General features: G+C 45.2%; 1 protein-coding gene across 5 annotated transcripts; it reads left to right on the top strand.

The window, feature by feature from the left end:
* The first annotated feature begins 45,923 nt into the window (after positions 1–45,923).
* Positions 45,924–127,377, top strand: KIT (KIT proto-oncogene, receptor tyrosine kinase). Of its 5 annotated transcripts, none has more exons than XM_045815888.2 (21): positions 45,924–46,076; positions 80,855–81,124; positions 83,678–83,959; positions 85,049–85,185; positions 89,594–89,762; positions 93,766–93,955; positions 96,557–96,672; positions 110,237–110,351; positions 112,001–112,194; positions 113,352–113,458; positions 113,553–113,679; positions 113,966–114,070; positions 114,157–114,267; positions 115,482–115,632; positions 117,521–117,612; positions 118,076–118,203; positions 119,276–119,398; positions 123,087–123,198; positions 123,313–123,412; positions 123,778–123,883; positions 125,019–127,377. In XM_045815888.2, exons 1-21 carry the CDS (start codon positions 46,010–46,012, stop codon positions 125,145–125,147), a joined length of 2,931 nt encoding a protein of 976 aa, XP_045671844.1. In that variant the 5' UTR covers positions 45,924–46,009; the 3' UTR covers positions 125,148–127,377. The 5 variants fall into 5 exon arrangements, with proteins under 5 accessions (XP_045671844.1, XP_045671845.1, XP_045671843.1 ...); XM_045815889.2 differs by having other exon boundaries at positions 89,591–89,762; positions 112,001–112,182; XM_045815887.2 differs by having other exon boundaries at positions 89,591–89,762.
* The last annotated feature ends 16,802 nt before the right edge of the window (positions 127,378–144,179 follow it).

Below are 144,179 nucleotides of genomic sequence, written 5' to 3'. Positions count from 1 at the left end.
CTGATTGCAGGAAACCAAGTGGAAAAAATTAACCTTGGGCTGAATCCAGTCCGCTCGCAGCTGCAGCCCAAGTGGCCTTTTTAAAAGCACACATTTGATTGTGCCACTCCCCGGCTTACACCATTTCAAGGACCCAGGATCAAGTTCCAACAGCATCTCAGGGCTTACAAGGCCCTTCAAGACAGGCCTGCCTCTCCGACCTCAGCTGATGTCCCTCCTCCTCCCCACTCTTCTGTTCCCTAAGCTCCAGCTGTACCTAGCTCTTCATGTTTCCTAGCTGCTACGTGGTCGCGAGGCTTTCCTTTATCCATCCTGTTCTCCCTCCTGGGAACACTTTCTTCCAAACCTCCCACCCTACAGGCCTGCCTAGCTAGCTTTCCATCCCCAAACACCTGCTAGCTCAATTTCATGGCTCCCATTGAGCCCAACTCCCTTCACGAAGACCTAAATTAAGACCTAAATTAAGAAAACTGCAACCAGGGGCACCTGGGTGGCTCAGGCGGTTAAGTGTCTGCCTTTGGCTCTGGTCATGATCCCAGCATCCTGGAATCGAGTCCTTCATCGGGCTCCTTGCTCAGCGGGGAGGCTGCTTCTCCCTCAGCCTGCTGCTCCCCCTGCTTGTGCCCCCTCTCTCTCCCATGTTTTCTCTCTCTCTTTGACAAATGAATAAAATCTTAAAAAAAAAAAAAACCTGCAACCAGCCCTACAGTCCTGAGAGACGATTACCTCTGGGTATCTCCCATTTATGTACATCTTACCAGCAGAGGCACTTAGTGCCCTTTGTTCCACAATAGCTTTTCAAGAATGTTCAGCCTAGGAGGATAGAGATAGTGTCTCCCTCCAAAGCAAAGGGCAGTTATGCTCGCCATCCATTATAAAATATTTGCATTCCCTAAGCTCAAGGCTCCTCTCCTCTAAGGTGGCCTACTACACATGCTTGCAGTGACCTGGGCCCGTCCATGTTGCCCCCAAAGGACCTGGAGGCAGGTGGAGCTGACACAGATATGTTGCTCACGCCACTTGCCGTGCGGTGCGAAATGAAGTTCTTTGTCTCTGACTCAGGAGTCTCATGACTTCTGCCAGCATCCAGGAAACCATGACGGGCTGACCTGCTGACTTGCAAGTGGGGTTAAAAACTCAAGTCCTTCTCAGTTCTTGACAGTAATAAACTAACGTTAATTTCCTGATTTAGATGGTTGTACTGTAGTTTAATAGGATCATGTGCTCGTTTGCAGAAAATATACACTAAAGTCTTTAGGAGTGATGTGGCATCATGCGAGCGAGTTACTATTACAAAACGAAACAAAGGTTCTATACTGTACTTGTGACTTTTCTGTATGTTGGAAATTGTTTCCTTTTTTTTTTTAAGATTCCTCAGTGGGTTCAGATGCGATTAGCTTGATCTGCCCAATAAAAAGTTCCGAAGCAACTTCTTTTTTTTAAAAGATATTCATCATTTTTTAAAGCCATTCCAGGTTCACAGCAAAAATTGAGCAGAAGGTATAGATTTTCCATATAGCCTCTACCCCCCTCTCAATATCAACATCCTGCTCTAGAAGGGTGCATTTGTTATAATGGGTTAATATTCACTGACACATCATAATTGCCCAAAGCCCATAGTTTACATTAGGGTTCACTCTTGATGTTATATATTCTATGGGTTTGGACATGTGTAATGTATGATGACATGTATCCACCATTACAGTATCATACAAAATAGTTTCACTGCCCTAAAAATCCTTTGCACTCAGCCTATTCATTCCCCACCCCACTCCACCTCCCAACTCCTGGCAACCACGGATCCTTTTTCTGTCTCCATGGTTTTGCCTTTTGCAGGATGTCATATATTTGGAATCATACAGTAAGTGGACTTCTTAGATTGGCTTCTTTCACTTAGTAATATGCATTTGAGATTTCCTCATGTTTTTCTGTCACTTGATAGCTCATTTCTTTTTAGTGCTAAATAATATCCTGTTATCTGGATGTACCTCGGTTTAATTTTCTATTCACCTACTGAAGGACATCTTGGTTGCTTCCAAGTTTTGGCAATTATGAATAAAGCTGCTATAAACATTCATGTGCAATTTTTTGTGTGGACATGAGTTTTCAACTAAATTGGGTAAATATCAAAAAGCACAATTGCTGGATCATATGGTAAGAATATGTTTAGTTTTGAAAGAAACTGCCACACTGTCTTCCAAAGTGGCCATACCGTTTTGCATTCCCACCAGCAGTGGATGAGAGTTCCTGCTGCTCCACACCCTCGCCAACAGTTGACGTTGTCAGTGTTCTGGATTTTAGTTATCCTGATAGATGTGGATGAAATAGTGGTATCTCATTGTTGCTTTCACTGGCATTTCCCTCATGATGTATAATGTGGGGCATCTTTTCACATGCTTCTTTGCCACCTGTATATAGTCTTTGGTGAAGTGTCTGTTCAGGTTTTTTGCCCACTTTTAAATTGGGTTGCTCTTTCTTATTGCTGAGTTTTGAGAGTTCTTTGTATATTTTGGATAACAATCCTTTATCAGATATGTGTTGTTTTGGGGGGTTTTTTGGTTTTGTTTGTTTGTTTTGCAAATATGTTCTCCCAGTCTGTGGCATATATCCTCATTCTCTTGACCACTAACTTTTTATTTAATAGTTTTGGCGTCCATTGATGATCATTGCCTAGATTCACTATTTCATTAGAGATGCCAGGAATAATGCTTTTCTAAGTCAATTATTCCTTCTGAATTTATTAACTTTAATTCTTCTATAAAAAAGAATATTTCCGGGGTGCCTGGGTGGCTCAGCCATTAAGTGTCTGTCTTTGGCTCAGGTCATGATCCCACAGTCCTGGGATCGAGCCCCACATCGGGCTCCCTGGTCAACAGAAAGCCTGCTTCTCCCTCTCACACTGCCCTTGCTTGTGTTCCCTCTCTCACTGTCTCTCTCCGTCAAATAAATAAATAAAATCTTTAAAAAAAAAAAAAGAATATTTCCCCCTCAACTACTTGGTTTTCCTGAAATAAAGTTTATACAGGAAAAGTGGGGGGGAAATGTTTGGTTCTGTCCCTTTCTTTCCAAAGTACTGATTTGTTGCTTTGGGAGCGTCCAAGGAAATTTATTTTGATTGTTTGCTTCAGACGAGCACATAATTTTTACAATTTAATGTTTTCAATCCATTGCAGTCATTATTCATTTTAATGCTCACATTGCCCATCTCAGACCATTGTAAGCACCTTTACAATTAACCAAATGTCCCTTTGTTCGTCATGATTTTATTATTCTTTGATTGCTTCCTTGCTTCGGGCACAATGAGATATTGCAGGTTCATCCTGGACAATACTTGCCCAGATCTGAAATCAGCCACTTCTCCAAGGAGTTTGATTCCTTTTAGTAGAGAGCTAGTATTTAGAGGCTGAGATCTAAGAGCTGCAGGTGTTTGTTGCTACCATTTTGTCATTAATTCCAGCCTTTTCGGTGGGCAGAGCTAGGACATACGCATGAAATCAGGAGTTCATGCTGGTATTTACAAGGTTTACATAACTTAATTGATTTTTGATTCCTAACAATCTGACTATAATTATGTATTTATCTTATACTACACTGTACTATGCTTATGTTATAGACACACTGTAATGGTTTCAGGATAACAATACTCTAATAAAACACTAAGTCTTAGCAACACTAAGTCTACTGGATGCAGTTAAATATCTCTGTGCGGTTTTTATTTATCCTTAGAATATATCTCACTGGCGATGTACAGTCAGAAGAGTGGCTTTTACAATTACTTGCTAGGGTGTCCAGCGACCTTGCAACCCAGGCTGGGGTTTTTTCCCAGATCCATGCCAAAACCTGGACAGCCCTGGTCACCCCAGGAGGGATGGCCATCCTACTTGAAGGAAGAAATTCTCTAGTCTGTGTGGTTAACTACCAACTTGAGAGTTAAATTCATTGGTTTCAGATTGCTTTCAACTTTTGAGGAATTCCTTTTTAAGCTTATTCTCTTCTGGAAAACACTGACATTGTTCCCAAGCCAAAAGCCATGCACGTGACGAGGCACAGAGAAGCCTAGCTTCCGTCTCTGTCCCCTCCACTCTCTCCCTCTCTCCTTAGAGGTACCATTTTCATTAGTTTTCTTGTTTATTCTACCACTGTTTCTTTTTTGAAAATAAAAGCAATTACATACATGTAGTGATATCTCCCTTTCTTAGACAAAAAATAACATTCTATAAACACTGTTTTTCAAGGTTTCCCAGATTGGCACTTAATCGGGAAACACAAAACCACAGACCTAAACAATCACACCTATTACCCTCAGCATGACCCTAACCCTAAAATTCCAGAACTGGGGGGAAAAATATGACAAGCCAGGGACAGATGGTCTGAAGATGCCAGATTAATTAGGATAGAACGTTCCAAATTTTCTCTCCACACCACATCCCTAGCATTACCTATTCAACCCCGAATAGCTTTTTAAAATTATTGCTGAGCTCAAGCCCAGGACATGCAGAGATTCAGGTAAGGACGAATGTCGGATGGTGAGAGGAACCGCTCTCAGCTCCCAGCTGCTGAGGACAGGAAACGGTGCTGAGGGCAGCAGGAGGGGCCCTCCTGTCTGGTTCGGTGGCACAGGGCTGGTGTGCAAAGGGAAATGCGTGCAGGCTGCTCAACCTTCTGGAGCGACGGGGCACATGGAAGGAGTCGGGAGCATGTGGGAGCTACTTGCTTGGCCGTGTGCCATGACGCACAGGCGCTCTTCGTACAGCGGTGTGTGCTTGGCGGCATCACAGGAGGAAGATTTGGGGGGCTGGGAAAGGAGTCACTTGTGAGATGCAGTGATTTCCTTGAGTGTAAGAAAGGAACAGTCTCCCGTTTTTATCTGTGAGGAGCCAAGCTCACCTCTTGGCATCTTGGTCCCTGTAGCCTGTACACTGAGCACAGGCCATCTGTGGTTTCCAGAGTATTCTAGGCGGGGCTGCCATGATTTGGAGGCCAAATCAGTGGCTATCTACCTGGTGTGATTGACGGACAGCCCCAAGCTCCCCCTGCCCTCTCTCACACTTCCTCTCCCCCCCCCGCTCCCCCCACCAGGCCTGCTACCCTCCCCCCTCCTTCTATCTGGGGCATACACACTCTCCTGGGCTCTTTTTGACAATAAAAGGAAGATATCCTCTCTTAAAGGTCATCCTTTAAATGCATTTTTGCCAGTAGGAGGAGATAGGAAAGCTCTAGCCAAATTCAGGAGAGAATTGAGGTTCGTGTGCGGGGGTAGAAGAACAAAGTGGTTGGAGCAGGGCCCCTGGAGACCGACCCCAAAGCTCCGAATCCTGCTCCACTGTCCTCTCTAGGGACCTTGGCATCTTCCCCCGTCCTTCCATGCCTCAGTTTCTCACCTGCAAAACAAAAAAAAACAAGGGTTCTTCCTAACTCATAAAGTTGTTATGCATCTGTAGTGGGTTGAAATGTGACCCGCAAAAGCCGTGTTCACCCAGAAGCTCAGAATGTAGCCTGATTTGGAATAAGAGTCTTTGCAGATGTAGTGAAGTTAAGGATCTGGAGGTGAGATCATCCTGGATTTAGGGTGGGCCTTAAATACAATGACTATCGTCCTTACAAGAGGAAGGGGAGGGAGATGTGAGAAAGGGAGAACAGCCCATGGAGACGGACTTAAGATCGGAGGGTTGCACCCCCAGGCCAAGGAACGTCAAGAACAGCCAGCAACGGCCTCAAGCGCACAGTCTCCCTCCAGAAGAAAACAACCCTGCTGACACCTTGGCTTTGGTATCCTGGCCTCCAGCTCTGGGAGAAAGTGAATTTCTATTGTTTTAAACCAAGTGGATGGTAATTTGTGACGACAGCCCTAGGAAACTAACACAGAGCCTTAAGAGCAACAAAACCTGTGCTTCCGTGCACATAGTAGCAAGTCAATAAATACTCACAGGGATTCTTGAACTCAGTTAGAGAAGGAGGAAGGGCTGAGAAGAGGGTGTGTCAGCCGGACCACGACGGCGGGCAGAAAGCAAGGACCAGGTAGGAAAGACACACTTGCCCAACTCTTCCGGTTTTCCTAAGATTACCCATTCATCATCTGCTGTCGCTCAGGGATGCAAAGGAGAACACAGTCCGACTCTTGGCTTCAAGAAGCGTCTTACTTAATGCACCAAAAGCACAGAGACAGAAGATCCCACTAGGTGAGGCTGTCAGTGAGGACTCTAGTGTGGACGTGCTGGGTAAGTCCAGGATGATGGGCTCATACGCAGCTGGGTTGGAGCTCCGCATCCCTGCCTTTCCGGCTGATGACGTTGGGTAAATTGCTCAACATCTATGTGTCTCGGTCTCCTCATGTGTAAAATAAGCCGCAGCATATCTGCTTCTTGGGTTCTTAAATGAGAAAACACATGTGAGGCCCCTAGTGGGGTGCTTGGTATGCGGAGATAATAAAACACACAGCTCCTTTGACTCCCCATACCGCATTCTTACGGGAGACCCAAGAGAAGCTTCACGCTTAATGTGCCCCAAAGTGACCTCATTTAAGCCCTTCTCCCTGCCAAACGTGTACTTTTCCTTAATTTCCCCATCCAATTAATGCCGTTACCCCCCGCTCGGCCTTCTGGAAGTCACCTTAGACGCCTCCCTCTCCTTGGCGCTGGTGTCTAGATGAACACAAGATCCTGCCCATTTCAGCCTCCTGAGAGCTCTCAGCTCTACCGCTTTCCGGCCAGCTCTGCTGCCAGGGCCTTCGTTGGGGCAGGCAGCACTCCTCAGGATCCTTCCCGTGGTCTCCCTGCTCTACCCAAACCACCGCGCCTCGGCCCCCGCCCCTAGTCCTTCCTGTACGCCACCACCAAAGCCATATTCTTCCGGTTTGATCTTGTTCTGCTCGTTTCAGTCTTCCAATAGCTCCTGATAACCTAGCCGGAGTAGAGGTGTTCACCAGCCCTCGTGCTGAGAACACAGGAACCCGGGGCTCTTAAAAGCTGGTGTGTTAAATCCCAGACACTCACGTGCTCAGAGAGGTAGGAGATGAGGGACCGAAGGTAAAACAGGGCAGCCAGACTCAGATTCCCTGTCTTCCACCTGCGGGGCTGAGTCTTGAATTCGCAGTAGAAATGGTGCTGGAGGAAAGTTCAAGCAAGATTATCCTCTACTCTCTGAATTGAGGACTGAGAGCCGCAGAGTCAGGCTTCAGTGAAATGAGCAGGGGAGATTTCCAAAGTTAGAAGGCTGCCGTGATCGCCCCAATTTTCCGAAGCCTTGGGTTTCGGGAGGACAAGCATTTATGAGCTGTCAGCTGCAACAGCTATACGTGTAGTGAGAGGTGAGAAAATATTTACTTTCTTGCCATTCTCCTACCTTCCCTGAGGGGGACACTCCAGCCACAATTCGTGAAGCTTTACAAACAGACCACACTGTTTTATGCCTCAGGGCCTTTGCATGTGATATTCCATACTTATTTTTTAAATGTGGGATTGTCTTTCCCCATGAGTGTGTAAGTTCCAATGAGAGCGAACCTTGAATAGTACCTGATGCATGGTAGGTGCTTCATAAGCACGCACTGAAAGAATGCTGCTGTTCCTTATGCTTCTCCCCCTTGTCTGCCTGGGGAACTCTTACTTACTCTTCAAGACTCAGCTTCCATTTTGCCTCTGACAAATTTCCCTGTTCCCGCCTCACCCCCGCCTCTCCTAACTCACTCTGTCTTGTGGACCCTCTGAGTTCCTTCAACATTTCTCTAGGATTGATCCTATCCTGCCGTTTATAACCGTGTCTTCATAAGCCTGTCTCGACTAGGAGACCACGAGTCAGCAACCAAGTCTTGCTGACTGAGGGCCCCAGTACCTAGCACGGGGACAGCCACCGAGCCCTGTTCACAGTGAATGTTTGGGACAAGAGAAAGCGGAGCCCCCAGCTCTGCCTGGAGGGTATGGGGAGGTGGGCTCAGAGAAGGACCCCCGGGGAGAGAGAAGGTGGGCAAGAGAGAGGTCAGAGAGGAGTCTTCCAGGGAAAATAAAAGGACGTTTGAAGAAAGAAAAAGACATTTCAAGGTCTACTGGAGAATCTTCGAGAAAAGTGCTGCTGATCACGGCTGGGCTGGCCAACCTGAGTCCAAGGAAAGGGGCTTGCTGGCATGATAGTACTGCGGAGGCAGCCCTCTGAGCTCTCCACCTGGAGCCGGCAGCTGTCCCCGGCAGGCCCCTCTTCAAAGCCTGGGTCAGGAGGGTGAACCGAGAACATGCAAATTGCTATTCCAGTGGCAGTTTTGCCTGCAAGCAATTTCTGAGACCACACAATAGAAGTTTTCAAATAGATGGTTTCGAGTATCCACAGTGTAATGAGATCAAGACGCCAAGACTGCCAGCATGTAGCACAACGGGAAAAATATCATTTATGGCAGGCTCATGCATCCTATTTGCATAAAACTTATAAACCCGAGAGCACACACTCCCTGTGCAGCGGAAATCAAAAGACCTCTCCCGGTTTTTGTTTTCTCAGGGTGGTGGCGGCCGATCAGGTGAGTGAGGCTGCGGACGACAGGTGCCCTAACGCCGGGAGGCTACTGATGCTGGCTTCCGCAACAGACGAACGCGTTCATTCAGACGTTTCTTCGCTTGCTCCGTTGTGGGAAATAAAGCCTTGCCACGTAAACTGTTTTACAAGCCTTAAACCCCTGCGTCCCCGCTGTCACACACACACACCCCGCCTGCATACCCCCCCCCCCGCACACGACGTCCACACTCCACTATGCACCCGGCGCCTCAGAGTTTGCGCACAGCGACGCGAGCCCGCTGGCGGCTGCTGGTTTTCTAGAGCCCTCCTTCTCCCCGCCCTCTCCTGAAGCTCACAGAGGGGCAAGCCTGGCGTTCGTTCAGAGGGAAAACAGCCGTAACAAGGTCAGGTGGCATTTTTCATAGATAAATAGAGAGTTGAATTATACGAAGTTTGAAGTCCTTTCGGATATTTGAGAGTTCTCAACTTTCCGCCCGCCCCCTCCTTCCGCGCTTCCCCCCCTCGCCACACGGCGTCCAATTGAGCCACACAGGCGTCCCGTTTGTACGTAAGGGCCTTCTTGTGCCTTGGTGGGGGGGTGGGGGGCACCAGGTTTTCTGCTAGAGCCCTTCGAGCCTTGGTTTCCATTGGGGCAGCTGCTCCTGCATTCGTAGAGCCGAATAAATATAAAACCAATGGAGACCCTATTCTGGACACTTCGGCTAATGCCTTTTAGGAGTGTTTCTAGGGGCAACATGTCTTCAAAACCCCTTGGTTGGACAGACTGATAACAGTGAGGCCTAGAGCGACCCAGCAGTTGGTAGGGGCAACGTTTCTGGCCCTCGAAGGCGGTTCGGGCCCCAGAAAACCGCATGGCTCTGGCCGGGGGCTGGGGACCATGCCCGTGGACCCGGCGGTGCAGGAGGCCAGAGGGCCCGCAGAGGGCCGAGGAAGGGGTGTGAAGCTGGCCTTAGGGCAGCAGGCACGTGAGGACCTGAGCAGAGGGTCCTTCTGTGCCCCGGATGCAAATGTCCCTGCCCCCACCCCAGCAGCGTGGTGTAATAATCCCTCGGCTGGGAGGGACCCGAACAGGGGACGTAGATTCAAAGGCCTGTTGGGGGCAGTGGCAGAATTGTGTGAGACCTCGCTCTTTGGTGCTGGGAAGAGGGCAGGGAGAGGAGGGGGCAGCACCGACAGCAGGGACCCACCGACAGCAGGGACCGGGCCGCAGCCCCTTGTTGACCTTGACGCACAGGGACTCAGCCTCGCAGGAGCTGTCATTTTCTGCGAGACGAGTACATTTCAAGGATTAGCAACGGAATCAAATGGAGAGTATGGTACATTCCAAACCAAACAGCTCGCTGGGCCCAATTCTGCCGCCAGCTGGATGTGAGCACAAGGTCAGAGTGATCAAAGACGGTTCACCAGTGGAGGGACATGAGGGCCTCAGAGGATCCGTGAAAGGAAAACTCAAAAAACCTCCACAGGAAGGAGACTCCGAATACTTGGGATAATGGGAAAGCTTGGCTTCTTCAGAAAATGTGTATGGTCAGGGTCCAGGGACACAAGTGGCCCCAGGATATATGTCCCTGTGGTGGAGACTGGAACGCCATGAGCCGCTCAGGAGAAACAAAACAAAACAAAAAATGAAAAACCTCTCTTCTTTAGGAATACATAAAGCTTAAAAGAAATTGCTTCCAGTTTGTACCAGAAGAGGGAAATGAGGTCAGAAGAAGGTGAGAATAAATAAAAATACTAAGCTATACGAAGAGCTAGCCCATCTGTTTCCGGCAGGCAAGAAAGCGAGCAATGCTGTCCGGAGGCTGGAAGCACACACCTGTTTAGCCGCGACCCGCTGACAGACAATTCACGCCCCCAGCTCCCCTCCAAGTGTAGTTAAAACTTGTGTCCTTTAGGGGCGCCTGGGTGGCACAGCGGTTGGGCATCTGCCTTCGGCTCAGGGCGTGATCCCGGCGTTATGGGATCGAGTCCCACATCAGGCTCCTCCGCTGGGAGCCTGCTTCTTCCTCTCCCACTCCCCCTGCTGTGTTCCCTCTCTCGCTGGCTGTCTCTATCTCTGTCGAATAAATAAACAAAATCTTGGGAAAAAAAAAAAATCTTGTGTCCTTTAGACGCCGGCCTGACAATGCGGTCTTGTCACGGATGGGGAAGGGCCATCACCCACGAGGGAAGGTTGGGGAAATCAGTCTGTTTTGAGGGCCTCCTCCATGCGGGGCCCTGTGGGTGCTTCACAGGTGACACTTGCTGTTGTTACGACTCACAGCATCTCGATAAGCTAATGCTGATCATCTCCGTTTTACAAATGAGGAAACTGAGGCACAGAGGGGGAACATGACTTACCCAATGTCAGAGAGTTAATAATAAGCGGAAGAACTGTAATTTAAGCCGATTCAGTATAATAGTAATAGCAGCTAACACTTCCACCCTACTCCCAGGGAGCTTTGTGTGACCTCTGCACTGTGACCTTCCATTATTAACTCCAGTCTGTCTCCAGTCTGTCTTCAGAGGGGTGTAGAGATTAAATGAGATGATTCATGTTAGCACTTAACACCCTAACCTGCCCAATATATGTGATTAATAGTTGTTGTTGGGATGCCTGGGTGGCTCAGTCGGTTAAGCATTTGCCTTTGGCTCAGGTCATGATCCCAGGATCGTGGGATCGAGCCCCGCATCGGGTTCCCTGCTCAGCGGGGAGCCTGCTTCTCCCTCTCCCTCTGCCTGCTGCTGCCTCTGCTTGTGTGCTCTCTCTCTCTCTGTCAAATAAATAAATAAAATCTTTTAAAAAATGGTTGTTAATAGAAGTAACTGGATCTGCATTCAGAAGGTTCTCAGTGACTATAAGGGGACAGACAGGAGGAAGACAGGGACAGATGGCAGCAGCCTGGGAAATGACAGGGAGTGAGTGAGGGGAGGCAGTAGGTGTAGACAACTTTATGGGAAAGTTTGACGTTGAAGTTTGTTTTTAAGATAGCTAACTAATCGTGACTTCTATGGACTGTATGGCAATCCCCCCCCCAATTCAAATGTTGAAACCCTAACCCCCAATGTGTTGGTATTTGGAGGGGGCTTTGGGGAGAGAATCAGGTCATGGGGCTAGAGCCGTCGCGATGGGAGTAGTTTCCTTCTAAAAAGAGGCATGAGAAAGAGCCCTCTCTCTTTTCATCAGCCGAGGACACAGCAAGAGCCCAGCAGTCTACAAGCCAGGAGGAGGGATCTCAGCACACACTGAACGTGCTGGCACCTTGATCTTGGACTTCCCAGCTTCCAGAACCGTGAGAAACAATCGTCTGTTGTTTCAGCCATCCAGTCTGTGCTGTTTTCTTATAACAGTCTGAGCCGGCTAAGACAAGAACCATAAGTGAAAGAGGAGAAGCTGATGGTCCAAAGAGCAAGGGAGAGCTGGTCATTGAGGACCAGCCTCCGGCTCCTGGAGGAAGGCCATCAGGAGCCCAGGTGAGAAGTTCAGCCCTGGAAAGGGGGAGAGATGCTTTCCCCTCTGAAACAGGGGAAAGAAGAGACTGGGTAGAAGATAGCAGCATATTTTCATGTGGAAGGAAGAAAACTGGGGACCTCAAGTTTGACCTCATCCCAGCACAAGTGGAGAAACTGCTGTGGGTGATGGGGAGGGAGAAGAAAAGGGGGCTGGGGAGGGAGGAAATTGGGAAACCTTGGGCACGGCTTCCATGGAGACCTCTGACCAGGACAACCACACACCCCAGAATTCCTGGCACAGCCCCAAGTTCAGGATCCTCTCCCATAATCCCCTTCATAAGCACACTCATGGACATAAATACTGCTCAGACCTTATGCCCAGTTTGGGATTCAGAAATGTAGTCCCACCAACCAGGGCTGAATTAAAAGAGTGTTGAGCAGCCTAAAGCAGAGCTGAGATTAGATTGAGCAAATTCTATCAGTAGACCTGGGTGACTCCCTAGCTCCACAGGACCGTCCAGAGAACCAGAACAAAGGAAAGCTTGGCAACAGGGACACAGTGGAAAACCAAAGGGTTGCAGGATTCTGTGGCAAAAATGGGAAGGCAGGGGTATGGATCCTGTCCTGATCCAAAGCAAAGAAAGCTTGACTCATACCCCATATTCCTCAAAATGTATTTCCTATGGTCAAATAAACTAAGAAGCACTGCACATTATATTCTCCACAGAGGATTTATATTATAAATCAGCATATTAAAGGCTCTGAGAAGTCCTGCAGTAAAGAAATAGCATCCAATAATTTCTTAAAATGCATTTTAATGTAACTGCTCCCTGGGAAAACCCTACAGATGGTTGAAAGGAGTATTTTAATAATCTACTAAGGATCGAGGTGGCATTGAGTCTATAAGGGACTGCTTAAGAAACAACAGATGGTCTCTGAAAGCCCTTTATGAAAAGGGGACCCAGTTAACTATAGGACTTTTGTTTTATGGAAGGCAACACGTAGGTTTGGGGCCAACATTTTCAGGACAATGAAGAAACTGGATGGGAACGAGGGAAGGACAAAGAGGACTTCCATGTGGGCCAAGAAAAAGTGATCTCAGAAAAGAGGTCTATCTCATGAGCATATTCAAGATAGCTTGCTATGGTTAGAAGGATAAACCTTCAATTTCCCTCAAGAAAGCCTCAGCAAAGACTGAAGAGAATAAAATCACAAATTGGCTGCGTGTAATTGAAATGTCTTGTGGAAAATGGTGAAGGGGCTGAATGCCACTAGGCGTGGAGTTGACATAGTATCAGCTTATGAAGATGGGGGAGGAACTATCTGTCCAGCTGGGTTATATCCATTCAGTCGAGTATTCCCAAATTTATTTGTCCAAACCATATTTTCTTTTCTTATAATACCTATTAACATCTCAGAACTAGTATTCCTCAGATCCAAATTTGGGACACCCTGGTCTTACTCATTCCCCTTTCACATAATCTGACTAAAGCAGGGAGCTTGAGAAAGTTCTAAATTTGACTTCTGACAGAAAGAAGCAAGGATGATATTCAAAATACCTAAGAAGTCCGGCATGCTTTCCAGTAAATGAGAGTGAATAACTGTTAACCCAGGGCATTCAAGCTGAATATCTGTCCTACGAAATCCTGCTTGCTTCTCAGACTACATTTAATTCTCGCATTGGAACTGAGACTCATCTCTTAACAGAACTAGAAGGGGCCTTTGATACCTTATTCTTCAATTCCTTCTTGCACAGAAGTGGGAATTCAGGGCTAGTCGGTGACACAGTCAGGGTGAAACCCCAACCCACTAATGGTAGGGGCACACCAGCAGTTGCTCTGTGAAATGCAGGGAATTAATCGCTGCTGGATATCCAAGACAAAAGTCACAAATACTGCCCTCTTCCTTCTTGTCCCTCTTCCCACCTACCCTCTATTTTTGGTCTACAGTTGTGCATAAATACTGCTCTTAGGATGAAGAAAGACCACAGCATTTGGGCCTTGCCTGAGTATGGAAGAAGGAACTCTGTGCACCTGCATTCGTTAGGATATGCTGCTGTCATAAAAAGACCCAGACAGGTTATGGGATAATAACGGAAGTTTATTTCTTTCTCACCTGACAGTCCAGAGTGGTCTAGTCCTGGGAAGTAGAGTGTGGCGCTGGGGACTCTTCAATTATTCAGGAACCTGGACTGATGGCAGTTCGGCCACCTTTAGCAAATACATACCTTCTAAGACTGCTCAGGGGATCTCCATCTCAGGGGGTTGGAGGAGGACACACGGAAACTTATGAACTACACTGGAAAGAGCACGCATCACTTTTCCTACGCTCCCATTGGCTAGAACTCAGTTACATGGTCACTAGAGAGGATGGGAAATGAAGTTCAGCTGTGAAATGAAAGAGAAGAAAGGCATTTTGGTGAACAGAATCTCTGACCCTCATCTTCCCACGAACTTACGAAGCATGGGGATTTATGATATCAGCTTTCCCATCTGTAAGTGTGTGAATAACAGAGAAAGAAGACAACTGGTTTCATTGGTGTCTTTTTGTTTTGTTTTATTTTTCATTTCCTAATGTTTCTGGTTGGCTGGTTTATATTTAGGATCAAAATTGGTAAAAGCTGATAGTAAATGTAGAGTTCTTTTTCAAATTCTTATAGGTTCCAATAGCCCCTCTTCCTTGACTTCCAGTTTATGAATGAAAGGTAAGTGCTGGAAACTAGAAAGCCTACCAGCGTAACAGATAGAAGGCTGGGTTCAGACTCTTCCACATCCTAGCTATGTGACCTCAGGCAGGTTAGTTAACCTCCTGGGGCCCCAGTGTCCCTTAACTGTAAATTAAAAAATGCACACATCAGCTCTATCAAGACATCTGGTCCCAGAAAGTAGAAGTGTCTCCTCCATCATTTCCCATACACATACATACTAGCATCCTTCCTGGAGGATTCGTTTCAGGAACTAATTGGCATTATTCACATAGATTGACCAACGCTCTGTTTCAGGATTGGTTGGGTGGTTTGGGGGGGAAGGGGAGGAAGGCCAACTCAAACACACCATCGAAGTGTGACACTTGAATAGGGCCATTTCAGCGAGTCATCTGTCTATCTTCGGAAGTTTGTAGAAGGACCAATTTTTCTATCAATTTAATACATATATTTTTTCCCATTTCCAAGCCCCTGGTAGTCTATCTGACTTTATACTCCTTTTGAGTTTGAGTCGGTTCTTAATTTAAGGTACAATGTAGGGCATAGATTTGGGGAACAAGATTATGCACAGAAAAATTAACGCAACTGGTGAAATAGCATGAACTAGTGCTATATTCTTATTTCCCAAGATACACCAAAGTTCAGGATAATTGGGGTGTTTTTACACTTGTAGGAGCAGTGATTATTATTATTTTTTTTTTTTTGCACTAAGGTTATAGCGCTGATTTAACAGGAATACAAATAAATACTTTAAATATCATTTTCACATCCTCAGACATCCCAGTGGGTATTGAGAGGGAGGGATATGGTAAGGGTACTATACGACTATAGTCTTTTCCTCCCAGTGGAGTCTAAGAATTGTGCTAATAGTGCAATTGGTCCTGAGTGAGCTGATACCCAAACTGTCTCAGTTTAATAAACGAACAAATCAAAGCCAAAAGACAGATATTCACAGCTTATCAAATATTACGCCTAGGAAAGCCATCACGTAGACCTCAGATTTTCTGACTTTCATGCCGTAGTTTCTGGCTCGTTTACTCATTCACACACTCATTCATTCACTTACTTTTTCGCTCGTCCGGCACATACGATCGACACAGCAGTCCCAGGGGCTGTGAGGGACACCAGAGAAACAGAACGCCATGCTTGGAGTCAAAGAGCATTCTCCAGTTGAAGGGACAGAACCAACACCCCAAAAGCAAAAAGCAAAACCAAGCCCGAAGGACTGGGGCGCCGGGTCAGAGGAATGCTCAAAGAGTTCAGAGGGTGTCCACCTCGGGTGTGAACGGGCCTGTCTCAGGGACATAGTGGGAACTGGTTTGACTAATGAACATTTCTTTTATAAAAGAAGCAGCCAAGAGAAGGGAGAGAAGGTTAGGAGAGAGACAGCAAACCTAGAAGGGTCTGCGGCCTACACACTTGGCTGGCATTCCGAATTCGTGTTAATTGCCTCGGACTAGACATGCGTGGTGCGAAAGCTGACGGCAAGACCAACAGTCCCGCACATTCTCCACCATCGAGAAGGCGGGCTTGCGGTTCCACCAGCGGCATCAGCTTCTGGGCCCGTAACCTGTGCCTTCGCCTAGGTTAGAAGGGCTAACCTCGCTCAGAAGGGCTCCAGGTTTGGTTTCATGCTCCTCTGTCCCCCGTCTTGAGACCCTGAATAACGTCAGCTTTGACTCCGTGTTTTCTGAGTGAAGTCCCGCGGGACGACGCGGCAGGTGCCTGAGCAGACAAGATCCGCGCCGTGCGAGCGTCTGCGGGGCTCCTTGCCGCCCCACTCCCGTGTAGCTTTAGGGGCACCCCGCGAGCGCAGAATCTGGAAGGACTCCAGTGTGTGGGAGCGCAACAAAGCTCAAAATGAGCGCGCAGGGAGTGTGTCATCTCTGCAACGAATCCGTAGTACAGGCCTGAGAGGCCGCACTTCCACTTGACACCGACCTGGCTCAGAACGCAGGAAGGACGTCAAGGCATTTAAGAAAACATGAAACTCCAAGGTGCCTTTATCATATTTTTTCTTATTTGCATATTTTTTACTTCCCTGTAGTTAGCCCACCACTGATGCTGAAGATGAAGACGTGGAAGGAAAGGGAAGGACAGGGCAGCCCGAGGTTCCTTTCCTTTTCTCTTCCGGTCCTTTCTTGCCCAGCAGCAAGCTGAAGGCACAGGATCTTGGTGGGCTACGTGCATACCAAAAAGTGAATTAAAACCAGTTGAATTGGTTGTGTGCGGTGTTTCCATTATTCTGATAAGAACAACATACATATGCATACACAAGCTACAAAATACAAATCGTAGGGTTTCAGTGGTTCTACATGCAAATGAAGTGCTGTTCTATTTGTATTTGAAACTGGCGTTGCACAATGTAAAGATAAATGGTAAAACTCATGCTAATAATTTACATTTTTAATTTTTCCTCTCTGAGGAAGGCATAATAGCAAATAAAAAACACTGTTAAGTTGAAAGAGATGCGGGAAGAAAGGAAAAAGCTTTATATTTTAGTACCACCAACAGCACGTTTTTCCTTCTTTTTGAACAAAGGGCCCTGCATTTTCATTTTGCTCTGGGTCCCACATAGTAGGCAATAGGCCTTCTCCACCAGCTGGAGTGAGATCGGAAAGGCGACAGTGGTGTGGACATCACCTTCCTTCAGGGACTTCACTGCCACTGTTTGAGGCCAGTTGTGGCTCCCAATTTATGCTGCTTTTATCACAAGATGAAAATAATGGGAATCCTAAAGTCGAAATTAGGTGGGGTTCCCTACCTATCTCCAAGGCACTTCAGGGTTTGGGGTTTAATAGTATTTTTAAACGAATTTTAATTCTTCCTGAGGCAATACACTTGTAAAATATAATATTTCAAATAGTATATGATTTTTTTAATATATATAATTTGTGTACCATAATATTCACCTTTTTTTTTTCTTCAGGGAGTGGGGAGGGGCAGAGGGAGAGAGAAAGAGAGAGAGAAAGAGTCTTAAGCAGGATCCATGCCCAGCACGAAGCCCAGGCAGGGCTCGATCTCACAACCCTGAGATCATGACCTGAGCCAAAATCAAGAGTCAGATACTTCACTGACTGAGCCACCCAGGCACCCCAATATTTACCTTTTCAAAGTGTACAATTCAATAGTTTTTAATTTCACAAGGTTGTACAGCCATTAACCATCTGATTCCAGAATATTTTCATCACCCCAAAGAGAAACCCTGTACCTATCGGCAGGCACTCCGCATTTCTTCCCCTCAAGCGCTAATCTTTCTGTCTCTGTGGACTTGCTTATTCTGGATGTCTCATATAAATGGAATCATACAATAAACGGCCTTTTGTGTCTGGCCTCTTGCTCTTAGCATCATGTATCAAGGTGTATATTTGATACAGCAGGATGCGCTTTATTCCTTTTTATGGCTGAATAATATTTCATTATATGGGGATGCCGCATTTTGTTTATCATTCAGTCGACCCTTGAACGACATGGGTTTGAACGGCCCAGATCCACTTATGCACAGATTGATTTCAACAAATACAGTATAGCACTATATGTATGACTTTCTTGATAACTCTTTTCTCTAGCTTGCTTTATTGTAAGAATACAGTCTAGAATACACGTAATATACAAAGTTGCGCTCATCAACTGTTTATGTTATCAGTAAGGCTTCTGGTCAACCGCAGGTTCTAAGTAGTTAAGCTTTGCGGAAGTCAAAACTTGTATGCGGATTTTCCACTGTGCGGGGAGTTGGGGGGTCTAATCCCTGCATTGTTCAAAGGTCAACTGTATAGGGGCGACTGGGTGGCTCAGTCGTTGGACATCTGCCTTGGCTCGGGTCATGATCACGGGGTCCTGGGATAGAGTCCTGTGTCAAGCACCCTGCTCAGCAGGAGGCCTGCTTCTCCCTCTCCTACTCCCCCTGCTTGTGTTCCCTCTCTCATTTTCTCTCTGTCAATTAAATAAATAAAATCTTTAAAAAGAAAAAGTCAACTATATAAAGTTTAAATGAAGAATAATCTCTTGCTCCATTCTTCCCTTCCCCCCCTCGTCTTCACCCCCTCAAAGAAGCCATTTTCTACTCTTTGGTTATTTCTCATGGTATGTTCCTTCCTGTTTCCATATATCACCTTTATACAGCTATTCATTTATAATTTTGAGCTATTTATTATATTCCTACATTGAAGGTGATCATGTGTCACTTCGATAGCTCCAGACATACCTATTCTCCTTCCTCCTTTCTCTTACAACAATTACATGGACAATTTTTGGTGAAATCAATCAGTACTGGGTCAAAAATACCGTCATCACTTTGACTCTTCTGAACCAGGAGAATCAGCTCTGATCTTTCCATACAAGGCCCAGGCCTTGGACCACTTCTTTTCTCTGTTTATACTCACTCCCTAGACCATCCCTACGGCTTTAAAAATGACCCACATGTTTATGACTCCCAAACTTAGCTCGCCAGCCTCATCTTCACTTGAATTCCAGGCTCCTGTCATCCACTGCTGACTTGACATTTCTATGTGGATGTCCTGCAGGCACCATATACTTAACTTGTCCAAAACAGAAGCCCCCTTCCCCTCCTCCGGAGCCACAGCCTTCCCCGTTTCAGGAAATGGCACTTCTGTCCTTCCAGTTGGTTAAGCCCCAAACCTTAGAATTATCCCTTGTCTCCTTTTTTTTTTTTTGCCCTTTCATGCCCTATATCCAATCCACAGAAAATTTGGTCAACCCTACCATCAAAATATATCCCAAATCCAACCACTTCTCACCAGCTCTACTCCTACCATCCCAGGTACAGGATGCCATCACGTCTCACCTACACTATTACAGTAACCTCCTGACTGGCCTTCCTGCTGCCATCTTTCCCCCACACAGGTCACTGTCCAAACAGCAGCTGGAATGGTCCTTTTATCACATTATTTCTCTGCTCAAATGTCTCTTGTGGTTCCATATCTCACTCAGATAAAAGGTACTGTGAGATCTGGCCCTGCTATGTCTTTGACCTCATCTCCTTTCAATCTTTCCCTAGTTACTCTTTCCACCGTCATTGGCTTCCTTACCGTACATGGAACCCTCAGGGCTTTGTACTTGCTGTTTCCTCTCGTGGAATGCTTTGCTCTCATATAGCAGCGTGGCTTACTCCTTTACTTCTCTAATGTCTTTCCTGCTCAAATGCTGCCTTCTTGGAAGGGCTATTCCTGATTAGCCTGTATAAATCAGCACCCGCTCTACCCCTTATCCCTCTATATCCTTTATCTTTCTCTATTTTTTGGACAATATTATTGTCACCTAACACATTATACATTTATGTATTGTCAGCTGTCTCCTCCCTGAAGGCAAGGATTATCTATTGTATGTACTACTCTATCCCTGTTGTGCAGAATGTGCCTGAAATACAGTCAGCACCTGGTAAATACTTGATGTCTGAAAGAATTCATTTAAAATTGTCAATCAACGCATGTATTACATCTACAAGTTGAATTGGAAGCAGAATTTCATATTCTGAATTAAAAATTCTATGGCGCTTCCCCTCAGAACTGCCTCCTGGTTGGCATGACCCTGTTTAGGCCTTGTCCTCTTCCACTGGACCGAAGCACCTCAAGGGACTTCTCAGGGCCTGGCACAGGGGAGACCCTGAATAAAAGGTTTGTGGGACCATCACATCTTAGGGATTTAAAGAACTGATGGGCGTAGCTGCTCACTAAGGTGACACGTTGCTCCTGCCTCAAGCACGTGTAGGAATGAACACAATATGTGAAGACAGAGCATTCTACAACCTCATCCGCCCATTTATTCACCCAAGCATTTGATCTCATGCACTGAGCACCTTCTCTGTGAAAGCTTCTCGTTCCTAAACACTTTCTATTCTTGTCTCTAAATTACCTGCCCTCCCCCACACCGATCTAAAATGTTATTTTTTGTTCTGACCTCAGTGGAGCTGGGGAACAGCTGGGCACCGGCATCTGTCTAATCACCCTTCATCCCTTGGCAACTATTAAGACATGCCAGGATGCTCTTTGCTGATGCCTCTCAGATTTAAAACGGGGACACTGGGTATTCAAAACAGAGGGCCTTGACATTTAGAATACCTGCCCCTCCTTTCTCAGGCTGAAAGAAATGCCTGGAAAGTTGACTTTCAGGGCCCGGCCCAGGCCAGCCATCCTCTGGAGGGCCGGCGTTCTGGTTTGGTGGATAGATTCCATGGACAATGGGCACATTTTCATGGGTCATCACACCCGGAGGACCCCACATTGTAGGGTCGTGTGATAAAAGAGGGGTGGGTGATATTTTATGTCTGGAACTTGAATTCTACTCAGCCAGTAGGGAGCAGTTTAAAACACGTGGGCAAAGAAAGGAGGCCAAGCTGGAAACCTAGGCCCCACATCACACGGGAAGGCTGTGTCGGAAGGGGGGGGTGTCTTCGGAAACTTCTTTACGAAGCCTCTGGGCTCAAAGTCAGTGGGCTTGCGGTACATCCTTCCATACTCCTCGCTGTAGTTGGAATGAAAACGTCGCCTTGGAGTGTTTCCTGAAACTGGGTTGTGATATGTAAATAAACCTGTTTTATGACAAAGTCTCCTGGGGGCCTTTTACTGCCAGGCCTTGTTTTTAGGTCAGAGGTCAAGAAAGAAGGCGATTAGCCATCACTATTGTTTGGCAACAATTCTTCGTTGTTTTTTGTTAGCCTCATTTTCATCTCCAAGTAGAGAGCTTGCGGCAGAAAGGTACGTTTTACTTCAAGAAACAAGAGGCAAAAATTCATTCTTTAAACAAACAAACGAACAAACAAAACACTGAACCTAATGCTTTCATCCCAAGGGGGGAGTCTTGGAAGCTGCCAGCTCTCCTATTGTATTTAAAACGATTTCATTTGCACAAACGGGTATGCACACACACACTCGCTCACATACAATTTGATTTACAACCAGGTTTTTTGCTTTTATTTTTAATTTTTATTTATTTGTTTGTTTGTTTACTTATTTATTTTTGCCACCTGGTTCCTTGCTATTGTGTAGAAGGAAACTCCAGTCACCCATTTGCACATGGGACATTAGTAGGGGAAATGGGCTCATCTGTCCGGAATCGAGAACAGGGATTTCAGGATATAAAGCTGATTTGACCTGATTCCTATCGGGTGCATTTGCCTGTGAAGTGATCCATTCAGCTGTAATGAGGTGTGGCTACCGCCCGGGGCCAGCTTGTTGGGAGCCCGCCCTGAGTCTTCCGCTCTGGCAGGTGGGGGGTGGGGGCGGGGCAGGTTTCTGGTCTGGCTCCTGGGTTAGACCCGGGCTTTTGTTTTCTGCTGGGAGGTTGGCTCCGGCCTCCAGAACCTTGCTCCTGGCTAGTTCTCCTGCCAGGTGACTCTGTCCTTGGGAAGGTGTGGACTGTGAACACAGGGACAGCTCAGTTAGGACACACTGTTGGTAATATTTAAGTGATACTGCATTTCTTCAGATATGCACACAGGCTTTCACCAAAATCATTCTTTCAAACCCTTGACCTCAACCATAGAAGTCACTTCACTCTCCTTGGCTTTCAGGTATTTGCAGAATCCTGAGTTTATTAGCCTCACTTCCCAGCTTTTACCCTGCTCCCCTTCTTACCCCTCAGCCCCAGATCAGAGTGTTCTGCCCACCTGGTGCCCTCAGGTTCCGCTTGAGCCATATTTCCGCTTAGCCAGGGTGTGAGCAGGATTGGGAATCTTGTGGATTGAGTCCCTTAAAGCCCATGTACAGTCAGGCCACCCATTGATGCCCAGCTAAACAAGCCCTGTTTGTTTGTGATGGGGATAAGTTATCAAGGATAGACAGAAAAGGGCATTTCAGGGAGATGACTGCAAATTCCTTTTGTAATTCTACCATCAACTCCTTCTGTGACCTCGCGTTTCTAAGACTTATCACAAATACGGAGAACCTCAGATAACTTCCCAGGGCTATTTTGAGTAACACACATTAACTGGTTAAGTTACAAATGATTACAAATCATTTTGTAAACGCAAAGCTTTATATAGACTAAGTAATTCTTCTGCAGGACTTACCAAATGACTGGACTAAAAACAATGGAGAGAAGTCCCTTTTGTTCTGTAATAATATATAAAATGTATTCTAGATATAATAAGATCTATAATAAATACCTTATCATAGGATAAGAGCTGACAAATATTAAGTCTTTGTGTACCGGGTGCTGAGCTTAGATTGTCTCATTTCATTTCCCCCACATCCCTTGCTGCTCAATAGTTTCATCTCCCCCATTTTAGAGATGAGGACACTGAGGCACAAAGGAGTTAAATAACTTCCCAAGTCTTACAGCAGAAAAAGCCAGAACCAAAGTATGGACCCCGACAATTCATTCTCATGGTTCCTCTTGCCTACTCTGCCATGATGCCCACCTACGTCTGGAAGTTTCTCCAACCACTGCAGGAAAGTTTGGTAATTCTGTTTCATCAAAATCTTCAGTGCGATGGATGAAATAATAATGAATAACGAACACTTGTTGAACAATTACTTTGGACCATTACACATACTCAACCATTTAATTCTCAGTCAACCCTATGAAGCTGGTACTTAACCTTATTCCCAGTTTCTGGACGAAACACGGAGAGGTTAAGACACTTGTCCATTGTCACGCAGTGAGCAAGTGGCAGAGGCTGGCTTTGGACCCTGCACAGTCTGATTCCAGAGTTCATGCTCTTTATCAATGGGTCGCCCAATGAATGACTGAAAGTATAGTGCAGCTTGTAGAATCCTGTTACTGACCCAAGGAGTGGACTTGACCACTAAACCAACTATGTGATCTTGGGCCTCAGTTTCTTGATCTGTAAAATGGATGAAGACCCTGCCAACTCTGTAATTCTTTAAGGTCTTCAAAGTCTGTAGGACTTTAACACGTCTGCACTTCTTGGTAGGAGTCTGGGGTACGATCGTCGCGCGTTTAGGAACAAGTGAATAGCGGACGTTAAGGTTTTAGGAACTGGAAAAGAGACAGGAAGTCTCTACAAGCTTGGGTTTTACTCAGGAGCCCTGGGACACTTAAAGCCCGAGGTGCTGGTGAGCCTCGCAGGAGATAAAAGCACTTGGCAAGAGAGTGGTGTTGCCACTCCAGGGAAAGTGGGAGCTGGTGCGGGTATAGAGGTAGTGCGGAGGGCCCCGGAGGAGTCCTCTGTAGAGGGCGGTGGGAATATGGTTTTTAAAATAGTTATAAATTGGCATTGTGTTTTGTGAATTTGGAGATGATACTGGAAAAGGAAGAGGAGTTACAATTTGATCATTTTTCAACTACAAGTCTGATGGTAAGGGCAGCGTGTAAAGAAAGGGCCCCAGTGCCAGTGCTTGGAATAAAACAGATGTGGGTTTGTGTCCACCTCTGCCACTTTTTAGCAGATCCTGAGTAAGTGCCTTAATTTTCTCCTTGATAAAACAGGGATAATACTAACCTTGAGCGGAGACTCAGTAATTCTCCGTTCCCTTCCAGCAGACCACAATTGCTTCTCTTCCCAGCTTCACCCCAAACCTCAGAAAGTCAATACTCAATTAACTCTTAGCTGTGATGAAAAGCTCTGATCTTAAAGAGGGATGAAGACGTCGTATCTGCCCTGTTTTTCCTTTCAAGTAGCTTTAGGCTTCTCTAAGAGCTGGACCCTGATCGCAGATGAAGGGATGGGGACGCAGTGAAAAGCAGCAAACCATGCACCCCCAGATCAGAGGAGACCGACTAGCTCCCAAGGCTAAATAGAGCAGGGCTCCACTAGAAACATCATGATAGGAGAATCCCCTCCTCAGTCCCGTGTCCTCCCCTCCACCCTGGGTAGAGCCTGGTGTATGACACCTGATGGACCTTGCTGGAGAGAGGGCTAGACATACGATGTCCGCTACTGCACCCTGCACAGTGTGAGGACACGGGTGGCGCTCATTCCCTCCCCCTTCTCAGCACACGATGAGCAGGCATTCATGGGGTAAGGGTCCGGAGAAGGGGTTGGGAGAGGGCTCTGGGACACTTGGCAGCCGTCAGGGGTTGAATTCCTGAGAAAACAGACTTTGAGATCTGTGTGCTGGAAGTGCATTGGGAAGTGATCTTAGGCCCGACAGCTGTGGGGGTATGACGCAGAGAGGGAAACTGACTAGGGAGAAGGTAGGCTGTGACTGAAGATGCGCAAAGACCTCGACCTACCCAGCGGGGAACTCAGGCTTGACTCAAGGTAGGACAAGGGGCCAAGCTTTTTTATCTCTACATCTAGTCATTGTATGTGAGTTGCCCAGGGAGGGGCACCACGTTGGCCAAGGTGACTCTCTCCCACCTGGAGAGGTATCCATAGCAGCCAACCCATCCCGCAGCTGGGAGGGTGGATCCCAGTCCTGCAGCAGGATCCGGGGAGTGTATCCAGAATCCAGCACAGCAGCCAACCCTCTTGTCTTATGCAGTGAAGACCAGAGAGAAGGCAGATGATGAGTCCTCGCAGGGCGTGTGGCTCACAGGCTAAGAGGCTAAGAGCTTGCGCTCCCAAGCAGGTCAGCCTGACTCCCAGTCTCAGTTCTGCTCCTTCCCGTGTGTGATTTGGACCTTTACTCAACCTCTCTGTGTCTTGGCTTCCTCATCTCTCCGCTGAGGAAGATAGTATTGACTCTGAGATTTGTTGCAAGGATGAGAAAGGGGAGTCAATGTAGAATTCTTAGCGCATCGGGTGGGTCCCGTAGATGTTAGATTTTGTGATTAGTACTATTCTCACGATCCCTTTCCAACTTTATCCCTTTGACTCAAACCCAAATGTGTAAGGTGTGTGCTGAAAAGGAGAGGGAAGAATCCTATGAGAATACTTACCACGAGTCAATATACCCACCGGGAAAGCCAGCAGCGGGGCAGGGCCTGGGGCTGGAGGGGGGGGAGGAGGGGCATTAAAGGCAGACACCTGCAGCCTTGCTGCTTAAGGGAGGCGCCGCTGAGCAGCCGGTTGGCTCTGCAGGGCCCTCGTGAGAACTGAGGGAGGTGGTGGGAGGAAAGCCTCAGGACGCTGCCTGACACCGTAGGGGCGTTGTGTGTGCTGTTCTCATCCTTAAGCAACGGCCTGTCCTCAGAGGCAGTACCGATGGAAGAAGCCCTGGGTTCGGACCTTGTGGGTTTCCCATAATGTTTAAAACCCCCGGGAGCAGGCAGACTGAATTCCTGAAGTTGGCTTCAAACTCCGTGTCCTCTGCTGCTAGATGAGCCCCAGGAACAGCCCTGGAGTCTCTGGATGAAGTGTTGTATCGTTTACTGTTGTAACGGATGGTCCGAGAGGCGGGCGGTGTTGTCTTTAGTTTGACGTGGGATTGCCTGGAGAAAAGAGGTTTAGGACAAATAACTCCAGAGATCGGCTAATGGAAGTGGTGTTCTTTGAGAATCCTGGGCCTCCTGCAAGGTAACAGAAGGTACGTAAGGTAGGCTGTGCTCTTTATGCGCTTTGAACCTTTTCTTAATTTTTATTTCACCTGGGAAGTTAACCCTTGAGGAACTTCCAACCCAAACAAATCAGCCATGTTCTCTTGTATTAGGTAGCCCCCAATTTTCTTTCTCCCCAGTTGAAACCCACGCTGGGAAGGGTTGCAGAAAATGGAATGATCAGAATGAAGTGGGGGTGGGGTTGGAGACAGAGAGGGGGTTTCAGAGAACATTCCCCTTGCAGAGGGCGCGGGCCACAGGCTGACAGCATCTGCCGTCCTCCCCACGCTCCTCTCCTTGCCCCTTCCTTGCTTGAGTTGAAAAAACATCAGGTGTTTACTTTTATTTACCTTTTCAAATGGGCTTGATTTCCAAGCCCACCTTGTTGGGAACACTGCCCCCCCTCTCCTGGGCCCACGCTGGCTTCCCTGAGTTCTTACCGCACGGAGTAAGAAAATAAGTCATGGGAATCCCAAGTCACAGTGAGTCAGTTTGATGGACTCATTTAAACTTTCTCCAAGACTAACTCCCCATTTGTTTTATTTGGTTAAGAGTCGCAGTAAAGTTTCGGCAGCAATTATGGTGTCAGATTTTTTTTTTAACAAGTAAGCAATAAAACAAACAAAATATTTTGATAAGCGGGGCAGTCATGCTGTTCGTATCTTTCAGAATCCAAAGAACTCCTAATGACCCAAGTTTTTGGCATTAAGGGAGCTATTTAGACAGGATCATGCCCTTGATTTTTATCTTTGTGGACTTAAAGTCCGTGAATGTCAGTTCACAGAGATGTCATTACGAGGGCAGAATGGACTGTCCATTTCCTGCACTGACTTTTCATATCAGAAAGCATAGTTGATTTTAACCTTGTGTTTTTATTTCCCAGAAAAAAATATAATAGGCAAACAGAGAGAGTCATGGGACTTCAGGGGAAACCCTAAAACAAAATGTATCTCAAATCTGTGTCCTTTCTGTCTCCAAAGCCACTATCTTAGGGTACTCAACCATTATCTCTAAATGAGATGACTACTTACGATGGCCTCCTAATTGATCTCCCTGTGTCAGAGCTTGCCTGACCCCTGTGTGTTTTTTGCACACACAATGGCCATGGTGATTTTCAAAAAGGTATAATTGGAGCATGTCACTCCCCCGACTGAAACTGTATAGTAATTTCCCTCCCACATAGAGCAAACCCCAAACTCTTACTGAAGGTACATGGCTCTGCTTCTCCTTCCAGGCTCAACCCACTGTCCTCTAGCCTTACTAGACTTCAGTTCTGTAAGTGAGCTCTTTCAAGCCTCAGGACCTTTGCACATGCTCTTTCCTCTATTTAAAAATGTTCCTCCTATTCTCTTCTTTCAAATGACTTTCTCTTCCCATTCTTCAGACCTCACCTTAAACACCACTTTCTCAGGCAGAGCTTCTCTGACTATCATCTCTAAACTAGGTTTCTCATTCTGGCCATCAATCTCTATTTTATCATAGCATTTATCATGATTTGTCACTATTTTTACTTATTATTTACTATCTATTTTTTCTGATTTATTTTCTGCTTCTGGCCCGTGAACGTAGACAGCTAAAGTCACATTCTTCGTGGTCACCACTGTACACTTTCTGCCCAGGAGGCACTTGGCCTGAGGTAGGGACCCCACAGATTCTGTTGAATGAAAAAACACTTCATTCCGATAGGGGGCTTTGAACATGGTGGCATTTCCATGAAGTAGTTTGCTTTTAGAGGTTTAATCTGATTAAACTCTAGATGGCATGCAAAAGTTTCTGGTAAAATCACCTAGTTCTAAATTTCACTGGGACTATCTCCGTCCTCTGATTTCTCATGTTTCATTGTCTCGCCCCTTATGAATTCCACGAAGATGAAGTATGCTAGAATGTAAGCTTCATTTTGTCTGTTTTGTTCCTGCTGTATGTCTAACAGAGGTTGGTACCCAGCAGGCATTTCATATGGACTGCGGTTACAGAAGGGCCAACCGGGTTGAAATTTCTAACCTGATTTAGCACTGAGACCATAAATCCGCAGAGCCGTGGTTCTTGGAATAGAGGATTTGCAAACGGGCCAGCGGTGTCTTACAAAAGTGTACTGTTTGACTTGGAGACTATTTTAAATTGTTTTAAATCAGTCGCCTATATTTTAAAATTGGGATGACAAAGAAATATCCCGACATCAACTTTTCTGGAGAAGCCAGAAGACCTAGCCACACAGGCTCCTCTTTGCCGCGTGGCACAATGGGCTGAAGCTGGGTAGGAGCTGCCCCCTTGGAGGCTCTCGTCCTCTCTGTTTGCTTTTCCTAACAGTTTGTGTTGATGCGAGAATCCTGCCCCATTACCACTAACCTGAAAATAATAGTGGGGGCTTGTGAAAGTAGGTAAATATAGAGTTTCATCAGAAAACCCACCAGAAGTGAAGAACCAACTTCAGGAATATTTGTGCAAGACTGCGATGGAGTTAGGCCTGATGAGGCCTTCAGAGATGTGTTCAGAGCTCTGTGAGTGGCACGGTAGGTAGTGGCTGGAGTAGAAATTATTTACCCTTGAGATCGGCTATGTTGTTAAATTCTGGGCATGGAGTAAGAAGCTAAACTGATTTCTTTATCTTAGGACCACGCTAACTGGGCTCATAAAAATGACTCAAGGACACCGCGCCCCCAACGTATAACGAAAGGAGGAAACAAATATAGACATTATTTAACTCTGTTACTGGGCCACAGGTACTGAAAATCAGCAAAGAACTAGTGGCTGGACAAGTCCAAGTGCATATTTTATCAACTGGTGGTGAGTTATCAGCAGCAGAGCCCTGGCCCCGTATCCTCACCGGCGAAATCCGAGCTTTCGTCTGGGCATTTGAAAACACGGTAAGCCCCCATACAATATAAGCAACTGTTTGAACGTGATATAAAGAGGTTCGAGTTACATCTCCTCGGGAAACACTTTGGCCGTGTCGGCAATCAGGGTCGAAACAACACATGATTTATGAGACCTAGAAAGGAGTTATTGGCCTAAGTCAATCTGGGCTGATCTCAAAATGATAATTATGTTTATTACAAGCATTTTCCCTTGGATTTTATTTTTTGCCTCTATCTCCTTATTGTTTTGGCCACTATGGAAAAAAAAATAGGCCCGATGAGGGCAAAAGCATCCAAGTACTGTGCAGTTCGATTTAGTCTAGCGATTAGGTAGATTTTCCAAGTGCTACTAATTGTCCCTTAAAATAAACTGGAATGCTATGAAAATGGATGTTGCAGTCTAAAATTACTCGTCTATTTTGAAATCTAATTCACAGCTTCCACTTACATGTTTACAGATTATAGTTTAAAAAAAAAGAACTATTAAAATTGTAAAATGTTTATAATTTATGAGGAATCTATCATTCATGATTTAATTTCGTAGTTCACCACAGCTGTTCGGGTTCACGTTGGAATAAAAATATCTTGCACCCAGCAGTACTACTGAAAACCCAAAAGTTTTACCACAACAGGATTAGCTTTTCTTTTTCTTTTTTTTCCCTAAAAGTGTGAGACACAAGAATCTAGGAAATTGGAGAAAAGAATGCTAAAACGCAGAAGAAATAAACGTGTAGTCACTCCCTGGATGAGTCACACTGCGCCATGTTTAAGGACCACAGGCTTGGGTTGGGATTCATCTGGAATTCCAGGTCTGGTCCACCTTGATTCCCCACCTAGGGTGGCCAAGCTGAGAATCGTTGATGGAGCTTATTAAAAATACACATGTCCCTAGAGGTACAGACTGCTCCATTCTGGAACCTGGAAATCTACTGTTCTGAAGATTCCTTAGGCCTATCTGACGGTCAACCACATTAGGGAAAGGGCTGGTCTAGTTGCAGAGGATTTGAGAGACAATAGAGGGACCTGACATGAATCTGTCATCCTGTGGTCCTTCAAACCCAAGTGAGTTCTGAACCACGTTTTGAGCCAGGCAAGAACCCTCCAGGCTGATTCAGTCCTTCCATCCCAATTGTCTCAGGTTCAAATGACTGATCAGAGGTGAGTGATCGTAAGGGAACTGGCAATCAGAGGACCGGGGTTCTAGTCATCTTTTTGCTCCCACCCAGCTGTGTGGAATTTCTCTCTCTCCTGCAGCATCACCATCAGTAAGATGAAGGAGGTGGGCTAAAAGGTCCCTAAAAGGAGGGCTGCAATCCAGGGGGCCTCAGGCCACATCGGGCCTGCAGATTGATTGATTTTACTCGGGCCTATGTGATGTTCGAAAATAAATTTCAGTTAGTTTCCCAACAGGGAGATTTCCCTCCAAATCTAGATTTTCAGCTTCTTTTGGAAATTCTGGGCATTAATAGGACCCTCATTCTTACCTAGCAAATGTCACATGGGAAAAGTAGGGTATATTCCTTTTAAAAGGGCCGCAAGCTCTTATATTCTACTAGTAGCCATGCTTTCTACCTGCTCATAGGTGGCTGTTTCTGCTTGGCGCCTGGAGATGGTCCAATGGTGGCTCTTGCTTGCCCAGGGTCATTTCCCTCACTAGCGTCCTTTGATTCTCTAGATTATGTTCTAGGGGTAGATGCTTTAACCAGGCCTGTGCCTGCTCATTCTTCCTTCAGTTTTGAGTCAGGAAAGCAATTTCTTCTTGTCCATTTTCCAGGCATAGGGAGTCTTTAAGAAAGAAGCAAGGGAGTAGGAGCCTGAAGGAATGTGGTGACTGCTTCTCCAGAAAGGATCCAAAGGACTGAAATTTCTATGTTTACAAATTCCTAAGTACAATACACCCAAGTGGGCCTTAATTTAGGCCAAATGTTTGTATCCCTGGTTATGTGCAGTTCCACAAGAGTAAAGACATTGCTAAATTGCCAGGTTTTTGCCAATTATAATGAAAATTGTATGGCACGGAGTCCAAAATCCTTGTATCAATATAATAATTGGTGTATGACTGGAATTACTGAAAGGAAGTGGCTTTTCTGGGAAAACACAAGTAGGAAAAATTCTTTCAAGTTTGGAAGAAGCATCTTCAGCCTCAAGGTGGACAGTTAGGGTTGAGGGGGTCTCAGGAGAGGCCTTCGATCTGATAGAAACCTGCTTAGTAATTCCTCAGATCTCCCAATTATTGGAGGGATTGACCTATTCGGGATATGGTTTTCCCACCACTTCCACCTAAATTCTTTCAAAAGACACCAAATGTAAAGAATGACCAGTGTAGATATTATTCTCAGCTTGCCAAGGTCAATTAGTGCTAAAAGCACACTCCCTATGGTCACTTAATTCAAATCAAATATTTCTTGCCCCCTAATTATGCGCATGATTCTAGATTACAGAAGATGAATCACATTTGACCCCAGAAGCCATTGTATGTTACAGATATCGATGCAAGTGAGAAAATTACTTATTGGCTGTTCTAAAGGGTTCTATTGTTGAGAAATAAGCAACATGCTGTGGGAGAGGGAGGAGGGCATCATTTCGGTTGGGCCTAGAAGGGTTGTCTGAGTTGGGTGGTGAGATGACAAGGAGCATTTAGGTACAAAGGGCCTGCCTATAGGAACACGTTTGAGGAACCCTGAGTGGACTGCTTTGACTGGAGGGGAAGCTTCCTGGGTGATAAGAGAAATAGAAGGAGCGAGGATTGGCCAGAAATAAGGCTGGAAAGCTATAGGACAATCGAGAAGACCGTGCTAAGGCCTTGGAACATTATTTTTGGGTAATGGTGAAAGCCGCTAAGCTTTCTGAGGTAGGCATGGGAGTGATCACATTTTCATTTTAGAAAAACAATTCTCCGTGCAGAGTGCAACATGGGTTGGGGGGATGTAGGGGCGGGAAGAGTCAAAGTTATTTTGAGGGTTCTAAGTTGGGTTCATCTCTATATTCTGCCTTAAATCTAAAAGATAAAATACCCATTAATTTATACTTGGTTCTGTGGTGTGGTTTAACGTTGACTTAATGTTACATTTGGGGAATAGCACTCCTAGCAAATTGCATTATTTCGTTGAAGGAGATACATATTATTTTGTTCCAATATGCTCTTTCATTAAAAAGGAGTATAAGTGAGGGGCGCCTGGGTGGCTCAGTTGGTTACATGTCTGCCTTCGGCTCTGGTCATGATCCTGGGGTCCTGGGATCGAACCCTGCATCAGGTTCCCTGCTCAGCGGGAAGCCTGCTTCTCCCTCTTCCCCTCCTCCCCACTCGTGCTCTCTCTCTCTGTCAAATAAATACATAAAATCTTAGAAAAAAAAAACGTAGTATAAGTGAAAAAATAACTACAGTTATTTAAAGACATTCCCTCCTCTTCACGACTTTTCTAAGCTCTTTGCCTCCTTCCCCCACCTTTCCCCTTCACTGTGTTCTGAGCAGTGATATGGTGTCTCTGGGGCAGTAATGCCAAGTCTGGGCATCTAAGCAGGGATGGCTTCAGGTACAGTTTGGGGGTCTGAAGAACCTCAATATCCCTGTTCTCTGTTGCTACGGAGAGTTGAGAGCATTGTAAGGTGTTTGGGATGGAAACTGTCAAATCAAATGTGGTAATAAGCCAATAAACAAGAATCTGATTATGATCAGAAGTAGGAATGAAAAAGAAGCATAGGGGCGCCTGGGTAGTGCAGTCGTTAAAGCGTCTGCCTTCGGCTCAGGGCGTGATCCCGGCGTTCCGGGATCGAGCCCCACATCCGGCTCCTCCGCTATGAGCCTGCTTCTTCCTCTCTCACTCGCCTGCTCTGTTCCCTCTCTCACTGGCTGTCTCTCTGTCACAGAAATAAATAAAATCTTAAAAAAAAAAAAAAGAAAAAAAGAGAAAAGCATAGCCCACGGAGAAGGGGAAAAACACAACACACATATGAATATTTCTAATGTTTTATATTGGTCCATTATATATAGGACTTGTTTCGGCCTCATGGAAAATGGATGATTTTCAGGGGCATCTACCAGTGACAGGCCTTTGGGGCTTTTGAAGAGAAAAGGGAGCCCTCACATATAAAATACAATTACAACCATGTGAAATATCTTATTGCCGGGTCTGGTGTTATTGCCGTGCGCTGGTAGAGACGCACTTTAATGTTCAATTTCTATAAAATATGGAAAATGACAGCTGATATGGAATATAGGGCTGTTTCATGAATTTCACGTAACTTGGGACACATTCTGCCCACGGATATGTATGGCTGAAGAGAAATTCCGTGGACTGAGGAAAGGCTGGACTTCATATTTCACTCTTTTGCTAATACTTCTACTATTTTAGAGAACTATTTGCAAAATGCTTTCTCAATATTTTTATTAAATAGCATTGTTACTAATTATAACTCTTTTTCTTAATAAAAATAATACAATCTCAGACCGTTTTAGTCGAAAGATGGCAAAGAGCAGCGAGTTCACTCACAGAGTTCACGTTGTGGGCAGAGAGAAGGAGTGGAGCCTCTAAGTTTGTAAAGAGCGTCAGCGGTGGACCCTGGGGCCCCATGGCCGCAGTGCTCCATGAGGCGGTCATACAATCCACAGCTCCTCCAGCATCATCCGCTGCTTTCCCACCAACACACAGTATCGAGGCGAAGTCCGCCAGGGTCAGACAGGCTGGGGCTGAGCCCTTGCTCTGCGGCCCACCAGCTGTGTGGCTGGAAAGAGCGACCTAACCCGCCCGTGCCTCAGTTTCCTTATCTGTACAACAGAGACAAGACTCTCCGAGGGCTGTTTTGAGTGTGGAATGAGATAATTCACCTGCAGCAGTTTATCAACAGTTATTAACCTTGGGCCTCTCGGTATTTTGAGCTGGATAATTCTGTCGAGGGACGGTAGTCCCACACAGAGTAAGGGGTTTAGCAGCAACCCTGACCTCCATCCACCAGATGCCAGGATCACTTCTCTGGGCTCCTCGCTCCCTCAGTTGGGACAATTACTGTCTCCAGGCATCGCCAAATGTCCCCCTTTGGGCCAAACCACTCCGCTCCCCTCGACCAATGATCTCAGTAAATTACTTGACACGTAGCAAGTGCTCAAAAGACATTCTCTATTATTATTATTATTATTGTCATTTTGTATTGCTTTTAAGGACCACCCATGTGGCTTACAACATCTCTTTGTTTCTTTCCTTGGCCTCCATGAGACTGTGCAGAAAAAAATGGTCAAATGCAAGGAGTAGGAAAGGATGGGCCACAAACTATATAATCAGCTCCTGACAGTTTTGTTAAATGTAGTGATTTTCTTTTTTTTCTGCCACTGAGGAGAGAAGGTGACCGAACCCTTGGATCCTCCCTGATATTTTCCAGATTTTACCAGATGCCTGAATAAAGAGAATGTTGTCACTTTCCCAAGGCCTGCTGTATGAGAAAAGGGAAAAAGATAATACGGGTAAGTCACTTGCCTGCTATTACACGGCTTGTGCTCTGCTGCTGTCCCCGAATGTAATTTCCATGTATTTCTTCACCTCTCGCCTTCCAGCATCGCTATTACTTAACCCACTGACCCAGAGAGCTGCTTATTAACATTTAATACATGTTGAAGTGTTAGTGGGCTTCGAACAAAACATGAAGAAGTTTCTGACTTGCTTTTAGCTCTTTGCCCTTGTACCATTACATGAGTAATTCTTTAAAGCTCCCTGCTCTGCCATTGCTATAACCATGGCACGTATTTTCTCGGAGATGAAAATGAACATTTTATGAAAAGAGCGTGTCCCCCTGATGCATGCAAGCTTTCATCCATTGAACAATTTTTTTTTTAAAACATTTTATTTATTTGTTTGAGAGAGTAAGAGCACAAGCAGGTGGGAGGGGCAGAGGGAGAGAGAGAAGCAGACTCTCTGCCCAGCAGGCACAGGGGTTCGATCCCAGGGTCCTAGGATCACGACCTGAGAGGAAGGCAGCCCTTTAACTGACTGAGCCACCCAGGCGCCCCTCTTGAAGGAATGTTGACGAGCCTGGGTTGTGCTGGACACTGTATGCTGGGGAGGCTCAGGCAGATGTGGTGTTTGGGTTCTAGTTGCTGGCCGCGGGGAAGGGAGGGAGGGGCACATGGGAGACACAGGCAGGTAAAGGGGGGGAGGGAGTACAATAGAGAATGAACTAGAAATGCAGAGTCACAGATGTGCCACTAATTAAAGCACGTGGTGGGGCCCCTGACTCCATCTTCAGGGGTTAGAAATGTTGCCTCCACTTCAAAACAAAAGAAAATTATCCCTCAATAAAGTCACACCGATGAGAAAAATCCAAAATCCAGTCAAGGCAGGGACACTGGAAGTTTGTGCCCTCTGACGTGTGTGGCCCTGGTCTATGCAAAAGGCAAAAATATTTGAGAATAGAAATGTTTAATTTGATATAAATATTTATTAGTTCCTAAGTTCACTGCAGAAAATATTTGACGTAGCTAAATTTGGCCAAAGAAAGCCCAACTTATTCTTTCATTTTTAAATTATAAAAGTGGTACATGAACATCCTTGAAGAAAAGTTCCAACAGCACAGAAAAGGGGGAAGGAGCGAACTCCCCCACTGACGCTCGCTGTTTCCCAAATCCGCCCTCCGTGCCGAAGACCGCCCCTCGAGGGCTTGGAGGGTATCCTTGCAGAGGCACGGTTAGGCATGGGGTGCAAATGGCTGGTTTTGTGGGTCAAAAACGGCCACATCTGCAGGACCGTTGTGTGTTTCCACCCAATATTTAACGTGCTTTGAGTCAACCTCCGATATTATTCTGCGACTTCCTCTTTTTCTCTAGCAATACATCCTTACACTCGACGTGGACACAGAGATCGCTTTTCTTCTTTTGGCGCATACCATTTCCAAAAGGGCGATTCAGAAAATAATCTTGAGAAGACAAATTAGGGCTACAGAGAGGCGGAGAGGCTGACGAGCATAGAACTGCTGGAAAAAGGACTCACAACGTGCTACCATTTGACAAATAAACTGGACACCTCAGGTCAGGCTGCCCAGAAAGCCTGGTTCTTTCCAAGGGGCCCCGGGCGACACGCTGAAGAGGCTTCTAGGACGCAAACCCAAGCCCGCCCCCAGCGCCTGCGCCGTGCAACCCCTGCGGCCGGGTGTAATTTACCTCCCGGCCGCCCAGCTTGCAGGGCTCTGGGCCGGGCTCCAGGCTGTCTGGGAGAGAGGCTGGCTGGCTCCAAGACTCAGCGGCCGTAGTCTGCAGCTCAGACGAAGTTTTCGTGTTAACAATAAATGTTAACTTAGTTTCTGATGACTGCCGGAGTCGGAGGATAGTACCTGATCCTTCCAGATTGTTGTTTAGTATAATTTTTCATAATTGCTATTTTTCATCAGAATGCCCTCGGAGGGCAGTTTGAGGGGAAGCAGCATTGGATTTATGGTCAGAAAACTTGCCTTTAAATGTCTGCTCTATTATTTGTTAAAACTGATAGACTTTGACTGAATCACTAGTCCTCAGTGGACCACAATTCATTTTAATGGCTATACAATTAAAATAGAAAAAATATCTTGTCATTTCTTGGGTGCCTGCTCTATGCCGGGCACTGCTTTTTTAGCACTTTACATCTGTTAATTCATGTCATTGTCAGGGCAGCCCTATGAGGTGACCCTATTCTTACCCCGTTTTACAGGTAAGGAAACTGAGGTGCAGAGGTTAAATGACTTGCCCAAGGTCACACAGCTAGGGAGTAAGAGGAATGGAAGCAAGAGGTTCAATGTTCGAAGGTTAAAGAAGCATGAGTGCTTTGAATCTCTGCTTGGCACCAGGGCAAGGATTTGGTGATTTTCCACCCCCCCCCCCCAGACTACTGCCCCCAAATCAGAGAATCATGAAGATTTTGGAGCTGGACAGGATCTCAGAAATTGTCAAGGGCACACCTTTCCTTTCAAAAGAGAAAGACATAGGCCCAGAGCCTTTAAGGGAGTTGGGCAAAGTTCGAGCTGTTGAGCGTGGAGGGGTGGGGGGCATAGATTTCGCCTATTGCCCTCAGTCATTTGCATGGTTTTCCGATTGGGTTAAATATTGTAAGCAATTTTTTTTAAAAAAACTGTCTCTTGTGGAGAAAGTTAGACTTCAACAATAGTATAGGGGAACCCCATGTCCCACCACCCAGCTTCAACAGCCATCACCCACTCGGTCAATCTAGCTTTATCTGTATTCCTGCCCACTCCCCACCCTCCAACCCCCACTGGAGAATTGTGAAGGGAATCTCAGGCATCATACATTTCAGTATAAATCTAAACAATAAGGACTCTCTTTTTAATACCAGCACAATACTATTACCATACCTCAAAAATAACAATACTGCTTCATATCATCAAATAGCTTGGTAGTGTTCAAATTGCCCCCTTTACCACATGCTTTTTTAAATAGTTGGTTTACAGAAAGCAAGTTTTGAACTTTTAACAAATGCAAGACACTGTGGAAGACACAGGGGTGGTTAAAAAAATCCCTACCCTTTGGTTCTCAACAGTCAAGAATGAATCTGAAACCCTACTATTAAAATAGATCAAATGTGCACCGTGGTGCAGGGGGAAGCAGTTGCAGGGTGGAGGCTTGCTCACAGGCTCCCTGGGCCTAAGCCAACCTCCACCACCAACTCCCTAGATGACCTTAAGTAAGGCACAGGGCCTATCAGTGCCCTCCACTCCTTCCCTGTAAGATGGGGCTGATAATGGACAGACCTCAAAGCGTTGTTTGGAGAAGAAAGGCAATGATGCATGTAAACACTTACATCAGCACATGAAACATCATAATTATGTGCTAAACACTAGATATTATAATATCCCTATGTAGTTATGACCCATTAATAAGTCTTAAAGTCACTTTGTAGTAGGTAGTGAAAGGTGGAGAGTTCTGGTTATTATGCCACAAATAATAATATATAATAACTATTGTGGATGATGATGATGATGATGATTTTGGCCAGGATTTATTTTTTTAATGTGCAAGTCAATTAAAATAAATTGACTTTAATTGTCAATTACAAGTGATGTAGGGGTGTTTTTGCACTCATACGCTGTCTCTCTTTGTCTCTGCTCACACCCTTCTCCAAGCTGAGGCCATAAGGAAGGGCTTGATCCCAGAAGCCCCATCTCCAAGGCATTTCTTCCCTAAAGGGCCTGAGGGCTACAAGAGATCTGATTCCTAACTGAAATGGGGTAGCAGCAAAGAGGTTGCTATAATCCCTATGCTCAGGATAGCCATCCATCCTGGATGGCTTAATTTGTGCCTGTTGTCGCCTTTCATTCCCCCAAACCATCCCGTTTTGGATGGTAAGGATATGGTCACCCTGCCTACACCTAAATCAGAACATTAGGCATGTTTTAAAAACCATATGGCTTGGAGTCAACCTTCCCCTATTTGCCTTGTTGCTTACCCCTTCCCCCAGTGCACCTGCCACTCCCCCCCCTGCCCTGTGTATGCCCTGGTCTCCACCATCACCTTACCAACTGGGACCTATGGGGAGGCTACAACCAGAGCTACTTCTGTCTGTCACTAGCAATGGTTTATGCTGCAGTTTTGGGTGATGTAACAAGGGCCCTGCTCCTATTGCTACCCTTTCAATTATTAATCAAGAATGAGGGGTGGGTCCCTAATCTGAGATCATTCAGTTGCAAATTTTAGGAATTGCAAATAGATAATAACATTGTTTCGTCCCTCCCTTACCCATGAAGAGACCTGATTTATATGTACTGTGTGTCAAATACATTTCTTACTGCTCGTATTTACTAAACCAGTTAATAGTTGTAATCTTAAAGCAAGTTTTTCTTACTCCTGCAACGTGACTTCTTTATCAGATCTTCAGGAAAATGTAAAAAGGCAAAAGGTCACGGTGCTTAGTATGAGATTAAGACAGATTTGGATTTTACAAATTTATGATAACAATAATAAGTGGTTTTTTTTTTAGTTTGGATTTCTTGGAGCCAGAACAAATCCTGATAAAATAAAAATCATAGAAAAAGCACCCAGATGCGTAATCTGTCGGTAATTCCATTTTGTAGACAGGCAGAGCCTACTGTGTGCATCCTGTCTTTGTACTGGGCAAGTCCTTCAGTAAGATCCACAGTGGAATTATAGCACAGTTTTCTCCAAGAATGTATTATTTAGTGGAGAGGCCATGACAAGGTTACAAATAATCCTGTTATAAAGCAATGAAAGATATATGACTCAAGGGGTGTCTGAACCATGTGCTGTGGGGGTGTATAGAACCCAAACGTGACTCTGAAGTTTAGAAATACTCCTCATTCTGGGAAGTAGCATGAATTTAGATAAGAAGCCCTATCATGTTGTTTCGTATTTATTTCCGTTTGTAGAGTGGCCCAGGCATATGAAGTTCTCAGCAATGGTTGTTGATAATTCCAATAAAGCAATCTTGTGGTGTCATATTGTAAGTACTATGGATATGTATACATATATCGTCATGTATATTATACACTTAATACACATACATATATATTATACATTTATGCGTATACATACATATACACATATACATATATTATATATATATATAGTACTTAATATCTTATAATATGTAGACAGAGTATATATACTTAATATCTTAGAAAGAGAGAGGGAGTGTCATATATGATTCCAGGGTTTTCAAATCAACTTCCACCTTTCTCCCCTTTTTCACTGGGCTTGTCCCTTCTGTTTTCTCATGTTCATTCCTCCATCTTGGCTTTACATTCTGTTTCCACCTCCCTTTTCTGACCATTCTCCCCCAGCAACTGGATCTTCAAAGTCTCCCCCTTCTGGTGCTTTCACCTCAGCCCACAAACTGCTCACGGCCCTCCAGTCTCCCCTCAATCTCTCACCCCATCCTGTCCTTTCTTATACCATTACCTTTCTTTCTTTCTTTCTTTCTTTCTTTCTTTCTTTCTTTCTTTCTCTCTCTCTCTCTCTCTCTCTCTCTCTTTTTTGAGAAGGAGAGAGAGTGTGAGTGAGCAGAGGGCAGGGCAGAGGGAGAGAGAATCTCAAGCAGACTCCACGCTCTGCTTGGAGCTGGATGTGGGACTCGATCCCACGACCCTGAGATCATGACTTGAGCCGAAATCAAGAGTTGGCTGCTTAACCGACCGAGCCACCCGGGTGCCCCTATACCATTACATTTCTTGAAAACTTATCAAGCAATAAACACTTGGGTCTACCTCTTCACTTCAAATGCATTGCTCTGCACTGCAGCCTGGATTCTGGCTCCACAAACTCGAAGTGCGCGCGCGCGCGTGTGTGTGTGCATGTGTGTGTGTGTGTGTGCGTGTGTGTGTGTGTGTCTGAGTGAGAGTACATGTTTAGTCACCAAAGACCTCTAAGCTAACGAGGAAAGTGAGTTATCATGGTAATTAAGCACAGGGCCTATGGACTCAGCCTGCCACAGGTTCAAATCCTGGTGCAAGTTATTTAACTTCCCTGTGCCTCAGTTTCCCGAACTGTAAAGTGGGAAGACAGAGAGAAACTATCGGCAGAGTTCCCATGAATATTAAATGATTTAGCGTGTGTAAGGAATTTGGAACCGGCTAGGCGTTGTCCGTTCCTATTATGAGTACAAACTGCCCTGGATACTTCTCTGTCCTTATCTTACTCGACTTCCCTAAGAGACAGAATACAACTGAATGCTCCTACTTCCTGGAAAATCTCCTTTTGCCACTGCCTGTTTTTGCTTTTCTGCTCCTAGCTTCCCACGTTCCTTCGTGGAATCCCCTTTTTCTTCTTGTCCCTTCAATGTGGATGGTTCCCTTGGTGTGGCCTCAGCCCTCTGCTTTCTGGGTGCTGTGTGCTGTCTGGGGTGACCTCACCTAGTCCTTGGCGGCAGCCGCCTCCCGACGACCTGGCCCTATCTGAGCTCCAGGCCTGCATCTCGAGCTTTTAAGAAGTCCACGAGCACCTCGAACTCAACACGCTCAATTACAAGCCCTTCACCGGCCACTCCAAACCCACTTCCACGTCTCACCCAAGGGAAGCGTGTTGTCGCTTAGCCCTGAAGCCGGGCCCATCCTAGAGCTCCTCCTTGCCCTCATTTTCCACAGTACTGTTGGGCATCTAGGCCTATTCAAAGTCCCCACCTTCTCTCCTCTCGGCTGCCTCTCACATTCTCACCTGCAGGAACCCGGTTCGGCTCACCATTTCTCCCAGGGGTCACAGCATCAGGCCCCCTGCCATTTTCCTCAGGCCTCAAGATCTGTCCCCTTTCAACTCATCCTCCACTGAGCTTCCCCACGCTTTCGAAAATGCAGATCTTATCACATCTGGCCCCAGCCTCAAGTCCTTTATTAACTCTCTGTAGTTCAGAGGGTGAAGTGCATGTTTCTTGGCACGTCAGGTCTTGTTTATCCCTGTGCCCTCAACTTCCCCTCCCTGCGGGCCCCCTTTCCCTAGCTGTGCTGTGCCGCGCGGACTTAGGGTTCTTGATCCACACCCCACACCCTCGTGCTGTTCCATGCCTCTGGCCCTTCACACCTGTACTTTCTACCACTTAAACATCATCCCCTCTCTGCTGTGTCTTCCTCTCCTCCTGAGCCCCCAGAATCTAAGTGCCACCTCTTTGGGGGAGCCTCACTAGACAGCATGATTTAGGTACTCATCTGTGTTCAAACATCAGTCTGTGCACACCTCCGTTAGATGATGTGAACAGTTTCATCTTTGACCCCCTCAGGTGTCCCTGCTTTCTCTCCAAGTCCCACGAGGGCAGCACCTGGGTCTTACCTAACGTTGCCTTCCTACACCTAGGGTAATGCACCTGGCACATGGAGGCTGTTCAGGAAATACTGGAAAAAAGCTCGAACCAAGAGTGTACATGGTTTTCTTTCACCTTCATAAGCTATGAGGCGGCTAGTATTGGAATAGAGTCTACCAATAAGGATCAAACGTTCATTTCTTCCACTTTATGGACAAAAGACTTTCAGACAGTTACTGAGAAACCAAGGACTATGAAGGAGCAACCTGGAAAAGGAATATACCCTTTGGGTGGTAATCCCACCTCCAGGAATGTCTCCTAAATACTCAGAGGCAGAGAAGCTTTATTCATCAAGATGCTCATCACCGAGTAATTTGTGAGAAGGGAAAAAAAAAAAGAACAACTGGAAAAAATAGAGAAATAATTAAACACCCAGAATTACGGTGCATGATGCAAGTAAACATTATACTGCCATTATACACTGCTTCCAACGAGTTTTTAATCATCCGGGACAATGCTTATATTATACGTAGTAAAAAAAGATGGATAGAAAACTACCAAATATTGTAAAATCTTAAATGACATAAAGGAAAAAAAAATCTTTACAGCAAGCAGAGAAACAGGACTTAACAGAAACATACCAAATGAACTCTTCAGTAATTATATATTTTGGGTGATTTTTGCTTTTTTATAATCTTTGGTATTTCCTGAATTTTCTACAATAGGCACCTTGACTTTTACCGTCAGAAACACAGAATTTTCAAGTGAGAGATTGTGACTGTGTGCCGATAATGAACATCTTCTGTTCTATTTGTGCGGTATCCTTCCTCTCTCCCTCCCTCCCTCCCTCCCTCCCTCCCTCCCTCCCTCCCTCCCTCCCTCCCTCCCTCCCTCCCTTTCTTTCTTCCTTCCTTCCTTCCTTCCTTCCTTCCTTCCTTCCTTCCTTCCTTCCTTCCTTCCTTCCTTCCTCCTTCCTCCTGTGAGAGTGCCTCAGTTTTTCCTTGGGGACACATCCTCCCTCATTCGTACACCTCATGGTGTGGATGAAATGGACCATCAACCCCCAACTGGCTCCAGACCCAGTCAGTCATCATCATATCATCCCCATCTGGCTTCAGTGACTGGTCCCAGGCGGGCGTGTGACTTAAGCCGGGTCAGTACTTTCATAGGAGATGTTCATGGGGGCAGAAAAGCTCTGCTCACGTTGGTGCTGCCAGGCTGTGAGCCCAGAGCTGTCTGAGCGCACATGAGGACAGGGAGATCATACAGGAGCGTGCTGCTGAAGGAGGGACACACACACACACACACACACACACACACCACACCACACCACACCACCTTCAAGTTCTGATGACTTGGAATTCTTGAATCTAGGAAAGTCTTGAACGCTAGCCTCCCTGGACCTTCCAGTTCTAAGAACCATTACATTTTAGGTTTCTTTGTGTTGTGTGTTTGAGTCCATTTGAGCTGGGTTTGTACAAGTGGCAATCAAGAATCCTCACTCATGCAGTTACGAAAACAATAAACTATGTAAAGGATACTTTATAAGAGGCTCCAGGGCTGTCCTAAAAAAAGATTCCAGATTTGGCCCCGCACACCCTACCCGACAATGTAAAACATCCCCATCGTTGTAGTGTTTCTCTGGGACGTATTCTAAAGTATAGTTCACTCCCAAAGCAGGTCACTTAGAGTACTTTCTATATGCCTTCTTTTGCTGGCGTGAGGTGTTATTAAAAATAGCTAGTAACCCTAAAGGCACAGGGGCTGGAGGCTTTTTGCTGGGCCTGGCATTAAACCTTTAATGACTGGATCTGAGGAGCTCTGGGGTATCTCAAGAAAGGGACTGGAGTGAAGGGGCACTTCGGCGTTTAGGGCAGTGACTTTTTTCCAGTCAATACAGAAGGACTGCAATATTCTACCAACCTCTGTGGCCAGCTTGGTGTGTGTTCGTGTTCACACAAACCCTGTTAGCAGATATCAGAGTTTCTTTTTGGGCATCTGCTTACCTTCCCAGACTGTGAATCCAGCCTTAGGCAAGGACTTTGTCTTATTGATTTTTGGAGGTCTTGTGCCTACCAAGGTGCTCAGTAGATATTCGTTGGATGGTAAACATGACTGGCAGTCTAGCATTGTATAATTCCCTATTCTGGTTGTTTTTTTTTTTTTTTTCTGATAGAAGTTTCCTGCCTAGAATTAAATTGCAATATGGTCTCTTTTCACCCGCTCTTCTGAAGACTTGTTATCCTCTCCAATATCAGTTGATTGAAGAAGAAAATTGTAAATTTTCTCTCAGGCATAATGTTGATATTTTAACTCAGTGATTTTTTTTCTTACTACAAAATGGATTTTAGAAATAAATCAAGATCCCAGAAACTTATGATTGCTTTGAGTGGTAGCTTTTATCTCTGTCATCCTAAGAAAAAGATGTGGTCTGATGGCCCAGAGCACAGAGACCTTCGAATTTCAGTTTTCCCATAGCTGTATGACTTGACACATTTGCTAAGACATTGGGGTGGGGGTTCCCAGTCTTGACTATAAAGGATTGTGGCAGGGTCCACCTCTATTAACAATGGTACTCCCAGTACCCAGCTCTCCCTTGTTCAAAGTAGGCATGTACATGCTTGTTGAATGAATACATGAGTTTAGGGAGAAGCAATCATACATACTGATTGACATAGAAATGATAATTTTTAAAAAAGATTATATACTTATTTATTTGAGAGAGAGGGTGAGGGAGCATGAGTGCAGGGAGGGGCAGAGGGAGAGAGGACTGAGAGTGGAGCCCAGTGAGGGGCTTGATCCCAGGACCCTGAGATCATGACCTGACCCGAGGTCAGACACTTAACTGACTGAGCCACCCAGGTGCCCCCAGAAGTGATCATTTTTAAGTGAATAGCTTTACAATCTTTTCTTAAAAAAAACCTAACTTAGGTCCTATCAATATCAAACAGGAGAGATTTCAATATTAAATAAAGTAGGGCAGGGGAGCTGGGTAATTACACATTTTGGATGCTATTTTAGAGAAGAGTCTAGGTGTAACTATATTCTTTCATCACCTTTTCTGATGGGCACCTCCTATTTATTTTACGCTCTGAAGCTCTCCATAAGGTGTTTCCTGGTTTATTAGAACGCAATGGGAAAGGTCATCATACCCAGAGTCAGTCTTAAAATGACTGGCTCTCCCCTCCATTTGCTGTGCGATCTTGGGCCACTTTTAAAACTCAAATAATAAACATTCCGCTCTACCTACCTCACAAAGCTGCCGTTGTGACCACGAAATAATATTAGAGGAAGGAAGAACTATAATATACAATCCTGTACAAATACTGTTGTTACCTTGGATAAAGCAATTCCCAGGCAGTGGAACCTGGTTTAAGAGAATTATTTTACTATTATTTTGCTCCTGGTACAGGCTAGGGCAGTTAAGAGGACCGCCGGCACCCCCACCCCCAGTAACTGTCCTCTGGGACAGAGGCAGAGAAACCAATGGGGAAGGGGGCGCGAGGTAGGGGGTAAGGCTTCCAAAGAGCTTAGCACAACGACTCTGGCGCAAATGGGTTTAAAAACTCGGGCTCCCAGAGCAAACTTCGCAAGGCCCTCTTCCCCACTCCGCCAAGTTGAGTTCTCCAGGAAAGTCTTGGCAGGGGCTTCTTTGGCGGAGGCCACGCCGACCAATAGAAATCAATTGTGTTCTTACGGTTAAAAGCAGGTGGAGAAACTGAGCATAATTACCTATGCCCCGGCTCAGCATTTTACCATGGTGTCAGGTGCCTAGCTTGCCCCCCTCCTCGATTAACAGGAATGGAAAAGAATGTCGGGGCCTAATTCCTAATCCCCCGCGCCCCAATTCCTGTTGGTTCCCGCACCACCTCCGCCCCCCGCGGCGTCTCTTCTCTTCCCTCGGGAGCGTGCTCGAGGGCCGGGCGGCGGACCTTTATTGTCTGGGGAGCACCTGCCAGGTGGCGGGCCGGTGCCCTAATGTGCGCTGGGTGCCGGGCTTCACAAAGCGCGCGGGCAGCACCCCCCTCGTCTGGGAACCGCCTCGGGCCCCCGACCACATCACAAGGGAGGAGGAGAGGTAGAGAGATGAAGGGGCTCCGGGGCCAGGAGCAGGCGGCGAGGGCCCGCACGCCCTCCTCCTCCCCGACGGCTCAGCCCCCGGGGATTAGCACGTCGAAGGAGCAGAGGCCAGACGCCACCGGGAGGGAGCGAGACCCGGGAGCGAGGGAGGGAGGGGAGGCGAGGAGGGGCTCGGAGAAGGGGCGTGGCCGGCGCGCAGGGGGAGGGCACTGGGAGGAGGGGCCGCTGCTCGGCGCTCGCGGCTCTGGGGGCTCGGCTTTGCCGCGCTCTGTGCACTTGGGCGAGAGCAGAACGTGGAACGGAGCTCCGATCCCAGCGCAGCCACCGCGATGAGAGGCGCTCACGGCGCCTGGGATTTTCTCTGCGTCCTGCTCCTCCTGTTCCGCGTCCAGCCAGGTGGGAGAGCGCCCCGGGCACCCGGGCCGCGCCCCCCGCCCCGGTGTAGCTTGTGCCCCCGAGGGCTCGAACCCGTTGGGGGGGGTTCGTCAGCAGGGGTGGCTGACGGCCCTCCAGTGCCCGTGCTTTTCAGGCTCCGGGAAGGTTCGAGGCGTTGCCGGGACTCTCCTGCGCCCTGCCTCGCTCACCTGCGCGAGGAGCCCCTGCCGCTGGTGGCGAGGGCGCTGAGCTGGGGGTCGTGCGGAAAGGAGGGCAGCGAGGGGGCTCAGGAGTGGGTGAGGTGCGGCTGCAGGCTGCGTGCTAGTTCGGGGTTGCTTTTGTGCGGAGGATACGCGGGGGCCGAGGCGGGCGGGTCCGGGGTCCGCACCCAGCGCGTTATCTCCGCCGTGCGAGGCGCGGCCGCTGCTTCCTTTTGTTAAAAGTTGCGCGTGTGTGACCGGCGCACTGGACGAGCAGCCCGCAGGTTCTTAGCCGCGCCGAGGGCAAAGTTGGAGAGCCTTTTCTTTGCTCCGCGGCTGCCGCTTTCCAAACCGCGGGCGCTCTTTGTGGCTCAGATCTGGGGACAGACCCGCTGCCTCCTCTCCTCGCGGCGTCCCCGGGCCCCCTGGATAGGCATTTTGCCCGGGGAGCGCGCGGCGTGAGGCTGTGGGGCCAGACCCGCGAACCTAGAGGTGGCGGCTACGGGGACAACTTGGACAGGGCGTGCGGAAAGCAGCCGCTAGGTTGCAGACTTTTTGCTGTTGTAAATCCCCTGCCAGAGGCTCGCCCCTTTCCGCCGCGGTGCAGTTGCTTTCCTGCCACGCGCCTCCGAGCGGCTGGTGGCTGCGTTTGCCGCCTGCTCCCGGAGGAGGCAGGGACAGTGCGCTGGGACGCTCAGGTCCTCCACCCGGCCGCCTCCCGGGCTCCGCCAGTATGCCCGGACAGGCTGGCGGGGCTCTGCAAGCCGCTGGAATCGCTGTCTGCGACCAGTAATTTCGGGTGCCCGTTTTCTTTGGGAATTTTGAGATTTGCAGCACCCTTTCCCACGTGATAGCTACACTACTTAAGGGCCGCCTGGGGCGGGGGTGGGAGATGGAGTGGAACTTTCTGCAAATCTTACTTGGATCTGAAAGCTGTAATGAAAATCCGGTTCTGTCTGCGCGGGAACTTGGGGCTGAAGGTGGAGGAGGAGGATTTGCAGGCTCCTGGAAGCCCTCGGTCAGATTCCCTGCCCCTTTTTTTCTGGGTGTCGCTAGTGCGCGAGCGAGTGCAGGTCGCCCTGCTAACCCTTGAAACCCTGCTCTCTCCCAGGTCAGTTTTTAAAAACCTTTAAGGCTACCCCGATGATGCAAGGACAGAAAGTGAGTCTGAACTGGAATTTAAGGGCTTAAAAGCGAAGCGTCGCTAGGAACTATCGTGGTGCTCAATTGACCACTGGTCCGTTTTCCATAAAGTCTCAAGGTGCAGCCTCTCCACTCCCAGGCTTGAAAGGCATTGTGAGGGCTTTCCTGTGGAGGAAGGGAGGCGTTGCATCTGGACCGTGGGCGCGCGGGGGGGGGGGGGGTCATTAGTGTGTGCCCGGATTCCGTGGCGGATTTGACCGCTTAAGCTTCAAATGACACGTTTGGTTCTTACGTCTTTGTGCCTTGGTATTTTTAATTTCAGTTACGGTATGTGTACGGACCGAATACGGCACTAGAAAGACAGACCACACAGAATAGCTCCCTTTTTAAACATTAAATGAATTCGTTGCTTCCTTCTTCCTCATAATTATTCCTTCTCCATCCAGTAGATTTTTGGCAGAGGGAATTTTAAGGTCTGACTCCTGGGGGGCAGTATGGTATAGTGACAGAGCCTTGAGCTGCCCTTCTGGTTCTCCTTTTCCAGCATTTATTAGCTGTGTGCCCTTGGCAGGTCGTTTAAATTCTGGAGATCCCAATTTTCTCAAGAGGACGGTGAGGCATCTGCATCATGAAGGATCCTTTGGGTCCCAAATTCTCCTTTTCCAGTGTTCTGAGTGTAGACTACAGTTTTTCTGAATTCTTTTCCTGATTCCTTTTTGTCTCCCTGAAATTCTTCTGCCTCTCCTGGTTACAGGGACCACTCCTGGTATGCTACTGGTCGACCCCTCGCTAATGCAGGGAGGTGTGGTTTATCCTGCTCTCTCCTCCATCCACACAGGTTTGCCTAGTTTCCCTTGGAATTCAATCAAGGAGGTGCCAACCCTTTAGGACCCTCCATCCCCACTGCCCTCGGTATTGACGATTCCTGAGCCCAGCAAGATGAGCCCGCAGGGAATGGTGAATCATACTTTCCCCTTGTTCCTGCAGGTGTGAGGCCAAAGTCATACCCAGCAGCTGGCCCGGGACATTTTGGTTCTTATCCTGTTGAGAATAATATGATGGTCTTGTAAAGGGATCCCAGAAGTCATTTATCCCCATTCTGGTCTTTCCCACTCATCCACACATTTTTTTTCTTACGACTTGATAAATTATGTATGCTGTGTTATTGCAACACATTTTCTGATGTGCCTTAAATTTCACTTCGTGTGTTGTACATAGTTGTTGTTCTTTATTCAAACCTGGGCCGCGCCCATGCTGGGGAAGGGGGGCTTTACGCCGTGTAAAGCCCTGGAGGTCGTACTCTTACCATCCCTTACCATTTTATAGCTGGAGAAACTGGCTGAGAATTAGTCAGTTACAAAATAATCAGTGGTGAAACCCGGCATTAGCCCCACATATATACCCGACTGTATATCCATTCACGTGCCTTAATAGATTCAGTTGTGAGATTCATTTGAAACTATTCAGGAAGCACATGCTACAGGCCAGGGTATTGTCGGACGTTCTGGGAATACAGGATGCTCAAGGTCATTACCTTCCAAATTTTGGTAAAAAAGACCTAGGATTGCCTGTCTTAGGATGTCTTCGTGTTCTCAGTTCTAAGGGAGGTATTCACCGGGGAGGGGAGTCATTAAATGTAGCTTCCCTGGAAGTATGTAGGCAGCTGACCCTGGGCAAGAGGACTGTAGGTGTTCGCTGTCCCATTCCAAAGGCCCTCAGAAATGAAGATGAGCTGTCTCTAAAATAATGGTGGAGGTCAGTTGAGATTTTTTCCATCCCCTTCTCCAAAAAATAAAACTGCTCTTAGCATTATTCTATACTTGTGGCATACTTGTGGAAGAGCAGACTTTGAGGAATGAGTTAATACCACTGGTCATTTACCCCGAATGGGCACAGTGAGGTAGAGAAGGGCAGTTTCCCACTCCTAGCCCAAGACAAATTCTCAGAAGTGTGCCAAGTGTTTAGTGGGGCTTCCCTGGTAGCGCGTTTAGGGACGGATGTGGTGGTGGTGGTGATGGATTTTGCTGCCGTTGTTGACGGCTGCTAGAAGTTGCCCTTAGGATTTGACTCATTTCCTCAAGTCTCCCCCCAGCTGATTAAAGGACACCAGGAAATGAGCCACAGTGTCCAAGCGGAATTCTTGAAGCTGGCCTTGCAGGATGGGAACCCCTCAAAGGCCGTGGTCAAGGCTGCAGAATGGATTTAGTTTAACAGCCGGTGGACAGGCTGGGACCGAGGGAAGTGCTTTATTTTGCCATATTCATGTGTGGTTAACTTTCAAAATAAGGGATTGAAAGACTTGGGAAGGGATCTTAAGTATGCAGCCTTTCATAGGCAGCCTCTGGAACTCAAATGGGTAGCTTCCTGACTGCAAGTCCAGGGTGAGGAGTGCCTACCAGGGAGTGAGCAAAGATACAGGTGTGAAGCTAGGGCAAAGCCGGTGTAAATCTTTGTTGCAAGGAGGGCACTTTGAGGAAGCCTGGCCTAGGATCTCTGATTTGGGGCATTTGGGACCTGAGACAGCTCATCTTTTTTTTTTTTTTTTTTTTAAAGATTTATTTATTTATTTGTGACAGAGAGAGACAGCCAGCGAGAAAGGGAACACAAGCAGGGGGAGTGGGAGAGGAAGAAGCAGGCTCACAGCGGAGGAGCCTGATGTGGGGCTCAATCCCGTAATGCCGGGATCACGCCCTGAGCCGAAGGCAGACTCTTAAGGACTGCGCCACCCAGGCGCCCCTGAGACAGCTCATCTTTTGACTTCAGACTGTAAATAGGTAGAGGTTACTGGCTGACATGTTTGTCATTCCCCCACCCTCCCCCCCGGGATGCTTTTTAGGAAAACACCAAGGCAGTACTTAAAATCTGGAGAATTTATGTCAGGATCTCAATTTCTCTATTCTTTTGAAGAACTGAACTCTGCCCCTCTCGATGGGACCTGTGCTGTTTAGGAGACTCCAGGAGATACCGCTCCAGGGCCAGCCCTTACACATGCAGGCATTTAGCCTTAGGCCCTGGTGAGCGTCCGTGGGACCACACAGGTACCTGGTGCACAGAGCACAGGCCTAAGGAGTGTAGACAGCCTTGTATCAGTCTGCTAGCTTCATGGCTGACACCCTTGGGGCCTGGGAGCAAGTCGCTTACCCTGCTGAAGTTACTTTTTCGTCTTAGTTTCAGCTGTGTGACTTTGGCAGATTCCTTAATCATTCTGTGCCAGTAAATGTGTTTCTACATAGAGAGTTTTTAGAATGGTGCTGCCTGGCACGCTTCTCCTACAAGCTCAATACGTGTCAGTCATAATTATTATCTGTAAAATAGGACTTCTTGTTATTCCTAACATGGCATAGTGCCCACTCTAATATGGTTGTCCTAAAAATCAGAAAGAAACTCTTGTACAGATGCCTGGCACAGGGTCTGGGATGGGACAGGCACCTCATAAGTGAGTGAGCTCTGTATGTAGAATTTGACAGTTTCTCTTCTGTCATCTTTGCAGGCAGGTATCAGTAAGTACTAACATGATGGCTTTTAATGTGAAATCAGCTTTAATTTTTGTTTCGCATTTCATATAGCTTTTGAGTTGGGAAGCACTACTCGAGACTGAACAGATCTTGGACTTTTTTTTTTTTTTTTTTGCCCCCCCAGAAAGAAAAACAACCCAGAAGATTTCTCCAATGAAAACATTCACATCTGCTGATTCTCCCATTCATCTTCTGCCTTAGCCTCCATGCTTACGTTTTGGTTTCGACACAGTTGGTTAGGTATCTCCCAGAACATCCTTCTATGACAGCTAGGTTTTCAACACTTGCAAACTTTAGGCTAATTTGTTATCCAGGGCAGGTGGCATCAGAGTTAAGACCTTGGGCTCTGAAACGGACAGTCTGGGTTTTTATCCAGTTTGGCCCTTTGCCAGCTCTGGGAGAAAATGCTGCTTCTCTGGAGGCTTCGGTTCTTCATGTGTGACCCAGGGGTGGTGGCATGGGCTCCCCAAAAGAGTAAGTGAGATCATCCACATAACGTGCCTAGCATGGTGTCCCTCGTGGGGACAGCATGGGGACTCCATATCAGGCTGATTTTATGTGCCTCTTTCAGCTTTGTCTCTTAGAAAAAAAAATTGGAAATGAATTAAAACCAGATTAGGCAGAGTGGTGTTTGTTTTGTTTTAGTAGTAGGATGAAATGTATACATTTAATGTCTAGTTTTTTAAAAAAAATCCACTCCTAGTGGCAATGTGTAGTTCTCACTGGTTCTTTGTTTCACCTTATTCTTAGCCCGTTTCAGTGGATACAGATTTCTGGATGAGAGTTGAGGAGGGGAAAGTTTTGTAAAAGGGCCATTTTCTCAAGGAAAATAAGTAAGCGTCCAGGAACCCTATTACCTTGTAAAGTGGCATTGAAAGCACCTTAGGAGTGAGGGGCTTTTCTGTGACTGCCTTCCCTAGGAGTGAGGGACCAGGCTGAACTCGGCCATTGCCCCAGGCTAGACACATACATGGTTATCATGTCCTGTTCTCCAGCCCTTGTACAGGACTTTGAACACAGTAAATGCTCAGTAAACATTTCAGAAAGGGCCTTAAGGAAAATCTGTCAATCCCTAGGCCTCGGTGCTTGCGGGGAGGACAGATGTGGGCTAGGGGTGGGGGAGGGGTGGACTAAGAGCACAGCCTCCGATTTAAAGCGAATTTGGTGTCAAAAGAAGCGCAGAGTGCTCAGGCAGGATTTCAAAGGACAGGAGTTTATGTCTTGGTGGGCAGATGATAGAGATCAGAGATCAGTAGAAGTGTCCATGTGGGAGATAATATCTGACATTAATTTCTGTGTGTTAGGGGATAGAGTGTCTGTAGTTGAGGCTTCCGTTGGAAGAAAGCTGTGGGAACAGGGGACAAGACTTAAGATCTTATCTGAGGATTGTTCAGTCTTTCAGGTAGTATGATGGTTGGGGTGGGTCCGGAAATTGGAGGGGAAGAGGCTGGAAAGGTGGGCTCTTGGATTAGCCTCGAGGAACATCCCAGGGAGGGTGTATTTAGTGTTGAGTTTGGTCCGGATTCTGAAAAGAGCTTTGAGGTCAGGGCTAAGGGGGACCTGACCCAGGAGTGGCCCTGTGGGTTGTGCTGACTAAGTCAGGGCTGCTCGCTCCACCATTCTTTGCATCCAGTCCCCAACCTGCTCCGAAAACTTGGACACCCCCTTGCGGTGGGTAACCAAGACTCAGGGAGGTGCGCGGGCGCACGCACGTAACGTGTGTGTGTGTGTGTGTGTGTGTGTGTGTGTGTGTGAGTGTGTGTGTTTACATTTTAGTAAAATACACATAACATTAACTGTCTTAATCATTTTGAGGTGTAAGGTTCCATAGTGTCAGGTACATTCACGTCGTTGTGCAACCCATCTCCAGAACACTTTCCATCTTGCAAAACAAACTCTGCGCCCATTAAACACTCCCTGTCACCCCTCCCCCGGCCCCTGGCAACCATCATTCTGTTTTCTGTATTTATGAATTCGACTACTCTAGGGACCTCATATAGGTGGAATCATTCAGTATTTGTCGTTGTGTCTGGCTTGTTTCACTTAGCATAATGTCTTCAAGGTTCATCCATGTTGTAACATATGTTAGAGTTTCCTTGCTTTTTAAGGAAGGAAATGTATGGATATGTGTACGTGTGTCTGCATATGCACATGTGTTAGTTTGTACCATATTTTGTTATGCCTCCCCCTTTGGCTGTTCTGAATAATGCTGCTGTGAACGTGGGTGTACAAATATCTAAGGGAGAGTTTTTCAGGGGCCTCATTGGGGATGGTCCGTCTCATGGCTGAGCTATGTGTTGATGGGGAGCTGGGTAGAGGGACGGTCATACTCTTTAGGTGGTCTCTGGGTGAAGGGGTGAGGGCCTGGGTGTGAGAGTATGTGCTCTGGATAGAAGGGAAAACATTTAGAAGACATGAGGAAGGTAAAGGTGGCCGACTTCATTCACTTGGCAAATTCACGGGCGTCTTGGATGTGTCAGGCATGGATGAGATTGAGGGGAAGGGGGGAGCAGGCATTCCCGTAGACATGGGTAACTGGGAGGACTGGGGGTACTATGAAATAAATGGAAAATAAAACCAGAGGAGCAGCAGCCCGTTTGAGGGGAGGAATATGATATGGGTCTCTGTTGTACTTATTTATTGACTGTTTACAGGCTGTCTTCATTTGAAACTCAATTTCACAGACACGATGGTAGATACAAATGAGATTCTTGTTAGGGTCAGGTCCACGTGAGGGCAAAACTATACCCCAAAAGTCAACAGAACATGGCTGTGTAATAGTAATGGTAGGATTTGGGGATTTTTAAAGAATTGTGTGTTGTGGATCAGTCACAATGAAAGTAAATTTTCATGAAAACAAATATATAGCAGGAAGCTCATTCTGCATTTCTTCTCCGCGTTAAGCCATTTTTAAAGGGTGTTCATTGGCTTCCTCAGAGAACAGAATGGACATTGTGGGTTTGAGGGAGGAGGACACAGTTGATTAAAGCTTTGGCAAATAGGCCCTTTGAAGGCAACTTAAAGAAATTGGATTTATTAAGCTGGAGAAGATAAGGTGAGGAAGTTTTTGGGAATGACAGTGTTCAAATATTTGTAGTGTGTGAATGAAGAATGGGACAAAATGAGAATAGTTTAAATTGCCCCAGAAGGAAATTGAGATTCTTTTTGGGGGGGGATTCTTTGATTGGAGGCTTGGAAAATACTTTGTTGCATTACGAGGGTTAGTTATAGGGTCTTTGCTGCAAGTATGAGGAAAGCCATGTAATTGTCACTTTGAAATAGTTAGGTCCTGCTTACCTCAGCTGGTTTGATGACCCTTTAAGGGCCCGCCTGAAACCTTTTCTAAATAAAATAACCAGCCGTTTTTCCTTCTTCCCTGCCTGGGCTTTGGGCAGAGTGTTTCTCTAAATTCTGGTTTGACTCTAACACATCCATGAACTCTTCACAATTTTTGACTATATTGAAAATAGCCAATAAAGAACCCACAGCTTAAACTTGGGTTATTGATCTGTTGGGGGTTGGGGGTATCCAACCACAGAATGGATGGTGCAGTGTGATCACGTAAGCCGAGTGCCAAAGGAAGAGAAGCAAAAGGAAGTTTCGAGGTATAGAGACATCGGTCATTGATCATAATTAACCCTAACCAAAGAACGATCGTGCTCTGTGATCCCCCAACTGACTGGTAATTTTGAGAGAAAGCCAGCCATGCTGCATGTGGGCCGAGAGATCTGTAAGGATGAAGGAAGTCCTTCTCCCTTGATTGCTCAGGGATGGATTGTTCGCTCTGTGGTTTACCCACCACCCTGACTTCCCTTCCCATCTGCTCTTTCCCTTTGGTCACTTCATGGTCATGGCTCAATGGCACATACCAGATCAGCCAGCCGTCCGGCGGGGGGAAGGTGGTGGAAATGAAATTGCAGTTCAACAGCTTCTAGTTGACTACGCCACTTCACTTGTCAGGTTGAAATGTGTGATGATGTCTGAGATGTGATCCCTGCCTTTGAGGAGTCTGGGAGCTTCGGGAAGATAAGGGCTGGGGTCAGCGCTAATGTAATAGGATTTGTAATAAGATTTAAATAACAGTCCTGGTCCAGAAGCCAAGATGCATGCATATTCATTACCCTTGGATTAGAAGGACTAGGCATCATTTCTGGAGGAGAGGGGCTGAGTCAGAGGAAGATCTGGGGCCCAAGTTAAATCTTGGTTCAGGAATTGGGTAAGGTGTGAATCTGAAAGGAAAGGGTTTCGGTTAGCCAGAAGACTCCTATTGGAAAGAATCTACTGGAAGATGAGATTGGGTAATTTCTAGGATTTTTTTTTTTTTTAAATTCGTCAGTAATTGCAGTATTTCCTACGATACCATATGTGGGGAGATTTTTGTTAAGTGTAATCTGGTCAAGTAGTTACTTATTCAGAGAAATCAACTTTAAAAAAAATGGAAAAGTACAGACCTTACTTTTGCATGTATTACACATAATGTATGTACAATGGAAATCAAGAGTAGGTCCACGGATATGTACTTGGAGTTGCTTTTAAGTCCAGGACTAATTACCCTCCCTCACCTTCGTACCTCCTCACCGCCAGCCAAGATTACAGTTTCCGTAGGCTCCACATGCGATAGCGGTAATAGATGGGTTTTGGTTCTTATTAGCAGATTTTAAATATTTAGTAAAATGATATTCCAGGCATGTAGCAGTATGCATAAATCCATTCATTAAAAAAAACAAAAAACAAAAAACAAACCCACTCCAAAAAGAAACAGTAACAAGCCCCAAACCTCCCAACCTTGATAATAAGGGTCCTGTATGGTTTAGGACATCTGGAGATCCTGCCCCGGGTTCTCCAGCCCTGCATTAGAGGGGAATTAGAAGGGAATTAGGGGCACTGGGTATTGGCCTCGCAAAAGCAGTGAGCCATGGGTGGGGCGGTGGCTGTTGGTGGAGGAAAAGTCAATCGCGTAAAGAAAGGGTGTGTGGTGGTACTCACCAGGGGAGTGCCTTGTTCCTGACCAAGTGGGAAAAAATAATAGGGAAAATGAAAAGAGGAGAAACCCATACTTACTCCTTTTCTTGTATCTTTAAGTTCCTGAGTGAGGCAAAATATCTAGCTTCTTTTGGATTTACCCCAGGTGACTCAGGTTATTTCAAAGGGTGTTTATAAAATTCTACAAAACAATCCCGGGCTGCCAGTGATTTACATAGAATGACCTCTGTAGGCAGCGGGCTTGCTTAGCGGAGTTAGAACAAAGGAGGTATTCTCACAAAGAACTTTGGAAATTATTTGGTGTGTCTTTTTATTGGAGAGAGGTATTTATAGAAAGGAATCTAATATAGATTTGGCTTCTGGGGAAAACACTGGCGATTTTGTAAGTGTGGTGGGGGGTGGGGGCATTGGCTCTCTCTTACTCTACTTGGCTGGTGCAGGTTTGAGAGAAAACAAGAGCGTGTTTAAAAAAAGGGAGAATTATTCTACTTGGAAAGACTACAGGTACTTTTAAAGTAACTCGGTTTTTTGGTTTGTAAAATGTTTTAAATGCATTTCCATTCTAGTTTTCACAGATTTCTTTTTTAATGGGCGACATTGAGTCCGCGCACCTTGGGAAGACCTTCATTTTAAGAAATGGCCTGGTAAAAACCACACGGGCTGGTCATTAGGCTTTATGTCATTGTTAAATTGAACCCAGATTCTTCATTCAAAATACGTCATTCGAATAGCCGCTTGAAAATGCTTAATTGGGGATGTGGGAATGTTTTCTTCCTACTTATCACAGTAGCGTCAGGATATTTACTGCAGGCAAATAGTAGATACCTTTCTAGCTCAACCAAAATGCACCACTTTCGTAAAAAAAAAAAGAACCCCCCCTTTTGCTTTTTAAAATAAACTAGCATATGTAGAAGGGTTTATGAATTTTTTAGTAGATCTGAATGTGTAGCCTAATTTACATTTCTGCATTTTCAGGGGATATTATTTAAAATGATCACCTTAGCTTCAGGATGACTGCCTGCAGGAGAGAGGGTGGCCGGGGGAGTGGATGCTGGAGGGCTGAGGTGGTCCAGTGCCCGCACGTGAGGACGGTCCGTGGCCGGTGTAGCCGGCCTCTGTCTCCCCACCGGAAATCTGGAGCAGCAGCTCTGGCCATAAAACTGTAGTGCTTAAGTCTCATAGCTTCTCTCTTGGTCCCTCCTAGTATCTTTCAGACTGACCTTACACAGTAGGAATTCACAGATTTGTTCATAAATAATTATTAAATCACTGGGGGAGGGGGCATAGCAGTGAACACACCAAGCAAAAAGTCTCGTCATCTTGGGGCTTCTGTTCCAGTGAATTCTTTCTGTCTCATGAGCCCAGGCTCCCCCAAAGAGCCCAGAAAGAAAAGAAAGCCTAGGGTCTCTCATAGAAAGCAGCTTAATTTAGATTTATTTCGGTTCCACATTATGGTCAATTAAGGAAGGAAGCTGAGAAAGGTAGGGTTTCTCAGAGGGTCAGCGGGGACTAGGTTCATGGGGAGGGAGGGGCCGGAGAAGGCAAACCAGAACAGGGCAAGAAGAGAAACGGGGGAGGGGGGCCAGGGGCCGACTCAGTGGGAGGTTTTGAAGATGTGGGTCCCTTGAGTTCTGTCTGCCACAGGTCCTGCCCTGGGAAGGGCTGAGCCCCTCAGTGCTGTTGCAGCTTTTCACCGCCCCAGTCTCTGTAGTCCAGAGTGGGGAGCCACTTGAGCTGGTGTTCCTGGAAGGACTCACCAAAGGGGGTTGAATCAAGTGTGTGTAACATGGGGGGAGCACAGACAGGTGTCTTCACTTTCCGGATTTCGGGGAGACTTTCCTGTGCCCCAGTGTGTTGTCAGTCTGGAGGCTTGGAATCCTTTTTCTCGGAATGTACCAGAATGCTTTTTCACAGCTGAGAGAGATGCTTCAGGGGTCCAGGCTGAGTGCTCTTCAGGATGTCTCCAAGGACTAGAGGCTCTTTGCTTCCTTTTAAAATTCATCCTTTTCTTGTTAAAATTGGACCATCGTTGGATTTAATAATAACTACACTCCACTGATGGCACTTTGTGTCCCACTGGTCAGCGGCTGACAGGTATTCTGGGCATCATGCCCCACTCTCCCGTTACTGTAGGTGGCCTGGGTGAGGTGACAGCAGCTTGGCTTCAGCTGACTTTCTGCATTTTGGCCTGAGAGTGGTCTTTCGGAGATCTATGAAGTGATAAGCTCTCTGGTTTCAAATCAAGGACTCCCCCAAATGAGAATTGACCCTGTTGAACTCCTGAGGACTGGAAAGTTCTTCTCTGTCAGTTCTTGGGCATGGAGTAGGACTGTTATTGCCTTTGGTATTGTTAGTGTTGATTAGCTGGAAGGAATCCAAGATACCGACTGTCCAGCGATGGACAGTGGTACCCCTTTGAGTTGTGGGCAAGAAGGTATATCCCCAGTGATACAGCTTTGGTGGAAGGACTTCAAGATTCCTCGGGGGCCTGGTAGGAGGTCAGCTAACAATTTCGATGAAACGACCAGCTTGAGCTGCACAAGTGTGGGTACTGAAGTAATTACGGAATCCGTTGCTGTCATACCCTTGCCCCAGGTTTGACAAAAGACTCGTGTTTGTAAGTCAGAGAATTCTTTCTGTCCAGTGAGGTCATCACTGGTTAGTACCGACTGTTTTGGGTGAGAATTTCAGGGCCTAGTTTAAATAGACCCTGTTTAAGTTTGCTATCAGTTAACTAGAGAAAGGTTTAAAAAAAAAAAAAAGTAGGGTACCTAGAACTTTTAGACTATTCCTTGAGTGGTTTGAAAACCTAGTGGTAACCATTTTATTTTAAGATGGAACAGTTGAGGAGCGCCTGGGCGGCTCAGTTGGTTTAGCGCCCGATTCTGGGTTTCTGCTCAGGTCACAGTCTCAGAGCGTTGAGACCGGCCCTGTGTCAGGCTCCATGCTCATCTGGTAATCAGGGAATCTGCTTGAGGTTCTCTCTCCCCCTGCACACCACAGCCCCACCCCCCCACCCCCTGCTCACACACGTACTCTCTCTCTCCAAAATAAATAAATCTTTAAAAAAAAAAAAAAAGATGGAGCAATTGAACCTCACATTAACTTTAAAATAAATAAATTACAGAGGTGCCCGGCTGGCTCAGTTGGTTAAGCGCCCAGCCCTTGATTTGGGCTCAGGTCATGATCTCAGGGTCGTGAGATCGAGCCTTCAGAGCCTGCTTAAGAGTCTCTCTTTCCTCTCCCTAAAACCCCCTCCCATGCACTTGTTTGTTCTCTCTCTCTCTTAAAAAAGAATGAACTATATACATATATGTATACACACATATGTGTGTGTGTATATATATCTAAGTATATAAATCATGGGGACGTTTCAGACGTAGGTAGTAGTGTAATGAACCTTCCTATACCTGTCGTCCAGCTTCCCCAGTTGGATCAGCAACCAGCCTTTCTGCCTCATCTCTGTCCACTTCATCCTCCCATTATTTTGAAGCATATCTCATGCATCGTGGGATTTCATCTATAAATGTTTTCAGCATCTAGCTCTGAAATACAATTCCCTTCCCCTAAACATAATGATAATGCAGATGTCACAGCCTTCCAAGTCAATATAATTCCACAGTGTTGTTGATAATCCAGTGTTCACATTTCCCCTACTGAAATAAAATAAATCTACAAATATATAAATATATATACACACACAAATATGTACACATTTGATAAAATCCAAATGAGATTCCCACATTGCAATTGGTTGATGTGGTCTTTAAGTCATTTCTTATTTATTTATTTATTTTTAAAAGATTTTATTTATTCATTTGAGAGAGAGATTGAGAGACAGAGAGAGTACAAGCAGGGAGAGAGGAGGCATCGGGAGAGGGAGAAGCATACTCCCCACTGAGCTGGGAGCCTGACATGGGGCTCGATCCCAGGACCTGGAGACCATGACCCGAGCCAAAGGCAGACGCCCAACCACCCAAGCCACCCAGGTGCCCCCATTTCTTATTTATGATAGGTCCTATTCTCCCATTTTTGTGGAAGAAACTGAGTACTTGGCCTGTGCAGTTTTCCACAGTCTGAATTCTGCTCAGTCTGCTGATTGCATTCCTGTGGTGGTGGCTCACGTCCTCTCTGGTCCCTGTGTGTCCTGTAAATTGGTGATTTAGAGGTTTGGTCATATTCAGGTTTGATCCCCAATAAAACTACTTAATAATTGGTGTGTTCTTCTGTTATTTCACTTTCTTTTTTTGGTGTACCTTTGGGTACTGGCAAAGATTTGTATTTTTTCACCCTACTGGTTGTTTTATGCTGATACCTTTTTATAATACCCTTGTTTTGCTCTTGGGAGGGTGTGCTGTTTTCTGTTGGTTTCCTCCTGTGAGTGACATTTAAATTAGCTAGAAGCCTGTTCTTTCTTCTCCCCCCTCCCCCCTCCAGCTTGGCATTTGAAGCAATATCCTTTCACCCCAGTGACTATCTGTACAATCAGGGAGCATATGCTACTTTTCAGATACTCTTCCCTCCCCTAATTTTCCTGATAGCTATACTAAAATTGCTTTATCAGAATATATCATAATCATATATTCTGCTGTCTCCTTTGTTACCACTCTTTTTTTCTACTCGTAAATACATATTTGATGCTGGCCACTGGTCCTTCTGTCCTGTCTTTCCTGGCAGGTTGGTTTTCTGCTTGATGCCTCAGGAAGCACTCACGGGATGTATTCCCTGCATTCTGTGTTCGTAAGAGCTCATCTGTCGCCTTTATACTTCAAAGTCAGGTTGGCTGATATAAAATCCTTGGCTCATCTTTTCTTTGTGCAAGTATCTTTAATATTTTACGGTACTGTCTTTTGCCATAAAGTGTTGTCAAAGTCTGCTGACAATCTGATTTTCTTTGCCTCACGTTTAACTTGGTATGTTTGCCTAGCTACCCAAAGGAATGTGTTTTACTTTTATTCTTTGAAGTCCAGTGGTAGTTGACAGTGCTGGCTGCTCTGTGTTGATTTTTCTAGGGACGTGATACGCCACTGAAATATGTAATTACCCAGGAAGGTTTGCTCGTGGCACAGCTTTTACTATGTGCCCTATTCTTTTGCTCCGGCTTCAGGAACTCCCGTTGTGTGTGTGTTAGATCTTCTTTGCCTGTCTTCTATGTGGATCACTTCCTCCCAAATGTTTTTAGCGTCTTCGTAATTTATGTGAATTAAAACATTTTGTTCTTCTCCATCTTCCAGTTCTTTTAAGGCACTGTTCATTTTATTTGCTCTTTGTGCTTTTTTTTTTAAAAATAACCTTTCATTTCTGAAATGATTTTTTTCCTTTTATATCTAATTCTTTCCTTAGTTCTTTACCTTCTTTAACTCAAATCTTCCATTTTCTCTGATCAACTGATATCTGGGTTTAAAAAATTCTGGTTTATGTGGTTCTTCATAGCTTCTTTGATTTAATTTCTTTTAGCTTGTTTTGAAATGCTGGGTTGGAGTTTACATCTGTTTTCTTTCTTTCTGGCATGATTTTATTGTCTATACTGGGAATGTCATTCTGCTCCTTGTTTTTTCTTTAAGTAACTATTTGGAAGTCAGCTGTGGTTCTTCTCTGTTGCTCAACATGAGTTTTCCTGTATTTTTTCGTGGGGCCAGTATAGCTTTTCTAGTTGCACAGTTCTAGAGTACCACTTACATTGTTTGCATGGAGTGGTGTGTGGACTCTACTTTTCAGCAGTCTAAGATCTTTCATTTTTGGTCCCCATACCCGCCTGCCCACCCCAAACTTTCTCCCTGTTTTGCTTTTCTTGGATTCATCCCCAGCAGTTTCCCCTTCCTATGGGGCTTTCTCCTTTCTAGTTCATTCATAAGAATCTGACCTCCCCCAACCTAGAACATTCCAGCACTTAGACATACATGGATCATAATTCCCTCTGCACTTAACAGTGAAATTAGAACCTGCAAAGCCATCGACCAGTTTGCATGGGTATTCTCAGAATGGCTCCCCGAACTTTCCAGAGAGTATCTAATGGAAGTTCTTGAAGCTGTTGATTGTCCTCATCTTCTCATTTATAGGGTTCATGGGAATACCTTATCCGCTGGTTCTGTTGTAGATATTGTTCCTGGGTTTTTGGTGCTGCTCTGTTTGTCTCTTTTTATGGTTGGGGTGGGTGCGGGTGGGGGAGATCAATAATTAGGTTGCTACCACTGTAGCCACCTTCCCAGAATCTACATAGACTTTTTTTTTTTTTTTTTTAGATTTTATTTATTTGAGAGAGCATGAGTGGGGGGTGGAGGGAGAAGCAGACTCTCGGCTGAGCAGGGAGCCCGATGTGGGACTCCATCCTAGGACCCTGGGATCATGCCCTAGCTGAAGGCAGACACCTAACCGACTGAGCCACCCAGGTGCCCCTATGTAGACTTTTTAACATAAGATTTGGTAACCTTTTCGGGACCAAAGCAGCAAAGTCTTAAAACATCACTGGTAGCTGACTTTAAAAATAATGTTCTTCCAAAATAAGTTATTAAAAATGTGTTATAGAGAGAAAAGTTAGTGCTTGCAGCTTTCTGAAAACTGGAACCGAACACTTGATGGTGTACCTAGCATTAACTTCTAAGCTTACTTATGACAAAATGTAATGGTTGAAATCCTCAGGGTACCAGGAAGCTCCTGTCTGACCTGTTGTTTCTGAGGGAAATGTATAAAAAGTGACACCCTTTCGGCTTTGTTTGGTGTACTAGTCCTTGAGTTCCGAAGGAGAGAATGCTATTTTATGGTTTTAAAAGCATTAAACCACATTAATACTTTTAATACCATCTAATAAAGATGTAATCATTACCTAATTAGGTGTATTTTTCACTTTAAGCTTTTTTTCTCCCATAAAAAATTTGCGTATCTTTAATTATAGTCATTTGAAAAAAAAAATGCTTCCAGGGCTTGACATAATATTAATATAGATTTCCAAAAATACTTAATTTCTTTCCTCCAACTTGAATTTCCTTTAGTTGGCCATTGATTTAAATTACCTACTAGAAGTTTCCAGTTATAGAATTGGCCTCTTTAGCCCCCCTGCTTTTAAGGTTAGCCATTATTGTAAAGTCATATAGGAAGGAGTAAAACTTTCTCAATGGACATATTGGAAAACTTTAAAAAAAAATTCTGGAAAACAGAGTAAGATCATTTCAGACATTTCCTCTTATTTGCTATGAAGAGATAAGAAGAAATCATTCTGAAAACAGAGCTGGTCATGAAGAATTCTTTGCAAAAGGGTAGCAGGCTTAATGTGTTGCTGTGAGTGAATGTCACCCAAGAAAGATTAAGGGACAAGTGAGCACTCATTAAGCAAATTGACCAGCAAGCGTTCTGATGAATGTCGCAACAAATTTGAATAAACGAATTTTGTCCATTAGTGTGCTTTTAGCCCAGTGTGATTGTTTTGGTCTAATTATTTTTTATTATTTTTTTTCAAATGTAAAATGACTGCAGAATTAACTATTGCAGCAATTTTCTGATTAGCAATTGAGAAAATTGGTGGATGGTATCCGACTCCTCACCAAGACATGTCTGTGATGTGATAGGGCCGCGTGCAGGAACACAGACCCTCTGGGGAGGAACAGATTCTCACCCACTGCAAATGGGAGCTGGGAGGCCCCACAGGATCAGCATGGGCTGTGTGGGCTTGGGCTCGGGCCCTCAGACGGAGTGCACCAGATTGAGGTCTGATGTGCTGCAGAAGTTGTATTTGCCACCCAGTGTCACTGTTCTGGAGTCCTGTAGCTGTGACTGGTGAATTCTGCAACATTTCCCACTTCTAAAGCTTGGGGATTCGAGAAATCTGTGCCCGAGTGTCTGCCAAAGCTTGTCAGGGGGACCCAGTGCGAGGCCGATTTCTAGGTGTAAAAGCCAGGCAGATTTGCTCACTCAAGAAAATCTGTTTTTTGTAGGTTTGCTTTGACTTCCAAGATACAGATACTGGTACAATTTTTTTTTCCTTTTCTTTTCTCTCTCTCTCTCTTTTTTTGTTTGTTTGTTTATTTGCTGCACTAATGCTGTGGGTTTCCTTTGGTAGCTGATGGTCTTGGGGGGTTGGGGAGTACCTGCTTCTCCATGTGTGGTCCTGGACCGCAGCAGGGGCATCACCTGGGACTTCTCAGAAATGCAGACTCTCCTTCCCCACCCAGACCTGCTGAAATGGGAAGCTCCGAGCAGGGCCCAGCGGTCCGTCTTAACAGCTTTCCAGGTGACTCTGGTACAGGCTGAGGTTTGCGAACCTGTGGTCTTACAGTCCGTGGGGCTTTGTCACAGCGTCAGGGCAGTGATCATTGAAAAGTTAAAGCTCGTGTGGCCTCCCGAATGTCAGACCAGGGTGCAAGTCTCCGTTCTCTTTCTGTTGCACTAAAAAGATAGATATGAATTTCGATTAGTCCAGACAGGAAAACAGACGATCGCAGTGCTGTGGGATGGTGCCTCTGTAGAGGCGGCAGGGGGCCTTCAGAAGAAGGTGCGCATGTGGGGGAGGGGGGACAGGAAGGCCCCTCTAGAGGGGGTATTGCATTGTATTTATTTTATTTTATTTTTTAAAGATTTTATTTATATATGGGAGAGAGAGAGTGTGCGTGAGCAGGGAAGGGCAGAGGGAGAGGGAGAAAGGATCTGAAGCAGACCCCCCACTGAGCAGGAGCCCCATGTGGGCTTGACCCCAGGGCCTTGAAGTCATGACCTGAGCCGAAACCAGGAGTGGGTGGTGTCACCCGCTGAGCCAGCCCGGCGCCCTGAGGTGGTGTTGTGAAAGGACAGATACGATCGTGGCTCTGTCTGATTCAGCCCAGGTAGAGCCCCCTCCAGGCGTCCCGTGTCTCCTGGGCGTCTCTGTTTTGCACACAGCACCTGCCGTCACCTCGGCTGTCCGTGCTTTCGTCACTCCTTACAGGTGTCCTGCTCCTTGGCGCTGTGGCCTCTGCAGGAGCCGTCCCTGTGCCGGCATCCCGGGGCCCACGGTGCTCCCTGTCTAGTGCACGCCAGACCCCAACCAGACCCCAACCGGCATGTTGCCTTTGCGCAGCTTTTCGGCCCCCCAGGGTGGGTCAGGTCAGTTCTCACTGTACAGTGCATTTCATCACCCTCATCACATTGTAATTATACAATTGTATCGGTACTGCTTTATTGCTCATCCGTGGAGCCAAATAGAAATTGCACGAGGGGAATAGTCCTCGCTTATTCCCTTGCTGCCCAAGGGCCCAGCAAGGAGCAAACATTCAGTAAGTATTTTTAGATGAATGAATGAATGGATTGTGGGGGGGACAGTCCCCTTCTTATCCCTGGGTCATCGGGCTGCTTAATGTATGCGGTTGGAGAGAGGTGTCACCTCCTAAGTTTTATTTATAGGATCAGTTGCCGCAGCCCCTTGCCGGGTGGCAGCGAACTCTCGTAACCTGATTCTAATTTGGGGTCTGGCTTTTGGGACACCCAAGAGAAGAAGTTCTTGAGTATTACTTCCCGGGGGGATGGGAACGGTGACAAATCCTCCTATCTTGGAGACATTCATAATACGGGTGCCAGAAGCCAGCACTGGAATGGTAAAGGTGGCATCTGAGACATTTCAGGGAAATGACCCTTGTCCCTCCCTTCTCCCCTCGGAGCCTCGAAGAAGGGCTGCCTGCTTAGCTCACAGAGCTTGATGCTGGGGCACTGTATGTATGCCCACCCACTTCCAAGTCCATTTACGAGAAGAACAGAGATGGCCTCCTTTGCCTTATTTTAGTCGGTTTGTCTTGACCTGGATAAAGCCGGGTTTGTCATTTCTGTTCTAGGAGAAAGCATGGCATTTGCTTCCCTGAGGCAACAGCTTCAAGGTGGGGGCATTTGTCTCAAATAAGACAGTAAGTAAGCGGTGCTGATATTTAATAGGATTACCAATAGCCTGCATGTGTATAATTTATAAAAATACATATATTGAGAAGGAGGGCTCAATTTTTTTTTTTTTTTTTAAGATAGGGTTTTCAAGACCCAGCGGGTAAAGATGCTGACATGCTTTTGGGAATCTTGCTTTTAATAGAACTGATCTGTTGCCTGTTTGTAAAGTTGTTGATTATGGTGTGTAGTTGTAGTTTTGTGTTTTTTTTTATATTTGAGATACAACATACTCTCTCATACCTATTGTAAACTTCTTTTAGATTAAGTGAATATAATACATGCAGTATGTTTTGGAACAAAAGTCATGAACACAATTTCTTACTCCCAAGAGCTGTAATCAGAATAGCTCTAATCTGCTGAGCTGGCCAGCAGTGTGGAGAGTGCACATGGCTATAATTCTATGTTTTGGTGCATGTATCCTTGTCTATCAGATGCCATTTTCCCTCCTAACTGCAATCATGCCACCTTCCCCTTCTCTTCTGCCCGTTCTGGATCCCAGCGTGGCTCTAATGTTTTCTCGGGTACTCCCTTGCCCTCCTCCGTTGCTGTCAAGGCATCATAGCAAGTAGTAGTAATAGGACCATTTACTGCTGCAAGGTGCACGTAGGACTTGGAGAGGAGGTAGGAATCCTGAACTATCTTACCGCCAGTTAGAGCTGTGAAAACTGAGGCTCGGAAAGGTCAAGGAGTTTCCCCCAATGTCTCACATAGCTTGGATTGGAATTCATGCTTGTCTGGCTCCAAAACCATCACCTCTCATCGTCCCATTCCTGTTGCTTCCCTTGCTCCCAGAAGGTCAGAGAAGCACCATCATGGCCAGGCTCTGAGCTGGCTTCTAGACTTTAAAATACTGCTGAATAAAGTTAATAGAAGTTGCAAGATTAGTACAAAGAACTCCAGGATACCCTTCACCTAGACTCTCTAATTGTTAACATTTTGACACAGTTCCTTTGTGTATATCCATATTCTTTTTTTTCTGAACCATTTGAGAGTAAGTTACTAACGTGCCTCCCGGAAGAGCCATCTGAAGGAGACTCTGCCTTGTAATTTACGAGAGCATTGAAGCCACCCAGAATGAATGCCTTCTGCCCTCCACCCCAGCGTGGTTCCCCCCCTTTCCTGTAGCGTGGGACCTCACTCCAAGGAGGGACACCTCTGAGGGTCTTGCTTTCACCCTCAACCTTAATCTGAATTTTTCAGATTCAACGCAGACCCTTAAAACTCATCGGCCTTCTTGGAAGTTGACTCTGTCTAGCACCTAAAATCAGAACCTCTTCTTGGCAAGGTAACACAAAGGCAAATCAAACGGGGCTTTCTGTAGGTTTCTACCTATTCTGTGAAGAGAGGAGAGGGGATTCCTCTCCGCTTGTTATCCCCAGTTGCAGCTAAACTGTTGTCCCCGCTAAGTCAAGTCTGTTTGCAAGACGGTTACCAATGCTGGTAACTTTTTCTGTGGCCACCGCCTCAGAAAAATTCCCTTTTAAAAAAAATTAATACTTTTGTTTTTACTTCCTTTGGTATAAACCAGCCCTGTGGCTATAAAACGACATTTTGAAAGTGGAAACAGAAGGAAAAAATGTTCTGTCTGGTCTGTGTATGGGATGGAGGGGAAGGTGCAATTTCCCTTATCTGACAGGTCCATTAAAAGCAGGATTTAGAATTTATTCACCAGTAAAATTTATTGATTTACCCGTTATGGTGAAAATGAGCTTAAATACCTATTTGAGCCAAGCATAATTCCTAGCGTTTTTTAGAACTGGAAAATCAGGGAAGCCTTTCAAAAACATAGATCACGTTTGGAGACAAGGTGCCTTAGGAAATGAACCCAAATGTCAGGATGAACGGATACAGACGAATATGGGACGTACATACAGTGGAAAATGGCGAAGGGTTAGAAAGGAAGTGTTGACACCTGCTAATACATGGAAGAACCTTGGAGACAGTAAGCTGATTTAAATAAGCAGGACACCAAAGGACAAATATTTTATGGGTCCACTTCAGTGAGGTTTCTAGACCAGTCAGTTCGTAGAGACAGAAAGTAGGAATGGTGGTTGGCAGGGGCTGGGGGCGGGTGGTGGTGGTTTGGGGAGTTTCTGTTCTGTGGGTACAAAGTTTCAATGATAAAGTTCTGGAGGTGGATAGGGGTGTTAGTTGTACAACATTGTAAATATATTTAATGCCACTCAATTGCATAATTAAAAATGGTTAAAATGATAGATTTTATGTTCTATCTATTTTGCCACAACAGAAATAAAAGTACCCCACTGGCATATATTTATGTTTTGTAAATACTGACAAGCCCGCCCCTTACTTATTGGCGTTTTATTTGACGTCATCAGGATTAGATGCTATGGAATGAGAGCTAGAGTTTATGATTGGCATGTAGTATTATTTCTTCACATTTTCATTTGCTGCGAGCACAACCTCCTTTCCCCCCCTGAACCAGGGAGCTGGCATTTTGAGGAATTCTCAGTTCCCGGTGAGTCAGCTTTGGAGCTCCCAGTGTCCACACGGGCCCACGCTGCCCCACGTGCCCAGGACAGTGCTCATGTGAAGGCAGTTTGTGCCCAGTATGTCCTTCTGCGAAATCGTGCAACGGTCAGCTGCAGCGTCGCTGTGTGGAGCGTGCAGCCTGAAGGGTCAGCTTGAGCTGAGACACGCGCACCGGCTCGTCCTTGGTGCTGGGTAGGTCTTGGGCTAAAGCTGGCCTCTCACTAGGATGGTTGACCTGCCCCCATGCTCTTTTTGCCCTGTTCCTTTTCACTTTGTTCCCCCAGTCCTTCTTTAAGTGACGGAAGTTAACATTGCAAGAGGTCAAGAGCTCCCCCACCACCCCCCCAACTTCGCAGGTGGCGAGGGCCGGGTGGTGGTTATTGTATTCAAATCCTTAATGCTTCTTATCTGGTTCTGATTTCAGTAAGTGCTTTCCAGAACTCAGAAACACGGAAATCTGCCTATTTACCATAGGAGCTGTGCTGGGCTATTGGGAAAAACCCCCTGGAAATGAGAAAGTTCCTCTTTTCTGTGGCGGGGATGGATCCTCGTATATTGTGCTTGTCAAATCCAGACCTTATCTGATTCCCCAAAGACCAACTGCATAATGGCGGATCAAGGTTTCCTCTCCCTGTGTGTCTTTGAGATCGAAAGAGGAAGTCCTGCTTCCTCCGGCATTGGCTTGTATTCTTAGGATGAGTGAGTAGGAAGTGTATTAAGTCGTCCTGTGAAAGCTGCTGCTGGCGCGCTATGCGTAGCTAGAAGAAATCGTGCAAAATAATCAGCTGAGACGGGCCCTTCTTTCGGTGTTGACTGATCGGACATCGCCGCATTTTCTGTTCACTTTGTAAGATGGAAGGACCAGGGATCGGAGTCCACGGATAGGCCCTTCTAATTCTGTGTTCACGCAGTAGTTTTATTTTTTTTTATTTTTTTTATTTTTTTAAAGATTTTATTTATTTATTCGACAGAGATAGAGACAGCCAGCGAGAGAGGGAACACAAGCAGGGGGAGTGGGAGAGGAAGAAGCAGGCTCATAGCAGAAGAGCCTGATGTGGGGCTCCATCCCAGATCGCTGGGATCACGCCCTGAGCCGAAGGCAGACGCTTAACAGCTATGCAACCCAGGCGCCCCCACGCAATAGTTTTAAAACAAAGTCTGTGACTCGTTACATTTATATCGGAAGAGAATCACCGCTCCTCATTCTTGCCACAGTTAGCTGAGTCCAGCCACTGCATCGTGACCCTCATGTGGTCTAAGTATTTAATTACAGATCCTAGAATCCTGGAGTTCTTGATGGCCTCTTTATAATTTTTCAGAAGAGGAGACCAAGTCCTAGAGAACCTCAGTGACTTGCCCAAGATTTCAAATCCACAACTTGTGTGTTTTCCCACCATTACATTTTGTCCCCTTCACACCCTTCACTAACTGCTCAAGAGCAAAAGTAGGCTGTTATACATTTTATCTAAAGCATACAAATATTGCCTATCTTAGCAGAAACCAATTAATAATTTTGCTAGCCTCCTCCAACCTGAGAAAAGCTGTGACAGATGTCCTATCTTTAAAAGGCATTTAGTGGAAGTTTGAATCTTCGCTGCCAGGTCCTCTTTAGTGAGTTTCTTAGAAGCAAGCAGAATATTTAACATCTCCTTGATCTTGGGGTGTGCTTTTCAAACAGCAAAAATAGCTGTGGGGGCGGGGGGGTCTTCTCTTGCCACCAGAGGGCATCCTTGTGAATCAGGAAATAGTGGGAGGATGGAATCGGGGGTCCCAACTCTGGTGACACTCCCGGTGGTCCAGTGCTGAGGGATCTGAGTGGGGAAGTGCAGCAGAGGACGGGCTGTGCGTGCTTGAGCCTGGGGTCCCAGTAAGAGCTGGAAAAGCAAGAAATGCAAATACTCCAGGAGAGGGTCAGCAGCACAGGTGACATAGCAGTGCTGGGTTTCTCCAAGCACGCACCTTACTGGTTCTGTGGTTAAGGCAGAAAATAGAGGAGCTGACTCGGCCCCTAAGAGGAAACCACTCTCTGTAGCGGAGGCAGGAAGGGCCCAAACCACAGGTGAATCCACCCAGGCTGCAAAGCCCACAGAAAGGTGAGTGGGTGAGAAGGTAGGATGGGGGTGATGTGATGTGGCCTGACCCTGCCTGCCCAGAGGAGAGCACCCCTGCTTATGGCGGGCCATCCCTTTGTAGCATCGGGGAGCCTGGTGAACCGGTCTTCCTTGGCCATCCATGAGGATTCAGGACCCACATGTCCTACCACTGGCCCCTTTGTGCCACAGATATATTTCTGAAAAGAGGACCCTGGAACATAGTGTTTTCACCTTGGCTTTGGTGCCTTTAAACCCCAAATGGGCTCATGCACCTTGCGGCCGCATGTGTCAACCCCTGAGGTCAGGCATCAGCAGCACAGGACCCTGGGGCAGGTTCCGCTTTTTGGGCTTCCCTTCATCACTCCTCTCTCTGTCCCTGCCTCCCATTCTTCTGTGTTCCCCATTCTCACTCAGAGCCCTCTGGGAGCCGCTGCCTCCCATGCTCTCCAGCTCCAAGAGCCCTCCCTCCCCCTGCTTCCCCTGCCCCCGGCTGGCCCCAGGGTTGCTCTCCCCCAACAGCATGTGCAGTCAAGGCTCCTATTCTCCCATATCCCAGGACTGTAGGACCACTAGGAGGTCCTGGTGTGATGGGTGCAGGGGTGGGGCTGGGGTGTTGGCGATTCCCACATAAGGCCAGGGTTCTAATGAGTGATGCAGGATATGGCCTGGCTCTCTATCCCCCTCATGTCTGTCAGTGACCAGTCCTGTGTGCTGAGGGTTGTGCGGCTGGTTCTCTGTCCACTTCTGCTCCCCTCCCTGCTGCCATGTCCTCGGAGATTCTGGCATTCATCTAGAAGTCCCTCTGCACCACCTTGACCGGAATTTCCTGGTTCTCCTTTACCAGAGGCATTGCCATCTCTACCCTACTCCAGCCACCTTGCACCTGTCATTTCCTTTCTGTGCTCTCTATTTGTACTCCCCATCCCCTCCGTGGATGATTTTATGGACACCACTGGTGACCACCCCCGCCCCTCATCACCTACTGGTGGGTATGTTTGTGTCCCTGACACAACCCCCTGATCCCCAGCCCAAACTTTCAGGATGTCCCAGTGCCACCTACTGGTCCAAATATGCTTCTAAATCTGTTCCTCCTTCTCCATTGTGTTGGCACCCCATGTCCCCATCACCTAAGCCCAAATCAGGTGTCTGTCCTTCTTCCTCTTGCTTCTTCAGTGCCCAGATCCAGCCCACCCCAGGACCCTTACCCTTCAGTACTATCCTTCACTGCTCCCTGAGGGGTCCCCCCAAGCACATATCAGAAGCTCCCCATCAGGGTGGGCTCACCCCCTTACTGTGACAAAGGGGGGCCCTGTAGTGATCCTGCCCCCCCAGAACCTTGCTGCTGTCATGATTCTGAATGATACTGTGCCCTTAACTAGGTCTGTGATATTTGCTCTTGTGGTTCCCCTCACCTCATAGACCTTTCTCCTCCTCTCCCCCTGGGCTTGGACAGGTCACACATATTCTTTAATTTGGGCTTTGAGAATCCTTTCCCGACCCTCTTCTCCCCGCTCCCATTTCCCTGTTTGCTGTGCTGGCTTCATTCTGCGGTAATTCTCTCCTTGTGAGTCTGTTTTCCCTGCTGGGCCCTGACCCCACCCAGGACAAATAGTAGGAGCTCAGTTACCATTTCATCAATGAAGACAGTTTCAGAAGTGCTTGCTTTGTTACTGATCCCTCTCTCTGCCAGTAATGACTAATGCTCCAGCTTTTATTTCCCTGTCCTTTGGTTCCCTTCTGTCAATTAGTTCATCATCATTAGACCGACATTGAAATATACTTAAGGAGCTGCTTTTTTAAACACTGTGGTTCTGTGAAGTCTTCGTTATTTTGTGATTTTAAACAGACTTTCAAAGGCTGATCATTTTACGGTGGTATATTGCTGCAGCTTGAGACCATACACTGGCTCAAATACTGAAACAAATTTTGTATAATTACTACAAATCCTGTGCCTAACGTCGTATCACGCCCTGGCATGCAAAAAGAAAATTTCTTTCATTTTTTTAAGAACTAAGTACAAATTTGCACCATGCCAAGGAAGTGGTTTTTGAGTTCGCAGACATAGGAATATTGCAGGGAAATGCTTAAGACAGTGAGGACATCGTGTCAATTACTTACTGTTTACCTTGGGTCTAACCTGAGTAGATTTTAACAATGACTCGTTCCATGTAGGTGCTTTAATCTCTGTATTACAAGGTTAAAGATCCATCTGAACTCTCTCTTACCCAGAAAATCCTTTGGAAATAGCGGAGTTGTGAATCTGGAATCATGTGATACATTAGGGCTGTTCTCAGACTTGTCCATGGAGGTGCTCTCAAAGGTTGAGGGTAATAAGGATTTGGGTGGTATGTTTGCAAGTATGTGGCTGTAAGGTAGTTTAGTTTCTTTGAAAGCTCATGTTTTTCTTTTTTTTTTTCCCTTTTTTTCTCCTTCCAGCTCATGTTTTTCCACCTGAATTTATTTTACTATTTGATGATACGTAATATAAAAGAGTGTTTAGAAATTATTTGTCACTGACAGAAATCGACCTTCGAGAAGACTGGTTAAAAAGCATCCAAGATCAGAAATGCTGCTCTGTAGGATGATGTCTCAGATTACCTTCCCCTGTCCTGCACCTGCACGGCTAGTAGATGTAGTAATTCCTTCACCACGCGTTTATCGTCCCCTTCTGTATTCCTGGTGCTCTGTGAGGCTTTGAGAATAGAGATAGATACAGACTTTCGTTGGATTTTGAGAGCTAACCCTATTGGGGTGGGGTTGGGGTGGGGTGGTCCTTGTAGGATGAGCTTTTCCTGACTGCCACACACCTTCATACTCTAAGAACTTCACCTTCGCCTTTCCCCTCCTTGAATACACATATAAACCTGGTCGTATGCAGATGGGACAAAGGCTTGCTGGCCAGCCCTCATGGTCCCTCCCTCTGGACCTTTTCATGATGCTTCTGGGCAGAATAGTAGCTGCTCCCTTTGAGACCTGGGGCGTGTTTATCACCCTTCCATATTTTTACTTCATTTGTATTGGCTTTGTCTCTGAGACTTCAGTGGTTCTGGTAGCATGAACCCAGCGCAGTAGAGTGGCGGCCATTCTGGGATCCTCCATCCCATGGTTTCCTTTACTTGGTGTGGGTGATCCAGAGTGGATTTCCGGCACCCCCCCCCCCACCCCCCCCCGGGCCAAGAGCATTTTTTCAGATTTGTTTGGTTTTCACTGAGCTCATACTCCCCTTCCCCCACCCCAGCTTTATTCTATTTCCAGTATCATCTACTTGTTTTTAAAGCCTCATGGGTGTTGTGGGCAATTACTAGGATCCTTCCATCTTGGTTTTTATCCAGTTTATTCCTGTGGGGATATAAAAGTATGTCAGAAACAGTAGGATATACAAATCATTAGGTTTTTTTTTGTAATCATGAATTGTGGTTAAATAGTACGTGAACTGGGGCGCCTGGGTGGCATAGCGGTTAAGCGTCTGCCTTCGGCTCAGGGCGTGATCCCGGCGTTATGGGATCGAGCCCCACATCAGGCTCCTCCGCTGGGAGCCTGCTTCTTCCTCTCCCACTCCCCCTGCTTGTGTTCCCTCTCTCGCTGGCTGTCTCTATCTCTGTCGAATAAATAAATACAATCTTTAAAAAAAAAATAGTATGTGAACTACAGAGTCGCCCGACGACCACGGAGCTTTGAGCTTTGTCTCAGCTGCGGCTCCCGCCGTGCTTCCTCAAACCAGAATAGGCCTCTCCACGTGGCTTTGCCTCCCCGCTGTTATTTTACCTGGTTCCTTATATTCGTGTCCAAAGGAGAAAAGGTTTTGAAATGACTCCCTTACTTTTAACCCCAGCGTAAATCCAGTCTTTGCAGCTTAGACGTTTGCCAAGCGCACGAAGCCCTTAGGGGAGGATCTTTGAGAAAAGACTTGCAGTAATGGTCGACGTGGTCCAGTCACTACCGAGGGGACTGAGGAGCACCCCAAAGCTCGCGCAGGGGGCTCTCACACGCACCGGTCATTGAGAACCCTGCTGTGAGCATGGGTGTGCGAATATTGGAACAAGCCCGGCCCGGACTCTCCATGAGTCTCTGAATGGACAGAGCACAAAGACTACAGGTGTACCTTGAATAGTTTATTTTCACTTAAGAAGGATGGACAGCTGCATTTTTTTTGATGGAGAAGCAGAACCTTGTCTTTGAGTTTTGGCTGACCTTGAGATTGGGATGATTGGCAGGCGCGCTCAGCACACACCACACCCGGGATGGGAGTGAGGTCTGCAGTTCCTAACTGCAGTTTCCTTCAATGACGGGCTTGTGAACCAGCGCAGGGGGTGCACCCCCCCCCCCCCCCGGCGTGTGAGCTCCCCTCCCCCAGTCTTCTCATGTTTCACCCACGGTTAATTGGACACGCGTTTTAGTTGAGCCGCGCTTAGAGTGTTTCTTTGTTATCAGAGAATCAGCAGCTCATTCCCAACACGCATGCACACACACACACACACACACACACTCCTATTTCATCAGTTTTCATAACATGCACTTAATTTGTATATAAAACAGACCACAAGTCTAACTTAGAGAAACAGGGTTGAGAATAAGACCACGTGGCTGATGGTGCAAGCAGGAGACCAGAGGTGCCGGAGGGAAGAACCTAGCAGTCGCAAGCACCCAGAGTCCCCTGGGCAGTAGTCCCTATGGTTTGAAACTTAGCGCTTAGTCAGCCCACAAAGTGGAAAGTGCTTTTATGAGTGCCTGCTCAGGGTAGGATAGTGGAGAGATGGCAGCCAGGATGCCGTTTGTGCCCTCAAGCACAACGCTGTGGAACAAATAAAAATAATGATAACAATTTTTTTAAATGATGGGATTTAAAACAGTCAGGGGGCTCACAAAGGCTACTACCGGGGGTCAGACTGGGCAGCTAAGGAAGAGCCAGGGTGCCTGAGAAGGGTCGAGGCTTCACTGGCCAGGGCCTTGAAGAATTGTTTTGCTTTGTTTTGTTTTGATTAATGCTAGGGGTTTTTTATTGTGGTAGAAATACACACAACATAAAATGTACCATTTCTAAGTGTCCAATTCAGTGCCATTTGGTACATTCACAGTGTCGTGCAACCATCACTACTGTCCGTTTCCAAAACTTTTTTTTTAATCATCCCAAACGGAAATTCTGTACCCATTAACCTCATTAACTCCTCATTCGTCCCTCTCCCTAGCTCTTGATAATCTTACTCTACTTTCTGTCTCTCTGGATTGGCCTACTCCAGGTGCCTCATGTAAGTAGAAGCGTTCCACATTTGTCCTTTTGTTTCTGGCTTATTTCACGTAGTATCCTGTTTTTGAAGTTCATGGATGTGGTAGCCTATGTCAGAATTCCCTTCCTTTTCATGGCTCAGTAATACTCCATTGCAGGCACCTGCCACATTTTGTCTATCCGTTGATCTGTCAGGGCACTTGGGCTGTTTCCACCTTGGCTATTGGAGATGCTGCTGCTGTGAGCATGGGTGTGCGAATACTGTTTGCATCCCTGCTTTCAGTTCTTTTGGGTATGGTTGAATTTTACACGAGAGAAAGAAGTTATAGAGGGTATGTTGGCATTTATCTTGATTCTGTTAAAATCTTGCAACATTACGGACTGTTCATAAGTGTTCCTTTTCTCCCTTATTTATGCTCTTTGAGAGCAAGGACTGCCTTCTAGGTTCGGCACTTAGCCAGGTACCTGGGATGAATATATAAATATTTGACCAGTTCCTGGAGTTCCTAGTCCAGAACCATCATACACTATGGTATTGGTTCCCAGAATGGTAGGTTTTGCCATCTTTTTATTTTTTTTTCTTTTCTGGCTCATTAATTAACATGTGTTCAGAGAATTGAAAACAACTCTTAAATTAGCCTTAGCCAAACGCAATTAGGGAAGTACATTTTCTAATGCAAAGAGTCCTGATGTAGATAAAACCCAATTCAACAAACATTTCTTGAGAACTTGCTATGTACCAAATGCATTTTGAAATGTGTAATTTCAGAGCAATTTCAAAGCCCAGTTGGAATACCTTATTGGTATTGAATTTTAAATAGAATAAAGGTAGGTACATACCTTTAAACATGAATCTGTAGTCTTTTTTTATTGTGAGAGCATCATAACAACATTCAAGATAGTTTGGAAAAAAGAGAATAAATAATACCCAGAGTCCCACTCTAATATAAACTCAATTTTCATTTTATAGGGTGAGTTGGAGAGTTGAACTTATAATTTATTTTGAGAACAAAACCCTTAGTGCTTCGGGTGGCAATTATTTTAAAATTTATTTTTTAAAACCCTAGAAGTAAAGCAGAAGCCAGTGATCTCAAATTCAGAGTCTGCTTTTCTGGAGATACCCATAGCCATTTAATGGATGAATGGAGCCACTCCCTTTTCTAAGTGGAGCAGCGGAAGTGACATCTGTCCTCTTTGGGGGATAGCGCAGTGGACTGTTGACACCTGTTACAGGGGCTGAGTCTTTCGGAGCTTGTCCCCCCTCTGATATTTTGGGTGTTCGGGTATCGAACGGAATGTTTTTATGACTGTTCCAGGGGAAAATTACAATTTAAGATCCTTGGAGTAGGTGGAGGAGGAAAGACCTAGATTTAGACCACGAGTGAGCGTCAGTACAAATGGATGGGTGATGGGGCTGGACGTGTTGAACGGAGTTAGGACAGGTGATTGTGGTTAGGGACCAACACCCGTGAAAAACGGGGCTTTCCACATGGCAAGAAGGTTAATTGGTGGAGTAGGTGTGATCTGGGGACATGAGCAGAACGATGGGGCTAGGAGGGAATGGAGCTGTTCACAGGCTCCTTAACCAGCCAGTCCAAGAATCTGTCTTACTGGAGAGGCAGGTAGGGGTCCAGAGGAAGCCGCTAGAAATGAGTCCCATGAAAGTGTTTTGTAAGCTGTACAAACCACCTCTGGTAGGGTTTTGGAGGCTGGGAGTGGGGTTGTTGAAAGATGGTGGTTTTTTAGGCTGATGGATCTCAGGGCTCTGAGGTTTGATGAGTTGGGAGTGGAGTGGCTGGAGGTGTGAGATCTTTCAGGAGAGGATGTTATCTCTCCAGGAGGTAGTAAGTGGCTAGTCTGGGGTGGGGCAGCAGGAGTGGAAAGGCAGACAAGGATGAGAGGCAGAGGCTCCAAAGGAAAGATTGCTAGGGTTTGCTGCCAAAGAGGGAGAAGTCAGGCAGGAACCTGTTTGGGAAATGATGGAACCGTTTGTATTCATAGGAAGTGAGTAAGTCAGGACTGACTGGAGGGGTGGTAAGAGGTTCTGTTTTTAGAATGATTGTGTCTAACATTTACTATGTATTTTCTGTGTGCTCCCAAACAGTTGGGAGTGTTTCGTATAACATTAGCCTTATGAAATAGGTTCTGTTACTGTCCCTACTTTGCAAATGAGGAAACCTAGACAGAGTTGATTGGTAACTTGCCTAAGGATCCCACACTTACTCTCTGGCAGAGCCAAGAGACAAATCTAGAGTCTTAACTCAAGAGCCAAGCTCTTCCTGAGTATGCTTTACACTGTAATAGCCAACATCTGTTCAGCGTGCCCCGTCCTGTGTTAAGCTCCTTGCATGTGTTTGTCACATTCGATTCCCATAGGAACACTATGAGGTGAGGGTATTTTTATCATTTTCCAGATGTGGAAACTTGGGCACAGAGAAATTGAGTGGCCTGCCTTAGGTCACACTTCCATTGGCATGGTAGGTCTCCGGAAGTCAGCAATATTTTTTCAGCTGGATTGTCATATTTACATATGCTCTTAAGAGCCACTCCTGAGAAAGCTAAATTGATTGAAGTATATTGCAATATAAATTCTTTAAGAATTTTTGGATTAAATTTTCTGTCAACGTCACTGCTATTCGCTTGGAACTACTCCCTTTTTAAAAGGGGATAAATAATTGAAATAATAGTGTCTCCATTTATTGCTGTGCCCGTTTTCATTATTTAACACTCTGTAAGACTTTAAAAACAGTCCCAAGCACTTTGTCTCCATATTCTGGCCCCTCCATGTAGATGCTGAGCCTGGTGGGTACAGATGGTCTCGTCTATAGCACTTCTTACGTTGTTGGTGCTTAATAACCTTTGATGATTGTCATCGACCTTGTTGTTACCTTCTGCGAATCGAGGGTTGCTAAGGGTCTTCAGTTTGGGACGCACTTGGCATGACCTTGTGGAGCTGTGATTGAAGCCATGGTCAGAAGTGCCCGGATGCAATATGTGTCTGGATACCAGATTGGAACTGAGACCAGTCATCTCTGAGCGCCTGCAGGGGACAGTTTCCATGCTTCTTTAGAGCATCTTTGATCTGTCCTTCTCCACAGACTCTCTTGCTTCTGTCTTCACATGTCCCCAGGTCTCTTCTGTAACTTTTAATGTCGTTCGACTGCAGATCTGTCTCCCTTCTGCTGCCACAGCTCAGAGAGGGGTCTACGCGCAGAGCCTTTAACCGCGGAGCATACAGAAATTCCCACTCACCTGAAATTGTGCTCTTGGGTTTCCTGCCGTCTCTTTCTCACCAAACATAGTCGCTTCATTCCCTTGACCACTTTCGTTCATTCCCTTGATCTCGCTCAGCATCTGCCCTAGAACCCACCACCTTCTCTTTAAAACCTTCTTCCCTCTTGAGCTCCCCCCTCCCTTCCTTCCTGGCGGTGGTTTTTTGTTGGCTGTTGTTGCTCATTCATTTTTGTTTGATTTTTAAATCTCAAATCTATACTCTCTTAGCTGGAAGAGCTCTCAAGATTGGTACTCTGTGCGTTCCTCTTTTTTCCACAAGCCCTTCCCCTTGACTTTCTGATCCTGTCTTTTAACTTCACCCATTTTTGCTCTTCCTCCACCATCTGCAATGCAGGCCTTGAGGTGAGAAGTCCGTCCACTGGCCAGGTAGCCCCTGGGAGCAGGGCTCTTGCCCCGCCTGTCCCCATCCTTTTCTGATCATGTCTTCCCACCTCCAGTCCGGCCAGACCTGTGGAGAGCTTCCTGGCGTGGCTCCCTTGCTGCCTGCGCCTTTTACTCTTGCTTCAGAACTCAGGTCACTTCTTGTCTCCGACCTTCTATGTGTGTGGAGGGGATAGATGCCCCATTTCACCCGTGGCCCTGCAGAAGTGATAGAAAGCCTCCCCTGACCTCCAGAGGGGGAGTTCTGTTACCCTGTTGCTCTAGCCCACCTTACCCAGGGACCCTTTCTTCCCACTCGCTCACCCAGGTCATGTGTGAGTCCATCTTTGTAGTTTTAATGACACTGTAACTTTTAATGTGTTTTTCCTCTGGTGCATCTTTAGTCTCAGATCCTTTACTGTAGGTCTCATTGCTTCTGCCTACCTGAGGATCAGAGCTCTTCACGAATTTCCGCAAATCTAGAAGATCTCTGGTATCTTACAGTAGCGCATGTCCCTTTTCTACCGAAAAATGTAGAGTGTCTCCACATCGCCTTTGTGGTCTCTATGGTGTATATGTATCCATGGGTGTCTGTCTTTTCTTTTACCTTCCCTGATACGGTCAAGGTCCAGCCCACCCCTTCTTCTTCCTCTTCTTTGGCTTAAAGCTAAAACTTGTAGCTACATTTCACTTATTCTGACACAGGAGCCGTGTGTTCTTTTGAACTCCGGAGTGCGTGTAACAACCCTGTGTTGCCCTTACATGGACTTTTCCCCAGCACCTGGCTCGAAGCTTTTGATAATTAGTGAACAGGTATTTGTGTTCATGCAACAGATGGATGAATGAGTGGATGAATTGGCTGCCGTGAATTTTCTAAGGTTCAGGTTTCCTGTTCAGAGTCTGAAGTTTGCATCTTTAAACTAGGAAACCTGTCTAGGCATTAGTTTCATTAGGCGCAACCCAGCCTATGTCATGAAATACCTCACAGTCTGATCTTTAAAATGGGATTTTCATTTTCTGCCTTATTGTTTGAAATGCTTAAATAGTTCTCCTTTTGATGAACGTCACCATATAAGGAGAATTGCGTACAAATAACTGAATTCACAGCCAGGCTGTGTCATGGTCATGTACATTTTGCCAGAAGAGTAACAGGCCAGTAGTTTGCTGTTGCTGTTGTTTTTGGGTTTTTTTTGTTTTGTTTTTTGTTGTTTGTTGTTGTTTTTTTTTTATAGTGTGAGGTTTTGTTTTTGTTTTTTCTAAGCTGGGTGTCAGCATGTCAGTACCGCTGTGATGGCCCATATTCAGAGTGGAAACTTGACCCAGCTGTGTGTTTAACCCGGAGAAGGCCATGGCATCCCACAAGTATGGCTCGCATACCAGGGGTGACCCCCAGGATTAATTGGGAGTTGCAGAAAATAATTTTCTAGATGAACTTAAGAAACTTTAACCAGAACTCTTTCTAACTATAAATAGCGGGGCAGCTTTGTCCTATTTTTATTGTAGAGCGCACAGAAGATGGAAATCAATATTGGAAGAAATGCTTTATTTCGCCAAGGAAAAAGATCATACTCAACACGATTCTTATTTTTCTTGGCAGGCTCTTCTCAACCATCTGTGAGTCCAGGGGAACTGTCTCTACCATCCATCCATCCAGCAAAATCAGAGTTAATAGTCAGTGCTGGCGATGAGATTAGGCTGCTATGCACCGATCCAGGATTTGTCAAGTGGACTTTTGAGACCCCGGGTCAACTGAGTGAGAGCACACACAACGAGTGGATCACAGAGAAAGCGCAGGCCGCCAACACAGGCAATTACACGTGCACCAACAGAGAGGGCTTAAGCAGGTCCATTTATGTGTTCGTTAGAGGTAAATGTGTGGCTTTCTTTCATGCTATGCTTTAGAGAACCTAATATCCTGTTCTTAATTATGGATGACACATAGGTGGCTGAGCCATAGAGAAAATATTACTGGCTGGCTATAGGATGCCTGAAACAAATTTTTCTTTGTCAGTTCCCCCCATCTTTTGATACATCGTGGCTGTGGGTAGGACTCCAGCTGAAGGTCCGCAAGGCTGCAGTACTCTTCCTAATGAGATTACAATATGGTTAGCCCATTTGTCCTGGCACTGTGAGTAAACCCCGAGAATAAATTAGGCCCTTTGGGAAAGCTGTGTTTTAATGCCTTGAGATCCTAGATACTCCCACTTAGTAAAAACACTTCAGGGAACTAAAGGCCTCTGAAGGCCTAAACAGACCAACACTTCAAAAGAACTGACCCACTTTTAGAGAGCAAATTCCAGAAAAATAACATAGTCAGCTAATCACCCCATGTTCCTCTTAGGTTCTTAATAGTTGTCAGTTGATTCATTTTTTTTAAAAAAAACTGTGACCTCTTAGAAACAGAAGAAAAATATGATTGTTGGATTTCCGTACCTCATTTCCTATGATAAACTCAGTGATTCATCTGTGTTTGTGCTTCGAACATCCTTGTCAGGAGGAGGTTTGCTGACGGTGGGAGGCAGGAAGAATCTTTCTGTTGATGTAAAAACAAGTACTTAAAGCTGTAAGAGACATACGCAGGTTATAGGGGGAGAAATAGAGTCCGGGTTCTGGTCCTGAGTTTGTGCCTGGACTGGGGCTACCATTGACACAGGCCGGCGTTGGAGGCCTCGCCCATGATATGGTGGAAGAACAATGGATCCATTTGTCCCAGATGGCAGATCAGAGCAAGCTCGAGAGTTTCAGTGTCTCACTGAAACGTTTGGATAGGGTCACCTGCACTGTTGTTCTCATGTAATTGTTGTTCAGGAGACAGAATTGTGCAAATTCAAGCTCTATCAAGGGTTAATAAAGTTGTTCACTATAAAGAAGGTTGCGGTGAAATCGACCCTGCCTCTCCTTAGTTTATCTGTTATTCTTTCCTAGGTTAGGTAGCTGAAAAATACACACTGATAAGGCACAGCTTAGCCGTGGGGTATGGTTCCATAATGGTGGAGCCAACCTGGGCGCTGTTCTTTGACATTCAAGAAGGTACTCTGGAATTTCCAGGTGGTCATGAAGTATCATTCTGCATATTAATACAGTGGGTAGATGCCTGAATAAATGGGGAAGACTGCGGAATTAGCCAAGTCAGTCTCGCAGAGTTCATGGATTTTCTTTAGAAGGGGTCTTCCTCAGTAACTTAGTGCTCCACTGAATTATTACTGATTTAAGATGTTTGGATACTTAAGTAATTTATGTTACAGCAGTGAAGGAAACCGGGGGATTGTAGGAGCTAGCCTTAAGCAGCTGAGAAAGAATAGATGGAAAAATAACCAACTATGGCTTTGGACCTTAGTCCCACCATCATGAGGGACTTTATTCATAGAACAGATTAGGCTAGGAGATACATAATTCATTCTGGAAATTTTATTTTTTTCAAAATTGAATGGTAAGTATATGTCAATGATGTCAGATTGATTTTTGTCGGACACCTGAATTCCAGGTGGAAAGGACAATTAAACATTTTAAACACAATCTGTTGGCCCAGCTATCTATCTGTATTATCTTGACACAGCAGAGGTGGCTGTATATTGTGTATACAGAATGAGGTTTGTCTTTGCTTATAGGAGGTCCCAGTCTGCCTGAGGCCTTTCCAGTCCACACCTGGTGTCCTGGCATATATTAATGGCACTCCCCTTCACTCACAAGTGTCCTGGTTTAGATGGCATTTACCACAGGATTCCTGAAACTCGTAAGCTCCCCTTGGGAATATGGCTTCATCTGTTGTCCAGAAGTTTATATTTATACACATTTTTCAAGGAATATGAAGGGTGAGGCCCACGTGACATTTGTACAGGGTGGCCTGCTAATGGTTTTGCAGATTTTATGCAGAAGCTGAAAGATCCTGGAGACTGGGGGCTCTGGAAAGGGGTCCCCACAGTGGGGTAGAGAAAGAACACCTTTCTCTGACCTTAATAGGTACCAGTGCACTGGCTGAGTCTTGGCCCATCCCCCTCAGAGTATTCCCTGTTGTTGAAGAAGGGTAACTATCGTAATCAAATACCCTCAGCATTTCAAGACCTCAAGTTGTGGTATCAGTCGGACTGTGGTTTGAGTTCCGGTCAGCCATTTCCGGGCTGGTCACTTTTTAGGAGAGTCACTTTTTTGAGACTTTGGTGTCTTCATCTCTGAAGGGTGGTAACGATAGTGCCCATCACATGGGGGTGTTTTGAGAGTTCAATGAGATAAGGTGTAATGGTCCGAGCTTAGTGTCTGACACGTGGAAAGTGTTTAATAAATGTTCACTGTTGCTTAGTAATATTTGGATGAATTCTACTTTGCTTGCAAAGGAAAAAAAATCGGAGTCCTCAGATCTTTTACAAATGTTTCCAGTGCCTGCGACTAGCCGTTCAAACTCCCGAGTTTTGATGTGCTTTAGATCCTGCAGAGCTTTTCCTCGTTGACCTTCGCTTGTATGGGAAAGAAGACAATGATACGCTGGTCCGCTGTCCTCTGACAGACCCAGAGGTGACCAATTACTCCCTCAGGGGGTGCGAGGGGAAGCCTCTTCCCAAGGACCTGACGTTTGTCGCTGATCCCAAGGCTGGCATCACGATCAGAAACGTGAAGCGCGAGTATCATCGGCTCTGCTTGCACTGCTCTGCAGACCAGAAGGGCAAGTCTGTGCTGTCCGCGAAATTCACCCTGAAAGTGAGGGCAGGTAGGGGCCCTTTCTCGCGCTCTGCTCGGGGGCGGAGCCTCCAGTCGGGGGAGGGCGGGCGACATCTGTCTCCTTGCTGGTCCATCTTAGTCTCACTCAGGCCGCAGGCTCTTCATCATTTCCCCCAGCTCCCAGCAGCTGCTTGTGACTTCTTCATTTGGTAGCCCCCAAGCCCACACCACCAGTCCACGGCCGCCTCCAGCAGGCTGTGTCTAGCAGAGACTGGCGTTCAGACCCTCCCGGGGACAGCTGTGACACCTACCGACCTCACAACACCGAGAGTCTCATAACTGCATGAGGTGTTCCTTCCAAGAGAACCTCCCTGGGAAGCTTCCCTTCCGCTGTTTGCAAAGATTAGCATATACATGATTCACTCCTTGATTGACTATTGATAGAGGAATTGACTTTCTCCTCAGTGATTGGATTTTAATGCATTCCCAAACTATTCCCAATCTGAGGAGCAGAGTACCAGCTGAGTATGGACCTTGTTATTACGGTGGCATTATGTAGATTATTTTCGTAGCTGGAAGATGTCTAGATTTTGTATCTCCGAGATCATCAAATTCAACACCAGTTGGCATTCAGCTACCGAGCAGTTTTTATTAAGCTTTTGAAAAAGTATGCTCATTGGAATTAAGGAAAGCTTGGTTATTTAAAATGGAGATTTTCAGAAATGAGCAAGGCGTTACTATGATGGCACACGGGAAAGATACCTGTTTGGTTAAAAAAATGTGATTAGTCGTATCACATCTTTGTGAAACCGTCAGGGTTGTGTGAGGCACAGATTAAAGCCGCTTCCCTGTGCCGGGGTTTCTCCCTGTTTCAAATAGCATTGTCCAGGCGCATTATCATCTCAGAGCAGACATTCTTACCATTTCCACTCGATGTTGATGAATTTGCTGGAAGAATGCAAGATTTAATTGCTGATGTCTTCAGATCTGCAAGTCATACAGGTCGGTTAGTGCCATACTTGATATTTTCTTAGAAAGAGCAGCAAGTAGGTTGTGTGCATTTGAGGAAACGTGGTAAGTGAAAGTGGCCTATGATGGTAGGAGGCATGATCTGAGGGCCAATTTCTGTTTCTTCCAGCCATCAGAGCTGTACCGGTGGTGTTGGTGTCCAAAGCAAGCTCTCTTCTAAGGGAAGGGGAAGAATTCTCTGTGACGTGCTTGGTAAAGGATGTGTCTAGTTCCGTGGACTCCATGTGGATCAAGGAAAACAGCCAGGTGAGGGGCTTCTTGCCTTTGTTTTTTTCTCAGTACGTTGTTCTGTCTGTGTGGGAGAGTTTAAGGTTCTCCCTTCAACCAGTCTATTCATTGTCCGGGGGATGGCTCAGCTGGTGTGTCTGTGGGGTGGGACTGTCTGCGCGTGTGTCAAGATGCATCTTTTCCCCTTTCGTAGCACCATATGTGGATGTGTGCGTTCATTATTCGTGACAAATGCGTGTCATTTTGTCAATTTATTTTGAGAAAATCGAAGAGAGAACTTCAGACCCTGTTATTACCGTGTGCTGTTTCTTTGACTTTCGTAGGGAAGTTTTTAAGACAACTTCTGGTTAACTGCATAAGTACTTTGATTTTTAGGACTATTAAAACTATCCAGGCCAGATTATTTAAAATACTGGGAAAAGTTGTCAATTTTTTTTCCTTTCATATTTAAAAAGAGTAAATGGTCTCAGATACCAACTAGGGAGCTCTTTCCTTTCCCATAAAGTGGCCTGTCCATTTGAGAGATGTGGTTCTTTTTTGTATTGATCTGACATCCCCCGTCTGAGGCTGGTTACCTGAGGTCAAGTTGCTAATGGTTTTCTGTTTGTTTGAGTCACTATTAATAAAATGGTTATGTTTAATCTGAAACATTGGGACATGTTTAAGATCTCATTCATTTAACAAATGCATATTGAATGTCTACGTTAGGCATATCTTAAGTAAATTTTAGCCAGTTATATGAAGTTTTTTTTTTCTTTCTCTCTCTGAATATTCATTAGTAGCAAGGTCTTTCAGATGTCTAATTTCCCAAATATTTTGCTTTAAAATTTCCATCGACTGAATATTCAATAATTTTTATTTGCATAATCGTGGCCATCTAGTTAATTAGCTGTCACGGTGGTTTTTTCATCAGTACGCATATATGCATTACATTGGAGAGAAGAAATAATATATTTTCCTCCTCCTCCTCCTCTTCCTCTTCTTCCTCCTCATGCTCTGTATTCAATATTGGCAATTTCATGCCTGTTTAAAGAATTCTTTGCTAGATAAGTAACCATGGTGATTAGCATATGCAAAGTACTATGATGGTATTCATGTAGACTTGGTGATGGATGATACCTTGTTAATGAAGCCTGCCATTGACTAGGAGAATGGATTGTACTAGAGACTTGTTCTTTCAAACCAATGGCTCAGAGTTTTAGTTTCCTTATCATACAATTTAATAAAAACAATAGTTTATGTATGCATTTTTGACTAACCTTAGAGAACACAATCCTACGATAATTGGCTTTCTATCATCCTTAATTTCAGATGAGAGAACAGTTTAGACCATGTGCATATTTGAGCCTCTGTATAACTTGAAAATAGCCTTTTTTCGATGAGAAATTAAATTGCCCTAGGCAGTTTTGTTCTGAACCATTTTTCCCAAGAGTCCCGCATGCCATTCCCAATTAATCCACTGGCGCTGGTAGATAAGCCTTCGGTGTTGGGAACTCTTTGGGGAAATCCCAATGTGCACCTCAAGGGTTAAGGAAACCCGAATCACATGCAAACAATATGTAATGTGTGACTTGCAGATGGGGCCCATGGCTCTATGCCAAGGTTCATCCATGAATCCTTTGTTGCTATCCTTTGGCTTCGTCTGGAATACTTAGCACTGTTCTCACTATCAGATTATCTTAAAAATCCATGGTATTTGATCCTGACCATTTAGAATAAGTTTAACTCACAGTGAAATTTAGGATAAAATGACTGTTCTAGAGTTTTTGCAGTTACTTGTTTTAAAATGTGAGAGAGTCTTGGAGTTTATTCAACACTTGTGAATCTTGATTAGCTTTTCTAATGCCTCTAAACCCTTATATTTTTACTTTTTAGTAGGATATTTGACAGTGTCTGAATTATGGTCTTGAGGTTTAGGTGTTGACATTGTATCCCTTGGGACCAAGCTGTTTCTTCCTGCACTGATGTGTTCATTGTTCTTGTTTAGCTCCCTATTGTAGACCCTTGGGCTCTTGCAAGAACTAGAAGGAAGATATACCGTAAATCTAGAATGTGGCCTTACCTGTCCATTGTCACTCTGCCTTTGCAGAGAAGTCTGTGACCTGATGGACTGGGAGAGGACAAAACAGTGTCACCTCCCTTTGCTATTTCATTGCTTTTCTGCAGTGAACTGGCAGATTTCTGCCAATTACTAGAAGAATCTCCTGGAAGAGAATATCTTCATCTCTGCATTGTGCTTCAAACTGAAAAGGCCTTTAAAGACCTTTGCTTTCTCATTCCCTTTTATTTATTTATTTATTTGAGAGAAAGAGAGCAAGGGGAAGAGGCAGAGGGAGCAACAGATTCCCTGCTGAGCGGGGAGCCTGATCCAGGGGCTCCCTCCCAGGACCCCCAGTTCATGACCTGAGCCGAGGCAGATACTTCACCAACTGAGCCACCCTGGCGCCCCTCTCATTCCCTTTTAGAAACAAAAGCTGAGACTGGTGGTATCCTTGACTTGCTCAAGATCTCACAGTTACTTAACAAAGCAGGTTTCTCTTCTTTTTATTTCAAAACATTCAGTTTTGGCAGTCTGCTCTCATGTATGCTCATTTTAATGTAAAAAAAATTTCCAAAAATATAATAACAGAAAAAAAGAGAAACAGATATAATTCCACCATTGCATGTAGCACTGCTATGCAATGGAAAGAAAATGTGAGCCTCCTATGTAATTTAATATTTTCTAGTAGACACATGACAGAGTAAAAGTAAAATTGATTGTAATACATTTTATTTAACCTAGTATAGCTAAAATATTATCTTATCATGTAATTAATATAAAAAGTATCTGTGGGTTATTTTACATTACTTTTTTCATATTAAGTCTTCAAAATCTGGGACATATTTTATATTTACAACACAGTTTGAACCTCAAGCATTCCAAAAGCTCAGTAGTCTTTACTTGGCTGGTCTTTATGAATGCCACATTGCCCACTTTTTTTTTTCGTATTTCTTTTCTCTCTGCTCCTATGCATGTGTATTACCACGTTTGCGGTTTCAAGGTACACTCAATTTATGCTTTTTAAGTAATATAAACATTTTTCTTATTTTCACATTTATAATTTTCATGCTTGGTGTACCTTTAGGTCATCTCCGAAATTGCACTACAGTAAATATTTTGGAGATTAAAAAAAAAAAATTGAGTTATTTCCTTGAGATAAATTTGCTAGAATTGATCAGGGATATGAACAATGTGCCAAATTGCTTTCCGTAAGGATTGTTCTGGTTTAATGGTCTAATGCTAATAGTTCACCATAGCCTGGCCCGCGAATTACCCTTGATCTCATTCCATGTCAATATCAGGTTCTGTTTACTTTCTTTTTTCAGTTGTTACTTTTTTCAATAGGAATGTGTTCATATTACAGAAAATTTGGAAGATGCAGAAAGCTATGTGGTACTCCCTTTAATATTTTTAGAGTGGCTATAGTTTATATTATATTTTATTCCCATGATAGTTTCCATACAAGAAATCTCTCCGTGTCTTGTGTGCAGACAAATAATATGAGTAGAATGGTAATATCACGAGAGTAAATTTGCAACTTTTTCTCTTCCACTCATGCTTAAATAATTTGGGGCTTGGTCTTACATGTCTCACATACTTTGGAACCCCTTTTAGTAGTTGCCAGAATTCTTCTGGGTAAGGGGTGCTTGGGTAGCGGAGTCGTTAAGCGTCTGCCTTCGGCTCAGGGCGTGATCCCGGCATTCTGGGATCGAGCCCCACATCGGGCTCCTGTGCTGGGAGCCTGCTTCTTCCTCTCCCACTCCCCCTGCTGTGTTCCCTCTCTCGCTGGTTGTCTCTCTGTCACATAAATAAATAAAATCTTTAAAAAAAAAAATTCTGCCGGGTAAGAACTATAGGATGAATTTCCAAGTTAGTTTTAGATGTGATTCAATTTTTATTCATGAAAATAATATAAATATTGACAAAATAGAATATTATTAGTGATGTGTTTTCTTTCAATCACTGGGATCTAGAATAAAAACAGTGTAACAGGAGATACTGATATGACCTAACTATGCTGACTCAATGTAAAATATCAGTACTCTGTCATATTTCTTACAGAGAGACTTTTAAAATTTGGCACTGTTAAAAAAATACTTGGTGCTGTGGAGAATTTGGAATTATGCATGCCACGGTTGTTATGAAATGAATTTTCATGTTTTTTCCAATCATTAATAATGACTATCTTTCAATATAATCCTGTAATATGAAGTCTTCCAATGACAGACTTGTCATGATGCTTTATTATTCTTACTTAAGTAGCGTATAATGAATGTTAATATGGAGAAGTTAATTGCTGCTATTTTTAATTTATCTAGGAAAGATCCTGAATATAAATTTTATGATAATCTTTGATTTTTTTTTTTCTCCTTCCAAAACCAGCAGACTAACGCACAGACGCAGAGTAATAGTTGGCATCAGGGTGACTTCAATTTTGTACGTCAGGAAAGGTTGACGATCAGCTCAGCAAGAGTTAATGATTCTGGAGTGTTCATGTGTTACGCCAATAATACTTTCGGATCGGCAAATGTCACAACAACCTTGGAAGTCGTAGGTAAATATCTCTATGGGAATGTATAAATTACTGGCAGTAGTGAAAGAAGAAATTGCTAGATAGTTTCCTTTTTATGTTAATAGGCTGTTGAAGAGATTACTAGAAATTTAATTGTCACCACACGAATGAATGAGTGAATGAAAGTTATCATTGTCTCCTTTTCCACCTAGAGCACGAGAGCAAATTCTACCAGTTTTAATAAAGGGGAAGTGGAAGGCTGTAACTGAAGTTGTTTAAATGGGTCATTTTCTGCCATCCACCCTGTCCTCCCTACCAAACAAATAAAAGGTTAAGTGGAACTTTTTCAGAAATTCTAGTTCTTGCTGAATGACTTGAGTTTGGAAATGGATTGTAGGCTTGCTGTATGGAGGAGTGCTGATGCTGAGAGTTTCAAGTATTTCTCTGAGTCTTTCAGGAAGCGGGGGCACCTGAGCCCTTATCTTTTTTACCACTCAAGGGTCTAGTTCATCTGTTGCTGGAAGGGCTGAATTGGGCTGCTTCTTCCTAGTACAGCCCTCACTTCACCCTGTCCTCCAGCCTTATAGGCCGTAGCGTAAACCTTCAGAGAGGACATCCACTGGGACCTGACTCTTGGTCCTACACAGCGTAAACTGAATCATGGTTCCCTAGAATCCTAACCCCATCAGAGCTGGTGTGCACAAATGGTTTAGCCTTTTCTTCCCTACTCTGGAAATCTCACTAAATATTTATTTTCCAAGGTCTCCTTAATGAGAGCAGAACGTAGTGAATGTACTGGATATCTTTGATTTACTGGAAATAATAATAATTTTTAAGTTACACATTTTTTGCCTTATGAGTATTGTTTGAATTTAATCTACTTTCTTGCTTTTTTAATGCAATTATAGTCTTAGTGCTTGACTTTGATTAAGTACTTGTAGGGTGGCAAATTTCTTCATCATGAGCAATAATAAAATGATGTGATATTTGTTTTCATTTCTCCTCTTTCCCCCATGTTTCTTCAATAATGTATGAAGCAGTGTTAGAGGTCTGTGATTTATCCCACAATAATCTCATATAATTTTGGCATTTCTGCCCATGTTGTAATGGAAAGCATCTCACCAGACTAAACGTGGAAAACACCCTTTACTTGCAATTATAGAGTCAGCATGCAGAAAGAGTCTTACTTTTTCCCTAAACGTGATCGTGAACCATTTATTAATTTGAATAGAAAGCTATGCTTTTAAAATATTAAACTCCATAAGTGCTAATTTGCTAAGTTGATTAGGGAGCATGTTGATATATCAGCTTCAGCTCCAGAAAGCAATTAGTAAGGATGTTTTGAGCATATTATTGTATGTAATCAGATTTTTAAAATCCATTCATCAATTTCCAAGAATATAACTGTGTAACTGGAAGGACTTGTGGCTGAGAAACCCGAATCTGGTTTTGTATTGTTTCGGGATGGGTTGGGATGGGACAGGAACAGGAGGAGACAAAGAGAAAAGTAATTTCTCTTGAGGGTGGGATGGGAGGCTTTGGGATGGTCTCCGCCTGGTTTCGAGTCGGGGCTGTGCCACCTAATTTTCAAAGGCACCCTGCTTTAACTCTGCCTACATTTCCTCTTCTGAGAAACACAACTTCTGACTCCAAAGGCTGCGGAGAGGAGAAGATGCAGTAGATTTTATAGAAGTGCCTGGCCTAGTGTTTGTACTTGATTAAATGTTAATGCGTCACCATTTCTTAATGCAGAAGTACCTGATGTTAAAACAGCCCTGATGGAGTTCTTCAATTCTAATAATTCTTCATGAATTTGGAGCTCTGTTCCACTATAGGACATAAAAGTATATTGAGCCAAAGGACTCTAGAAAACTCAGAAGGAACTTAAGTAATTTATGTATGGTGATGATCAGAGAACTCATTTCAGTGCAAATATTGTTGTCTGTAATATTGGAGTATTTTGCATTGTGTGGTATCTTGGAATTTAGGACCTTAAGAACCTGAAAATGTAACATAGCACTCAGATGAAACATTTATTCCCTGAAAATTAACCTAAATTTGTTTTAAAAATGGCAGGGCGAGTTTCATTTATGATTCAGGTATTAGAACAGGGTGGTGGTTTCCATCTCTAACTTTCATCTGAATGATTTTTTATTCCCACCTGTGACAGATCCTTTTCCATTGGTGCAGTTGGACTCCTTTTCATTCTGAATCTATAGGCAACGAAAGGGCAGTAAATACTAGAATGACAACTCATGTGGGACCTTACTATATTCAACCAAATAGTGCCGAAAATAATGAATAACAATTTTAAATTTTATAATCCTAAAATTTTGAAAAAGAAATGGAAGAATAAAATGGAAACGCTTCCATAATCCCACTAATGTGATACAGCTGTTTATAAGATTTGGCATATTGCTTATATTTTTGTACACAGCAGGGTTTAATTATACATACATTTTTTTAAAGATTTCTATTTGTTTATTGGACAGAGAGAGCACAGGAGGGCAAGTGGCAGGGAGAGGGAGAAGCAGGGTACCCGCTGAGCAGGGAGCCCGATGCGGGACTTGATCCCAGGACCCTGGGGTCATGACCTGAGCCGAAGGCAGATGCTTAACCCACTGAGCCACCCGGGTGCCCCTATACATATGATTTTATTCTCTCTCTCTAACTGAAAGTACATGGAGAATTTAGGGCTTATGCTATAGTAAGAAGAGGCCAGCCTTGGCTTCTCACAGGCTTTTATTCAGAGCTGGGCTCTGCCTTTGGGTAGCCAGCTTTTTAGCTTTCCAGGACTGGATATTTTTCATCTGTAAGTTAGGAGTTACAACCTTTCTCTTCCAGTATTGTTATAAAATTAAATCTTTGTCATAATTATTAATTTAAATGTATGCTAAGGTACTTAGGGCAGTTCTTGGCCCCTAGTAAACATTCCATAAATGGTGGCTATAATATAATTTTATTACATTTTTTTCAAGCTCTCTCTTCTTACTATTATATAACCATTTCTGAGGGCTGCTTTATTAATCAGTTCTTTGATTTAAAAAATTACTATGTCCAGGGTAGATAGCCGTTCTTTTTGTATGTAGCTATCCACTGAGAAGAGTTCTCAAATGGGAATTACAGGGTTAAATGGGAGAATAGATAATTATAGAAAATCTATATCGCTAAATGCTTTCTGAAAGAGTTGTGGCAATTTACAGTGTGTAATTCAGCGTGCTACTTTTACCACACTTGCAAAAGTATTGAGTCTCTTTCAAATTCGTTTTGCTGTTTTTCCATAGGATGGATATACTTTATTTTTTAGCAGCTCTATTGAAGTTTTGCTATTTTTAATAAGTGAAAAGTGAAGCCTTATTTTAATTACCAGTTTAAATATTGTTCCATCTATATTTTCATGTTCTTTTTCCTACTGCCTTACTTTTACTGTGTAGACATTTAAAAATGTTTATGTATTCAGAGTCTTAGGAATTTTATGATTTTATGATTTCTTTTTCTTCTCTTGTTCCTAAAAAGCCTAGAGAACTGCTCCCCCCTCTATAGAGGTTTGATAAAGGAGTTAATTCTGTTGTTTAGTTAACAATACGGTGTGGTTATTAAAATGCTGTCCTTGATTTCATCTGTGATATGTGGTAAGATGTAAGCTTATTTTTCTTGAAATATTAAATGGTCTTCTTTCAACCTCTTTATTGACTGTAGGGCGTGCTTCTCCTTCTTGATTTATGACACCTTCCTATCACATACACATTTATATTGGGTCTGGGCATGGGCTGAGTATTTAGTCCAAACGCTTTTTAACCTAAGAAACATCAGGACTCGTCATTCTAGAAGACTTATGACATGGTGCTAGGTCTTTAAGAGAGTTGCTTGAGAGACAGAGATGGGAGAATAAACATTTCAGGTGTGTCCTTGTTAAAATAGTCTTATTATTGACAATTAATACCTGAAACCAGTCAGTTATCTTTGTAATCCAAAGATGAAGTTGTGTTTTCTGTTGCGTAGTCATGGTTAATAGTTTCTTCCTGTTTTGTTCTGTTACGATTAGATAAAGGATTCATTAATATCTTCCCCATGATGAATACTACGATATTTGTGAATGATGGAGAGAATGTGGATCTGGTGGTTGAATATGAGGCATACCCCAGACCTGAGCACCGGCACTGGGTCTACATGAACAGATCCTTTGCTGATAAATGGGAAGATTATCCCAAGTCTGACAATGAGAGTAATATCAGGTAAGAAAAGAGCCTTGCCCTGGGGATTCGACACCTCCCGCCTTCTCTGGGCTTACCAGATTCTATTCTGTGACCCATAAATGTGGGAGAGGACACCTGATAGAAAGAAGTTTGGGGCTCCTTCCTGAGTCTTCAGACCATTGTCTCCTTTTGCTTGTGTTTAAAGCACACACAGAAGTCTGTGCATCAGCTTTCACATTTCTGATATGGGGGGACAGTTCAGAGCAGGGACTGACATATACTAGGGACACAGTAAATAATTTTTCAGAGAAAGAGGAAAGTCAGCCCTTTGAATGCTTTTTTAAAAACCATAAGAAAAATATGCACGTGGGTGGCTCAGTCAATGTTAATAAGCCTCCGACTCTTGATTTTGGCTTAGGTCGTGATCTCAGGGTCCAGGGTTGGAGCCCTGCATTTGGCTCCCCTCTCGGGGGAGTCTGCTTCTCTCCTCCCCCCCTCCCCCACAAAGCTCGCATGTGTGCTTTCTCTCTCTCTTAGATAAATAAATGTGTCTTAAAAAAAAAAAAACAACCCTAAAAACTGAAAGAGAACAGCCTTATTCAGTAGCTTTGGACAAGGCAGTGAACCCAAGTTCTTTCTTATCACACCTCATTTTTTTTAAAGATTTATTTATTTATTAGAGAGTGAGCGAGCACAGGGAGAAGCAGAAAGACACGCTAGCAGACTCCCCACTAAGCTCAGAGCCAACGTGGGGGCTCGATCTCTCGATCCCGAGATCACAACCTGAGCCGAAACCAAGAGTCGGGCACGCTTAACCGCCTGCACCACCCAGGGGCCCCCACACCTCTCATTTGATCCTCAAGACATTTATAATGAAAATAGTAGCAATCGTAAAGTAGTAAAAGGTACAATAAAAATAGTAAATAAAAATAAATAAAATAAATAAAAATAATAAATAAGATCGTAAAAGTAGCTTACTCTCTGTGGGCTGCAGGTGCTCTTGCCTGTGCTGCGCTGTTCTAAGTACCTTCCAGATAGTAAGTCAATAATTTCAGTTCTCACAAACCCCACGGACAGGCACTCTTGTTTCTGTCATTCTGTAGAAGAGGAAACTGAGGCACAAATGAGTTAGGTAACTTGACCAAGATCAAACGGCTAACAACGTAGATGCCTAGACAGACGACATATTTTTTTTCCAGTCAGGAGCCATGGGCTGTTGCAGGGATGTGGGTGAGAGATGATGCTGTCCTGGGCCAAGGTGTGAGGGTGGGAGGGAGGAGGATGGATTTGGGAGGTGTCCAGGCTACCTCTTTAGAAGACTCAGTGATTGGCAGACGGGGGGCGGTGGGGGGGGGGAGAGGAGAGGTAGGAGCTGAAGATGCCCCTTCGGATTCTGTGTCCGTCAGCCACATTGGATGGTGATCGATGATGCCATTCAAGAAGGAGGAAGGGTTGTGGGGGCAAAGACCGTGAGTTCGGCTAACGGTTTGTTGAATTGGAGGTTGACCGTGGGCTCTCTAGTGGAGACATTCAGGTAGAAAGTGTCCTACGTCAGGTTCCCTAGAAGCAGAGCCTGAGACAGTGATTGCGGATCAAGGGCTTCATTAAGGGAGAGCGAGACCTGCCAGGGAGAGTAAAGGAGGAAAGAAAGGATGGGTGGGTGAGTGGCAGGCTGAACTCAGGGGTGCTCTGGAGCTGGGCTTTTGTCCCTCCCTGTGGGCTGTCACTCATTGGCTGTAGACCTGGGTAGGCAGTCAGCTTCCAAATGGGGTCAAGTGTCCCTGGGCAAGACTTGGGAGGACGTTGCAGGTGTGAGTCATTATTAGCTGTACCCACAAGGCGGGGATGGGGCACGAAAATCACATAGGACCGAGAAGTCTGAACTAGAGGTCAAGATTGGAAGGTTGTGAGCAAACAGCAGGTAGTTCAGTGGGAGAGTAGATTGCTCAGGGGTGGGCGCAGCGTGAGAGGAGAGGCCGAGTAGGTTGCTGTGTATGTCAGGACGGTTGGGTAGCTCAGCGGGTCAAGGGCTGTGCAGGGCGTCCACCCCGTCCTATCAGTCACTCCCCTGGCAGGCCTACGTGCTCAGTCTACACGGCCGTATCCGGTATCCCTGCAGCTTGGAGAGCAAATACTGCAAAGGACACTAGGAAGAAGTCGTGGGGGTGAAGGGAGAACTAGGAGGTGATGGTCCTTGCGAGAAGGCAGCTGAGGGCCCCAGTGTTGGCCTGGCTGCGAGGGTCCTGCTCCTGCATGTGGACACCTGCTGCTCTGGCCAGGTGCCCGGTGTTAAAGCAGCAGGGCAGGGGAGTTCGGGACCCTGGTGAGGGACTGTGCACAGAGAGGGATGTGGGCGTGAGGACAGCGGGGGCGGTGGGGGGGGGGGAGGCCGGAATCTCCACGAGGTTGTCTTCATGCTGAGAAAGCCTCTCCCCACTCAGCCACTTGTCCCAAATCAAATACATGTGCATATGTTTGGATTTGTTAATGTGGGTCTTGTTAATACTGAGTTAAGTGAGCCCTGTTCCTCCTGGAACAGCTATGTATTTCCAGAGAGAAACTGTGGAAAACCCTCTCACTCGAGGAATGCCGTTCCCGGGTGATTGATTTCTTTTCTTTTCTTTCTTTCTCTTTCTGTAGATATGTGAGTGAACTTCATCTAACCAGATTAAAAGGGAATGAAGGAGGAACTTACACGTTTCAAGTGTCCAATTCCGATGTCAATTCTTCCGTGACATTTAATGTTTATGTGAACAGTGAGTAAAACGAATGGTTTCTTATCTTTCTATTTTTTATTATTTTAAGTTGTGGCTCGTGTTGGTAACAGCTGCAGAACTGAGCTCATTGTGTACTATGTAAATAATGTCTCATGATAATTTTGACCTTCACAAAGACCCCGCGGTTTGGTGGTTGGAAGAACGTGTACGAAAACCAATTCCTTGGCCTACATTTCACTGACCGCACGACCTTGTAGAGGTCACTCAGATTCTGGGTGCTGCCTTTGAAGTAAACAGAGGAGCCATAGAAGTTAAAAATAACAGTCGTTTGAGGGAAAATGTATTATTATTGATCGTTGAAATGGGGAGCCAGAGGTTGAGTAGGACCTGGAGTGTGGTGTTAGTTGGGACAGAGATGCTGTCGAGCTCTGACATGATTGCTTTGTCACAGTGCTTTCTCTTTCGGGGTTGTGATATGGCTCGTGTTTAGCTTGTTCTCCCCCTAAAACGAACGCAGTATCGACCCAGCCCGCGGGACCCTCCGGGATAGCATGTGGGTGCTGTGGGGGAGGGAGCAGGTGCTTCGGGTGGGAGGAGAGCTTGGGGCATGGGAACCCAAACACCTGGGTCCTGCCCTGCTGTGGCCCCCACAGCATCTTAGAGAAAGGTCTTTGCACAGAGGTTGAGGCCAAGGGACTGAGCTCACCAGCTGGGGCTTCTGCCCTGTGCAAAGTGTCTTCTGGCTCTAGTCTACGGCCTGTCTGCCCATCCAGGGAAGGACAGCAGGTGTCTTCCACACCACAGCAGCCAGGGACCAGGGGACGGGGCCTCCAAAGACAAAGAATTCCAGGGGAGTGGCCAACAAGATGACCATTGGAATTAGCCATCCTGGGTGTGTGTTGGGGGGTGGGGAATGCAGAGACAGCCTGGAACATTCCCTAGGGAACAACTTGGTAACTCTGCAGAGCGCTTCCAGTGTGTTGGGCTGCAGGAGGGCGGTGGGAACAAAGGATGGGTGCCAGTTTCTTGTCCTCAAGGAGCTTACTTGCTGTGAAGTCATTGTACAAAGTTGCTTCATTGGTGCTGCAGGTCAGTGGTGTGGGGTGGGGGGAAGTGCGATCCAACTGTGAATGAGGACAGGAAAGTGATACCAAGGCAGGTTTTCGATGGCTAATCTGGGGTCTTTTAACTATACCCTCATTTCCAAGACCCAGGTGTTCTTAGGTGTTTAGATAACGAGGGTCCCATCTGTGGAACTAAACAAGTTTCTTTTTTTTTTTTTTAAAGATTTTATTTATTTATTCGACAGAGAGAGAGACAGCCAGCGAGACAGGGAACACAAGCAGGGGGAGTGGGAGAGAAAGAAGCAGGCTCATAGCGGAAGAGCCTGATGTGGGGCTCGATCCCGTAACGCCAGGATCACACCCTGAGCCGAAGGCAGATGCTTAACCGCTGTGCCACCCAGGCGCCCCGCTAAACAAGTTTCTTAATAACTGCAGGCCTTGTCAGGAACCTTAATGTGCTGGTGTGTATTATACCTCCCCAGGAAGGGGGTGTGGAATGGGGTATACAGCTCAAACTGGTTTGACCACAGACCTACCTTTTTTGAGGAAATCGTGTTAATTAACATCTCAGTTCCTCAGAACTGATTATATGGTATCTCATTGGCCTGCATTTCAAATATGTCTAGATTAATTCAGATGTTAATCAGAGGCGGCTTAGCATATTACACATGGGCAAGATTATCTGCTTCTGAAAAATCTCACTATTCAAGTAATTTAAGAGACGATTACAGGTAAATCAATATCCTTACAAGCATCATATGCATACTGTCCACACTAAACTGGATTTTTGGGTTCTCTGTAGTGCAGTGCTTCTCAAACTCTCTCTGGAAAAGGACCTTTTTAAAAAAAATTTCCAGTTTATTCTGGAACCAATCACTAGGAGGGTGAAATGAGTAAGAGCAGACGTATGCAAAATGCCAGTTTAAATTCTTTTTTTATTATGAGATTAAGTAGATAGAAAATTTATACTGTCAAATTGCTTCTTGTAAATGCTCATTACCAGTTGGTTGCACTTACCCCTTGAGGACCAGTAACAGCAGATCACGGCCATGGCCTACTCCACAGACCTCATTTCTCAGGGTTGCTCAGTAGTTGGGAATTTTATAAAATTCCATTTGCATCTCTTTTTCCCTGGCTTCAAGGTCAGGGAGGCATTAAGATCTGTTTCTCTGCCCCCTTCTCATGCTTCCATTTACTAGTGTGGTCTGCCAGTTGGCTGTGAGTCACTGACCTTAGAAAGGTGTCTCTGAAGTCACCATTCTTTTTCTCTGGTGACAAAATTGCTGCCATTTTCCTTGCCAGGCCAATGTGCCTGCTGGTGAACTGCCTATTTGAAACTGGATAGGAAACAGCATTAAGCTTCCCAGATGATTTTTTTATTTTTTATTTTTTGTGGATTCCCTATTGGGGCAGAAGGCCTTTTGTGTATTCTGGGCCCTGGGTTGCAGATCAGCATTTACTGATCTCCGGCTTCACGGCACCGGGCACACAGATAAGGATGGTCTAGTGTCTCCCCACTTAGTTAAGTTTTTCAGGAAGTCTTTCGTTGATGTCAGTTTGTTACAGACACTTAACTGACAAAAGGTACTTCTTTCACTTACCCAACACATTGGACTTCTCGAGCTCCGAAGCCTTTGACAGACATGCTATTTTTGTGTGAAGCTTAAAAACAACTACCTCTTCTGAAGTGTGTTCAATTGCTCTTTACAGATAAAAGGTAGCTAATTACTTTGTTGATTTTTTTTAATTGAAAAAGATTTGCAATGTTAAATTTTGAAATTTAAAATTGGAGGGGTGGTGTCCATCTCGACATAACATTTTAGCTGAGCCAAATACAGACGCAGATCTGCTGTGTGATTTATTCTGTAAATAAGCTTAGCCCCAAGGATGAAAGGAATTCGGCTGTGCAAAAATTAGAATTGATAGAAATCAGAATAATAAATGCATAATATTCGTGCAGAAATTCAGTGACTTTTACTCAATGACATTGATGCATAATTGCTTAATAAATTCAGCGCTGAGAAATGCTTACGAAAACCCACGATTTTGAATGGTTAAATGTTTGATGGTTGAAAAATTCATTTGTTTTAAAAACCCTGCATGTAGATTCGAGTACATTGGGGGTGTGTGTGTTTTAATTGCTTATGTGGGAGGCTTTAAAAAATAATCATATTCTGTCAGTTTATGTTAGAGAAAAATATGTAGCATATTAAACTTGAAAATGTTTTAAGTCTGTTTTTAACTTCTCTAACCAAGCCATGATTTCCATGTCTGTTCATTTGGCTCCGTGGCATTAAATGTGGTTTATAAAGGCCAAGACCTATAACTTGTTTGCCTTTTTTCAGCAGAACTTCCAGTGCAAACTGATGGGAGGTTTTTTGGTTTTGTTTGGTTTTGTTTAGAGAGAGTGGGAGAGAGTGTGGGGTGTGAGTGGGGAGGGGCAGAGGGAGAGGGAGAGGAGGAGAATCTCAAGCAGACTCCACATCCAGCTCGGAGCCTGACGCGGGGCTGGATCTCATGACCGGAGCTGAAATCAAGAGTTCGATGCTTAACTGAGTGAGCCACCCCGGTGCCCTTTTTTTTTGGGAAGGGGAGGTCCTGGGGAGAGTTTTCATTAAAAAAACAAACAACAAAAGCCAGCGATTCTTTGCATTGAACTTGCATTACTGTAATCACCCTTGCCAGGCCTGTTGGAGATATATACAGAAATCAGATGCTTAGTTCTAAAAAGAAGTTTGAGATCTTTGGTGAAAATGGCTATTTGTTTCCTTTGCAGATCAAAATTGGGAGGAAAGTAGAGTTCTAAAATCTATACAAACACCCAAAAGTGCTTTCTTTTTTTTTTTCTTCTTAAATATATTTAGCTTACAATGACATGATATAATAAAAGTGCTTTCTTAATAGGACCTACTCTTTCCAAAATTCCTGGAGGTATTAGAAGAAGTGACACCACTGAGATTCTATAGGTAGTCTGTGATACTCGGTTAGAAACCTGTGGTCTCCTTGCTTATAGTAACTGTCACACAATAAGGCTTTTGCCAGATCCAGGACAAACAAAAGGCCAAATGTACATTTAACTCTAAATGATACACTTGTTCTTTTCCCTCTCCACCCAGTATTTTTGAATACATTTCAAGCATTATAGCGGACTTAAATGTTAATCAGTAATGTACATATTTTACGAGTTTATTTTGGCATATGATTTCAAATAATCCCATGTGAATCCTGAAGTAACATACGTAATTGTGGAAGGAAAGTATGATTACTGTGATAAAGCAGTTGTTTTTCAAACGTGTGGAATGCTTTTAAGAAGATCCAATAAACTTTTTTTCAGCTTTATTGGGGTACGCTTGACAAAATTGTGAGATATTTGAAGTGTATACATGACTTTGATGTATGTAAACATTTTGAAAGGATTCCTCCGCCCCACCTCATTGAGTTAATTAATGCATTTGTCACCTTACATGTTTACCCTTTTTGGTTTTGGTTCTCTGGGTTTCTTGGGGGGCGGGGTGTTTGTTTTGTTTTTTGGTGGAAACACTTAAGTCCTACTTTCTTAGCAAATTTCGGTTATATAATACAGGGTTATCAACTACAGTCATCATGTAATTCATTAGATCCTCTGATCTTACCCATCTTACACCTGTTTGTATCCCCTTAATGCCCCTCCCTGTTTCCCCCATCCCTTAGATCCTGGCAACCAATTTTCAGCTCTTTTTTGATGAACTTGATTTTTTTTTTCCCCCAAGACTCCATTTAAGTGATACCTTGCAGTATTTGTCTTTCTGTCGGGCGTATTTCATGTCACATAACGCCTTCGAGGTTTATCCATGTTGTCACAGATGGTAGGATTTCCTTCGTTTTAAGGCTGGATAATATTCCTCTGTGTGTGTGTGTGACATTTTCTTTCTCTATTCATCCATCGAAGGAAATTGAGGTTATTTCCATGCCTTGGCTATTGTAAGTAATACCGCAGTGAACATAGGAGTGCAGATCTCTCTTCGAGGTAATAGTTTTGTTTCCTTAGGATATATACCAAGAAGTGGGATTGCTGGATCATAGGGTAGTTCTCTTTTTAATTTCTTGGGGAACCTCCATGCCCTTTTCCACAGCAGCTGTACCAGTTTGCCTTCCCACCAACAGTGCGTGAGAGTTCCTTCTCCATACCCTCGTCAACATTTGTTCTTTCTTATCTTTTTGGTAATAGACACGCTAACGGTGTGGGTGATAGCTCATTTTGGTTTTGGTTTACCAGTAACTTTAAAATGCCTCTTTAAAATGTTATCTGATAACATTTCCAGATCCGCATTATGCATCTAAAATTTGTGGTAAATGGTCTCTAGGGGCCATAAATAGGTCTCTCTCCAGTCTTAAAGGTCTACCCTTCAATGACAACCTAGCCAGTTGAGTCAGAGGACTGCGGTACTCAGGTGGTGGTAACAGGAAAGCAGGCAGGACAAGCAAGATACGGAGAAGCCGGGGGCTGGCCTTCACCGTCGGCCTTACCTGGAACACGTGTCATGTGACGTTAAGCTAGATTGCCTCTCCAGCTAACTCTCCAAGTCACCGACTCTACTTCATTTACAGCAGAGTGGTCAAAGGGGGTTGAAACGATTTGAGGAAATGCTAAATAATGCATTATTTCTAAATCACCGTATCATGTAATTAACATCCTGTCTGCTGTGAGCAATTATTTATAGATCATACAGTGTACCCGTATCAGTCCAAGTCATAAATCATCCAGAATGAGGTCTCTTGATGAGAAAGCTTCTCTTTGACCACATTTGCAAAATCTGGGCTCCCTTTTATGTAGTTTTGGTCATAGTTAAATCTAGTTATGGGTGGCTAAACTCTCCTTCTAGGGAGAAGCCACTCGGAAGGGTAACACCCTGCAGACAAAGCCGCACATTTGCGGGAGGGGAGGGCAGACTGTCAAGTCAGCCACGTATACAGATGGCTTGGACCGCCTGCCAGCCAGCCCTCTAGGTTACCCACCTGGCTGGAGGTCTCAGGGACCTTCACCCAGGTTTAAATGGTAATGTGGAAATGTGCGGTAGCCTTCAAGGATTGCTTAGTTGGGGGACTTTGGGTCTGTGCTGTTTATGATCCCCATGAGGTGAGAGCACAGTTACTAGAACTTTGCCTCTTCGGAAGGTAGAAATGTTTTCTACCTTCTGTCTTCATTTTTTTCAGGGCCGATAGGACCTTCCAAACATTTGGGTGTCTAAACCATGCTTGCATTAGAGGCTAACACACTTGATTGTTGAGTTTTGCTTGAGAGGCTTTGCTTTTCAGTGTTTTGTTTTTTTCCTACTAGATGGATTCTATTATATCTACTCTTACATTAAATTATTGGATTTTTTTTTTTTTTTTGTAGAGCAAGATTGCGAGCAGTGGGGAGGGGCAGAGGGGGGGAGAGAGAGAGCCCCAAGCAAGGCTCCACGCCCAGCCCAGCGTGGAGCCCCACGCAGGGCTCGATCCCACGACCCCAAGATGATGACCAGAGCCGAAATCAAGAGTGGGATGCTCAACTGACTGAGCCACCCAGGCACCCCGAAATTATTGGAATTCTTAAACATTAAATAAAATCAGTGCTGAATGGAACTCCTTTCCGATTTATTTACTTGCTTTTGAGAATTTGCTGTAAAGGTATCACAGTAACCAGAAATGCAGTTTGGTTTGTGCAGACATTTGTATACATGTGTTTTTAAAGTAAAACAATATGCGAAGGGTGAAAAAATTAGAAAATGTAAAAAAGCAAAAATAAGCAAGTTTTAATTGTACCTGTTAAAGTTTATTTACATTTTATAGATTACCACTGCTAATATATCCCTTATTGTATATGTTCTTCCTGAACATTTTTTTAAACTTTGTGTTTTTCTTTTGCAAAAATGAGCTCATACTGCTTCATAAGCTTGTGTTCTGGTGCTGAACAATGAGTGCATTGTGCATACCTTTCCAGAACGGAGTACTCTTCTTCAGCCTCGTTTTGGTATCTCGTTGCATGGATAGTGCATAATTTTTTTAACCCATGTCTGGCACAGTTTTGAAACATTGTGGAGTATGGATTGGGTCACAAATGATGTGACTAGGGTTTTAAAGAAACCCATCAGATGCTTATTTAAGGTTTATAATTATCTTGTTTAATCTCAACTGAGCGACCTTGCCTAAGTGCCTGCCAGTAAATAAGGTTATCATCTGTCTTTATCTTCCATGCTCCCGTGTCTTAAACATATGTCACAGAAGAAACACTGTGCTGGCTTTTGGGACAGTTCTAATTTAAGGAATAATTTTCAGATCTTCTTACTGGGGTTGCTAATCTATGTAAAAAGAGGCGCTTGTCTTTTTACATTAATCTTTTTATAGGTAGTGTGTGTTCATTTGCGATACCTGACAGTGTCTGAGCTCTGTTTTTATTCTCTATTACTGAATTTGAAATGAGTTTTTGTTGTTCAATTGCTTGGGAATTATGAGTGTTGTTTTGATGTGACACTTTAATACTTCCTTCTCCTAATGAAGATCTCTGTGGCTGCAAGAATTGCTGTAGACATTTGAGTTGAAAGAAAAAAGGGGTATCATGGCAACCTACTTTTAAAGTAGAATTGGATTCTCTTACATTCTGAAAAACATTTAGGAAATGTGTCGGTATTCTTTTTCCTTCATGTCTCATGAGAAAAGTTGGTCTGGTATTGCTAATTTGGGGGATGTAGTAAAACGCTGGACCTGTTTGAGAACAGGTAACCTGTCTAGATGGAGCCCTTATTGGTGTGGTCTGGCCAGTGTTTCACGTTTATGGTAGCAAAACAGGAGAAACAGGTTTAAGTTCTATCACCACGTCAACTTCTGCTAGGAATTGAACATGAACTTGGGGCATCATTTTCTAAAAACAGTCTGAGTATTCTCCTTCCTATTCGTGGAACTTGGACTCTATGGAGATTTCCTTTCCAGTGGAGCCATATATGTTTTGACATCAAATTAGCCCCCTTCATGGATACATGTACCCAGGTTCACCTGTAATTTAGTGTGAATTTAAATTAAGCCAAGAATAGGTGCATAATTTTCCCATGGGTTTCATGTCAATAACCCTTGTCGTCCACTTTTGAATTACGTGGCAAAATGAATTCACTGCTTTTCCTGAGTAGAAAGCTAGCGTTTAACCCCTGGTCGCACTCCACACGTGTGTCCCCGCCCGCCCTCTGCATGTCCGGGTCACATGCATGCATTCCGTGGTGCCCCTGGAAACCAAGCACGGTGATTCTGGCTGAGGAAGGCTTTCTGCAGGTAGTTGCAGCCCGTTAACGTCGTCTCAGCACTGGGAGATCTTTAATGGCTCTATGGACAGAGTCGTGCTAGGGCTGGATTCTGCCTGCAGCCGATTCTTGAAGGGCGCATAAACTGAAACCTTTTTTTGAATGGTTGAAAAAAAATCAGAAGATTTTGTGAGACATGAAAATAAAATTCAGATGTCAGTGTCCGTAAGTAAAGTTTGTTGGAACACGGCTGCACACATTGGTTTGCATGTCTGGCTACATTTGTGGTACACAGTGGCACAATCCAGTAGCTGCAAGAGAGACCCTGAGGCCCACAAAGCCTAAATTATTTACTGCCTCACCCTTTACAATAAAAGTTAGCTTACCCCTAGTTTAGAATATCACTTCATTAGGAGGGTGATTTTTTTTTTTTTTAATGGTAAACACTCCTGTTAAAGACAGCTGGATATAGGCGACTGTAGTTGAAGTTTTGTTTCATTTGCTAAACAAACTTCTATCAAAGTGCCCATTTGCCAGTTTCTGGCAATCTTTTTTTTAATTTAATTTTTTTAGAGAGGGAGAGAGAGAATCTTAAGTAGGCTCCACACCCAGTTTGGAGCCCAGTGCGGGGCTGAATCTCACGACTCTAATAAGGTTATGACCTGAGCTGAAACCAAGAGTTGGACGCTTAACCAACTGAGCCACCCAGGCGCCCCTCTGGCAATATTTAAGAATATGTAAAAATAAAATATATTTTCAAGATATCTATTCTGGGGATTTTTTTTTTAAAGTACACTTTTATATAAGTAAAAGTTAACCTGCATTTTTTTACACCCCTGTTTCAGCTGATTTAAGTTCCTTTATCACAACAGTGTGGCAGGCATGTAGATTTGACCCCGGCCCAAATAGTGCAAAATTGCTGCAAAGCATTGCTGTGTGGCCATTAAAATACACCAGCAGACCCACAATCGTAAAAACACAATGCATCCTTATGATCCCTCTTCGTTTAGTCTTTTATTGTTTGGAGACTTCAGTCTGTGTTCTTTGCTGATTATAGCGTTTGGGCAAATGGGCATTTCTAGCAGGAGCTGGTCGAGGTGGTCAGGGGCGAGAGGAGCTCAACTCAGAAATGCTTACCCATCCGTTACTCGTGGATCTTTTCCCGCCCCCACCCCCATCCCAATCCCCACTCTTATTATCTGTGCTGTGTTCTTAAAAATTTGTTTTGTTCTTGCCTTCCGTATGGACCTGATGGTGGCGAAAAGGGATGTTTTTCAAGATCACATATCTTTGGGGTAAATCGGCAAATGGTTAGGATTTTTAATGGCATGAGCCATGAATTCTCAGTAGAGTCCTAAGCACTCTGAAATCAGCCTACGAGTTGATCAGTGTTGTTGGAGACACTGGAATGACTCAGGTCCACAATGCTTTGAAAGGAGAAAAGGCTATTTTCTTAATCTCCGCAGGAAATACATAACTCATGCACCTCTTAGGCTTATCTAAACCTCCAACTTGGGAGGAATTAGGGAATGTGTCATTTGGTATAGTGCTGATTGCAGAATATCTCTGAAACCACAGCTCAGATTTAACCTGGAGAATTGCAGAGTTATGTGTCTTTAAAAGCAAAATGCATATTTAATGCCTTACACCGTGCATGGAGGCACTTACGAAATGCAGATGAGCCCAGATTTTCATTTTTAGGAATCAGATTTATACCTAGCTCATTCTTTATGCATTAAACATTTTCGTAGTGCAACTTGCCATGTAGAGCTGAAACTGTACGCGTGTAATTTAGCCTTTTCAAAATGAGGTCTGTCATCACCAGTGTTAGGGACACGGCTGGGATTAGGGTGAGGCGCCTGGGGTGTAAAATTTTAAGCAGGTGCTCACTCACGGTGCCAGCCCTGTATTTGCGAGACCTTGACGAGGGAGGTGCCTTCTTAAATTCCACAACCTACGTGCTTCTCTTGCCTCACCCTCGTCCCGGCCCCGACCAGGGTCTTTTGGAGGTATGATAAAAAGGTACACATTGCTGGGTCAGATTCTCAGTTTACTGAATATCTGGGATGGGGAAGGGGGTGGGGGGCAGGAATGTCCGTTTTAATATTTTTTTCTTAGTGTTTCGAATGCACATTAAAGTTTAGAGACCTTCTGAGCTTGGTTGGCCAGGCTAAGGACCAACAGGACAGAAGCTGCTTCTGCTAGCCTCGGGTTACAACCGGCCTGAGACAGTAGCTTAAAAATCGGCCCAATTAACCAGCACACGGGAACAAGTAGGCCAGCCGGACGGCGCCACTCGCCGGCCCTGGCCGTTGTGTAACTGCTACCAGGTGTCACGCTGGAAGGCTTGGCTCTTGAGCACTTGTAGCCAGAGCGAAATGTAACTGATTATGTAATTTTGAGCTGTTCCAATTTTTTTAATCAAAAAATGTTTTATTGGTTCATCATTAGCTAGCTACATGTTCATTGTAAAAAAAAAATTAGAAAATAAGTCAAAAGAATAAAATAGAAACTATCCATAACCTGACTACCCAGAGATAACCATTGTTAACATCTTAAGGTACCCCTTTCAGCTTTTTTCTTTTTTTTTTTTCCTATTGAATTAGTATTTAATTCCACTCTGAAAAATCTATCGTGCGGCATTAGGAAGGATGGGTGACAAAAGGAATGTCAATGTGAGGGAATCTGTCTTAGGGCCTTGATTGCCATCTGAGTCCTCTCCAAGTTATCTTTGCCATCTCTGCGTCGACCCTTCCCTCTCCCTTTAATCTCAGCGTTAAAGCAAAAGTCACACGACCAGGTAGAGGTGTGGCTCTCTGACGGCCCACTGTTGTAAAAGAGTGGAAACAGTGTCCCTACCCAGCAGAGTCACCAGCAGGCTCTTCTCCCAGGCCCCTTCTTGTGATTCTATTCGAATTCCTTTGACCCTGAGGAGCTTGGTTCTTTGGAGGGGACTTCATCGTTCAGACCGCTCTTACCCTGCGTCTGCCGCAGGTCAGACTCCGCTCTGAGTCAGAGGTACGATCGGGAAGATGTGGTTCTGCCCTTGAGAACACAAAGTCTGATGGAGGAGGCAGACCAGGATGTTGTATGAGAGAGGCAGGTGCTCTAACATGCTGCGGGGATAGGGAGGAGAGACCGACCAACTTGGCTTTGGAGAGTTGGGGATGGCTTGGAAAAGGAGATGACACTTTGAAAAGAGTCCAGAGAGACCTGCCTTCTGGCGCCTGCCGTCTTCAGCAAATAGCATTCTCCTAAAGTTCCACTGTTTTTTTGTGTTCTGTCCTACTTTTCAGCCCAATCACACAGTTGCCCATGATAATTAAATGAGACTTGCCAGATGGATGCTTTCGCAAGACGATGGCTCGTCTTCTTGCTCTATTTGTGAAAGCTGGCATTGGATCCAAACTCTCAAGGGTGCCCCTACCTTGAGGTCGCTTTGGAGTGCCGCTCTTTTGTGCGCATGAGCCAAATGGCCTGTCTGTGCTCAGGGCCAGGCCGAGTGACAGGTGGGTGTGCCGTGCACGTGGACGCTGCTCCCCGCCAAGCCATTTTGCCTGCAAGGAGATGAGGTGCTGAGAGCCTGTTCTCCGGTGTTCCCGTCCTTTGAAGAAATGAGCTCCTACGCTTCTGATCTGTCGGTCCTACCTTCTCACCACGTACATTCTTCCTATCAGTTGCAACATAATCGAGGTCAGATTCCCAATGCATCGGGTTAAAACACAAACACATTATTTATCACACTATCTTCAGCAATTTTTAGATCACTGACGAGAATATTCAGAGTGGCAAATACAGTTAATTTAATTGGTAGCAGACTTGATTAACCAGGGGTAGGTACTCTGAATAGAAAGTAATAGCTAACTCATTAATGATTAATAATCTGTTTCCTATCTGTTACTCCTGCTTCCTTCTTTGTGTAGCTATCTCATTTAATTGTTGCGGCATCATTATGAGATGGGGCCTGTTGCTATTCCCATGGGACACAGGAGGGCAGAGGATTGGTGAGCCTGGGAGCCGGCCTGCAGGTCTGCCTGCCCTGCGCAAGCCTCCCCTTGTTCTGTGCCTGATGCCATACTGAGGATTCAGGGTGAACGCATCCCCACCCCTGCCATCAGATCCTTACGGCTTAGCTTACTCATTCTCAAAGCATTAGAATCCTTCAAATACATTTCCAATAGAACAACTGAACATAATAGGGGCGCCTGGGTGGCTCAGTCGGTTAAGCGTTTACCTTGGGCTTAGGTCTTGATCTAAGGGTCCTGGGATCGAGTCCCGCATCAGGCTCCCTGCTCAGTGGGGAGCCTGCTTCTCCCTCCCTTTGCCTGCTACTCCCCCTCTTTGTGCTCTCTCTCTGTCAAATAAATAAATAAAATCTTAAAAAAAAACAAAAAAGAACAACTGAACGTAATAAGTTCATTTTCCTTTCACTTTAGGAACTAATCTCAAGAATTTTCAGTGCTTTAGGGCACTCTTGATTGAATACCAGTTGATTATTGTCGTTACCCAGAAATGTCAAATTAGAGCATTCCTGCTGATACAACTTACTTTTTCAGTGATTGTACACAGGCTTAGATATATGTATGAATAAAACTCTTGGGCTGGTTTCCTGTTAAAGTTTTCTGTCCATATTTTGCATTTGAAATACAAATTTGGAGGTAAAAGCCCATATTGTATTTTACTCTTATGTTTTGGCTTCTCTGTAAATAGGACAATTCAGTTCTTTTATTTCTGCCCACTCCCTTCTGCCCTCACCATCCCCCCCACAAAGTACGTTCCTGTGAGGGGGTATGGGGGGGGCCTCTCTTCTGTAAGTCCTTTTAATTTTATCCACTCCAGTCTGCGCCATAACTTGAAATTCCTATGGCAGATTTAGTAATTTGAAATTCTGATGGCAGGAATCTTAAACAGGATTTCCACCTTCACCACAGTTGAGAATCCTAAAGTTTGGATTCGAAGCCGTCTTTCAGATTCCCCCTCACTGGAAACAGAAACCCGGCCAGTGGTCCTGCGAACCCCGCTTCAGTCGTCCCTGAGCGGGGAGTTCTCAGGGACCCCCACATCTGCAGTGTGGACAGTCTACACTGTGAAAGCCTTTCCTGGCCTGACCCTCACCTCTGCCTCCCTGTGCCTTCCACTCACTGCTTCCGATTCTCCCCTTGAACACGTTCCCTCAGGGTCCTCCTCTTCAACCTCAAGGAAAGTTCTAAGGATTCGAAAACAGTGGAGGGGCAGTCCCGATGAGGTTTTCCAGCAGTCTGACGTATGGCCGTTTCTCTTTTCCTGCAGCAAAACCAGAAATCCTGACTCATGAAAGTCTCGTGAACGGTATGCTCCAGTGTGTGGTAGCAGGATTCCCAGAGCCCACGGTAGATTGGTATTTTTGTCCAGGAACCGAGCAGAGGTGAGAGGATTATTTTGGCTACTACTTGACATGCATGAGGGAGGGACTGCAATGTAGTTGCATGTTAGATAGGTTTTCAGGGTTTTTTTTTTAAGCTTTGTTTGATTATATTTTTTTCCTATCCATGTGGCTTTTTAGGGGGCATAATTGCTGTATTTTTCGTGGTAGACATTAATTTTGTTTGCTGAAAAATGATTACTGAGTGACTTCTCTATTTTGGTGCTTATCTTCTGGATTTATCATGCAATTTCTAGCCTGCAGGTAGATAAAGCAATTTTCCAGGACAGAGTAATTAGATTTCCATTCTATACACAGGAGGCAATGTGTGTGGGAAATGTGGCTGTAGTTATCATGAAAAAAAAATTACCCCAGAAGTTAATTGCCAAGTTACCAAAAAGTAATGATCGTGCAGTTACAACATACATACGGCATTTGTAAGCTCCGTGTTTTTAAAAGGTTTTCTCCTTGATGAGGCACCCGGCCCCTGAGCAGAACACATCTGGCATTGTGCTGCCTCTCTCTCCCAATCTGCACTTAAGCCTTAAATTGTCCTTTCGCATTACCTGAAGATGAAAATGGGGTCACCCAGGCTGTTTTTATCCATCAAATGCTATTTTGTGCTCAGCCTTGAAAAGCCCAGTGTAACATCACAATTGAATAGTCAGGATAATAATAGAAATTTTATTTTTTACAGAATAGTCCTTTCGATCACAATAAGTTGGGAGGGGTTATGTGGGATTGTTGTTTTCAGCGGTGTTTTAGTGGAATGTTTCCTTTGGGGAACGGTATGAAGGACTCGAGACCCCTGGAAAAGCCCCCACTGTGCAAACAACCCCAGCAGTTAGACTGTTGTCCACACAGCAAATACTTAAGGAGCGCCAGCTGTATGCTAGACGCTGGTCTAGTGAGCAAAACGCAGCTGAGTCGCTGCTTTGTGAGTTTATATCTAATGGGTAGAGGTGAGCAAAAGATGAAATAAACAGTTAAGTGCTAACAAGGAAAATAAAGTGAGGTAAGGGAATAGAAAAGTGTTAGGTATATGGGGGACGTAATTTAAAATGGGGTCCTCTGGGTCCAGCCCCTGATGGGCTTTGCCACCTGGAGTACAAGCGAGCGGTCCAGCCTCTGTCTCCCTCCGTAAAACCTGGCGCAGGATCTCGGCTGCTGGCGTGTTGGGGGCCGCCCTGTCTTCATCCTTGTGGACTTGAACTCTTTCCTCCTCTAGGCTCTTTTCTTACCCTCATGTACCCTTTCACAGTTAACTCGATCAAGGTCTACTGTGTGCCGGCCATCTTTTCTTTCCTTCATTTCCAGCCCTTTCAGTTACCCTTTAAAGTGGGTCTTACCATCCCCATCTTCTAGGCGCAGAAACTGAGTCCTGGAGAGTTTTACGTATCTGGTCCACAGAACAGGTGTTTGAATCAGGATTCAAACTCCTATCTCACTCCCTGTTTCTTCTTTTCCGCCATGCCCTTCTTGCTCACGGGCACCAGGAAAGTGCCCATTCGTGCTCACACTCTTGGTTTTTAAAAGGAAATTTCTGATTAGGACCCGCTAGCTTGGTTGTAGAGGTGAGCCAGATCCAGTGTGTTTGACTGATGGATTGGTTTTCTTAGAGTAAATCCGGGTGGTTCTTTTCTTCCCCCTAGATGTTCCGCTCCTGTTGGGCCAATGGACGTGCAGATGCAAAACTCATCTGTAGCACCGTCTGGAAAACTCGTGGTTCAGAGCTCCATTGATTACAGTGCATTCAAGCACAACGGCACGGTCGAGTGTAGGGCTTACAACAATGTGGGCAGGAGTTCTGCCTTTTTTAACTTTGCATTTAAAGGTAACAGCAAAGGTATATTTCTTTTTAATCCAATTTTAAGGGGATGTTTAGGCTCTGCCTACCATATCAATCATGATTTTAAGTCCATTCCATCAGTGGCCATGTCATTCTGGTAATTTCTACATTGTCCCATGCTGTCATCAAACTCACTAAGTTTCATTCTGTACTAGCTCGTTAATAACATGTATGCAGTGATTTTAACCATATATGTATATATTTACGTGTGTGTGCACGTATGTATGTATGCATGCACGCGTGTGTGTATGTATATATAGTGAATTATATATTTCCAGTCGTTTTCATTGAAAAAAAGGATAGAGAAAGTAGGGAGGTATATTTGCCTTATAGCCAAATAAAAACCAGATTTAGGGCAATTTAAAAATTTAAATTTAAAATTTTAGTTATCGAAAATCATGTATTTTGACACACTGCCGAACGCTATATCAGAAAGTTAACACTGCCTTTTATGAAGTGATGTCAGTGAGCCATTTCTTTAATGTCTGTAAAATTTAATTCATGAGGGACTACCTCTCCTAACATAAGTTAAATGATCCTTGTGGATAAATTGATGAATTGGTATGAAGTTAGAAGACAAAGAAACTGGGCACCTACATATGTAGGGCTTAGTTTCTGTTTTCCCAAGTTGGCAAAGATGTGTGCCAATAAGCGGTATACTTTCAGTTTTTGAGTAATGAGGGGAAGAATCTTACATTGTTCTTCGTCACAAATTTTCTTCCTCAGATAGGCAGTGGAAAGGACACTTTAAAAATGTTTTCTTGGTTGTAAAAGAAATTCTTGCTCAGTATGCAAAATCTGGAAAATACAGGAAAGCATAACGAAGAAAATATAAGCCACCCATAAAGGAAACCTCTTAAAGTTGTCGAAGGCGGGAAGTAGGAAGTTCATTCATATGTTGCTTTGTATTGACAAAACAGCATAAAATTAGTCTCGTGCTACAGAAATCTCCATTTCCACAGTAGTCTGGGTTAAAGTTGTTATTTCAAAAGATTCCTTTGAACAAGAGTAAAGTAGTATTAGCAAGGCAAGGAGCTGATGAGATGCCCTTGGCTTTGAATCCTGCTTGGGCTGTGAGATGGGAGGTGGGGGAGTTTGGGGTTAGGTGGTTTGGTGCTAATAGGTTGTGATGCCACGTTCCCCTTTTATTTTAGAACAAATCCACCCCCACACCCTGTTCACACCTTTGCTGATTGGTTTTGTGATCGCAGCTGGTATGATGTGCATTATCGTGATGATTCTTACCTACAAATATTTGCAGGTAATCATTCATTTGTTCTCTACCCTAAGGGCTGTAATGATTGAAATATTAATCATTAAAAGATGATGTGTCTCTCCCTTTCTCCCCCAACCAGAAACCCATGTATGAAGTGCAGTGGAAGGTTGTTGAGGAGATAAATGGAAACAATTACGTTTACATAGACCCGACACAGCTTCCTTATGATCATAAATGGGAGTTCCCCAGAAACAGGCTGAGTTTTGGTCAGTATGAAAACGGGCTTTCCATGTCACCTTTTTGTGTACACGTAACAGTGACTTTAGGGAACCCCATTAGCTTCCTTTGTTCCGTTCCACCTGAGACAATAAGTATTTTCTGTGACATTTCACCACCTTTGATAGATGTTGCGTAAAGCACATTATAGAGAAATGTCTCTAGACAGTCTTGTCCTTAATTCCTTAACAAGTCCTTAATTGCTGACTTTGAAATTACCCAGGTGATCCTTTGGTCCCACCACCACCACTTACTGTCTTCTCTTCCTTTCTGCAGGGAAGACTTTGGGTGCCGGTGCCTTCGGGAAGGTGGTTGAGGCCACTGCGTACGGCCTCATTAAGTCGGATGCGGCCATGACTGTTGCCGTCAAGATGCTCAAACGTACGTTTCTGCAGGCCCTGCACGCCCTTGACATTGGCTTGCCAGATAATGCTCTGTGCTAAGATGAAACCTTTTTCTAATTTTAGCAAGTGCCCATTTAACCGAACGAGAAGCCCTAATGTCTGAGCTCAAAGTCTTGAGTTACCTCGGGAATCACATGAATATTGTGAATCTTCTTGGAGCATGCACCGTTGGAGGTAAGGCCATGACCAAAATTCACTTTTATTATCTTTCAAATTATCAAAAGAGGGGAGATTTTAATACAGTTTTGACAATGGTTGATTATATCCTCTTGCCTGATTTTTACCTGGGTTGTTACCTCTTGCAGATTTCACACCCCTGCCCCGACAAGCTGTCGTTCTTAAGAATTTGTATTTTAATTTTATCATTATGGGGTGGGACAGCCCAGGACTTACTCTAGTTACTGTCGTGGACGTTGCGTCGACATTGACCTCTTGAGTATCTGGAGAAGTCTCCTCTCATCCAGAAAGCTTTTCTTTTATCTTGCAAGCTTGATATTTTGCTTGCATCATATTCAGTCACGGAAGGGTTACTATTCATTTGCATACCGTAATTAAAGTTAGACTTTGAAGCCTACCCGTTCTCAAATACTCACCAAAGGAGGCAAACACTTCACTTCTGTAAAAAATAAATTTCCAGTTCGAAGCAGTTCTGAAGTAGAGCCTTCCATCAAGGATGTCTGTGATGTTTCCAGAAAACATTTTGGTCTAACGGCACAAAGATGGGTAACACGAGCTCTTCCTCAAGATGTGCCGAGACTCACGGTCAAGTTGACGGCTTATAGAATTTCTTAAAACAGCCCCATACACATGGCTTCCCCATCATGACTTGTTCGTGAAAGTTTCTGCCCAAGTCCGTTCGTTGCCTGTGAACTTCAGAGCGACAGCGTGAGGCATAGTCACCACACGGAAAACCCTGGCGACCGGTCGCGCTCAGGAGGCAGGCGATGCCCTGCCACTCAGTGCTCCCCGGCTCTCCAGGCTCGTCCAGCTGGCCGTTCCGTGCCGTCGGATATCCGGTTACGCCGCACTTCGGGCCCTTCGTCATTTGCATAATAACATGAGGGGGCGTGAAGCCCCGCTACAGACAGAAAGGACTCAAAGGATTCATGCAGGAAATTTGTAATAGTGGAACGTGGAGAGCAATGACTCCTGTGTGTGTCACTGGCAGTCATGCTGGGCGCCGAGCGCTGCGTCACTTAGCAGGTCAGCTACGAGGGACTGACTTGCGGAGTTGTGCTCCACGGAATGCTGGGTTTCGCTGAGCCTACTAGGAGTAGTCTTAGCAGTGAACCGGACGACCATGGTCATCATCACCCCTGCGTGTGTTTAGGGTGGCGGGATCGTTTACATAGCTCACCTCCTTTTAACCTTCTCTTACATGCCTGTAGGGCCCACCCTGGTCATTACTGAATATTGTTGCTATGGTGATCTTTTGAATTTTTTGCGAAGAAAACGTGATTCATTTATTTGCTCGAAGCAGGAAGATCACGCTGAAGTGGCACTTTATAAGAACCTTCTGCATTCAAAGGAGTCTTCCTGGTAAGACTGATTTACATAAATAGCTGTTGACGGGCGCTTCGTGGGGTCAGAAGGGTTTGCAATCAAGGCTGATTCTTCAAACAAATGAACAGAGGTACTTCGAGGCGCCAGATCAGAATTATTAAATCATTTGGATGTCATCAACAGTTTAGAAAGTTCGAGTCGTGTTTGTAAAGATTTAAGTAGTGTTAAAACTTAGATTTTTATTGATTTTTTTTAATGCATCTTTAGTTGTTTTTTTTTTTTTTCCAAAGCATTAGTTCTGTTCAGTGGAATGAATTCTCTACCTGTTTCTCTTATCATGGCTCTATCCTTGTGTGTCATTTCATTTATTCTGTTGGGCTTGGTACTATATACGTCTCTACAGTGAGACGCTGCTTATAGAGAAAATGCTAAAGCCTGTCAAGGTGTCTCGGTAATTTCTTGAAAACCTTTAACGGAGTGGCAGAAGAGCTCTGAACATATCTCTGCACATAGGTTTCTCACCGTCTACCTCTGAATATTCACCTTATTTCTGTATACCTTGCCCTTTTTTTTTAAACTCATCATGCTATAAAAAGGCACAATGACTCTAGCACATTTTTTAAAATCCTGTACCTTATTTTCATAGCTTTCATCTTTAATATTGCTCTGAATTTGAATGATGTATAAAGAGCTTCAGATTCCTTCAAGAACAATTAGTGTGGCTTACAACCAGAATAGCGTTCTTCTTCTCTGCCATACCTTGCCTGTTCTTGCCAAAGGTTGAGATCCACCATTGAGGAAGATTTCCTAGATTCACCCAGCCCAACAGAAACCATATTCATCGTGCCCAGTTCCTTATACTTTATATTTTGGAATCATGGGGTGGATTTCTCCTGTCCTTTTTATTCATTCTGTTCCCTACATTTTGAGATGGCAAGACTTTGTTTCTTAAACTGAGCTCCAAGCCCTCAAGAAGACCTCCGCAACTATTACGGATGGGCAGTTATGTCTTAAAGCCCTGGCTAAAGTTTTAAACCCCAGGTGAAGCCTTTTTATTTTCCTTTTTTTTGGTCCCGTAGACTTGAGTCGTGTCATGTGGTTGTAAAATACAGAACAGACCACCTTTTGTTAGTTTCTCCAGAGCATATGCTCTTTGTAGGAGTAAATGAGCCACTTTGCCTTATTTCTAAAACCTTGGCCCCATATCTGTTTCTCAACTTTCTGAAATAATGGCCCAAATTGTTCAATCCTTTGTGGTGTTCTTTGTGCTTTGGGATCCCATATGGAACTGGAACCACCAGCATACTCCGAAGGAGATTGTTGTCATCGTGTTTCTATGCTAATCAGAAGCAGGAAGTACTAGAAATCTTGAAGACTTTCCAGCCAAATGTTGCAGATTCAAGAGGTCCAGATGGTTCAGAAAATCATCCAAATTATTGGTGTTTATCTGAACTAAACTTGGTTTTTTCAAACCTTCTTCCATCAGTCGCTATATGTTAACGATCCCTGCCTTCCCCCCATCACACATCTCAGAAGCTCTTGTTCTTTGTGTCTGTCTGGTCTCTTTCATCTTGTCTCTTGGGGCTAATTTAGAGAGTTTGAGGGAATGGGGGATAATGTTTTTGGCTCTTTGTTTCCCATTAAATCCCTGGTGTCAAGAGATGGGAAATTTCTAACCTAAGCCCCAACTATGATTGAACACAAAAATACGGTCTCAGTCCTGGGCATTGGACCCTAATGTTGAATATTAAAAACTCTTACGAACAAGATCTTCTTGATTCACACTTGGCAATACTTTCTTTGAGCAGAATCAGCCTCTTATATAAAAAAGGCAATGGGGAGACAGAGCCTGCCCCATGGGTACTCCCCCCTTTCCCGTTTCATTCAGTCCTGATTTGATGGATGGATATTTCATCTCTCACAGCAATGATAGTACTAATGAATACATGGACATGAAACCCGGAGTTTCTTATGTTGTGCCAACCAAGGCAGACAAAAGGAGATCGGCGAGAATAGGTGGGTACCTATCAAACAATAAAAACAACTTCATTTACACAGGATTTCTCATACCGCTGTGCAATATACTGACATGCCCTGTAGTGGACGGGTTCTGCTTTCCAGTAGGGCCCAGTGGCAGTTGAGGGTTCCAAGTGGGTATTGGGGTCAGAGCCTTTGTGACTGTATAGGAGCCTCTCGCTGCGTAGATGAAAATATATGTGTATCAGATATGTATTTTGCATATCAAAATATATCATAGATATTTTACGTATCAAAAAATTGAAGATTTTTATATTTATCCACCATCTTTGTCCCCGGAAGCCTCAGATCATGGTGATTAGCTTTGTGCCTGGGCACTTACCTTTCCTCAGTGCCGGGCAGGTGACTTGCCTGCATACCAGTCTTTGGTATCCTTGTCGTCACTGTCTTCTGTTTTCCGCGCTCTGAGGTTTAATTGCTAAGGATGCCCTTCTCCTAACAGGCTCATACATAGAAAGAGATGTGACTCCCGCCATCATGGAAGATGATGAGTTGGCTCTAGACCTGGAGGACTTGCTGAGCTTTTCTTACCAGGTGGCCAAGGGCATGGCCTTCCTCGCCTCAAAGAATGTGAGTGGGTGTGGTTCTCGGAGGAGAGCCCCCTCCCCCCAACCCCAACCCCAACAGAGCATTTTAGAGCCCTAGTTAGAATGCACAGTGTCATTTGGAAATGTGGTAACCCAAAACAGAGGAAATTTAGTTTCTTCATGTTCCAACTGCTGTCTCTTTGGAATTCCTATTCTCATTTATAAGCTTTTAAAGTGCAAGCCTGTCTAAATGAGCTTTCTATGAATATTTTTTTTATGCAGCGAATTCATTTAAAAATTTTGGCTTTCAGGATACAGGGGCTGCTCTTAGAAAATAGAGAATGATTTCATCAGCAAAAGGAGGGGTGTCTCGTAGTTGCGGTGCTTGGTGAAGCACGTGCTTGTGTTTTATTGGGGTTAGATCTCAGTTATTGTATGGGTTCATGAAGCATAGGGGAATAAGGAACCAGAGAATAATAAGCGTTTGGGGAAAAGATAGGGATGGTGGGAAGAGAATGATGGAACCAAAGCAAGGAACAGTCTCTGGAAGGGTGGGAGGAATTCCCTAGCAAACAGGACTAACAGACTAGCAGGAGGTAACAGATCCTACCCTTAAGTGTCATTGGTGACATTTCCAAACAATTACCAAACTGAAAGAGTATGATATAGGATGGCTGAAATAAAGAGCCTCTTCCCCGTGTCCTTGGGAGACATCAAATTGGAGTTGCAAAGACATTTTTTAAAAACTCTATAAAAGGACATTCAAAGAGAAGCATGCAAAATGAGTTTTCGGTTTAAAAAGTATGATAGGACTATTTATAATGTATTTTCCTATGAATGAAAGCAGTCCTAAGGAGAAAAAAAAATTTTTATTCGAGTTGGTTTGGAAAGCGATTATCGTAATTAAGGTCCTAACGATGTGAAACGCAAATTTTGAACATCATTCAAAGCATAATTTAGATCTTTATTTTTGCTGCACCGAGTCGTTTCGATGCAAAGCCAAGGTACTGGATCCGTGTTGCGGAGCAGCATTCTAGTGTTGAACATTGTTTTCGTTCTTGAAGAGTTTAAAATAAATGTAAGTGGTTTTCTTTTCTCTCCCACTCTCCTAATAGTGTATTCACAGAGACTTGGCTGCTAGAAATATCCTCCTTACTCATGGTCGAATCACAAAGATTTGTGATTTTGGTCTAGCCAGAGACATCAAGAATGATTCTAATTATGTGGTCAAAGGAAACGTGAGTACCCACTCTCTGCTTGACAGTCCAGCGAAGGATTTTAGTTCCAAGTTTTTCTAAGAATTGCCTTTTATGAGTTTCCTAATGCAAACCCTACCTTTGAGATATCATGCATTTTAGCAGTCAAATTAAGTGTACTTCAGCAAAATTTGCATGGTATGCTGAACATTACTACAACTAACATTCCGATAATAGAATTCCTAATTCTAATTGTGTAATTATGGGGCATGTGAAAGAAACAGAAATAGCCTTAATTTTCATTATAGCCTGAGAATAGCAATGAACTCTATTTTGTTCAAGTGAAACAAATGTGGGCCTGAAGGTCACAGCAGGGGCATTTTATTTGGAGATTGACATGCTATGTGAAAAAGATGAAAATCTAAGATAATGTTCAGAATTAGGTATGTAGAATGTTGGCTCTTATAATCAATAGAGAGCATATTAAATAGGTTCATAAGTAATAATGGGGTTAGAGAACATAGTGATTTTATTTCAAAGTGCTTTATTTCCTTGCCAGTGCTCACTGTATCATCAGAACAACCCCCTGCCATGTCTTCACATTTTCAGAGTTGGAGAAACTAAAGCTTAGTATATTTTATGTATTTTAGTAATAAACATCACTCATTCGGCAATGACGCAGGTCAATAAAGGCTGAAACCAGAGCCCATGATCTCCGAAGCAGCATCCCACTAGTATGGGAAGCCATATAGTCCTGTGTAGATATTCGTCGACGTCTCTTTGCCCAGTCCCATTTCCCCAGTCCGGATTTGTTCCTGGAGGTGGCTATTTGTGTGCCTTATGATAATGTAATATTTTCTCCTCCACCACCATGGCATCTCAATGGGTAGGCTGTACTTAACTTGGTTTTGTCGAAATGTTGCTGGCTTTACTTCCTGACCAAACCATATATTTCTTTCCTTTTTTTTTAAGAGTATTTATTTATTTGAGAGAGAGAGCATGAGCAGTGGGGAGGGGCAGAGGGAGAGGGAGAAGCAGACTCCCCGCTGAACAAGGAGCCCAATGTGGGACTCAATCCCAGGACCCTGGGATCATGACCCGAGCCAAAGAGACACTTAAACAACTGAGCCACCCAGGAGTCCCCTCAAAGCATGTATTTCTAATAAATCTCTTCTAATACTAGATTTCATCATCATGAGGGTTCATAGAACCAAGTCCTCTCTCCATCCTGGTGCACACACTATTGGAGGAAAGAGGAGGTTCCTTATCCGGGCCTTTGAATATCGACAGAAGGGCATGAGGAGGACGGCAGCAGGCTCTGGGCCTAGTCTTGCTGAGTTCGAATTTGGTTCCGTTATTTAGTGGCGGTGGGGTATTTGGCAAGAAATACCCAACGCCTCTCAACCTTGCTTTGTTTCCTGCTCTTGGGAATGAGCCTGTCACCTGCTTCATAAAGTTGTGAGGACGGAATGAGTTCATCTGTGCGACGTGCTTAGGACGGTGCAGCCACACCGCAGCCAGTACAGACCTGTGCTTGGGACTGTCCTTTATCGATGTCTTGACTGGGAATATAAATAATCATGACAGTGGTTATGCCGCCGCTTCTTAATCGCCTGCTACTGGGTAGGGACCTTAGTTGGCAATGAACAAGGATGGGTTAGGGCCCACCAGGCTTCCAGATTGTGGGCTCCAACTCAGGCTCGTTGAGCTAACCAATGACAGATCTCTCTTCACCAGGCTCCCACAACATGTTACCGCCCCCACTTTGTCAGCTTCTCAGAAAGTTCTTCCACTCCACGCAGGTTCTTAGTCATTTTTCTGCCCAGGCCCCTGCCGTAGTCTTGTAAGTCCGGTCGGAGCCCTTGTCAAAACGTTGTCTTAAATGCGTAAGATAAAATCTATAGGATTACCAAGAAACGCGGTTAAATTGGAATATAGGTCTCACCCTATTAAGGAGTCAGTTTTTGACGTCGGTACCTGGGCTGCTTTGTTACACAGCATAAGCAGCCTGTTCTGGCCGTGGGTCTAAAAGCGGCTGTAACTTCCAGCGGTGGTGATGCTGTGAAATGTGAGGGGAAGGTGGCTGTCGTTACTGCCGCTGACAGAGGCACAGAAGCTGCCAAGGTTGCTGGGCTTCATTGCCTTCATTCCCACTGAGGGAAATGCTAACCTTCACGTAGAAGTTAGTGAAAACCAGAATGCCATTTTTTCCCCTTCCAAGTTGACAGGCCCCTGAATCCAGGACCCATGCGGTGGAGCTGAGGTTAAGAGCCCCTGTGGGAGCTTTAGCGTAAATTCTGGGAGGGGTACTAGCACGCTTGCTCTCTCGCTTCCTTTCTTTTTTCCTGCTGGCTAAAATAGCTTTAACACAAGGAAAAAATCGTCTACCCAGTTCTCAATCCTAAATGGATTAAGAGAAGGATTGGTGTAGCTTTTTATGGTAGACTAAGATCCAGGAATCCAGAATGTCTGTAAGAGGAATAGTCACGGCAAGTTCGACTCGATTGTGGCGGAAAGGGTTCAGGATGTGAAGTTCAGCTGCTGAATTTAAAGCCCGATCTGCCGCTCGCCACCTTGGAATCGTCATGGCCGCCATAAGCCGCTACTGTTCATTGTGTGCTTGCTGATGCGAGGCAAGTGTTAGAGACGAGTGAGTCAGCAGTGCTGTGCTAAGGACTTCTGCCCACGTGATCTCATTTAACCCACAAAACAGCTCGTGAAATTTGAAGCATTATTTTTGCTTGACAGAAGAACATATTGCGGCTTAATTCCAGATACTTATGTGACATTTCCAGTGTATTCGTAAAGGATAGTTTGGGTTTGATATGACAGCAAGCCCCAAAGAAAAGTAAAGAAGTGTGGTGGCAGCAGACGAGGGCTGGTGTAGAACTCCAGGACCAAATTCTTCTACTCTTGCGTTTTCCTCCCATCGCTGGTGCCGCCCTCGTTCCTGGCTCAAGACGGCCTCTAGATAGCCAGCCATCCCAGCCAGAAGGCAGGATGGAGGAGGGACAAGAAGGAAAAGAGCAAAGGGCACATGCCAGCCATGTTTTCAGAAGGCTGTTCTACAGCTGCTGTATCATACTTACCTCTTAGTGGCCAAACGTGAGTCACATGACGACGCTGAGCTGCAAGGAGCTGGGAAATGCAGTTTTTATCGTGAGAGGCCACGTTTCTCCTATTGGGGAAAATGTATTCAGTGGTAACTAACAAATCTCTGTGTTACTCAAGGCCAGTGGTGGAGCCAGATTAGAACCCAAGCGTCTGTCTCTGACATGTGTGCTCTTAACCACCATTCTGTATTGACTCAGTGTTCCCATCTTTTTTTTTTTTTAAGATTTTATTTATTTATGTGAGAGAGAAATTGAGAGAGCATGAGTGGAACGGGGGTGGGAGCAGAGGGAGAAGCAGACTCTCCATCAAGCAGGGAGCCCCATGTGGGGCTTGATCCCAGGACCCCAAGATCATGACCTGAGCTGAAGGCAGACGCTTAACCGCCTGAGCCACCCAGGTGCCCCTCCATGTTCCCATCTTGAATAGTACCTTGTGACCCACCTATTTGAGAGGTAGGGGAAGTCATCTGGGTCAGAGGGTAAAAGGCTTTTGTGAGGTGGCAGTCACCCTCTCACCCCCACCCCTCAGCAGGAGCCATGGCTGTAGAAATACTTTCTATCCAGTTTTTTTGAGCTGCTTAATTAACATTGCCGAACGTGTTGTGCTTGCGTTACAGGCTCGGCTACCTGTGAAGTGGATGGCACCTGAAAGCATTTTCAACTGTGTGTACACATTTGAAAGTGATGTCTGGTCCTATGGGATTTTTCTGTGGGAGCTGTTCTCTCTAGGTAAAACGCCTTGCCAAAGGCACCTTGGTTAGACAGTGAGCGTCTTCTTTAAGGTCTTACCGGCGTCCTGCTTGCTTATTATTAACACTGATTTGCCAACTGTTCGTGCCGCAGGAAGCAGCCCCTACCCCGGGATGCCAGTCGATTCTAAGTTCTACAGGATGATCAAGGAGGGGTTCCGAATGCTCAGCCCTGAGCATGCACCTGCCGAAATGTAAGGGCCGAGATGTTTTCCTGCAGATTGTGCTTCCCCTTTTATTTTCCTTTTCAAAGACAGAAACCCGGGTGTGGGGGGGTTTCACTAGTACAGTCTGAAAGATCAACATCTCCTGGTTCCTTTTTCTGACGTCCTGATCAGAGGTCATTTTCTGTAGCATATTTCCATCATCTCTTGTCACCAAATAGGCAGAAGGTTTCCGCAGCCTTTCAGAGGTACGGTGTTTTATTTCATGCCCGTGCCGTTCAGTATGCCCAGTTGCACGGCCCTGAGATGATTTTCGAGATGGTCGCATGGCATATGCTGTGAGAAGCCAGGCCAAGGGCGTTGAGGAGTGATGGGAAGTGGCCCTTGCTTTGCAGGTATGACATCATGAAGACTTGCTGGGATGCCGATCCCCTGAAAAGGCCAACGTTCAAGCAGATCGTGCAGCTCATTGAGAAGCAGATTTCAGAGAGCACCAATCATGTGAGTACGCTCAGGCCCCCTCTTGGGTCCAGGTTTCCCTTCTGGGGCTCTGGGGGCTCTGGGACCCAGCCCTTCTCTCCCTGGCTTAGGCAGCATACTGGGCTTTGGGTAGGCAAGGAAAACAATGGAAACAGGTTCTTTCTGCCCGACCCCCGTTCCGAGTGTAAAGACATGAGATGAGGAAGAAAAAGAGGGGAGGGCTTTGCACGCCAAGTGTGCGGGCAGAAGCTTCCATGGATTTGTTGTGTTTCCTCCCCCACCCCAGATGCTGGTCATGGGGTCGGCGCATTCTCCATCTCACGTGCCTGGGCCATTCAGCCTGTGGATGGTTGGGGTAATGTGAACTAGAATAAAAGCATAGAAGAGACAGCTTGTTACGGCAGGGAAATAAGCCTTCTGCTCAAACAGGCATAGTCAGAAAATGGCAGCTAGCTGTCATGCCCACAAGCCATATAGAATGAAGAGTTTTTTGAAGTTGGGAGATCCCTGCCAGTGATTTGAGGAGGTCGGGGGAGGGGGGGGATTCAAAACTCCTACCCATTATTTCTTCTCCTTCTCTTAAGGAAGAATTAGTGATCCTTACTTTAACTCAGATTTTTTTAAGCTGCTTTTCTGATGGGTTGTGTGCTTGGACCTATCCTTTCTAGAGAGGATACCACCGATATTTCTGGGTTAAAGCTTGGACTTCTGGGTGTCAGAGCATGTTTCAAATTAAACAGCATTTCCCACCCACGTGTTTAGTTCTCAGTGGAAGACCCCTGGGAAGGGCCACCAATTCCCAGCAAATGACATCAGCCATTGGGTGGTAGTTGGCCATAGAAGTTTATAAACCCTTTTAATAGGTTAGATAGTACTTGTTCCTGGATATATCTCAGCAGAAAAGCACTTTTTTTTTTTTTTTTTTTGCCATCATGTCTTATGTGTCAGACCCTGAGGGAAATGAGAGCTAAAACAAAGCTTATGTTTTCTTTTGTCAATATGATTGGGGGTTTTTTGGCCGTGAAAGTCTTGTAAATTTCCTCTCTTTCAAAGAGGCTTTGTAAGTTACTTGGGATCGCGAAGCTGCACATGGTCCCGTCTGTCGCGGTGTTCGTGGTGGGGGCTGGCGTATTCACTGTGGACGTGCCTTCCTCAGATTTACTCCAACCTGGCAAACTGCAGCCCCCGCCAGGAGCGCCCTGCCGTGGACCACTCCGTGCGGATCAACTCTGTGGGCAGCAGCGCGTCTTCCACACAGCCACTGCTGGTGCACGAAGACGTCTGAGGCAGGAGGCGTGCCGGGGGCGGGGGGTCTCCCCAGCAGGAGTGATCCCTGTTCTTTCGGTCTCTATACTGGTTGTTTTGTTCTTCTTCGGCTTGCATCCTATTCCAGAGTAGTGGACATGCCGCTGTAATCCCATCTTGACATGCACACTTTAGTGGCCTGTGACTTTGGTCACCAGCCACCATCCCGTTGTAAGAGTTCAAACTGCATCTTCTACTCCCCATAGCCAGGCAGCGCCCATGAATGAAAATAATAATAATAATAATACAGACTTGGAGCAAGGGAGGGTGGGATGGGCTGGACACCCCGAGTCCCTTCCAAGGCTTTTCCAGTTTCTGTTTGAACAGCATGGTTGGTAGTATATTTGAATAAATGGCAGTAGTCGCCTTCGGGCCTCCTAACCATCCATCATGATATGATGATGCAGCAAGAGTAGAAGCTGAAACCTGATCTCTTGATGTGGAAAATGGAATGTTATTAGAACAAAGGGCAGAAGTCTGTGAATATCTGGGCTTAAGAAATGTGGTATTTCATGCTGGGAATGAGACATAGGCCATGGAAAAATGCTCCCCGAGCACGAAGAAGGACGTGCTGCTGCGCGTGAGCCTTTGTTCTACTGACCGGGTTTATAAATAGAGTTTGCTGTCAGGACGCCGAACTGGAGAGAAGCCTCCCCGGCCGCCTTCTGTATATACTCATCTCTACGTTGTACCTGTTCATATATTCGAGGGGGGACAGCCCACCAGAGGTGGTTTCTGGATACGACCCTGGCTCAAGTCTGCTGTGTGTAGAAATAGATGAAGAGCCAGACGGGTTTGAAGGAAACAGTGTTTTCTGTTTTGTTTTTGTTTTTAAAGGAAAAAAAAAAACCATAATTGCCAAGCACAATCTTAACAAAAATCTCCTTTCGTAGCCTATGAACTTGCTCCACAGAGTCTCCAGAACAAGCCTGCCAGCTTCAGAATGGCATTGGGCTCAGTGGATTTGATGCCATTTGGAAAAGTGACTGATTCACTGCATGACCCCCACGGGAGGGGCAGAACAGGGCTGTTTTCGTTTGGAATTCTTCGGTAGCCAGAAATTAAATTGAGTTTCAGCTGCCTCTGCAGGCGTGTCCTAGACGCCGGGCCAGTACCTATATAAGAGAGAGAGAGAGAGAGAGAGAGTGTGTGTGTGTGTGTGTGTGTGTGCACGCGCGCGCGTGTGTGCGTGCATGTGCTTGTAGGCAGATATTTCGGGGGTATTTTTGCCTTGAGCCCAAGAGGGTCCTTCGTACTCGAGGAGTAGCTTGGCCTTCATCATCAGAACCCTCTTGTTTCTCTTCACCTGGCTGCTGCAGGAGCCTCCCCAGAGCGCACGTAGCATCCACACAGGAAGCAGAGTGCTGAAACTCTGTTTATTTGCAGTCCACTTACACTTCAGCGCCCTGTTCATACTCAACATACTGTACCCATTCCTTAGACCTGAGGCTACTCCCCCGCTAAAGCATATTTAAATTTTACCCCTTTGGCTGTAACCCGGAGAGTTCACCTTTCTTTCTATTTTTTTCTTTTTTTTAAAACTCACTGCCCAACTGTCAGAGGTCTTTGTGTGTGCTGCAAGGTGTGTGTGTTGTCTCGCGAGATTCGGGTATGCTGCCTTCACGGTTCCCCCTCCTGGGTCCCTAAGACTACATTTAGAGAACTGTGGTCATTTATCTGGAAGTAACCATTTGCACTGGAGTTCTATACTCTCGCACCTTTCCAAAGGTAACAGGTTTTGGGGTTTTGTTGTTACACGAGAGATCGTCGCTGTTTGCCATCCTTTGTCGGAAAATTTCCTTTGTGTTTCTCTTGACTTTGATTATAGTCAGAAAAGTGGTTGTTAATTGTAGATGTCTAGGTACTTCAGGGGCACTTCGCTGAGAGTTTTGTCTTAGGTATTCTTGAAAGTTTATATTTTTATAATTTTTTTTTTTTTTACATCGGATGTTTCTTTGCAGTGGCTTAATGTTTGAAATTATTTTATGGCTTTTTTTGTAAATATTGAAATGTAGCAATAATGTCTTTTGAATATTCCCAAGCCCATGAGTCCTTGAAAATATTTTTTATATATACAATAACTTTATGTGTAAATATGTAAGCGGTGCAAGTTTAAAGGATGTCGGTGTTCCATGTGTTTTTTCCTGTTATGTTGTCCAATTGTTGACAGTTCTGAAGAATTCTAATAAAAATGTACATATAGAAATCAAGTGGAATTTTTTTATTATTTCTTCAAGCTTTAGTGAAACTCAGCTTCAAAGTGTTAAAGTGTATTCACTCCGACGACATTAGAAAGTTTGTTCCTGGTACGCCTAGGATAGAAGCAAGACCATCAGATCACTAGGATTTATATACTTGAAGATTCAACAGATGTTTATTAAGAATTCAGTATGTGGTCTATTTTCTCATTTTATTTTTACAACCCAAGGTCTCCATTTAAACTGGAAAAGAAATAGGAAACATTTTGAGAATACTACATATTGCTATGATTATTATTAGGTTGATTTGGGTGAAATGACCGTTTTTGCAGGCAAAGTGATAGCTAAATAGCAATTTCATGTGGCTCAGTCTAATATAACTGGCACGTTTCCTCGTAAAAGAGATTGTCTAAAAATAAACTGTAAAGTAATCCACAGGGTTGACATGAGGACTCCCGGGAAAGTTGTTTGTGTTCTTGTTGGCTTGGATTTTGAAGAGAGTGTAGCCCATCATGAGATGTTCATGCTCTCCCCTTCAACCGTTTATTCTCACTTTGTGATGAGAAAGTACCATCCAGACCAGCGGAACCTGCACAGGGCCTGAAAGACCTCCCCGCTTGAGACAAACAGCAACCCTGAACCACGGAATCCCGTACCAATGAGTTAGGTGCATAAAACACCATCAGTTTTGATTTTCTTTATTGACGTGGCATCTGTACCTGCCGAAAAAGTATCTCCAGAAAGGAAAGGGAAGAGGGGTGAAAGGTGTGACCTTATATAAGGAAGAGGAATCCTTTGCAATCAGGAGGGAATCGTGTGGCCGGGCAAGAGTGAGTGAAAAACACCCACATTTCGGCCAAGCATTTTCCATTATTGTATTACAGACAGGAATGAATGCTAATGGACCACAAAACAAAGAAGTCCTTTCTTTCTGAAGGTTTTCAGTGTCACTGAGACTTTTTCATGTGTGTGAAATCTTGTTAAAAGAAGTCAACGGGCTCTGTATTATTAGCCTGTAGTTAGTTCCCTCACTGGCCCAGCTTTTAATCACAAAGTAGCATCAGGTCCCTGGTGTCCTGGCTCAAACTGGGTTCAGATCTTGGTTCCAGCCTTGTTTCGACCACCTACTGCTGTGTGATACTGGGCACATTGGCCCTTGAAATCTTAGTGTCCGTAATAGCATAATCTGTCTCGATGTACTAACATGAAGCTGTCAAGACCACATTCATATGCCTAATACATAAATAGTGCTCACAAATGGTAGCTTTTTCATGGCTAGTTAGGCTTACTAGGAGCAAAGAAGATGCTCCCGTTCCAGCATGACCCAGTTGGTATCCCATGTGGAACTCTACCGTCAAAATTTGCTTCTAGTTGTCTCTCCTAAATGCAAACAGTATCACACTAGTTTGCTGTGAAACTTGAGTTTGCTATGGAGATTTCAGTATTTTATTAAAAGCCCAACTTTTTTGCCAGGAATTCAGGGCTACCTATCAAGCCCCCCTTCCTGGCTTCTCTTCCATTACCATAGACGCATGAATATCCCCTATTCTGTCTCTCTGCACCCTTCAGGCTTCACATTGTCTGGTCCCTTCCAATCAGCTCCCACCTTTCAAGACCAGGGAAATGACCTCAATTGGAAGTTGCCTTTCGGTTCCCGTGGCTTTCTGTACCCGTACTACTTCTCCCTCCCCACCCCCACTCCATCCTGTCTTAAGATCAGGTAACATAAAATTACCTGTAAGTGCTAGGATTGCTAGTTTTATCGGTTATCATTTACTTGTTAAAATATTTATCCAAACACTCAGAGGTTAAATTGCTCAAGAGGTTGTGAGAGGTTAAGATTTGCCTAAATTCACTTAGGAAACATGGAGCCTGAATTTGGATCCGGGTCAGAGTCTGTACTTGGGTGGTGGCAAATATCCTGGGTCTGCCCACGCTGGCATCCCCCGCTCCGTGTCCGTGCGACATCACTCACCTATCACACTTTCTCATGGGGCCAAGATGATGCCTTAGAAGTCCCAGTCTTCTCCAGGAAGCCCATGCAGGTCTACTGGAGTTAGCCTAAGGAGAGACCGACCTGTTGCCCTTAGACGATCCCCACGTTTCGGCTTTCTTGAGACACAGGTGGTCTCTGTCTCAGACACTCCTGAAGCTCCTGGCACAGTGCTTCATGAGTGATTAATTAATACTTCTGAATGAATAATTAAACATCCCATCAGCATGGAGTAAGGGAGAGCCATCTGGGAAGACATGGGTCCCGGAAAGACAGGAAATCGCAGAAAACACAACTTTTACCCAGAGTGGGACCTGACAAGGCGGATACCATTCTATACTCGCGGGCGGTGAGGCTTTGGGGGGAAGGGGAAAGGGGAACAAGGAAGGTTCTTTGGGGCAGGCTTGTCGAGGCGTGCACAGCTGCTTTGTGGGAATGAGGAGATGAGAAACGGACCAAAGGGGACTTGGGGGGATGGGGAAGGGTGCGGAGGAAGGGAAAGTGGCAGAAGTTCTCTTTCCTTAGTTGGGATGGGGAAAGGTACTGAAGCTGCCAGCAAGTCCCTGGGCCGGAAGTACAGAAACTACAGATGGGGGACCTCCCCCATCCAGGCTTGATCTCGGGAGAGGGTCGGTGGGGGCAGCACCTGCATGGGGAAACACCTCCCAGGAGGGGTCTTGGGATCAGCTGGGCTGCAGCAGGAAGGACCAGCTGGTCAGCATCCGAGAGAGTTTTGTGAAGGAAGTATTGGTCTTCCGGGGCTGCTGCAAGGAAGTGCTACGTGCTGTGGGGTGTAAACGACAGAGAGGTATTTTACACAGTTCTGGAGGCTAGTTGTCCGAGAACAAGGTGTTGGCAGGGTCAGTTCCTTCGGAGTGCCGTGAGAGAATCTGTCCCATGCCCCTCTCCTAACTTCTGGGGATTTGCTGGCCATCTTAGGCATTCCTTGGCTTGCAGACCTCTGCCTTCTTCAACGGGGTGTTCCCTCTGTGTGAATGTTTGCGTCCACATTCCTCTTTGTATAAGGACAGCAGTCATGTTGGATTTAAGGGCCCATCCATCCTACTCCCTCATCTTAACTAATTGCATCTGCAATGACTCAATTTCCAATAAGGTCACATTCTGTGGTACTGGGGGTTAGTTACCATTATGACTTCACTCAAACGCTGACCAGCTGGTACTTCCTTCTCTCCAAAGCCTCACCTTGCCCTGCATGCAAGGTGGTTTCTGTTCTTCCTGTTCTCTGATACCCCTTCAGCTCCCGTCCATGGAGAATTTCTTTAGCATTTTTATTGAGGTATAATTAACATATCATAAAACCCACTCATTGTAAGTGTATAATTCAGTGATTTTATTAAATTTATAGAGTTGTCCATCCAACCCTATGATGCAGTTTTAGAACATTGCCATCATCCCCCCATTTCTCTCAGATCTGTGTGTAGTTAATAGATACTAAGATAATTTCAATGAATTTCCAATTATTCTTGCCTTGTAAGATGACCCCACACATCGGACCCTCTCACAGCAGCACACACCCATCGAGTCTTTACTACCTGTGTCTGGGATCCTCCTAGGTGTTCTGGTCATATAACCAACAGTGATAATTGATAGGTTACCTTGTTTGGAGAATTATCAGTGATGATGATGACGGTGATAATGATGATGATAATGACTGAATGTCTACCATGGACCTGGATCTATATCGGCTGTTTTACACATATTTCTTTATTGAAGCCTCACATTACCACTAGGAGGTAGCTATTATTTATCTCCATTTGAAGATGAAAAGGCTGGGATGCCTGTGTGGCTCAGTTCGTGAAGCTTCTGCTTTGGCTCGGGTCATGCTCCTGGGGTCCTGGGATCAAGCCCCACATCAGGCTCTCTGCTCAGCGGGGAGTCTGCCTCTCTGCTTCTCCCTCTGTCCCTCCTCCTCCCGCTCCTGCTCTCTCTCTCTCAAATAAATAAGTAAATCTTTTTTTTAAAAAAGGTAAAGAAAACTTTGCCTCTCAGAAGCTCACTGTCTTGCCATAAACTTCATGTTTAAGAGAGTGGAGCTGAGAGGCAAGCACTAGTCTGTTTCACCCCTGAATCCCAGGATTTTAAACAGTAATGTCACCAATCTAGTTGGTATACAGGCAAGCCCTTTCTTATCCTCTTCTGGGCTTTGGCGGATCTTTAACCATTTCATTCACCTTCAAAGATGTAAGAAAAGATAAAGAAATCAAATCAAGCACTTTGCTACTCATTACCAACTCTTCTAAATGTTGGTGAGAATGATGGTTGAAGTAAAAAGTAATGTGGGGTTCCAGAATTATCTATTGATTTCACAGGTTCATGATCGGTCCACTCCCATATGTAGCATGCGAACTTCCCCATATCCTCCAGGAACATTTTTCCCTTTATGTTTCAAAGAATAGTCTTGTTCATTTGAGCCTCATGAGAAAAACAAAATGTTGGGTTTGCAGAGGGGGTGGGGTCTGAAGTGCAGAGAAGAGCATTAAAGAGAGGTCAAATCAAGAATTTCGGTTCAGTGAGAGTGGGGAGTGAAAATACCACTCTGCCTTTGTTTCAAACAGTTGTTATTGTTGGTTGTAAATTAACAAGCTGATACCCATATGTCTCCTTCACTGTTGATTCCGCTTTTGTTGGTTAAATGCAGCTTTTATGATGTGGGTTCTTCTGTGAGGGGTTTAACCTCACAAGGGCTGGGTCCTCGGGGTAAATGTTCCTAGTTGAAATAAATGTTCTCGAGTGGTTCGCCAGTGTGTCTCCATCCATGGTTGGCTTTGAAGTGTGCGTGCTTTTTCAAGCACATCAGCAGGACTGTGGTGTATGTTATGAGACTGACCTTTTTCTTTGTGGTCTGTGGCTTAGCAGCCGCTCTTACTCTCTAGCAAATGAAGAATGAGGACAGGCGAAAGGACGTTTTCATGGCTGCCTGTCTCAGGATGTGAGTAAGCATTCTGGGGCTGAACACACTTGTGTCTACACACCAGGCTGCCTGGCCTGAGTGCCAGATCTCCCTTGTGTGGCATCATTTGCCTCTAATAAGAATACATGTTTACTTTTGTGGCGTGTTTGGTATAGAAAACTAGGATGGCTGAACTGACTTTCTCTACTGCTTACCTCTAATATTCCAGTTGGCATTATAATATGATGTGAAAATAGTTTTCACTTGGTGAGCTAAGCAATGAACGACTGCACAAAGTGGCTTCGTTCAGAAGGATACAGAGACCGCAAAGACTCCGTGAAAAGGAATGCTGTCATGGATTTATGTCTGTGTGGACACGGGTGTGAGAAAGGTAGCATATGTGCTCACCGTTAGCGCGCACGCTTACATGGCTCTTCCTCCGTCCTGAGTGCTTTGCATGCATCAATGAGTCTGACCCTCTGAACAGCCATATGCAACAGTTCTCATGTTGTGGTTGAGGAAACTAATCACAGAGAGGTCAGGTAGCTTGACCAAGGCCGTGTAGCTAGTAAGTGGCTGGGGCAGGATTTGAATCCAGGGAGTCGAGCTTCAGAGTTTGGGCTCTGACACTATGTCCAACTACTGCTCTGTAGTTATTGTCCTGTTTTGATCAAGACAGATGACCTGGGTCAGTAAAGGACTTGCATTTTGTCCTGGCCTGTGATCCAAGAAGGGCTCTTCCCATCGTGATCACTAGACAGGAGCTTCCTGTCCTATTGGCCTTCTTTCCTCCCAGGCTGGTGAGCATTTTAGGTAGGAACCTTGCAAAATGAGACGACTTTTTCAGGCAGGGAAAGAGGAAGTCCCCAGGATGAACAGGTGCTCGGAACACATGCTGGTGACCATTTAAGCCAGGTCTCTGAAATGCATAATGTCTAAAGGTGACGGGGAGAGTTGACAATGGTAGAGTGTAAGGCGTTCCAAGCCCACCAGTTGCCCTGCCTGTGCCTCTATTTACCATGTAGGTGACACTTCTTTTTCCTTTAAGTGACCATATATTAAATGCTAAGTGCCTAATGCATCATTTCAGCTTATGCTTATAACAGCCCTAGAGGTATGAACTTATCTGCATTACACAGATGAGGAAGATGAAGAGGGAGATGAAGCAAATTTTATTTGTCCCCAAAGTCCCTCTCAATGGAATTAGAAATTTTCAACTTCTTTTGTTGCTGCCTCTGCTGCAGCCCAAGTTATGTGAAAATCCCCAAAACAGTGGAAGTGGGGTCCCAGAAGTCCGCCTGCCAGGCTCTTCTCCCCCGTCCTACAGCTACCCCCAGACACTCTCATCTTACACAGACCACATGTGGGAAACCACTGAAAGTCCCCCACGGCTCAGCAGCTTAAATCCCATCCCACCTGCTGTGGTTGACTGTAGCTCATGCCTCCTCTTGCTGGAAGACTTCCAGGCCTGCAGCGCTTTGGGGGCGGGCCCCAGCCACCTAACCACAGACTCCCCTTTTGACTTAACAGGGAGATGGGGAAGGAAGTACACCTTCCTTGTCTGCAATTTTTCCAGACTTCTCCAGTACCGATTTGTTTCCAAATTTCGTTTTATCTTGTATGTCATATGCTATTATTTTGAAAAGATTGAACTGTTAGTCCCCCTTAGGTAATCCATGATAACTTTGGTATGGTTCCTTCCCTATGTATAGATATATATTCCTGTTATTTAAAGAAATGGGAATAGAGGCACCTGGGCGGCTCTGTCGGTTGACATCTGATTTTTGGTTTCAGCTCAGGTCATGATCTTAGGGTCATGGGATTGAGCCCCATGTGGGGCTCCATGCTCAGTGGGGAGTCTGCTTCTCCCTCTCCCTCTGCCCTTATCCCCCCACTCTTTTTTTTTAATTTTTTAAATCTTTAAAATCTAAATCTTCAAAAATTAAAAAGGAAATGGGAATATTATTAATACTACAACTTACATTATAAACTCTCAGCGTATTGTGATGATCACTCCAGATCATCACATATGAATTAAATTTACCATTTCCCATAGGATGGACATGCCAAAAACCTGATGTTTTCAGATAAGAACTTGTCACACTGGCTACTGGAAGTCGAAGACCTAGTATTTTTGGTCCACGTCTAACAGCTGTAGAGGATGCCGTGCATTTGTTTGTTTGGGTTAGAAGCTAAAACAAGGGGAAGTATGTGATAGTAGATTTTAGTCCGTTTATTGAATAAAGATGATCCATATGAGAGGGAGTGGAGGGTGCTGGGCAGGTGCGTGCGTTCAGTACCGAAGTCTGAAAGTATTATATCCTCTAGTAAGTACAAAAGGACAAAGAAAATACAAGGAATATTAGTTTGCCTGGATTGGTTTTCATTCAGTGTATTTTGTTTATTTATTTATTTTTAGATTTTATTTATTTATTCGACAGAGATAGAGACAGCCAGCGAGAGAGGGAACACAAGCAGGGGGAGTGGGAGAGGAAGAAGCAGGCTCATAGCGGAGGAGCCTGATGTGGGGCTCGATCCCATAACGCCGGGATCACGCCCTGAGCCAAAGGCAGACGCTTAACGGCTGCGCCACCCAGGCGCCCCCAGTGTATTTTAAAAGTAAGATTATTAGCTTTTCTTCGATGTCTGAGGGAAATCGCAAGAAAGGAGTTATTTCTCAACCACACACATGTGTCTATAGCTCAGTTGCCTTTGAGTAAAATGAAGACAAACCACACCAGGGTTACATTAGGCATGAACTGTTCACACCACGATAGGCTATCACTTTCTCTTTGACCTGCTGTCCAATGATTGCAACTCCCCTGCCCCCAAGAATGTCAATCCTTGCCCCTCTTTGGGCTGATTAGTAAAGCATTACCCCGCTCTTACCCGACAGTGAAAAGAGCTGCACCCCAGGTATTTGTCAGGCTGTGTAACTTCCAACTCCCTGACATTCGGGATCCATTGGAAACCTCGTTGATAGAAACCATGCTTATGCACAATTGTCTAAAGAATAATTAGTTCATCTCCCCTCTCATTTGAAAGTCAAGTTCTATCCATGACTGGAAGACAGCTGTGTGCACAGACTAGGTTTATATTGTACCACAACCCCCAGAAATGCTTTTGCTGAATTAGACTTTGGGGTATTCTGTCAGCTTCCACCTTACATTAAGGATATTGTAAAAAGAACATTTGTGTGGTTAATGTTTAGAGTTGAGAAGAACTGAGGGTTGTTGTTTTTTTTTTAAAGATTTGTTTATTTGAGGGTAGGAGCAGAGGGAGAGGGAGAGAGAAACTCAAGCTGACACCCCCCCCCCCGAGTGCAAAGCCCATCTCGGGGCTCGATCCCACCACCCTGATATCACGACCTGAGCCGAAACCAAGAGTTGAACGCTTAACCAACAGCACCACCCAGGTGCCCCGAGAAGACCTGAGTTTTAATTCCAGCCCCGCCATCTATTAACTATGAGACTTGCGGCCAGTCTTATCATTTCTCTGAGTCTCAGCTGACTCAACTGTTAAATTGAAATAGAAAGCTCCTAGCTCATAGGCTGTTTGTCAAATTACATAAGATCATCTGTGTTAAGTTCTGGCCATACGGTACTCAACTCATGGTCTTACTTGAGCATGATTTTCACCAGAGCCCTCTGGACCCTCTGTGAATCATAAAGACTGATGTCCAGACCCACTGGACACTTTGGACCAATAGGCTTATTCTCCAGTCTGCCCACCCATTTGTGTTCACACCAGCCAAGTTGTTTTGTTCCGAACGTTTTTATGTCAGTTGAACTTATCGTAGTAATATATTTTGATACTCCAAAAAGGATGACTGCAATTTATTTCAATAAAAATCAAGGACAATATTTAGGAAAACTTCATAAAGGTGAGTGACCAATAAAATTGCTCTCAAAGTCGATATGGGTATAACAGCTATTTTAAAAATGGGGGGAAAGGGGTGGCTGGTTGCTCAGTTGGTTAAGCATCTGCCTTCAGCTAAGGTCATGATCTTAGGGTCCTGGGATCGAGCTCTGCACTAGGCTCCCTGCTTAGCAGGGAGTCTGCTTCTCCCTCTCCCTCTGCCCCCACCCCTGCTCATGCTCTCTCTCTCTCAAATAAATAAATACAATCTTTTAAAAAATGGGAGGAAAACTGTAAAAACCCTGAAGAAAGACACAGTCAAAATGCTTCACAATTTAATTTCACACTCCAATTTAACTTCAAATCATAGATGATGTATTGTGGATATGCTTTACAGAAGAAAGATGACACCATAACTCAAATCGGAAGATTCAGAATCAAAGACAGGGCATAGCTCTACCAAAAGATGGGGAAACAAACATATATTCATAGGATTAATTTAAATAAAAGGTGTAAGGTGTGCCTGTATCGTGATGTTTTAGTAAATAATTGCCCCCCCCTTTCACCAGTGTTGGGCTTTTTTGTTTTGTTTTTAAATCAATTAGTGAATTACTGTGCCCAGATCACTTCTACTATATTATTATCATTAACAGCATTTTTAAGACCCATGAGAGAAATCTCTTTCCGGTCCTGGAACAAAGGGTGCTTTTCCATGAAATGGAATGTTTTGGCTTAATGAATTTTGTAAATCAAATACTTCTTTTTTCTCTTAGTAGGCACTCCTAGAAAGGTTAGAACCAAAGTAGTGATCTACCACTTGCAAATGGAGACAGTTTGATGATACACACTTTGTACTAATCACATGGCTTGCTTCCCCCAGATTTCATTTTCCAGTATATTTTTCTGAGGTTTATGTTCTTTTATGGAACTGTATGTATCACTCAAGGTACTGATACAAAACCCATACCTGTTCTATTTCAAGCAGAGAGGGATTTAATACAGGGGATTCAGTGTTTATGCAGGGTTTAAAGAGCTAGAAGGTGGGCTCTAGACTAGTCCTACAGGTATGCCTCCTGAAAACACTGCCGAAATGACCCACCAAAAGAGCTGCTGTCCCGGCGCAGCCAGGAAGTGAACACCAGGAGGTTGCCACTGGAGTTGTTGACTTCCGAAGCTCCCGTCAGCTGCAGCGCAGGGATGAGGGCCTGGCTCTTGCTGAGTTGCTGCCACTGCCTTTCACACCCATGAGGTTGGGGCCAGGCAAGGACCCCAGTGCAGAAAACCATGTTCCCGTGCCCGTGTGGGCCAACAGCAGCAGCTGAGATGGGAGGGAAGAGATGGCCCTGCCTCACTGTCACCTGCACCACCTCACATAAGCACTTCGAACAGGTAGAATCTAACTCACAGCCAGAACCCGAGCTTCAAGCGAGCGTAGGAATTCCTTTAGCCAAGTACTCTGCAGGGCCGCAAGTCACAGAAGGCCGCAGAGAAGGCAGAGGGCCAGTTCCCTACACCACACAGTATTTTCATGAGTCACCATGCATCATCCTTTCTGGTACAAGCTTGGGGGAATCTAATTAGAAAAATACTCCCCTCCCTTTACTTTCTTTCTTTCTTTCTTTTTTTAAGATTTTTTAAATTTATTTGAGAGAGAGAGAGAGAGTGAGCATGAGCAGTGGGAGGGGCAGAGGGAGAGGGAGGAGCAACTCTCTGCTGAGAAGAGAGCCCAACATGGGGCTCGATCCCAGGACCCAGAGATCATGACCTGAGCTGAAGGTAGGCGCCCAGCTGACTGAGCCACCCAGGCACTCCTCCCTTTACTTTCTGAAGAGTAGCAAGTTCTCCCATGACATCATATCCAATACACCTTCTCTTTCTGAGACAACTCTCGAAAGTGATATTTGAAGGAGAAAGGAGAAGACTCCAAGTTCCACCTCTTAGTAGCTGTGGGATACCAAGCCACTCGGAGACCCAGTGTGCTCATTGAGAAAATGGGCAGAACAATATCACCTGCCCTCACTACCTCATGTGATAGTGCAGAGAACAAAGAAGATAATGCATGAAGCGAAATTGGCTTCCTCAATCTTGGCTATGATGAGGATCTCATATTTTCGTCTCTAGAAGACAAGTCACATTTCTTTTTCCAAATCAATTTTATCTGCTCCACACCCCCCATCCTACTAAGCTGGCAAGAGATTAATCTTAAGTGTTCTTACCAAAAGAAGAAGAAGAAGAAGAAGAAGAAGAAGAAGAAGAAGAAGAAGAAGAAGAAGGAAAAGTAACGATGTTCGGTGATACATGTGTGAATTAACTCAATAGTGGGAATCCTTGCACAATATACGCATATAGCAAATCATCACGCTGTATGCCTTAAATATATTACAGTTTTATTTGTAAATCATACCTCAGTAAAGCTGGGGAAGGAGAAAAGTCACACACGGTCCCCTGGAAGCCAGGCACGCCTGCTGCTTTGGTGCCTGCTGGGGGACCTGACCTTGGCCTTGGGTCTGGCTACCTCGGTTGAGGACTTGCCTCCTGCAGGCGTGTGTGGTGTGGTGGTGTGGAGCACGTGTTCCAGCTCCTGGCCCTCCCACACAGCTCCTAGGCCCTGTGAGTCTCAGGAGCCCCCCCAGACACCCCGCCAGCGCCCCCTACAGGTGCCTGGTTGCCGCCTTAGCCACTCTGGGCAAATCCGCATTAGGCCTTCGGGAACCCAGCCTTTAGAAAGTGAAGGCCACAGAAGGGAGAGGATGTTGTCTTCTGGCAACATCTGCCTGTCACGCAAATTAATCTTTCCACAAATTACACCACCACGTCCGAAAAAGAGTTTTTCCGCCTGTCAAGTGTTACATCAGTGCGCAGAATACAAGTCGGGGCTTGGCCGTTTGTCCAGTGTGGCTGTAGGCAGGTTCTAACAGGCCGCTGCGTGTCAGGCCTCACTAGGCACTCTAGACACACCAGAAAGTACTGAGCACCACTGTCATCTCTGTGTTTCCTGGATTTGTATTTATTCTAAAAGAAGCAGAGGGACGTAACGGAGGAGATGTCTTCAGATCTGGTAAATCCCACCCCAATGCTACTTAGCACCTGGGTCACTTCCTACGGGGCATCTAAGCTCTGTGGGGGTTGAATTCACCACCTTTGAAGTGACATGGTCAGGATACACCGGTGGTTTTGAAAGCACTCAGCGAGCGTGAAGATGGGAGCGGGTGGGGCTTGGAGTCCTCACCCTGCTTTCACCAGAGCTGCCCGACATTGACCTGCCCCGCGTATCTGGTCAGAAGGAAGAGTCCTGCTACTCCGAGCCAGAGAAAAGTTTTACGAACCACGGAATTGGTTGATCTCTGGGGTCTGTGAGTCTGCGAATGCGGCAGAATCTGCTGAGAACTCGCGATGACCTTTCCCTCGCATGCTGTCCTACCTAAGCGTTCCCCTAGACGCGAGCCAATGACAGCCGCGCCCCCGCCCTCGGCTCGCATCCCGGAGATGCCACGTCAGTCCTGAACCCTCCTGCCATGTGACAGCTCCTTGGGGGACTTGAGCTGCGGATGCAATGCCTCCGACCCTAGCGTTGGTGATTGCTCTCCCTTGTTTCCCCGCACCCCGCCCCAATCTTGCCTTGGGCGGCCCAAGTTTGAGGCGAATGAATCAGGACACAGAGAGGCAATGGCACACTGCCTCTCGGCTGCCTTAACTGCGGCTCTGGCATTTTCCATACTAGCCAAGTGAAGCCTACGGCGCTGGAATCCAAGGCACTATCTCCAAGTTCACAGCAGGTAATAGTAATAAATCAATCATTCACTCCCTATCCGCGGACTACCGTGTTCTGCGGACCTGCTGCGTGTGAGGCCCAGGCCCAGGGGCCAGGCCTACAGTGAGAAGGAAGGCCTAGCTAGTGCCCTCAAGCAGCGTAGGCTCCGGGGCCGGCCGATCGTACAGGCTCGATTTATTACGACAGGGCTACGGGGATGCACGCCACCTTGGGAGCACAGAGAAGGGGGTGATCGGCTTTGCCTGGGGAGGTGGAAAAGACCGTCGGGGGCCTGGAATATAGTAGCTCCTATCTATCGAGTGAGGGGATGTTTGAGAAAGACGCACTCGAGCTAGACTGCTTGGAATCGAACCTCAGTTCGCCCCTTCATCAGACGTGTGATCTCCGACAAGTTAACTCGCCTCTTTGTGTCTCGCTTTTCCCATCTGAAAAATGGGGCCACGAGCACCGGCTTTCCATTCTAGGGTCGTTGCAAAGATGAAGGGCGAATACAGGGAAGGTCCCTGGAGCCGTGTGGGGCACTCTATAAATGCGCTCTCTGGGCTCGCTCACCACTGTGGATGTCCGACTGGAGTCTGTAGGGTAGAGAAAGGAGGGAAAGACAGTGCCTGGGATCCCGATTAACCACCCAGGAGTTCCTTCCAGGAACTCACGGAGGGAAATCGCTCTCGCTGGAATTTAAATAAATAAATAAATAAGTGCCATGGGATCCACAGTTTTCTGCACCTGTCCCCCCCTTGGTCTCACACTCTCTTCCTCCTCCATCCCTTTCTTCCCTTCCCTTCTGCTTCTCCTTCCCTCCCTCCATCCTCCATCTCTCTGCTGCATTCACCCCTTCCTCCAGCTCACTTCTGCCCTCTGAGCTCAGCTCTTTTCCTCCCCTGCGACTCCCCTCCTGATCTGACTGTATCTGTGTCTTCCTCCCCACGCCCATCCCAAACAGCGGGCTCTATACATATTCCTCCCAAAGCCTGAAAAACCAGATCCTCTTCCTCCCTGGGCCCCCCTCCTCCAACAAGAAGCATGCTAATAGGATTAGGACAGACCAGAACAAAGAAATACATTTTTTTCTGTTACTATTGCTTCTCAGTGAAAAGTCCCAGTGGGGGCCCTTTGTTGCCAGCCCAGCCTGGGCTCTCTTGATGACATTTGTAGCTTGGGGTGGTCGGGGCTTTTGGCCTTCTAACTTCTCCCTGTCAAGCACTCCAGCAGATTGCAGAGTTTAAATGGCAGTAATCGACATGGACAGCACCACCCCTGCCGGCACCCTGAGGGGAATAAAGCCTAGATCCTCAGAAAGAACAAATTCGTGAGTTTACTACAGTCAGAAATTAATGCTCGGCCTTGAAGAGTGAGCCCTGGAGCAGGGCAGAGGGCCCCCCCGCCCCGAGAAGTCTGGCCTGGGCAAGACACCATTCGAGGTCCCAGGGATCAGCATGGACAAGGCAGAAAAGGTCTCTGCTCTCCTGGGGTCACTTCTCACGGGAGAGGAGACGGTAAACATGTAAAAACGTGAACAAGACACTTTTAGGTAGTTGTCAAGTGCTATAAAGAAAATAAAATCATTCATGAAGCTATCTTGGTGGCGAAGGGATTGCTTTAAGCACACAGTCAGGGAAGTCCTCCCTGAGAGGAGCTCTTTGAGCTGAATCCTCAATGACTAGAAGGAGCCATGATGGAAAGCCCTGGAGAAAGCCGAGTGCCAAAGACCCAGGCGGCAAGCGTTTGGAGGAAAAATGTCCAGAGAGAGGAAGCGTGGGGACCCACTGGGAAAGGTGGGATGTGATGACACTGGGCAAGGAGGTAGGACTTGTAAGTCTTAGAAGCCACATTTACAAGTCCTTTCGTAAGTCACAGAGACTGACTGGATGATTCTATCAGAAAAGGAATTTATCGAAAGGCGTTTAGGTAGGATTGCCAGGGACAGATATGGAAGAGTGACAAGAGAAGGGGGGTGGCAACTGGACACGGACAATTCTACCTCCCCTGCCAGCACGGGTCACTGGACCCTTCACTGGATGGCGACCAAGCTGCTCAACCCGCCATTAGGACAATTCCCTGAGGTCGCCGGAGCTTGCACGGAGTGGGTCTGTTAGGGTCCTTCAGGGAAGCAGAACCGATAGGACGGAGGACGTGCGTGCATATGTGTGCATGGCTATATGAAGAGATTTATTATAAGGAATTGGCTTACATGATTATGGAGATTGAGAAGTGCCAAGATCTGCAGTTGGCACCCTAGAGACCCAGGAGAGCCAATGGTGTAAGTTCCAGTACCCGAGTCCCAGTTTGAAGGCGGGAGAAAAAAAACACCCTACATCCCAGCTCAAAGATACTCAGGCAGAGAGAGCTAATTCTGCCTCACTCCGCCTTTTGTCCTCTTCAGGCCTTCAGTGATCGAATGCGGCCCACCCACTCTGGGGAGAGCTATCTGCTTTACTGAGTCTACTGAGTCAAATGCTTACCACATCCAGAAACACCCAGAATAATGTTTAACCACATGCTTGGGCAGCCCCTGACACCTAATTTAACCACCACAGCGGCCAAGTGCAGCCCATTAGCCCATGGTCACTTGCCCATGTCTTAGGGACCAAAAAAGCCTGGAAAATGAGTACCTAAAGTATTCTGGAGCAGGAAGTAGACTCTACCACCTACCAAAACCCCCAAATCAGGGAATTTCCCAAATGTTGCAAGTGGGTTAGGATCCCCTTTTTATTGGAGCGTGGGAGGAAGTCCTTGGCGGACTTTAACCAGGAAGTGATGGGATCTGATTTCTATTTGCCAAAGGTCCCCCTGGCTGCTAGGTGGAGATGGATGGTAAGGGGCAAGAGGGAAAGCAGGAGGGCTACACGGGACTCCTGTTTCCCTGACCAGCGTGCTTGCCGTGAAGGCCCCAGGACATGGCTAGCTTGGGGATTCAGTTTGGTGATGAAAGGAGCAGCACTTGCTGACGGATTAGACATAAGAGATTGGGGAATGGGATAAGCTGGGGTGACTCTAGTGTTTCAATGAAAAAATTGGGTGGATGGTGATATGAGTTATTGGGATGAGGAGTCTGGGGGGGAAGAGGGGTATCAAGAGTTCATTTCTGACGTGTGAATTTTGACGTGGAAGAGATGCCTATGTGTCATCTAGTCACGCTCTGAGGTAGACATTTTGATATTGCAGATATGATGCCGGAGAGAGGTCAAGGTGGGACAGAGAAATTGACAAGACGGGCTTTGGAGCCACTCAGCTTTGCTTTGCCTTTTGGTTCTGCTCATAACTAGCTGTGTGAACTTGAGCCAGTTGTGTAACGTCTTCAAGCTCCAGCATCGTCAATTGTAAAACGGGGCTATGTTAGTTTCCTAGGGTCGCTATCACGGAGTACCACACTGGGTGGTTGGAAACTCCTGGAGCCTAGCAGCTAAAAATCAAGATGTAGGCAATGCCGGCCGCGGCCCGCCTCCCGCTGATGGCTCTAGGGAAGAATTCTTCCTTGCCTCTTCCCAGTTTCTGGTGGTTGCAGGCAATCCTTGGCCATTCTTGGTCCTGCGGCTGCGCCACTCCAGGCTCTGCCTCTCATGTCAAGTGCATTGTCTTCCCCACCTTCTATGTGTCTTCATGTCTCCGTGTCCATGTGTTCGATCTCCTCCTTTCTCTTTTTTTTTATTAAAGATTTTATTTATTTATTCGACAGGATAGAGACAGCCAGCGAGAGAGGGAACACAAGCGGAGGAGTGGGAGAGGAAGAAGCAGGCTTATAGCAGAGGAGCCTGACGTGGGGCTCGATCCCATAACGCCGGGATCACGCCCTGAGCCGAAGGCAGGCGCTCAGCCGCTGTGCCACCCAGGCGCCCCTCCTTCACCTTTCTCTTATAAAGACACCAGTCACTGGGTTAGAGGCCACCCGCATTCAGTATGACTTCATCTTAATTTTGATTACATCTGCAAAGATCCTTTTTTCCAAACAAGGCCACATTCAGAGGTACCGGGGGCTGGTAATTCTACATATCTTTTGGGGGGCACGACCTAACTCACAACGAAGCATACCATTTTCAGTGTCTGCTGTGCATTAATCTCTCCATAGGTGATTGCTTTTATCCTGTTTCTTCTGTTTGGTATGGACCCCGTGGGAAGTTGTGTGGTGGGCGGCTCTGAGTGTATTGGTGGAAGGCAATGAGGACACACATGCTTTCTTAGCACGGTAATTCTGGATCCTTAAGCGGTAAGTAGACAGCATTTTTATAGCTCTACTGTTTTTGTATTTAATTGGCATATGAAAACGTTTGCATTGTATTGAA

Source organism: Ursus americanus, chromosome 8 (assembly GCF_024610735.1).
Source record: "Ursus americanus isolate L20-20 chromosome 8, mUrsAme1.1.p, whole genome shotgun sequence".
Classification (NCBI taxonomy): domain Eukaryota; kingdom Metazoa; phylum Chordata; class Mammalia; order Carnivora; family Ursidae; genus Ursus; species Ursus americanus.
Note: the sequence above shows the minus strand (reverse complement) of the source record. Positions and strands in the feature narration are given on the sequence as shown.

Excerpts from the sequence above, each read along its gene's own strand:
- KIT (XM_087864133.1), top strand. The coding sequence starts at position 80,773 with ATGGAAATCAATATTGGAAGAAATGCTTTATTTCGCCAAGGAAAAAGA. Across the intron at positions 115,633-117,520 it reads CATTCAAAGGAGTCTTCCTG|CAATGATAGTACTAATGAAT; the intron begins GTAAGACTGATT and ends CATCTCTCACAG. Across the intron at positions 118,204-119,275 it reads CCTTCCTCGCCTCAAAGAAT|TGTATTCACAGAGACTTGGC; the intron begins GTGAGTGGGTGT and ends CTCTCCTAATAG.